Source organism: Saimiri boliviensis, chromosome 11, assembly GCF_048565385.1.
Source record: "Saimiri boliviensis isolate mSaiBol1 chromosome 11, mSaiBol1.pri, whole genome shotgun sequence".
NCBI classification, from domain to species: domain Eukaryota; kingdom Metazoa; phylum Chordata; class Mammalia; order Primates; family Cebidae; genus Saimiri; species Saimiri boliviensis.
The window spans coordinates 25,349,810-25,493,261 of NC_133459.1; the positions used below are offsets into that span (position 1 = coordinate 25,349,810).

The following is a 143,452-nucleotide window of genomic DNA, read 5'->3' on the forward strand; positions in this document are numbered from 1 at the left end:
CCTGGGTGACAGAGCGAGACTCCATCTCAAAATAAAAAAGGAACGGTGACTACAGTGGCTCCAAGCATCATATCCACAGAGAACAACAAAATGACAGCTGTTATGTATTGAGTGCTTATCATGTGTTAGAACTGTCTGGGCATTTTAAGTGTATTCACTCTTGATTTTCACAGCACCCTGTGAGGAAAGTCCAGTTATTTTCATTTTGCAGATGAGGAATATGAGGTACAGACAGGGCAAGTAATCTGCTTAAGATGACACAGCCAATCAGAGGCAGAGCCATGCTTTTAGCCCCGACGGTTTGACGCTGGAGCCTGCACTTCTGTGTGGCTGCACGTCATGGGCAGCATCTCAGGAAGGGAGGCTTGGGCAGGGCTCCTCCTAAGACATCTCTTCTTATTAGAGGAGGACAATTCTCCTCAGAAGCCCCCAGCAGATTCCCCCTCCTATTTCATTGGCCAGAACAGAGTCTCATGCTTCTCCCCAACCCAATTACCAGCCGATGGGAGTGGATCAAATGTAATTATCCTAGTCACCATCCACCTGGGGGTAATTAGTACATTGTCCTCCCACTGGAACAAAACTAGCTTCTTTTAGCAAGGAAGCAGGGGGCAAATGTCTGCCCCCAAGCAGGACCCATGGTTGGTAGCTAGGGTCCGCCAGCCCACTGGGATTGAAATAGAGTTGGCTCACACCCCATCCTTTACTTTCCACAAGGCTTCTGCAATTTCTCAGGCTTACAATTGTGTGCCTCTGATTTCCGGCTTCTGCTGAATTCTAGCAGCTGTTGCCTTTATTTCTGCCCTGGAATTGACTCAAATGTAGATGCAGCCCGTTTCTTCTCCCAAGAAGCCGTGCATACCAGACTGCTCTGTAAGCAGAATTTCACTGAAGATTTGTGGGTCCCTGGAAGAGTTATAGAGGCGGCTCAGCACACGACTGAAAGTGGCACTGGGACGTCCCTGCTCTGACAAGCTGGTTTCTCAGGCATCCTCCAGCCCTGCCCACGCAGGGCTGCTGCTCCCATCTGCTGGCACCCATCTACCCGCCTCCCTCCTTCAGCCCCTGCCTCGGTGCCCCAGGGGCTTCCAGTTCTCATACAGTAGACCAGGCAATTCAGTTCTCTCAAGTCCCCCCTGCTCTTCCCAAACCAGGCTGACAAGCCAAACCCAGTAAAGGCCTTTTAAGAACAAAAGGACCTTTTATTTAATGAAGCAGGATCTACTTTCCTTAGACAGAAGCCGTGGTTATAAATAACAAGTCTTCCCCTCTGGATTCCTCTAGGTGAACTGGAAATTCAAATTTCAGAATAAGCTGACAGCCAAGAGGGTCCTCACCCTGTCAGGGTCTGTCTGCGCCCCTTGGAATCCGTGGGAAATTCACAGAGAAGGAAACGGTCACTTTTCCTGTATCTGAGAAGGTAAAAATCAAAAAATCAAACTGCCTTAGAAAGATACTGTTCTCCTTGCGTTTTCTAAACTCTGATCCCCAGGACTGGTACCTCTGAACACTTCGAGGAGTCAGCAGGCTCTCTGCCGCTGAGGCTTAAAAGCCTCCGAATTTCTTTCTTTTCTTTTTCTTTCTTTCTTTCTTTCTTTTTTTGTTGAGACAGGGTCTCACTTTGTTGCCCAGGCTGGAGTGCAGTGATGTCATCTTGGCTCCCTGCAGCCTCAACCTCCCAGGCTCAAGCCATCCTCCCACCTCAGCCTCCCACATAGCTGGGACTACAGGCGCACCTCATCACATCTGGCCAATTTTTGTATTTTGTGTAGAGAAAGGTTTTCACCATGTTGGCCAGGCTGGTCTGGAACTCCTGGGCTCAAGAGATCCACCCACCTTGGTTTCCCAAAGTGCTGGGATTATAGGAGTGGGCCACCGCACCCGACCAACCTCAGTAATTTTTTTTTTTTTTTTTTTTTTTTTGAGACAGAATCTCGCTCTGTTGCCCAGACTGGAGTGCAGCAGGGTGATCTCGGCTCACTGCAACCTCTGCCTGCCAGGATTCAAGCAATTCTCCTGCCTCAGCCTCCCAAGTAGCTGGGACTACAGGTGCGCGCCACCATGCCCAGCTAATTTTTTGTATTTTTAGTAGAGACAGGGTTTCACCATGTTGGCCAGGGTGGTCTCGAACTCCTGACCTCAGGTGATCTGCCCACCTCGGCCTCCCAAAGTGCTGGGATTACAGGTGTGAGACACCACGCCCAGCCGGCCTCAGTGATTTCTTAGGAGTCTGTTGTAAGCAATCTTGAGAGCTGAGGAAGTGAGAGGGACCCCCCCCCCTCCCCGACCATCCCCGTCCCTGTCCTACTTCTACAGAATCCCTGGCATCCCCACCAATGTTCCTAGACTCCATCTCGGACCGAGGTAGCGCAGACCCGAAGCCCAGCCCTATTCTGGCTCCCAGGCATCCCACAGCCTCAGGGTAGAGGTGGTTAGCCACACCCAGCTCCAGGCCTAGGCGGCCTCCTGTCTGCCCTCAGGGTCTGCTCAGATCAGGGCACCCCCTCCCCCAGGCTGGGGCTCAGCCTCAGCATCCTCATCATAGGCTCCCACGGGGGGATTTCCACAACCTTCCAGCCCTGGCTCCCTGTTCAAGGGTTTGGCCTCAGGCAGGACTACAGCTGAGTTGCAGAGAAGGGAGAAGAGTCGGGAGAGAGCCAAGTTGTTCAGGTTGCCCCAGGGGAGCGAAGAGGAAGGAGATGAGGAGGTGGGGAGGGAGCAAAGGGCCTCAGAACCCAAGTGTGGGGCGGCCTCAGGAAGGTGACTTGTTTTTCTCCCCGTGTGCTGTGTCTTTAGGAAAATCCTGCTCACACAACAGCTTAACAGCCTTATACCTGCAGCTGCTCTGGGTGCAGGGAAAAATGTCCTGCAGTTCTTGCCCCTTATTTGGGTCAACTCCAGGGCAGAAATAAAGGCGACAGCTGCAGGGAATCTGCAAACACAGGACGGCGGCCAGGAGCACATGAGCCCCCGGAGCAGGAGAAACCTCGGAGGCTTTGTGTAGCCACGGTGACGGCCACGTCTGGCTGGCACTCACCTTATGCCAGTCTCTCGGGAGGAGCCAGCGGGTGCAGACAGGGTTACATCTTTTCTCCTCTTCCATGCTGGAATTCTTAAAGTGAGGTCCCTGAACCAGCAGCGTCAGCTCATCTGGAGACTTGTGAGGAATGCAGATTTGACCCCATCTCAGACCTACCAAAGCCTCTGGTGGTGGAACCTGGAAGTTTTTTTTTGTTTTTTGTGGTTTTTTTTTTTGAGTCCAAGTCTTGCTGTGTCGCCCAGGCTGGAGTGCGGTGGCGCAATCTCAGCTCACTGCAACCTCTGCCTCCCGGGTTCAAGTGATTCTCCTCCCTCAGCCTCCTGAGTAGCTTGGATTACAGGTGTCCACCCCAACCCAGCTAATTTTTGTACTTTTAGTAGAGAGTGGGTTTTGCCACTTTGGCCGAGCTGGTCTCAAACTCCCGACCTCCGGTGATCCTAGGCCTCCCAAACTGCTGGGATTACAAGCATGAGCCACCATGCCCAGCCTGAAAATTGGCTATTTATTTATTTATTTGTTGGAAATTGTTTTTTTAAAACCCTCAGGTGACTCTGAGGCTCCCGGAGCCTGAGAAGCACCAGTCTATGGGCACAGGGCCCTGCATTGGGTCAGGTGTGTGTACCTATGGTATCCCCATTCCTCTCTGCCTCTATTTGTTTAGGGGAAGGCGTAGAATCCCATTCTAGTCAATAAGACAGAAGGGATTTCTGGAACGGTCCTGCACCCCCTTATGAAACAAGGAAGACGTCTGAGGAGACGCTCTGCCATGGCCTTTTGCCTTTGGACGCTGCCAGAGGGGTTAGAAGCAGGGGTTCTATGGTCAGGCAGCTGAGGTGTGTCCTAGGGGAGAGAGCAAGGGACAGTGGGACAGAGTAACAACAGTAATAGCAGCTAATGCTTCTCGAGGACTTTCCGTATGCCCTATTCTAAGCACCTCATGTGGCATATTTCACCCTCAACCGGTCCTGAGGTAGGTTCTGTTATTCCCATTTTATAAATGAGGAAACTGAGGCAAAAACAGGTTTTTATTTGTTTGTTTTTGAGATGGAGTTTTGCTCTGTCACCCAGGCTGGAGTGCAGTGGCGAGATCTCGGCTCACTGCAACCTCTGCCTCCTGGGTTCAAGCGACTCTCTGCTTCAGCCTCCTGAATAGCTGGGACTACAGCACCGCGCCCAGCTAATATTTTGTATTTTTAGTAGAGATGGAGTTTCTCCATGTTACCCGGGCTGATTTTTGAACTCCTTGGCTCAAGCAATCCGCCCACCTCTGCCTCCCAAAGTGTTGGGATTACAGGCATGAGCCACCGTGTCTGGCCTGATTTACCTTTTAAAAGTCACTGAAATGCTTTGCTCATAAAATTCTCTGCTGGGGACAAGCCAGCCACACTTGCATGGCCCGTTCTTCAGCCTCTTTTCCTCCCTGAGACATCAGTCCCTTAGCATCTTGGGTGACTGGGACCAGGGTGACTCAAGGGCAGATGCTGATGGCTGAGAGAGCCACAGATGATCTTCGGAGAGTGAATTATAGGTGATTTGTTTTGTTTATTTTTTAAATTTAAAAAAGTTTTTTTGAGACTGAGTCTCACTCTTTCGCCAGGCTGGAGTGCAGTGGTGTGATCTTGGCTCACTGTAACCTCCTCCTCCCATTTGAAGTCATTCTCTTGCCTCAGCCTCTGGAGTACTAGGTATTATTATATTATAGTATTATTATATTATAGTGGCATGCACCACTACACCCAGCTAATCTTTGCATTTTTAGTAGAGACAGGGTTTCACCAAATTGGCCAGGCTGGTCTCGAACTCCTAATGTCAAGTAATCCACCCACCTTGGCTTCCTACAAGTGTTGGAATTACAGGTGTGAGCCACCACTCCTAACCACATCTACAATCTCAGCACTTTGAGAGGCTGAGGAGGAAGGATCACTTGAGCCCAGCAGTTTGAGACCAGGCTGGGCAACATAGCAAGATCCCATCTGTACAAAAGGATTTTTTTTTTTTTTTTTTTTGAGATGGAGTCTGGCTTTGTCACCCAGGCTGGAGTGTAACGGTACAATTTCAGCTCACTGCAACCTCCGCCTCCTGGGTTCAAGTGATTCTTCTGCCTCAGCTGCCTAAGTACTTAGGATTACAGATGCATGCCACCACACTTGGCCAATTTTTTTTTTTTTTTTTAATAGAGATGGGGTTTTATCATGTTGGCCAGGCTGGTCTCGAACTCCTGACCTCAAGTGATCTGCTCACCTTGGCCTCCCAGAGTGCTGGGATTACAGGCACGAGCCACTGCGACCAGCTCCTACAAAATTTTTTTTAATTAGCCAGGCATGGTGGCACACACCTATCTATAGTTCCAGCTACTCAGGAGGCTGAGGATCACTTGAGCCCAGGAATTTGTGGTTGTAGTGAGTGCCACTGCATTCCAGCCTGGGTGACAGAAGTAGATGCTGTCTCTAAAAAAAAATAAATAAATAATAAATATAATGTCTATTCTGGTATACCACTTCAGGTCTGCTGAATTAGATTCTTTAGAGCTGAGACCCGGGGAAGTTCTCCTTTAAGCAAGTTCCCCATGCAGAGGACTTCGAGGCACACTTAAGGTGGAAAACACGGCTTCATTTCTTTCTTTCTTTTTTTTTTTTGAGACGGAGTTTCACTCTTGTTGCCCAGGTTGGAGTGCAATGGCGCGATCTCGGCTCACCGCAACCTCTGCCTCCTGGGTTCAGGCAATTCTCCTGCCTCAACCTCCTGAGTAGCTGGGATTACAGGCATGCGCCACCATGCCCAGCTAATGTTTTGTATTTTTAGTAGAGGCGGGGTTTCACCATGTTGACCAGGATGGTCTCGATCTCTTGACCTTGTGATCCACCCGCCTCGGCCTCCCAAAGTGCTAGGATTACAGGCTTGAGCCACTGCACCTGGCGGCTTCCTTTCTTTTTTTTTTTTTTGAGACAGAGTTTCACTCTTGTTACCCAGGCTGGAGTGCAATGGCGCGATCTCGGCTCACCGCAACCTCCGCCTCCTGGGTTCAGGCAATTCTCCTGCCTCAGCCTCCTGAGTAGCTGGGATTACAGGCACGCGCCACCATGCCCAGCTAATGTTTTGTATTTTTAGTAGAGACGGGGTTTCACCATGTTGATCAGGATGGTCTCGATCTCTTGACCTTGTGATCCGCCCGCCTTGGCCTCCCAAAGTGCTAGGATTACAGGCTTGAGCCACCGCACCCGGTCAGCTTCATTTCTTTTAATTTTTTTCTTTTCTTTCTTTCTTTTTTTTTTTTTTTGAGACGGAGTGTCGCTCTTGTTACCCAGGCTGGAGTGCAATGGCGCGATCTTGGCTCACCGCAACCTCCGCCTCCTGGGTTCAGGCAATTCTCCTGTCTCAGCCTCCTGAGTAGCTGGGATTACAGGCATGAGCCACCATGCCCAGCTAATTTTTAGTATTTTTAGTAGAGACGGGGTTTCACCGTGTTGACCAGGATGGTCTCGATCTCTCAACCTCGTGATCCACCCGCCTCGGCCTCCCAAAGTGATGGGATTACAGGCTTGAGCCACCGCGCCCGGCCTTCTTTTCTTTTTTTGAGGCAGAGTCTTGCTCTGTCACCCAGGCTGGAGTGCAGTGGCACAATCTCAGCTCACTGCAACCTCCACCTCTCAGGTTTAAGCAGCTCTCCTGCTTCAGCCTCCTGAGTAGCTGGAACTACAGGCACGTGCCACCACGCCTGGCTAATTCTTTTGTATTTTTAAAAAATAGAGACAGGATTTCACTGTGTTGGGCAGGATGGTCTTGATCTCCTGACCTTGTGATCGGTATGCCTTGGCCTCCCAAAGTGCTGGGATTACAGGTGTGCGCCACCATGCCTGGCCCACAGGGTTTCATTCTATGTCCTCATGTAACTCTTAAGAAAATCAGGAGTCCATTTGGATTCCCTGGGTGGACTAAATGCAGGTGGAGCTCAGGGGATCTGGTGGAGGCAGTGACGGTGGAGGGAGGGGTCAAGCACCCAGGGCCTCAGGTCATCTGTGTCTATCCCCTGAGGCAGGCTCTGGGCAGCCCTCCCTAAGGAGGCAGCTCTGTCTCCAGGGCCTGGATGGTGAGGATGACCCAGCCTTTGCACCCCTGCCCTTACACACTGCAATCACTCCAAAGCTTGCTGGAATCATCAGAGGCTGCCAGTGTCTACAGCATATCGAGCTGCCCTTATGGAGCCTGGGACCAGCCCCAGGAAGCCAATCTCAGCTCAAGAGCCAGGATTTTAGTGCAAAGCTGTAGGTACCCTGTTCTGTAAACCACAGTTTTTCTGAGAAACAGCTAGTGTCTTTGGTAAGCTGGTGGACCCTGGGGAGATGGAACACCTGACATGTGGCGCCTGGGGACCACGTGACCAGAGCTGAGTGCTGTCTGACCTCGCCACAAAGTCAGGTGTGCCCAGCAGTTTCTGTCATCAAGGGGAGAAGGCACATGTGGGTGAGGCCTGAGCGCAGGCATGACCTGAAGCCCAGCTGAGACTCCCATCAGGTGGCTGCTTCCCCAGAGTCCCTTCTCCAGCTTCCCAAAGCCCCTGCCTCTGCCCATACCTTGGGCACAGGAACCTAAGACCGACTGAACACTCGAGCCTGTGCCATGCAGAGAGACCTGGTAGATGCCAGCAGAAAGATTGGCAAAGACTAGATTTCCTGGGCAGAAGTGCTGACAGATGCAAGGGGTCCTGGATGAGGCTGGAGGCAGCAGGGAGCAGCGTTCTACTTGTCATCGCTGGGTGTGAGAATGACCTTGGGCAGTGGAGTGGGGCATGAATATTTTGAGCTGCTGCCAGCTGGTGGCGGAGTGTGGGCCTGCATGGAGGCCTCCACCCCTCGGCTCCCATCTCCCTTCGTGGGAAGCTGAGTTCAGGCACTGCCCCTCCTGCAGGGACAGGGAGTCACTGGTTCCAGCTTGCTGGTTGCCAGGCAACCCAGGATGAGCCTTCGAGGTCATTCCTCAGACAACTCGGAGCTCACTCCACAGCCTGGGAACAGATGGTTCCGCAGCAGCCAGCCCCAGCTAGAAATGGGTTGCAGAGGCACCACTGCCCGTCTCCACTGGCAAGAGGGAGGAGTGGGCCTGCAACAGTCCAGGGTGGATGCCAGCGGAAAGACTGGTGAAGACTGGATCTCCTGGGCAGAAGCACTGACAAGCACGTGGGGTCCTGTGTGAAGGGCTGCACTTTGTGTGAAAGGAAAGGTGGCCTGAGGTCCTGGCTCTGCTTGGGCCAGGGCAGTGGCAGGTGGCCTTGTTAGGTGGGCCAGTCTTGGGAGTGGGTGATGGGGAAGTTGGTGACACAAAGGCGCTGGCTCAACAACTATGTGGCGGGACTCTCAGAAAGGGCCCAGATCACAAGAGAATGCTTGACCCGAGTGACCGTTCACCAAAGCCCTCCCCCTCAAAAGAGGCTGTTAACAGGTGACACCTGTGGGTGCCACCATCTTCCCTTTCTCTATTGTCAGGACCTGGACAAAATTCAAGATGTTCCAACCACACGTAGACCTTACATTTGATACTTCCAATTGCAATGAGACTTGAATTTTAGAATAAGAGATACAGACTGGGCGCGGTTGCTCATGCCTGTAATCTCAGCACTTTGGGAGGTCGAGGTGGGTGGATCACCTGAGGTCAGGAGCTCAACACCAGCCTGGCTAACATGGCGAAACCCTGTGTCTACTAAAAATACAAAAATTAGCTGGGTGTGGTGGCACACTCCTATAGTCCCAGCTACTTGGGAGGCTAAGACAGGAGAATCGCTTGAACCTGGGAGGCGAAGGTTGCAGTGAGCTGAGATCACGCCATGGCACTCCAGCTACAGGGTTTTGCCTGGTCCATTATCCTGCTTTAATAATGCCAAGCAACAGCTGATCATTATTCCCTGGGGACAGAACTGGTCACCACTAGTTTGTGACTCTATCTCATTTGAAGTGGCATCCAGGGTGATATCCCAGACTTTGTTTTATCTATCTTGAAGCACAATGAGCTAACAGAAATGTTAACTAGCAAGCCAGCTTTATTTCTATTTTTCCAGGACAAGGATAAATTCCCTTAAGAATTTCACAGACATCACATGTTTTCTTTCCCCTTGTTGCAATATGTGTAATTGATCTCCTGGTATAACTTACTTAATAGTTATAGTTTGTTAATTCCATCTGCTTCCCAAGAGGAGGCCATATTGTTACCTGGTGATGTCCTGGGTTCTGTGAGTCTCCCATAAGCTGCAGCTGGTCAGCAAATGGTCAGTGGTCAGTGGGCCCACGAACAAAGTGGTCATGGGGGCAGGCATGGGGGCAGGCATGGAGGTTTTGCCCAGCCTCTCCAGTGTGAGCTTCCCTCACCAAATCCTACCTGGTTGCCATCACCTCTGAGTGGCCACACCTGAGCCCTTGTGGCTCAGCCAGCCAGCTGGCGGCTGCCTGATTACGCACTTTCCTTCATGGAAGACAGCAATTTGTCCTCCTGCGATGGATCCTCATTGTCGAGCTGTTCCTGCGTTTCCATTCTCCCTCTGCACCTCCAATGAGGGTCTCACTGAAGGCCACTGGTTGGGGGTCGTGCAGGGCATTGCCTCCCCGCGAGAAGCTCATGCTTCTGTGAAGACTGCAGAAGTGTAAAACAGTGGGCCAGGCCAGGCGCGGTGGCTCACACCTGTAATCCTGGCACTTTGGGAGGCCAAGGCAGGTGGATCACCTGAGGTCAGAAGTTCAAGACCAGCCTAGCCAACATGGTGAAAACTCGTCTCTACTAAAAATACAAAAATTAACCAGGTGTGGTGGCATACACTGTAGTCTCAGGTACTTGGGTAGCTGAGATGGGTGATTCACCTGAGCCTGTGAGGTCAAGGCTGCAGTGAGCCATGATCACATTACTGCACTCCAACCTGGGTGACAGAGGAAGACCTTATCTCATAAAAACAGGTGATGCTATTTCTCCTGGAGTCAATGTCCATGGGTCTGGGAGCCAGCACAGGGAGTGGCACATCCTTGGTCCCCAGGGGACAACTGGGTCCATCAGGAGGTTAAAAAATGATTCCTCTGAAGTGGAAGCGGAGACTGTCACCACCACTGAGAAAACAGATGATAATATAAGAATCATGGTGGTGTTGACCTTGAGTCTCAAAGGGGAATGGAGGCTGCTGTCGAGCAAAGACAGGGAGGATCTGGAGAGAGCCCAGGGTGGGGTGGGATCATCTGAGATGCATCCTGGTTCCTCCATGCCCAGTAACGAAGTCAATGGAGAAGTCCCACCCTTCATGGGCAAACACAGAAGTCTTCAGGTTCTTCCTGAATAAAAGTCTGTGTCGTGAAAGCTGCAGTGCTAGCTAAAGAAATGCAAAAGGAACTTCCAATAGGTAGAGCTGGAGAGACATGCTGCGCTCAGGACAAATAGGATGGGAAGCCCCTTCGTGGGGCCTGTGGAGGGACCTGGGGACTGGAACAGTCAGAGGGAGCCTGGCCAGCAGCCCCTCCTGGAGTCGCCCGTGACCCTGAGTCCTTCCAGCCTCTCTTTCTTCCTTTTCCAGCTCAAGGGGCCTGGCTCTCTCTGTAGAAAAGGACAGGGCTACCAGCCCTGGAGAATAGTTTGGTCTCATTCCTTCCTTCCAGAGATCCCTACTGCCTTGAGGAGGAGGCCCCACTGCCCCTTTTGGAAGTGGCACCGAGTGGTATCAGAGCCTGGGTCTGTCCTGCCTGGATTCCAGTCCCAGCACAATCACTAGGAGTGTGTGTGTGCACGAGTGTGCATGTGTGTTCCCGAGTGCTAGTTACTTAGCCTTTCTGTGGCCTTAGTTTCCTTCTTTATATATAAAGAGAGGAAAAAAAGGCCGGGCGCGGTGGCTCAAGCCTGTAATCCCAGCACTTTGGGAGGCCGAGGCGGGTGGATCACGAGGTCAAGAGATCGAGACCATCCTGGTCAACATGGTGAAACCCCGTCTCTACTAAAAATACTAAAAATTAGCTGGGCATGGTGGCGCGTGCCTGTAATCCCAGCTACTCAGGAGGCTGAGGCAGGAGAATTGCCTGAACCCAGGAGGCGGAGGTTGCGGTGAGCCGAGATCACGCCATTGCACTCCAGCCTGGGTAACAAGAGCGAAACTCCGTCTCAAAAAAAAAAAAAAAAAAGAGAAAAAAATCATCTTTTTTTTTGGGTCAGAGTCTCTCTCTGTGGCCCAGGCTGGAGTGCAGTGGCATGATCTTGGCTCACTGCAACCTCTGCCTCCCAGTTCAAGTGATTCTCCTGCCTCAACCTCCCGAGTAGCTGGGATTCCAGGTGTGTGCCACCATGCCCAGCTAATTTTGGTATTTTAGTAGATAAGAGGGTTTCACTGTGTTGGCCAGGCTTGTCTTGAACTCCTGACCTCAGGTAATCCACCCAGCTTGGCCTCCCAAAGTGCTAGGACTACAGGTGTGAGCCACCACACCCAGTCAGCAATTTTTCTTAGACTGGACACAGAAAGCAATAACCATTAAAAAATGATAAATTTGGCTGGGCACGGTGGCTCAAGCCTGTAATCCCAGCACTTTGGGAGGCCGAGGCGGGTGGATCACGAGGTCAAGAGATCAAGACCATCCTGGTCAGCATGGTGAAACCCTGTCTCTACTAAAAATACAAAAAATTAGCTGGGCATGGTGGCGCGTGCCTGTAATCCCAGCTACTCAGGAGGCTGAGGCAGGAGAATTGCCTGAACCCAGGAGGCGGAGGTTGCAGTGAGCCGAGATCGCGCCACTGCACTCCAGCCTGGGTAACAAGAGTGAAACTCCGTCTCAAAAAAAAAAAAAAAAAAAAGATAAATTTGACTTCATCATAATTTGAAACTCCTATTATCAAAAGTCATCATTAGGCTGGGCATGGTGGCTCACGCCTATAATCCCAGCACTTTGGGAAGCTGAGGCTGGCAGATTGCCTGAGGTCAGGAGTTCGAGAGCAGTCTAGTCAAAATGGTGAAACCCTGTCTCTATTAAAAATACAAAAATTAGCCAGTTGTGGTGGTACAATCTTTAATCCAGCTACTTGAGAGGCTGAGGCAGGGGAATTGCTTAAACCTAGGAGGTGGAGGTTGCAGTGAGCCAAGACTGTGTCACTTGCACTCCAGCCTGGGTGACAGAGCAAGACTTCGGCTCAAAAAAAAAAAAAAAAAAAAAAAAAAAAAAGTCATTATTAAGAAAATGAATAGACAAGCCACTTTGGAAGAAAATATTCACAAAGAATATATCTTGACAAATGATTTGTTTCCAGAACATAAAGAACTGTTTTAGGCCGGGTGCAGTGGCTCACACCTGTAATCCCAGCACTTTGGGAGGCTGAGGCAGGGAGGTGGATCACGAGGTCAGGAATTTGAGACCAGCCTGGTCAATATGGCGAAACCCCGTCTTTACTAAAAATACAAAAATTAGCCAGGTGTGGTGGTGCACACTTGTAAACCCAGCTACTCAGGAGGCTGAGGCAGGAGAATTGCCTGAACCCAGGAGGCGGAGGTTGCAGTGAGCCGAGATCGCGCCACTGCACTCCAGCCTGGGTAACAAGAGTGAAACTCCGTCTCAAAAAAAAAAAAAAAAAAAAGATAAATTTGACTTCATCATAATTTGAAACTCCTATTATCAAAAGTCATCATTAGGCTGGGCATGGTGGCTCACGCCTATAATCCCAGCACTTTGGGAAGCTGAGGCTGGCAGATTGCCTGAGGTCAGGAGTTCGAGAGCAGTCTAGTCAAAATGGTGAAACCCTGTCTCTATTAAAAATACAAAAATTAGCCAGTTGTGGTGGTACAATCTTTAATCCAGCTACTTGAGAGGCTGAGGCAGGGGAATTGCTTAAACCTAGGAGGTGGAGGTTGCAGTGAGCCAAGACTGTGTCACTTGCACTCCAGCCTGGGTGACAGAGCAAGACTTCGGCTCAAAAAAAAAAAAAAAAAGTCATTATTAAGAAAATGAATAGACAAGCCACTTTGGAAGAAAATATTCACAAAGAATATATCTTGACAAATGATTTGTTTCCAGAACATAAAGAACTGTTTTAGGCCGGGTGCAGTGGCTCACACCTGTAATCCCAGCACTTTGGGAGGCTGAGGCAGGGAGGTGGATCACGAGGTCAGGAATTTGAGACCAGCCTGGTCAATATGGCGAAACCCCGTCTTTACTAAAAATACAAAAATTAGCCAGGTGTGGTGGTGCACACTTGTAAACCCAGCTACTCAGGAGGCTGAGGCAGGAGAATTGCTTGAACCCAGGAGGCAGAGGTTGCAGTGAGCCAAGATCATGCCACTGCATTCCAGCCTGTGAAACAGAGCGAGACTCTGTCTCAAAAAAAAAAAAAAAGAATTTTTTTTTCCAAGAAATTTTTTTTTTTTTTATAGTCTTCCTCTGTTGCCCAGGCTGGAGTGCAGTGGCAGGATCTCAGCTCACTGCAGCTTCTGCCTCCTGGGATTAAGCAATTCTTGTGGCTCAGCCTTCTAATTACATGGCATTACAGAGGTGTGACGCCATGCCTGGCAAAATACATATTTGTATTTTTATTAGGTTGGTGCAAAAGGAATTGCGGTTTTTTCCCCCCCGTTTTCAAGCAAAGTAATAGTAGAGACACGGTTTTGCCATGTTGGCCAGGCTGGTCTCAAACTCCTGTCCTCAAGTGATCTGCCTACTTTACCCTCCCAAAGTGCTGAAATTACAGGTATGAGCTGCCACACCTGGCCAGAATATAAAGAACTTCTGCCGGGCGCGGTGGCTCAAGCCTGTAATCCCAGCACTTTGGGAGGCCGAGGCGGGTGGATCACGAGGTCGAGAGATCAAGACCATCCTGGTCAACATGGTGAAACCCCGTCTCTACTAAAAATACAAAACATTAGCTGGGCATGGTGGCACTTGCCTGTAATCCCAGCTACTCAGGAGGCTGAGGCAGGAGAATTGCTTGAACCCAGGAGGCGGAGGTTGCGGTGAGCCGAGATCGCGCCATTGCACTCCAGCCTGGGTAACAAGAGCGAAACTCCGTCTCAAAAAAAAAAAAAAAAAAAAAAAAAAAAGAACTTCTTTTTTTTTTCTTTGCACCGGCGTCATCTGCCATTTGGTGTTTTATCGGAGAAGAAGCAAAGAACTTCTAAGACTCAATAATAAAAAGCCAAACACCCAATTTTAAAATGAGTAAAAGATTTGAACAGACCCTTCACAAAGAAAGATATGTTCACAGCCAATAAATATAAGATAAAATGTTCAATATCATCAAGGAAATGCAAATTCAAACCCCAATGAGATGCTGTGGAATGAAATGACCCATCAGAATGGCTAAAAATGAAGACTGTCAACAGCAAGTGTGTCCAAGACAAAGATCAGCTGAAACTCATACATTGTTGGTAGGAGGTTAAGTTTTCCTTCCTTCTTTCCTTCCTTCCTCCTTCCTTCCCTCGTTTGCTCTTTTTCTCCTCTTTTCTCCCCTCACTTTCCTTTTTTTTTTTTTGAGACGGAGTTTCACTCTTGTTGCCCAGGCTGGAGTGCAATGGCGCGATCTCGGCTCACCGCAACCTCCGCCTCCTGGGTTCAGGCAATTCTCCTGTCTCAGCCTCCTGAGTAGCTGGGATTACAGGCACGCGCCACCATGCCCAGCTAATTTTTTGTATTTTTAGTAGAGACGGGGTTTCACCATGTTGACCAGGTTGGTCTTGATCTCTCGACCTCGTGATCCACCCGCCTCGGCCTCCCAAAGTGCTGGGATTACAGGCTTGAGCCACCGCGCCCGGCCTCTCCCCTCACTTTCTATCCTCTTCTTCCCTTCCCCTCGCCTTCTTTTTCTCTGCTCCTTCTCCTTCCTGCTTTCTCTCTTTCTCTTTTAGAAATGGGATCTTACTAGCTGGGCGTGGTGGCTCATGCCTGTAATCACAGCACTCAGAGGCTGAGGCGGGTGGATCACCTGAGGCCAGGATTTTGAGACCAGCCTGACCAACATGGCGAAACCTCGTCCCTACCAAAAATACAAAAATAAGCCGGGGTGGCAATAGGGAGAGACAAAGCAAGACAAAAGTTACCATTTTATGTAACCTAGTCATGGAAGTGACATTGCATTACCTTTGCCATATTCTATTGGTTAGAAACAAATCCCTCATCCCGCCCACACTTAAGGGCAGGGGCTTATGCAAAGGGTTGTTAACAAGAGGCAATGATCACTGGGGATCACGGAGTCTGCCCACTTTGTGAGTAAAGGAATTGAATCAGTAGTCAAGCATCTTCCCGTAAAGAAAACTCCACCCATGCCTGCTCAGTTCTGCCAAGTGTTAAAGTAACAATTCTGATCTTACATAAATCTTTGTCCTCATTTCCAATTATTCCTTTAGAATGGGGAAATTAATGAGGCAAAGCTCTTGACAAATGCTGCTGATTTCTTTTCCAGGAATGTTGTATTAATTTACACTCCTATTATTTTCTGTGCCTAAACTTTCCAACATTTTATTATGAAAATTTTCAAACATACAGAAAAATGAAGATACTGTGTAATAAATGCACATACACCTAGATTCTACAGTTGTTAATATTTTTCTCTATTTGCTTTATCATAGAGATATCCCTCTATTGATTCATCAACACATTTTTTAGTTATTTTCCAGAGATAGGTTTTGCCTATTCTATAACTTCATGCAATAAGTTTTTTATTTTTTAGACAGAGTCTTCCTCTGTTATCCAGGCTGGAGTGCAGTGGTGCAATCTTGGCTCACTGCAACCTCCGCCTCCCAGTTTAAAGCGATTCTCTTGCCTCAGCTACTCCTGAGTAGCTGGGATTACAGGCGTGATCCACAGTGCCTGGCCCTGCCTTCTTTCACTCAGCCTAATGTTTTTGAGACTTATTCACACTGCTGTCTGTATAGTAGTCCCTTCTGTTTTATTAATGAGTAGTATGCTATTGTTTGAATACAACAATGTTCTTCTCTTGATGAACAGCTGGGCTGTTTCCAATTTTGGACTGTAACAAAGCTGCTGTGAACCTTGTGCAAATCTTTTTGTGGATATATCTTTTCATTTCATTTCATTTCATTGCAGGTAAGTATCTGCAAGTGGAATTACTGGTCATAGGGTATTTAGTTTTATAAGAAACTACCAGAAAATTAAAAAAAAAAAAAAGAAAAAGAGAAAAGAAAAATTGGAAACTGCCATTGGGAGTCTGAGGCAGAAAGATCGCTTGAGCTCAGAAGTACAAGTACAGCCTGGGCAAAATAGTAAGACCCCATTTCTTTCTTTTGTTTTTTCTTTCTTTCTTTTTCTTTTTTTTTTTTTTTTGAGATGGAGTCTCACTCTGTCACCTGGGCTAGAGTGCAGTGGCACGATCTCAACTCACTGCAACCTCCCCCTCCTGGGTTCAAGCAGTTCTCCCAGGATCAAGCAATTCTCCTGTCACAGCCTCCCCAGTAGCTGGGACTATAGGCACAAACCACCATGCCCAGCTAATTAAAAAAAAATGTTGCTTTTCCTCCCCGGCTGTCTAAGGATAGGCCGCCATCATGAACGACACAGTAACTATCCGCACCAGAAAGTTCATGACCAACCGGCTACTTCAGAGGAAACAAATGGTCATTTATGTCCTTCATCCCAGGAAGGCAACAGCGCCTAAGACAGAAATTCGGGAAAAACTAGCCAAAATGTACAAGACCACACCGATGTCATCTTTGTATCTGGATTCAGAACTCATTTTGGTGGTGGCAAGACAACTGGCTTTGGCATGATTTATGATTCCCTGGATTATGCAAAGAAAAATGAACCCAAACATAGACTTGCAAGACATGGTCTGTATGAGAAGAAAAAGACCTCAAGAAAGCAACGAAAGGAACACAAGAACAGAATGAAGAAAGTCAGGGGGACTGCAAAGGCCAATGTTGGTGCTGGCAAAAAGCTGAAGGAATGAAGGTGCTGCAATCATGATATCTATGGCCGTTGTGGATTTTTCACAAGAAGCTTAACAAAGTAAAAACTTTCTTGTGGAAAAAGAAAACGTTGTAGAGATGGGGGTCCCACTATTTTGCCCAGGCTTCTATGGACTCTTTGATTGCACACTTTGATGAAGCAAGTGGCTGTACTGGAGAGGTTCATCCAGCAAGAAATAGAGGGTGTCCTCTGGCCAGTAGCCAGCTAGGAACTGAGGTCCACAGTGCAACAACCTTTTAATAACTGGATGCTGCCAACAACTGTGTGAACCTGAACGTGAGTCCTTCCCCAGTTGAGTCTTCAGATCACACTCCAGCCCTTACCAACAACTGCAATCTTGTAAGAGACCTTGACACAGAGCACCCAGCTAAGCCATGCCCAGACTCCTAACCCACAGAAACCATCAGGTAGCAAATGTGTGGTTTTTTGTTTGTTTGTTGAGACAGAGTCTCACTCTGTCACCCAGGTCACCCAGGCTGGAGTGCAATGATGCGAACTCAGCTCACTGCAACCTCTACCTCCCAGGTTCAAACAATTCTCTTGCCTCAACCTCCCAGTAGCTGGGCCTACAGGCACATGCCACCATGCCTGGTTAATTTTTTGTATTTTTAGTAGAGACAGGGTTTCACCATGTTAGCTAGGCTGGTCTTGATCTTATGACCTCGTGGTCCACCTGCTTTGGCCTCCCAAAGTGCTGGGATTACAGGTGTGAGCCACTGTGCCCTGACGTAAATGTGTGTTTTTAAGCAGCTGAGTTTCTGGTAATTTGTTATGTAGCAATAGCTAACTAGTGCAACTAGTTACAGAACTATTCAGGTATTTTGTTTCTGTTTGATTCAGTTTTGGAGAGTAATGGTTTTCTAGACATTTGTTCATTTTGCCTAATTTTTTTTTTTTCCTTCCTGAAATGGAGTTTCACTCTGTGGCCCAGGCTGGAGTACAGTGGTGTAATCTTGGCTCACTGCAACCTCTGCCTCTTGGGATCAAGTGATTCTCCTGCCTCATCCGCCCCAATAGCTGGGATTACAGATGCCCACTACCATGCCTGGCTAATTTTTGTATTAGTAGAGACAGGGTGGTCTCAAGCTTCTGACCTCAAGCGATCCACTTGCCTCAGCCTCCCAAAGTGCTGAGATTACAGGCATGAGCCACTGTACCCGGCCCATTTTGCCTAAATCTTTAAATATATTAGCATAAAGCTATTCATAATATCTTCTTTGTGTTTGAAAAGTTGACTGTAAAATATAACTCACAAACAGAAAGGTACATAAAATAGAAGTGCCTAATATAATGTGTAATTATAAAAAAAAATCTGGGCCGGGCGTGGTGGCTCACGCCTGTAATCCCAGCACTTTGGGAGGCCGAGGCGGGTGGATCACGAGGTCAAGAGATCGAGACTATCCTGATCAACATGGTGAAACGCCATCTCTACTAAAAATACAAAAAATCAGCTGGGCATGATGGTGCATGCCTGTAATCCCAGCTACTCAGGAGGCTGAGGCAGGAGAATTGCCTGAACCCAGGAGGCGGAGGTTGTGGTGAGCCGAGATCGCGCCATTGCACTCCAGCCTGGGTAACAAGAGTGAAACTCCGCCTAAAAACAAACAAATAAAATAAAATAAAATAAAATAAACATCTGTGTTTTCACCACCCAACTCAAGAAACAGAAATAATTCCAGCACCACAGGAATCCCCACGTGTCCCTTCGAAACACATCCCTCCTTTCCTCTTAGGGGTAATCATCCTTGTATTTTTATGATAATCTCTGTCTGCTAGTGTAGTTTTATGGTTCTTTATAGTTTATCCATCCCTATACAATATAATTTAGGTTTTTCTGTTCTTGAACTTTATGTAAATGGAATTATTCCCTGCAGATCTCTAGTGTTTCGCTTCTCTTGCTCACCATTGGATTTACATCAATATATGTTATTGTGAAGTTCTAGTTTGTTTATTTTCATTGCTGTTTAATATTCCACAGTATGATTATAAAAATTATTTATCTACTTTACTACACACACACACACACACACACACACACACACACACACACATATATGTATTTTTTTTTTTTGGAGACAGAGTCTCACTCTGTTGCCCAGGCTGGATGCAATCTTGGCTCACTGCAGCCTCAACCTCCAGGGCTCATGTGATCCTCTCCACTCAGCCTCCCAAATAGCTGGGACTATAGGCATGTGCCACCATGCCTGGCTGATTTTTGTATTTTTTGTAGAAGCAGGGGTCTTGCCATATTGCCCAGACTGGTCTTGAACTCCTGGGCTCAAGTTATCTGCTCACCTTGGCCTCTCAAAGTGCTGGGACCACTTTACTATTGACAAGCATTTGAATTATTATTATTATTATTTTTTGAGATGGAGTCTTGCTCTGCTGCCCAGGCTGGGGTGCAGTGGCAGGATCTTGGCTCACACAACCTCCGCTTCCCTGGTTCAAGCAACTCGCCTACCTCAGCCTTCTGAGTAGCTGGGACTACAGGTGCACACCACCACGCCCAGTTAATTTTTGTCTTTTTAGTAGAGACGGGGTTTCACCATGTTGACCAGATGGTCTCCATCCCTTGACCTTGTGAGCCGCCCACCTTGGCCTCCCAAAGTGCTAGGATTACAGGCTTGAGCCACTGCATGCAGCCTGAATTATTTCACTTTTAGTGTAAATATACAAATCTACTTTGAACATTTTTGGACATGTTTTCTGGTACATAGTGCATACACTTCTTTGAGGACATTTCCCGTCCTATTTCTGAGTCTTACGGCATGAGTATTTATGCCATTTTACTGGAAAATGCCAAACTCTCCCGGGAGGTAGTTATACTGCTACACGCCAGAAGCACACGAGAGCCCTTGCTGCACCACACCCTCGCCACTACTGTATTTGATATTGCCAGGTTTTTGAGGTTTCCTAATTGGCACATGTATCATGGTATTTCATTACAGTTTTTGCATTTCCCTGATTACTTATGGAGTGAAGCACTTTTCCATATATTTATTGGCCATTTGAATTTTCTTTTTCTGTGACATGTCTATTACATTTATTTGTCTATTTTTCTTTTCTTTTTTCTTTTTTTTTTTTTTTGAGACAGAGTCTTGCTCTATCACCAGGCGCCAGGCTTGAGTGCAGTGGCACGATCTTGGCTCACTGCAACCTCCACCTCCCGGGTTCAAGCAATTCTCCTGCCTCAGCCTCCTGAGTAGCTGGGACCACAGGCATGTGCCACCATGCCCAGCTAATTTTTGTATTTTTTAGTAGAGACAGTGTTTCACCATGGTCTCAATCTCTTGACCTCATGATCTGCCAGCCTCGGCCTCTTAAAGTGTTGGGATTACAGGCGTGAGCCACTGCACCTGGCTCTTTTCTTTTTTAAAAAAATCAAGACAGGATCTTGCTCTGTCACCCAGGCTGGAGTGCAGTGGTGTGATCTCATCTTACTGTAGCCTTGACCTCCCAGACTCAAGCCATCCTTCTGCCTCAGCCTCCTGAGTAGCTCATTACACCTGGCTAATCTTTGTATATTTTGTAGAGATACGGTCTCACCATGTTGCCCAGGCTGGTCTTGAACTCCAGGATTCAAGTGATTTGCAGGCCTCAGCCTCCCAACTGCTGGGAATTACAAGCATGCCAATTTGTCTATTTTTTCTACTGCTGGATTTGTCTTTCTTTTCTTTTTTCTTTTTTTTTTTTAAACAGAGTCTTGCTCTGTTGCCAGTCTTGCTCTGTCACTGCAGTGGCGTGATCTCGGCCCACTGCAACCTTCAACTCCCTGGATTTAGTGATTAGCCTGCCTCAGCCTCCCGAGTAGCTGGGATTACAGGCATGTGCCACCACGCCCAGCTAATTTTTGTATTTTTAGTAGAGACGGAGTTTCACCATGTTGGCCAGACTGGTTTTGAACTCCTGACCTCAGGTGATCCACCCGCCTCAGCCTCCCAGAGTGCGGGGATTACAGGCATGAGCCACAGTACCCGGCTGGATTTGTCTTTTTCTTATTGATTTGTAGGACTACTTTATATATTCTGGATAGAATTTCTTTATCAGTTTTATGTGTTCAAGTGCTATTCCATTATATGCCTTGTCTTTTTCATTCTCTTCACGGGGTCTCTGAATTTTAATAAACTTAATGGTATGTGTCTTTTATGGTGTCCCATGGTACCTTATTCCCTTGTTGGCATGGTTAACAAGTTTACTTGTTTTTTCTTTGAGACGAAGTCTTGCTCTGTTGCCCAGGGTGGAGTACAATGGCATGATCTCGGCTCACTGCAACCTCTGACTCCTGGGTTCAAGTGATTCTCCTGCCTCAGCCTCCTGAGTAGCTAGGATTACAGGCATGCTAATTTTTGTATTTTTAGTAGAGACGGGGTTTCACCATGTTGGTCAGGCTGGTCTTGAACACCTAAACTTGTGATCCACAATTCTACTGTGAACATTTTTGGGCACGTTTTCTGGTACATAGTGCATACACTTCTTCACCCGCCTTAGCCTCCCAAAATGTTGGGATTACAGGCATGAACCACTGCACCTGGCCTTGCCTCATTATTTATTGAGAGAATTAATGTCTTCAATCATACAGATACTTTTTCCTCTTTCTTCCACAAAATCTGCAAACCCATCTGCTTTTTCCTACCTTGGAGAAGTTGTCTCTACTTCTCTCAAGGGTGTCTTTTTAGCTTTCTTTCCTTTCTTCTTTTTCTACTCCTCCTTCTTTTTAAGACAGGGTCTTGCTCTGTCACCAAGACTGGAGTGCAGTGGTGCAATCATGCCTCAATCTCCTGAGCCAAGCGATGCTCCCACCTCAGCCTCCTGTGTAGCTGGGACCACAGGCATGCACCACCACCCACACTTGGACAGGTGTTTTTTTGTTTGTTTGTTTGTTTTTTGTAGATACGAGGTCTCTCTATGTTGCCCAGGCTGGTCTTGAACTCCTGGGCTCAAGAGATCCTTCTGCATCAGCCTTCCAAAGTGCTGGGATTACAGATGTGAACCACTGTGCCTGGTTTCAAGAATGTCTTGATTTTGAATCTCTACCTCTTTTTTCTTTTTTTCTTTCTTCCTTTCTTTTCTTTTCTTTTTTTTTTTTTTTTTTTAGAGACAGGGTCTCGCTATGTTGCCCAGGCTGGAGTGCAATGGCTATTCACAGGGGCGATCCTACTACTGATCAGATCGGGAGTTTTTGATGTGCTCCACTTCCAACCTGGGCCGGTTCACCCCTCCTTAGGCAACCTGGTGGTCCCCGCTCTCGGGAGGTCACCATATTGATGCTGAGCTTAGTGCGGACACTCGATCGGCATAGCGCACTACAGCCGAGAACTCCTGGGCTCAAGCGATCCTCCCACCTCAGCCTCCCGAGTAGCTGGGAATACAGGCATGCACCACCACACCCGGCCAATCTCTACCTCTTTTACTTTATGAAAGTGTTTCTTTCTCTAATGAGTCATTTCCCACTTTTCTAATACCCAATCTTCACCCCTAAAACACACACAAACAAAACTAAAGTAAACTAATGCCTGTATTAGTTTTCTATTGCTGTGTAATACATTACCACAAGGCCGGGCGCGGTGGCTCAAGCCTGTAATCCCAGCACTTTGGGAGGCCGAGGTGGGTGGATCACGAGGTCAAGAGATCGAGACCATCCTGGTCAACATGGTGAAACCCCGTCTCTACTAAAAATACTAAAAATTAGCTGGGCATGGTGGCGTGTGCCTGTAATCCCAGCTACTCAGGAGGCTGAGGCAGGAGAATTGCCTGAACCCAGGAGGCGGAGGTTGCGGTGAGCCGAGATCATGCCATTGCACTCCAGCCTGGGCAACAAGAGCAAAACTCCGTCTCAAAAAAAAAAAAAAACAAAAAAACAAAAAAACAAAAAAACATTACCACAAACTTAGTGGCTTAAAAGAACACACATTTATTGCACCACAGTTTCTGTGGGTCAGAAGCCCAGCATGTTTTTGAGTCCTCTGCTTAGCATGTCACCAGGCTGAAATCAAGGAACTGGCTCAGATGTTGACCCCAGCTGGTGCTCAGGGTCATCTTCCAAGCTTACTGGTTGTTGCAGTATTCAGTTTCCTGCAATCGGAGGACTGAGGTTTCCACTTTCTTGCTGGCTGCCAACAGGGAGCCATTCGTAGCTTCTAGAGGCCACCGGTTGCTCACTGACATGCAACCCCCTTCACGAGAGGGCAGTTTGCTTCTTCAAGGCCAGCAGTAAAGCTCTCTTTTAAGGGCTCACCTGATTAGATTAGGCACACCAAGATGAGCTTCTTTTGATTAATTCAAAGTCAACTGATTAGGGGCCTTGATTATATCTGCAAAATTCACCTTTGCTATATAATGTAACCTAATCACAGCAATATCCCAGCATCCAGGTTCTGCGTATACTCAAGGGGAGGAGAATATACATGTCATGGACACCAATAGGCAGGAATCTTGGGGGCCATCTTAGAATTCTGCCAGCCACAACATCTCCTACAGACCCCAGGGTCTCGATTTGTCTCCCATGCTGGAGCATAGCGGGATAATCATAGCTTAGTGCAGCCTCGATCTCCTGGGCTCAACAGATCCTCTTGCCTCAGCTTCCTGAGTAGCTAGGACTTCAGGCAAGTGCCACCATACCTGACTAATACAATTTTTAAAAAAATTTATAGAGACAGGGTCTCCCTATGTTGCCAAGACCATCTCAAACTCTGGGTTCAAGCAATCCTACCATCTTGGCTTCCCAGAATGCTGAGATTATAGGCATGAGCTACCGTGACCCGCCCCACAGTATCCCATGACTCTCACCTGCCTTCTCTCTGACATTGAGAGCCTAACAAGGGCAGTCCAGACTCACCGTCTCCATTCCTCATTTACTCCTCAACCCACTCCAGCCTGGCTTCCATCCACTGAGATAGATCTTGTCAAGTTACTGATACCTTTCTAGCCAAATTCAATAGGCACTTTTCTTTTGAGGTTTTTTTTTTTTTGTTTAACATTTTTATTATGGAATTTTTTGATCACAAGTTAAATGGAACAATATAATGAATGTCCATGAACTCAAACACCCAGCTTCAAAAACAACATGCAGCTGGGTGCGGTGCACCTGCAATCCTAGCTACTCGAGAGACTGAGGCAGGATAATTGCTTGAACCTGGGAGGTGGAGGTTACAGTGAGCTGAGATCGCACCACTGCACTCCAGCCTGGGTGACAGAGCAAGACTCCATTTCCAAAATAAGTAAATAAAAATAAATAAATAAAAAACTTCAACATATGGCCAATGTTTTGTCTGTACTTCATGACTTCTCTCCCCTCTATCTTGGGGTTAAAGCAAATCCCAGTCACTAGCAAATAAATCACTACTGCAGTATGAATAGCTAAGAGATAATGACTTTTTAAAACCTGACCACAGCAGCACTGTCATGGAAACAAAAATTAACAATGACTGGCCGGGTGCGGTGGCTCAAGCCTGTAATCCCAGCACTTTGGGAGGCCGAGGCGGGTGGATCATGAGGTCGAGAGATCGAGACCATCCTGGTCAACATAGTGAAACCCCGTCTCTACTAAAAATACAAAAAAAAAAACTAGCTGGGCGTGGTGGCGCATGTCTGTAATCCCAGCTACTTAGGAGGCTGAGGCAGGAGAATTGCCTGAGCCCAGGAGGCGGAGGTTGCGGTGAGCCGAGATCGCGCCATTGCACTCCAGCCTGGGTAACAAGAGCGAAACTCTGTCTCAAAAAAAAAAAAAAAAAAAAAAAAAAAAAAAAAAAAATTAACAATGATTCCTTAAATACAACGTAATGTCAGCCTTCCACTTTCCCTGACTGCTACATAAATGTCTTTTCCAGTGGGTTAGTTTGATTCAAGACCCAAACACAAGCGCGTCATTACATTTGGCTGACACATTCCTTCAATTTCATTTAATCTATAACCTCTCATTTTCCCTTTTTTTTCTTTTTTTTGAGACAAAGTTTCATTCTCGTCGCCCAGGCTGGAGTACAATGGCGCGACCTCGGCTCATGGCAACCTTCGCCTCCCAGGTTCAAGTGATTCTCCTGCCTCAGTCTTCCAAGTAGCTGGAACTCTAGGTGTGTGCCACCTGTATTTTGTATTTTTAGTAGAGACAGGGTTTCACCACGTTGGTCAAGCTGGTCTCAAACTCCTGACCTCAAGTGATTCTCCCACCAAGGCCTCCCAAAGTGCTGGGATTACAGGGATGAGCCACCGAGTCAGCCTGGGGGACCTTGTTTCTAGAGAACTCCCCACCTTCCGGACTTGGCTGATGAGATCCCTGTGGTGTTTCCTACCATCAAACGCATCCTCTCAGCAGCACTGAATACCTGCCCCCTTTCTCCTCTTTGAGATACTCTCCCCTCCAGGTGTTGAGGATGCCACGCGCCTTGAACTTTTCTTCTGCCCCTCTGGCCAGTCCCCTCCGTGTCTTTCACAGTTTCTTCCTCTCCCATCGAGACTTGCAAAGTCGGTGGTTCTCCCCCGGGTTGTTGTTCAGACCTGGGACTGGGCCCTGTCCCTTCGCCAGACACACTCTATTCCCGGGTTACCTCCTCTGCTTCTGTGACTTTAAATGCCTCTAGGATGCTGAAAGACTCGTGACCTTTCACCTCCAGCCCAAACATCCCCCCAGCTCCAGATTCATGATGTGGAGACGCCTGATAGCACTCATCAGCTCTCGATGGCGTCTCAAACTCGGGCACTCTGGATTTCCTGCTTCCCACGCCTGTTCTCCCTCTCCCTCCGCTGAGTGAGCAGCGCCCCGTCCCCAGAGCCAGGCACCCGCCTCTCCCTCACTTCCCGCATGCACCCCAGCCCGTCAGAGCTTGTCACATCCCGAAGTCACACACATCAGCTCCATGGCTGCCCCCATGCTAGTCCTGGGCACTATTGCCTCTTACCTAGACCTTGGGCCCCTGACTTCCTCCTTCCTGACTCCTTCCCTGCCAGATCCGCCCCACCCATTCTCCATGCAGCTCCAAGTCATCCTTTCAAAGCATAAATCAGAGAAGTCCCTTACTCAAGTCATGTGAAGACCTTCTCAATGTACTTCAAACGAAACCCACTTCTTTCTGGCCTAGGAAGCCTGTGTCATCTACCGTTACCGCCTCTCCCATACTTCTCTCGCTTGCCCATTCTAGCCACAGAGGCCTTCTCTCAGGGTCTCAACGACGTCGTAGTCCTGCCTGTCCCAATGGCCGGAACATTCTCCCTGCTGCTCCTCATGGCTGGTTCCCGCTTTCCTTCACACTCACCACTCAGTCCGGGGGGCTCCCTCTGATCACTCCCTTCGTTTCCTTCAGGGCACTCAGAGCAAACGCATTGATGTGTGCACCTGTTTGCTGTCCATCTCCCCCAATGCTGTGTCAATTTCCCTGATGCTTGAATGGAGAAGCTAGAGCTGACATCCACCCAGACTGGCTCCCAGGAATCCTCCCGAGTGGCAGCAGGACACGGGGCACTGCACAGACTGGTCATTCCGGATGTGAACTCCACAGCTGGTGGCTAGATTTGTGAATTTTTAAAAAAATCACTTATTTTATTTTATTTTTGAGACAGTTTTACTTTTGTTGCCCAGGGTGGAGTGCAATGGCGCCATCTCAGCTCACTGCAACCTCTGCCTCCCAGGTTCAAGTGATTCTTCTACCTCAGCCTCCTGAGTAGCTGGGACTAGAGGTGGCTGCCCCCACACCCAGCTAATTTTGTATTTTTTAGTAGAGACAGGGTTTCGCCATGTTGGCCAGGCTGGTCTTGAACTCCTGACCTCAAGTGATCCAGCCACCTTGGCCTCCCAAAGTGCTGAGATTACAGGTGTGAGCCACTGCGCCTGGCCTAAATTAATTATTATTTTTTTTAGATGGAGATAAAACTTACAGTGAAATGTACAAATCCTAAGTAGACAATTCGGTGAGCTTTGACAACACACCAATCAAAGATATCAAGACTTTCGTCACTCCAGAAATTCCTTCCTGTTGTCTTCCAGGCATCCCAACCTCTGCTGATGGTAGCCGGTGTGATTTCAGCTCACTGCAACCTCTGCTTCCCGGGTTCAAGCGTGTCTCCCGCCTCAGCCTCCTGAGTAGCTGGGATTACAGGCGTGGGCCACCAAGCCCAGGTAATTTTTGTATTTTTAGTAGAGACAGGGTTTCACCATGTTGGCCAAGATGGTCTTGATCTCTTGACCTCATGATCTGTCCACCTTGGCCTCCCTACGTGCTGGGATTACAGGCATGAGCCACCATGCCCGGCATTTTTTTTTTTTTTTTTTTTTTTTTGAGATGAAGTCTTGCTCTGTTGCCCAGGCTGGAGTGCAGTGGCACGATCTTGGCTCACTGCAGCCTTCCCCTGCAGAGTTCAAGCGATTCTCCTGCCTCAGCCTCCCAGGTAGCTGGGACTACAGGTGCATGCCACCACACCGGGATAATTTTTTGTATTTTTAGTAGAGACAGGATTTCCCGGTGTTAGCCAGGATGGTTTCGATCTCCTGATCCTGTGATCTGCCTGCCTCGGCCTCCCAAAGTGCTGGGATTACAGGTATGAGCCACCATGCCCAGCTGAGACCCATTTCTAATAGTCAGTGTGCTAATGGCCATCCTCTGTGGTTGATGGGAAGATTATAAGCTGCAGCTCTCGTAAGTAGCCCGGCCTGGAGAATGGCTCTTTGGGTTAAATGAGGGCTGAGGACCTCCACCTCCACCCTTCTCAGTGTAAGTTCTCTGACAGGAGCCACTCTTTGCCTCTGGAGCAGAGATTAAACCAATGCACATCTAACATCACACTGTGTCTGCTAAATTTCAGATGCCTCAGCAAGGTAGAACCAGTGGAACAAGCTAGGCAAATCGTGGGGCTGGCTGGTGGGCCTGGAAAGCCACCCATAGGACCCAGCACGGCTGATCTGCTGAATGAGTGAGTCTGCTTGATGGGACTGTGGTATAGTGTGCTCTGGGCATGCACCCAGCGCTGCAGCTGTAGCTCAGAGCAGCCCAAGTAAGAATACATTCCTGGCTGGGTGTGGTGGCTCACACCTGTATTCCCAGCACTTTGGGAGGCCGAGGCGGGCAGAATGATTGAGCTCAGGGGTTTGAGACCAGCCTGGGCAATGTGGTAAGATCCTGTCTCTACAAGAAATATGAAAATTAGCTGGGTGTGATGGCATGCACCTGTAGTCCCAGCTACTTGGAAGGCTGATGTGGGAGGATTGCTTGAATCGAGGAGGCAGAGGTTACAGGGCCAAGATTGTGCCACTGCACTCCAGCCTGGGTGATAGAGACCCGGTCTCAAAACAAACAACAACAAAACCACATTCCTCTCTGATCACCTGCCACTTGGTTTAAGAGCCAACCTCTGACCTCGCCCCCACCTTCCACAATGCACCATGCTCTCAGATGCTCCCTTGGGACTGTGGAAGGAGAAACAGCTCCAGAGATGCATGACCAAGGCCACCCTCAGACTTTCCACTTTGGATTTGAACTCCAGCTTCCAGGCTCAATTCTCTTGGTCCTCTTTTCTGAAGTCTATTTCTGGGACACCCTGGGGGCTAAGGAGGTGGGTTTCAGCTCTCCCCAGTGCTTCCTTTCAGCCCCTCCCACTTCACTGAGCACAGAGTACAGCACATGGTGACTCAAGAAATAGTCCTCAACTGAAAATTGCTTTCCTGGCTCTTACATGATCCTTTTGCCAGGTCTGTGTTATGGGTAGAAATTATGAATGGCCTGTTAGAGACAAGGAAATGAGGCTGAGTGTGACATTTCCCTCAGTATCCCGTTGCTTATTCCAGGATACACACACACCTCATACGCCCCACACGCCACGCACCCTACACACTCCACAGCTCCCCTACACCACACATCCCACACACCACACCCCACACACATTACACACACATACAGCACACCACACACACAACACTATACACATACCACACATGCACCATACATCACATCACACACACCACATCACACACACACCATACACACACCACACACACCACACCCCACACACACCACCCACACACACACACCACTATACACATACCACGCACACACCATACATCACATCACACATACCACATCACACACGCAACCACCAACACCATACACACACCACACACACACCACACACACCACACCACACCACACACACAACACACCACACACACACACCATACACACCACACGCCCCCCCCACACATCACACACACACCCCATACCCCACACACACACCCCACATACAACACATACCACACACCACATCACACAACACACCACATACCACACACACACCACATATGCCACATACACCATACACCACATCACACACACACACCACCCACCACACCACAAACCACACACACCACACACCAAACACCACACACACCACTATACACACCAAACACCACACACACCACACATACCACCATATACACTAAACACCACACACCACCATACACACCAAACACCACACACCACACACACCACCATACACACTGAACATACACCACACACATGCCACCATACACACCACACACACCACCATACACACCATACCACACACACCCCACATATGCCACACACCCCACACACCATGCATACACCCTACACATCACTCCACACACACATGCTATACACCACACACATCACACATCCCAGACACACCACTCAACACAACACACACAACACACACACAAGATACACAGCACATCACACATATACCACACACGCAATATGCCACATCACATATACATCATACACACCAAACACTACACATGCAACACATACCACACACACCACACACCATACAGCCCAGACACCACACCACACACACACAACATACCACACCACACACACCACACATCCCACATGCCACATGCCCCACACACTACACACACACCCTATACATCACACCACACACACACATACACACCACACTACACACCCTAGACACACCACACACACAACACAGCACACACACAGCATACACACCACACCACACACACATCACATCTCACAATCCGCACCATATACACATCAGACACACCACACCACACACACACAACACATACCATATACATCAAAACCACACACACACCACATACCACACACACACCACATACACACCACAGACCCCACATACCACACACATCCTACATACCAAATACACACAGCATACAAACATATCATATAGACCAAACACCACACACAACACACACATACCATATACATCAACACCACACACACCACACAACACACACACCACACATACCACACACATCACACATACCATACACCACACACACACCACAAACACCAGACACACAACATACACACCACACACATCACACACACCACACATACCACACACACCACACATACCATACACCACACACACACCACAAACACCAGACATACAACATACACACCACACACATCACACACACCACACAGACCACACCGCATACACACACACACCACACATACCACATACACCATAAACACCATACAACCACACACCAGGTACATACCACATACAAACACCACACACACCACAGACATCCCACACACACCATATACACTACAACCACACACACACCACACACACACCACATACCCCACACACCACACCATATACACCACACATCACACACTACACACACCACGCACACCAAACCACACATAACACATAGCACACACACTGCACCACATATACCACACACACCTGACACACCCCACACACCCTATACACACCCTGCACACCACATACCACATCACACACAGACACCACACACACCACACACCACACCACACACCCCATACACCATACCACACACACACCACATCACGTCCATGCACACACACTACATACACATACCATACACACCTACTGACACCACACACCACACACACCACAGCACGCACACCAAATACCACACACACAACCACACACCACACACCACACACCAAAGATACACCACACACATACTACTCACCACACACCACATACACCCTCACACTACTCTCCTTCTCCTCTCCCCGCAACTCACTCTGGACCTATCTGTCAAATCGCATGAGGCAGCAGAACCTCATTTTTTTTTTCTTTTCTTTTTTTTTGAGACATAGTCTGACTCTTGTCATCCAGACTGGAGTGCTGTGGCACGATCTTGGCTCACTGCAACCTCTTACTCCTGGGTTTAAGTGATTCTCCTGCCTCAGCCTCTTAATAGCTGAGATTACAGGTGTCCGCCACCACGCCCAGCTAATTTTTGGATTTTTAGTAAAGATGGGTTTCGCCATGTTGGTCAAGCTGGTCTCGAACTCCTGAGCTCAAGTGATCCACCTGCCTCTGCCTCCCAAAGTGTTAGGATTACAGGTGTGAGCCACCGCACCTGGCCCAGTTTTCTTCTCTGTAAAATGGGTGTCATGTCGTGTTCCTCTTGACCAGGCGTCCCCAAACTTTTTACACAGAGGGCCAATTCACTGTCCCTCAGACCGTTGGAGGGCCAGCACATACTGTGCTCCTCTCACTGACCACCAATGAAAGAGGTGCCCCTTCCTGAAGTGCGGCAGGGGGCCAGATAAATGGCCTCAGGGGGCTGCATGCGGTCCGCGGGCTGTAGTTTGGGGACGCCTGCTCTTGACAGTCCAGGTGTCCTCTTGACCTTTCTCCATTCCGCGCTGGGCCTGGAGGCTGACCTCTCCCCAGGCCCCAGCTCTCCCCAGATTCCAGGACCTTCCCCGCTTCCCGCTGCTGCAGAGCCTGTGTGCTTCATCAGCCTTTCTTGGTTCCTTTAACTCTGCCCAGTGCTTTGTAAGAGTCCCTTCATCAAACCTACATTACTTACCTCTTTGAATGTGCCATCTGTTTCCACACAGGGCCCTGATTTCTGCAATAATTGGCACCAGAATAGCTCTGGGAGACACATCCTTGGGTGAGAGTCTGGGACTGGGTTGCTCACACTTATTGATTAGTGCATGCATAACCTCCTTGACTTGGGGTAATGGACAATGGTCATCTATGGCTGCAGTGGCATCATAGTTAGTCACTTTATGACCAGTGGTGGCTTGATGTTGGAAGATCGAGTGGCTATGGCATTTAGTCAATATGATGACAATAATGACTAAGAAATAGTGACAAAGACTGTGGCGTGGGCTTCTGACTGTACATCTGCCTGCCCTAGAAACACACACAAAAGAGCAGATTGAAAGCCTTGTATTCCTGACTTAATGCAAGGCTGGAGATTCCGAAAGGCCCTAGGGTGGCTCTGAAAGTCTCTTTGATCTCTGCCAGCCACAGGGCAGATGTGGCTGAGAACCAAGCTCAGCCTCTGACTGTGAGGATCACAGATTTGCAGAGCCAATTAAATGCACAGCCTCGCTCAGTCTCTTCTGCTGAGGGAAGGGCCCTGGTTAAGAAGGAATGGATCCCAAGATGGGGATATTTGGATAGAACTTTGAACACCAGCACCTCCTGAATCTTCCTCGTTGGTCAAGGCAGCACCCCTTGCCTTCAGTCTGAGAACACCCGTCTTTCCCAGCATAGAAGTCTTTCAGTGACTTTCATTTGAGGCAGTTGCCTTGCCAGGGAAGGGGCACTCCAGGATGCACCCCCTTCACCTCTCGTTGCCTCCAGGCCTATAATGAGAATTATATCCCCATAGAGCCCAGCCAGAAAAGGACAAGGTGTAGCCCAGAAGCAGACAGTTTATACATTAAAGGAGTTGCGGAACCTTGACAATTTGTATTGGCAGGAGTCCGGGTTGCATCCAAGGCTGGTAGACTAAGGAAGACAAAATATAAGATTAGGCCGGGCACGGTGGCTCATGCCTGTGATTTCAGCACATTGGGAGACCGAGGCAGGTGGATCGCTTGAGCCCAGGAGACCAGCCTGGGCAACATAGCAAGACCTTGTCTCTCTTTTTAGTTTTTTTGAGACAGAGTTCTGTTCTTGTTGCCCAGGCTGGAGTGCAATGGCGCCATCTTGGTTCACTGCAACCTCCGCCTCCTGGGTTCAAGCGATTTTCCTGCCTCAGCCTCCTGAGTAGCTGGGACTACAGGCACGCACCATCACGCCCAGCTAATTTCTTGTATTTAGTAGAGGCAGGGTTTCACCATGTGGCCCACGCTGGTCTCGAACTCCTAACCTCAGGTGATCCTTCCGCCTTGGCCTCCCAAAGTGCTGGGGTTATAAGAGTGAGCCATTATGCCTGGCCAAGACCTTGTCTTTTTTTTTTTTTTTTTTTTTTTTTTTTTTTTGTGAGATGGAGTTTCGCTCTTGTTACCCAGGCTGGAGTGCAATGGCGCGATCTCGGCTCACCGCAACCTCCGCCTCCTGGGTTCAGGCAATTCTCCTGCCTCAGCCTCCTGAGTAGCTGGGATTACAGGCACGCGCCACCATGCCCAGCTAATTTTTTGTATTTTTAGTAGAGACGGGGTTTCACCATGTTGACCAGGATGGTCTCGATCTCTTGACCTTGTGATCCGCCCGCCTCGGCCTCCCAAAGTGCTGGGATTACAGGCTTGAGCCACCGCGCCCGGCCAAGACCTTGTCTTTAAAAAAAAAAAAAAAAAAAAGATTGGATCAGGCCAAAGTGACTGATACAGGTGTGCACCCAGTGCTGGGGGTCGTGTTGGCTTGAGCACATGGAGTGGGATTACCAGTCTGAGCTGGTGATTTGCGACCTGGATTCAGTCATGACCTACAAAGAGACTGAGATGCTGGCACTTCCCTGGCAAGCTGTAGAGGAAGGCAGAGGGCGATGGGAACCCCTTCATCATAGCTCCCAAAAGCTCCATGTGCGTTCTCCTCTATAGACTGGAGATAATGTAGGACATGCCAAATGCAATTTGGCTTCCTGCTTTCCTGACTCAATGGATGTCATGTCAATGAAGTTTCTAGGAAACCCAGTGGTCTGGTGCATGGCATGTCAGGATAGCTCCTCTAAAAGAAGAGACAAGTTACTGAGCCTTATACTGCCCACTACAAAGAAAGAGGCAAAATCTTTGATGGGACTTGGATTTTTGAGGCAACGTATACCACATTCAGACCCAGCAGTGGGAGAGGCCAAATGGTGGAAATTAACCTTGAAGACCAGGCTCTTTTGGAACAAGCCCAGGGAAGGAGTGACCCTCGCGGGTCAGTGCCATGGCTGATCACGGTGTCCCAGTGGGTGATGCAGCTGGAAGGTCAACCATCTATTATTATTATTTTACTTAAATAAGTAGAAAAATTCTACTAGTTCAAGTGAGTAGAACTCTGATTGTAGTTTTCCTAGTGAGGATTCACTGGTCCGTACCTAGTTTCTCAGACCCCTTGACTGAGGCAACACTAGTTCCTTTAAGGAAGGACTCAGCAACGCTGTTTGAAGTATAGACTGAATTTCCCCCGTGTCTTCTCCAGGGGGACCTGAAGTCTGCTCGTGAAAGAGGAGAGTCCTGGCTATGAACTGATGATAACCCCTGGAGATGCAAATGCCACCACGGCCCACCTAGAGCAGGGGTTTATGGAGGTTGGATGATAGGTAGAGTCTTAGCCCAAGTGGATTCAAGGGGGCCACAGACCCATCTGTGTCCATATATTAATTGGCAGAACAGCCACTGATTTCCTGGCTCATGGAGTGCCAGCTCCTAGGGTCAAGTGGAAGTCCTGAACTCACCATCAAAATAGCAAGCCAAAGGCAATACTGCATTCCTAAGGGAATTTCAGAGATTAGTACCACCATCAAAGATCCGGCAGATGGAGAGGTAGTCATTACTATCATAATCCCATTTAACTCACCTATTTGGCTGGTGTAAAAACCAGCTGGTCTCAGGGAATGACTGTAGATTACTGTAAAGTTAGGTGCAGGCCAGGCGTGGTGGCTCACACCTGTAATCCCGGCACTTTGGGATGCCGAGGCGGGCGGATCAGGGTCAGGAGTTTGAGACCAGCCTGGCTAACATGGTGAAATCCCATTTCTACTAAAAATACAAAAAATTAGCCAGATGTGGTCGCATGCACCTGTAATCCCAGCTACTCTGGAGGTTGAGGCAGGAGAATCACTTGAACCTAGGAGGCAGAGGTTGCAGTGAGCCGAGATTGTGCCATTGCATTCCAGCCTGGGTGACAAGAGCGAAACTCCATCTCAAAAAAGAAAAAAAAAAAGGAAGAAGAAGAGAGAACACCCCCCGATCGACCAAAGCCTGAGCACCGCTGCATCCCGCACCCAGCACCGACGTCCGCCACCATGCCCAAGAGAGATGCTGAAGGGGATGCTGAAGGAGATAAAGCCAAGCTGAAGGATGAATCCCAGAGAAGATCCGTGAGGTTTTCTGCTAAACCTGCTCCTCCAAAGCCAGAGCCCAAGTCTAAAAAGGACCCTGCAAAGAAAGGAGAGAAGGTACCCAAAGGGGAAAAGGGAAAAGCTGATGTTGGCAGAAAGGGAATAACCCTGCAGAAAATGGAGATGCCAAAACAGATCAGCACAGAAAGCCGAAGGTGCTGGAGATGCCATGTGAAGTGTGTGCATTATTGATAACTGGTGACTGTACAGTTTGAAATACTATTTTTTATCAAGTTTTATAAAAATGCAGAATTTTGTTTTACTTTTTTTTAAAGCTATGTTGTTAGCACACAGAACACTTCATTGTTGTTTTGGGGGAAGGGGCATATGTCACTAATAGAATGTCTCCAAAGCTGGACTGATGTGGGGAAACGCCTTTCCCTTCTAGTTTTGAGAGACTTCCTCTTGGCTCCCAGGAGGAGGGATTCCCTGACTTTGACACACATGGCCACCTTGGCACACAAAAGCCTTGTGGTATGGAAACACAAATTCGCTTTCATGTCCTCTTCTCCCTTTCCGTCTTTCAGCATAGACTTAACTCCCTTAAGCCCAGGCATCTGTTGGGACCTGACTCCCAGTCATTGGTTACCAGTGTCAGGCAATCTGGACTTGCCAGTGATGCCACTGAGATGGCACCTGTCAAAAAGCAGTGATTCCATTTCTAGATTGTGGATCTTCAGATGAATTCTGCCATTTTCATTTCACTTCCTGAAAGTCAGGGTCGGCTCGTGAAAAGTTGTTAAACAACATGCTAAATGTGAAATGTCAACCCTCACTCTAAACTTTCCCTGTTCAGAGCATCAGGTGAAGACTTCATTGGGTTTTTTTTTTTTTTTTTTTCAGACGGAGTTTTCGCTCTTGTTACCCAGGCTGGAGTGCAATGGCGCGATCTCGGCTCACCGCAACCTCCGCCTCCCGGGTTCAGGCAATTCTCCTGCCTCAGCCTCCTGAGTAGCTGGGATTACAGGCACACGCCACCATGCCCAGCTAATTTTTTGTGTTTTTAGTAGAGACGGGGTTTCACCATGTTGACCAGGATGGTCTCGATCTCTTGACCTCGTGATCCACCCGCCTCGGCCTCCCAAAGTGCTGGGATTACAGGCTTGAGCCACCGCGCCTGGCTGCATTGGGTTTTATAGTAGCTTTCTGATTTTTGGTAGTCCATCAAAGAAGGGAGTTTGAAAGGTGTTGTATACTGTTAATGATTGTCTGCCCGTGTCCTACCTGAAATACCATGATTGTTTATGGAAAGTATCTTTAATAAAGCTGGATACAGTTTGGCTTGGGGAAAAAAAAAAGTTAGGTGCACCGCTGGTTGCAGCTGTGGTCCCAAACATGAAATTTTTACTGGAACAAATCAGCACCACCCCTGGCCTGGTGTGTGTCTTCCATCCCCAGTTGCTTTCTTCACTATTTCACTAAGTGAAGACAGTTGGAAATCGTGTGCCTTGTGTAGCAGGGACAGCCGTACACCTTCACTCTGTTGCCTCGGGGCTTTGCCGGCTCTCACAATGTCAGTAATCATCTAGTCCAAAGGGTCACTGATCATCTTGACATAGTTCAGAACACTAGGCTGATCCATTACATTGATGGCATATGGTAACTGGCCTCAGTGAGCAGGAAATGGCAAGTACTCTAGTTTCTTAGCAAAATACATGGATGCCAACGGAAAGGGGTAACACTCCACAAAAATTCAGCAATATGCCATGTCAATGAAGTTTCTAGGAGATCCAGTGGTGTGGGGGCATGGCATGTCAGGGTATTTCCTGTAAAAGGAGAGACAAGTTGCTGCACCTTATACTGCCCACTACAAAGAAAGAAGCAAAATCTTTTACAGAACTCTGGAGTTTTGAGCCAACATATACCACATTCAGCTGTGCTACTCTGCCCATTTACTGCAAAACCCGTAAGACTATAAGTCTGAGTGAGGCATGGAGCAAGGCAGTGCTCTGAAGCAGGTCCAGGCTGCAGCGTAAGCTCCCTGTCACATGAGCTTATGACTTGGAAGTGACTGTAGCAGATGATGCTGTATGGAAAATCTCCAGCAGAAGAATCGCAGTACAGTTACTGGCCATTAGGTTTGGGATAAAGTCATGCTGTCTTCTGCCAAGAACTAGTCACCATTTGAAAACTAGCTCCTGGCCGAGCACAGTGGCTCATGCCTGTAATCCCAGCACTTTGGGAGGTTAAGGTGGGTGGATCACCTGACATCAGGAGTTCAAGACCAGCCTGGCCAACAGAGTGAAACCCCATCTCTACTAAAAATACAAAAATTAGCTGGGCATGATGGTGGGTGCCTGTTATCCCAGCTACTCGGGAGGTTGAAGCGGGAGAATCACTTGAATCCAGGAGGTAGAGGTTGCAGTGAGTTGAGATCGCACTGTACTCCAGCCTGGGCGTCAGAGTGAGACTCTGTCTCAAAAAATAAAAAATAAGGAAACAGCTCCTGGCTCACAGTTGGACATGGTGAAGGTGGAAGTCCTGACTGTGGGACACCAAGTGATCCATGCAACCAGAAGTAGATGTGATCTGATCCACCTAACTGGAAGATTGGACATGCGCGGTAGCGTTTCTATTTTTTCTTTTCTCTCCCTCTCTCGACCAGTTGCCAGCACTAGAAATGGCATTCTACTACTGAACAGCATATATAAGATCAGGTCTGAGCAAGTCCAGAAGGCACAAAGAAATTGCATGAGCAGGTGGTTCAAATTCCCAGGGTATCTACCCTTATCGCTTCACTGTTTCTTCCTCTACCCACGCTTGGTGAAGTTGCTATGACGAGTTAACACAGAGGAAAGGCACAGACGTGATTTCTAAATGAGTCTGCATGGTACCTCAGCACAACTACAAAGACAACTACTGCATCCCAGGGTGTCGCTGCAGGACAGCAATGAAGGTTCTGTCCCAGCAGGCAGAATCTCTGACTGTGGATTATCCACTTGCACGGGAAGGAGAGATGGCCTGAGGCGCAGACCCACACTGACTTATGAGCAGTGCCTAACAAGTTAGCGGCTGGTTGAGGGCTCACAGATCACCAGACTGAGAGACTGGTGATGAGCAGGTGTAAGGGAGAGAAATATGGATGGGCTGCTTGAAATGGGTATAGGTGGTGAAGCTAATTTTACCACACACGAGTACCCTGAGAGGGCATCCATCATGGTGAAACCCTCAATAACCAGGTGGATGAGCTGCAACATGACCCATCCTGTAGATGGCAACTTCTACCCCCAGCTACCCTGGTTCTTGCTTCATGGGCCCACATACATGCTATGGTGGCAGGGATGGCTGGCTGCGTGTGTAACAGCACTCCAAAAATGTCCATGTTCCAATCCTCAGAACTAAATGTGCAGCATGGTACATGGCAAGGGTACATGGCCTCCTGGGTTCAAGTGATTCTCCTGCCTCAGCCTCTCAAGTAGCTTGGACTACAGGTGGGTGCCACTATGCCCAGTTAGTTGTTTTTTTTTGTTTTTTTTGTTTTTTGTTTTTTTTGAAATAGAGTCTTGCTCTGTCTCCAGGCACCAGGCTGGAGTGCAGTGGCGCAATCTCGGCTCACTGCAAACTCTGCCTCCCGGGTTCAAGCAATTCTCCTGCCTCAGCCTCCTGAGTAGCTGGGATTACAGGTGCGCACCACCATGCCCAGATGATTTTTTTGTATTTTTTAAAAGTAGAGACAGGGTTTCACCATGTTGGCCAGGCTGGTCTCAAACTCCTGACCCCAAGAGATCCACAGTGCTGGGATTACAGGCATGAGCCACCGTGTGCACCTGAAAAGGGTAAATTAAGGCAGCAGATGGAATTAAGGTTGCTAATCAGCTGACCTTAAAAACAGAGAGATTATTGCTGGGTGCGGTGGCTCACATCAATAGTCCCACCACTTTGGGAGTCTAAGGCAGGAAGATCACTTGAGTTCAGGGGTCTGAGATCACTCTGGGCAACATGGGACAATCTTATTTCTACTCCTTAAAAAAAAAAGACAGAAAAAAAAAAAAACTAGCTGGGTGTGGTGGTGTGCACCTGTAGTCCCAGCTACTCGGGAAACTGAAGCAGGAAGATTGTTTGAGCCTGGGAGATTGACGCTGCAGTGAGCTACAATTGTGCCACTGCACTCCAGCTCTGGCAACAGAAAGAGACCATCTTAAAAAAGGTGGGGGGTGGAGATTTTCCTGAATTATCTGTGTGTGCCTAAGGTAATCACAATGTACAAGAAGTCTTTTTTTTTTTCCTTTGAGACACAGTCTTGCACTGTCACCCAGGTTTTGGAGTGCAGTGGTGCGATCTCAGCTCACTGCAACCTCCGCCTCCCAGGCTCAAGTGATTCTCATGCCTCAGCATCCCAAGTAGCTGGGACTACAAGCGTGCGCCACCATGCCCGGGTCATTTTTAGTAGAGATAGGCTTTCATCATGTTGGCCAGGATGGTGTCTATCTCTTGACCTTGTGATCAGCCCACCTAAGCCTCCCAAAGTGCTGGGATTACAGGTGTGAGCCACCACGCCTAGCCTGGAAGAAGTCTTTAAATCTGGAAGAGTCAGGCAGAGTGATGTGATGTGAGAAAGACCCGACCAGAAGTTGCTGGCTCTCAAGATGGTAGAAGGCATCTAGAAACTGGCAAGGGCAAGACAGGATTCTCTTTAGAGCCTCCAGAAATCAGAGCAGACTTGCTGACACCTTCATTGTAGCCCAGGGAAATGCATTTCAGACTTCTGACTTTTAGAGCTATTAAGCTTGTGATAACTTGTTATAGCAGCAGCAGAAAACTAATACACACAGGCTCAGCACAGTTCCCTCACCAAATCTGACATGGCAATGGCGCTGCTGAGTGCCAACCTGGCCAACAGCAAAGACCAAGCTGAGTCTCCTACGTGGCACCATTCCCTGGAGGTCTCCAAGACCCTTGCTGGAGTTGTGAGGTCAAATCTATATTGATATTAATAACGAGACATTATTTGCCCTCTTCACTGTCACCGAGGGTAGAGTGGAATTTCCCATAGGCTACATGACAAGTATACAACAGATCAAATGCTGAAGATTCTAGAATTTCCCTGTCTTCTATTAAGCCAGCTCTAGAGATTTGCCTACATGTCAAATGTCATTCTTCTAACAATTTTTGTTTTGAAAAAGTTATTTTTCATTAAAAATTTTATATTTATATTAACATGTAATGGGTTTATTAGTTTTAAATAAATGAATACAGTTTTAATTTCTTTTTTTTTTCTTTTTTTTTTGAGACGGAGTTTCACTCTTGTTACCCAGGCTGGAGTGCAATGGCGGGATCTCGGCTCACCACAACCTCCGCCTCCTGGGTTCAAGCAATTCTCCTGCCTCAGCCTCCTGAGTAGCTGGGATTACAGGCACGCGCCGCCATGCCCAGCTGATTTTTTGTATTTTTAGTAGAGATGGGGTTTCACCATGTTGACCAGGATGGTCTCGATCTCTCGACCTCGTGATCCACCCGCCTCGGCCTCCCAAAGTGCTGGGATTACAGGCTTGAGCCACCGCGCCCGGCCCAGTTTTAATTTCTAATTCAGTAAAATTGATAGATATAACTCACATAAACAAAAACCCACTGGGGTCCTCAAAGATCCCGAATTTGTAAGAGTGTAAAAGGCTCCCGAGACCAAAAATTGTGAGAATCACTTAAGGAGGCAAGCTAGCCACCTATTGGCAGATTGATTACCCGACTCTGTCATGAAGAGAGCAGCTATTTCTTTTCTTCTTCTTCTTTTTTTTTTTGAGATGCACCACCATGCCTGGCTAATTTTTGTATTTTTGGGGCCGGGCGCGGTGGCTCAAGCCTGTAATCCCAGCACTTTGGGAGGCCGAGGTGGGTGGATCACGAGGTCGAGAGATCGAGACCAACCTGGTCAACATGGTGAAACCCCGTCTCTACTAAAAATACAAAAAATTAGCTGGGCATGGTGGCGCATGCCTGTAATCCCAGCTACTCAGGAGGCTGAGGCAGGAGAATTGCCTGAACCCAGGAGGCGGAGGTTGCGGTGAGCCGAGATCGCGCCATTGCACTCCAGCCTGGGTAACAAGAGTGAAACTCCATCTCAAAAAAAAAAAAAAAAAAAAAATTTTTGTATTTTTGGTACAGATGGGGTTTCACCATTTTGGTCAGGCTGGTCTTGAACCCCTGACCTTGTGATCCCCCGACTTTGCCCTCCCAGAGTGTGGGGATTACAGGCATGAGCCACCACACCCAGCCGAGGGCAGTTCTTTCTTTCCTCGTGGTAATGTGCTCTCCCTGCTTGCAGTGCTTTGGCCAGTACCACCCTTTCTGGACTTCACAGAAAGCCCTACTCATCACTCTGCTCTGCCACACATTGTCTACCTACCTTAAAAGACACACAGCAATCGTCTTGAAGGACGTAAGCATGGAATGCACTGTTTTTTGTTTTGTTTTTGAGACGAAGTCTTGTTCTGTCGCCCAGGCTGGAGTACAGTGGCTTGATCTTGGCTCACTGCGACCTCTGCCTCCCTGGTTCAAGCAACTCTGCCTCAGGCTCCCTAGTAGCTGGGATTACAGGTGCCTGCCACCACGTCCGGCTAATTTTTGTATTTTTAGCAGAGATGGGGTTTCACCATCTGCCTGGGCCTCCCAAAGTGCTGTGATTACAGGCGTGAGCCACCGTGCAGCGCCCTTTTTTTTTTTTTTTTTTTTGAGACTGAGTACAATGGCGCAATCCCGGCTCACTGCAACCTCCGCCTCCCAGGTTTAAGCAATTCTCCTGCCTCAGTCTCCCAAGTAGCTGGGATTACAGGTGCCTGCATCATGCCCAGCTAATTTTTGTATTTTTGGTAGAGACAGAGTTTCACCATGTTGGCAAGGGTGGTCTCAAACTCCTGGCCTCAAATGATCTGCCCACCTTGGCCTCCCAAAGCTCTGGGATTACAGGCTGAGCCACCGCGCCTGGCCCAGAACGCACTGGTCTTAAAACAGTCCCTGAAACCAGAAGTAGCTGACTGGGCAGAATAGCATTACAGTGCCAGGTGGGAGACAACCCCTGCAGCTGAGCTATTGGTGGGTAGGAAGCAGTGCCTGCTTGAAATCAGTGGCTAATATATGGTCCCACTTCTCTGACAGCCAAAATTCATAGGCCCAGGGGCCAAGGGATATGGGAGTAGCTTTTCTCACTACTATTCCCAATTATCGACTAGAGGAATTTTGGCTTCCTAGCCACTCAATTTTGTGTTCAGTGGGTCTGGAGAGCTTAATGCTCAAAAGAGGAACACTCCCTCCAGAGAATGTGGAAATGACTCCTTTGGAATTGGAAGTAGAGCGGCTAGGCACAGTGGCTCATGCCTGTAATCCCAGCACTTCTGGAGGCCAAGGTGGGCAGATCACTTGAGGTCAGGAGTTCAAGACCAGCCTGCCCAACATGGTGAAACTCCATCTCTGCTAACAATACAAAAATTAGTCGGGCATGATGGCACATGTCTGTCATCCCAGCTACTCAGGAGGCTGACACACGAGAATCACTTGAACCCAGGAGGTAGAGGTTACAGTGAGCCAAGAGCATGCCACTGTACTCCAGCCTGGTGACAGAGCGAGACTCTTGTCTCAAAAAATAAAAAAATAAAAAAATAAAAAAAAGAAAAAGAAAAAGAAAAAAAAAAAGAATTGGAAGTAGAGCATTTTCCCACGGTCATTTTGAGGTCTGTATGTTGCTTAACTGAAAGGCAGAGAAAGGGGTCAGCTGTACTGTACCCGACAGGGTGATCATCCAGGATTGCCAGAGAAAAATAAGTTCCTGTTACACAATGTGGGGAGGTCAGAAGACAATGACAGAAAATGGGATTCACCAGGCACATCAGTGCCCCCAACCCCCTCGTCCATTATTGACGGTGAAGGGGAAATGTGACAGCCCAACAAACATAAGACAGAAGAGGGCCAGGTGTGGTGGTTCATGCTTGTAATCCCAGCACTTTGGGAGACCAAGGTGGGTGGATCACCTGAGGTCAGGAGTTCAAGACCAGCCTGGCCATCATGGTGAAACCCCGTCTCTACTAAAAATAGAAAATTAGCTGGGCGTGGTGGCACGTGCCTGTAATCCTAGCTACTTGGGAGGCTGAGGCAAGAAAATAGCTTGAACCTGGGAGGTGGAGGTTGTGGTGAGCCGAGATCACACCATTGCACTCCAGCCTGGGCAACAAGAGTGAAACTCCATCTCAAAAAAAAAAAGGAAAAAAAAAAAAGAAAGAAGAAGAAGACAGAAGAGGCTGAATTGCATAGTAGTAAAGGTTTAGGACACCCCACCGTATAAAAACCCCAGTCAGCCAGAGTGCTGGCACGTGGTTAGAGGAAAGTGGAGGTGGAGGAAGGACGCTGTGATTGCTAACTTGGGCCTGGTGACCAGCTGCCAAAGTGAGGCTGTAGCAAGTTTCTGTTGTTATTTGCATGCCCTGTTGTCTTATTTAAAGAGCCCTGGAGCCGGGTGCGGTGGCTCAAGCTACTCAGGAGGCTGAGGCAGGAGAATTGCCTGAACCCAGGAGGCGGAGGTTGCGGTGAGCCGAGATCGTGCCATTGCACTCCAGTCTGGGTAACAAGAGCAAAACTCCGTCTCAAAAAATAAAAAATAGGCCGGGCGCGGTGGCTCAAGCCTGTAATCCCAGCACTTTGGGAGGCCGAGGCGGGTGGATCACGAGGTCGAGAGATCGAGACCATCCTGGTCAACATGGTGAAACCCCGTCTCTACTAAAAATACAAAAAAAATTAGCTGGGCATGGTGGCGCGTGCCTGTAATCCCAGCTACTCAGGAGGCTGAGGCAGGAGAATTGCCTGAACCCAGGAGGCGGAGGTTGCGGTGAGCCGAGATCCCGCCATTGCACTCCAGCCTGGGTAACAAGAGCGAAACTCCATCTCAAAAAAAAAAATAATAATAATAATAATTAAAAAAAAAAAAAAAAAGAGCCCTGGTGATGACTAATGTGTTAAGTTAGGCTCCAGGTGAGTATGACTGAAGATTAACAAGAACAGGGTGAATCTGACAAGGTGTTGATGAGACTGTTTCTTCCATTTAAAAAAATGAAGATGAAATTCACATAACATGAAACCATTTTAAAGCAGGCACTTCAGTGGCATCTAGTGTATTCACAGTATTGTTCAACAATCACCACAATCTATTTCCAAAACTTTTTCATCATTCCAAACAGAAATTCTGCAACCATTGAGTAATAGGGACATGAGGTTTTCCCCCAAAGGACAAGAGTGGGTGCTGAGGGGTGAAAGGAATAGCCCCGCTTGGCTCTCCCGTTTCCCTTCCACATCCACACTCCCCATTCGATGAAGGGCTGACCTGCTCTGGCTGCCTTCCTTCCAGCTTTCAGTTGGGATTGGCTGGTGGGAAGCACCATCATGATGAAAGATGTCCACCTCCAACCTCCCCAGCTCCCTCTCTGGTAGTGGCTTTCTAAGCATGACCACAGCTCTAGTGGGGGAGTCCCCTCCCATGATGAGAGCTCCCTCCTCTAGCCCTTTCAGATCTAGGATTTGTAACAGCTTCCTGTAGTGTAAGCCCTGCTGGGTCTCATCCCTGGTAGGTTCCCATAACCCCACCCATATCTCTAATTAATCCCTTAATTGAAGGCTTTTTGTACCCCTTTGAATATACAGTCACCTCTGTAGCCTCGGGTTCTGTGGCCTCAGATTCAACCAAGCACAAATTGAAAACATAAAAACAAATAAAAAATAATACAATAAAAATGCAACTTTAAAAACCAGTATAACAACTTTATTTATTTATTTATTTATTTTTGAGGCAGAGTCTCACTCTGTCACCCAGGCTGGAGTGCAATGGCACGATCTCAGCTCACTGCAACCTCCACCTCCCAGGTTCAAGCGATTCTCCTGCCTCAGCCTCCTGAGTAGCTGGGATTACAGGCGCGTGCCACTGCGCCCAGCTAATTTTTGTATTTTTAGTAGAGACGGGGTTTCAACGTTTTGGCCAGGCTGGTCTCGAACTCCTGACCTTGTGATCCACCCGCCTCTGCCTCCCAAAGTGCTGGGATTACAGGCGTGAGCCACCGCGCCTGGCCCTCAACTTTATTTTTTTAGACAGAGTCTTGCTCTGTTGCCCAGGCTGGAGTACAGTGGTGTGATGGCTCACTACAGCCTCGGCCTCCTGGGCTCAAGAGATCCTCCCACCTCATCCTCCCAAGTAGCTGGGACCATAAGATGTGCACCACCATGCCCAGCCAATTTTTCCATTTTTTGTAGAGGTGGGGTTTCACCATGTTTCCCAGACTGGTCTTGAATTCCTGGGCTCAAGTGTTCCACCCATCTCCGGCTCCCAAAGTGCTGGGACTACAGGTGTAAGCCACCGTACCCAGCAGGCAACTACTTAACACAGCATTTACATTGTATTAGGTATTATAGATAATCTACAAGTGATCTGAAGTATATGGGGCCAGGCACGGTGGCTCATGCCGGTAATTCCAGCACTTTGGGAGGCCAAGGCGGGCAGATCATTGGAAGTCAGGAGTTTGAGACCAGCCTGACCAACATGGTGAAACCCTGTCTCTACTAAAAACACAAAAATTAGCTGGGAATAGTGGCATATGCCTGTATTCCCAGCCACTGGTGAGGCTGAGACTGAAGAATCACTTGAATCCAGGAGGCAGAGGTTGCAGTGAGCTGAGATCCTGCCACAGCACTATAGCTTGGATGATAGAGCGAGACTCAGCCTCAAAAAAAAAAAAAAAAAAAGCATATGGGAAGATGAGTGTTAGTTATATGCCAATGCATTCATCTCTTGGTTATCCATGGGGGATTGGTTCCAGGACCCCCCACAAATACCAAAATCCACAGATACTCAAGTCCTTATGTAAAATAATGTAGTATTTGCATATAACATACATACATTCTTCCATATACTTTTTTTGCCGCCCAGGTTGGAGTGCAGTGAGAAGATCTTGGCTCGCTGCAACCTCCACCTCCTGGGATCAAGTGATTCTCCTGCCTCAGCCTCCCTGGTAGCTGGAACTACAGGTTTGCACCATCACAGGTTTTTTTTTTTTTTTTTTTTTTTTTAAGTAGAGACAGGATTTCACCATGTTGGTCAGGCTGGTCATGAACTCCTGACTTCAAATGATCTACCTGCCTCAGCCTCCCAAAGTGCTGGGGTTACAGGCGTGAACCACTGTACCCTGCCATCTCCCAGATACGTTAAATCATCTCTAGATTACTTATAATACCTAATACAATGTAAATACTGTGTAAGTAGTTGTTACACTTTATCATTTGAAAATTTTTTTCCCCAAATATTCTCAGTTGCAGTTGGTTGAATCCATGGATGCAGAATCCGTGAAGGGCCAACAGTACTACCCCATTTTTTTTTTAAATTTTTTGAGATGGGAGTCTCACTCTGTCACCCAGGCTGGAGTGCAGTGGCGCCATCTCAGTTCACTGCAACCTCCACCTCCTGGGTTCAAGCAATTCTCCTGCCTCAGCCTCCTGAGTAGCTGGGACTACAGGCGCCAGCCACCATGCCTGACTAATATATTTATACATATTATTTTTAAATAATATACATACATATTTTATATATTTATATATTTTATAAGAGTTTCGCTCTTGTTGCCCAGGTTGGAGTGCAGTGGCATGATCTTGGCTCACTGGAACCTCCACCTCCAGGGTTCAAGGGATTCTCCTGCCTCAGCCTCCTGATAGCTAGGATTATAGGGCATGCGCCACCATGCCCAGCTAATTTTGTATTTTTTTTTTATTTTTAGTAGATACGGGGTTTCACTGTGTTAGCCAGGATAGTCTCGATTTCCTGACCTTGTTAGCTATCCGCCTCAGCCTCCCAAAGTGCTGGGATTACAGGCGTGAGCCACCTCCTCCAGTTAATTTTGTATTTTTAATAAAACGGATTTCTCCATGTTGGTCAAGGTGGTTTCAAACTCCTGACCTCAGGTGATCCGCCTGCCTCGGCCTCTTAAAGTGCTGGGATTACAAGCATGAGCCACCATGACTGGCCAGTACTACACCATTTTATATCAGGAACTTGAGCATCCAAGAATTTTGGTTTCCATGTGGGTCCTGGAACCAATCCCCAGAAAATACGGAGGGATGGCTGTAACATCCATTTCCTCGTGGGGTACCGATGAATACAGGAAAAGTCCTTTAATAATAACCCCGTAATTCTCTTGGTGCTGACCCTCTCAGAATTTGTGAGTCAAACCAGCTCCATACTCCGGTCCCAGGCTGGGCAATGGAGATGCTTCCCTGGAGAGCCCAGGTTCGAAGGGTGCCTGGGGTGCGCACTAAGGCCCTACTGCTCTCTGGTGGTCAGCTCCAGGAACTGCATCTCAGGACTACAACCTCTCCCGAACCAAGCCCATTAGCAATCCTTACCTAAAATGCTTTAAAGCAGTATTTCAGATTTTGGAATATTTGCACATATATAATGAGATATCTTGGGGATAGAATCCAAGTCTAAACACGATATTCACTTATGTTTCATGTACAGTTTATACACATAGCCTGAAGGTAACTTTATGTATTTTTTATTATTTTTACATGGAGTCTTGCTCTGTTGCCCAGGCTGGAGTGCAGTGGTGCAATCTCAGCTCACTGCAACGTCCGCCTCCTGGGTTCAAGTTACTCTCCCTGCCTCAGCCTCCTGAGTAACTAGGATTATACGCATGTGCCACCACACCCAGTTAATTTTTGTATTTTTAGTAGAGATGGGGTTTTGCCTTGTTGGCCAGGCTGACCTTGAACTCCTGACCTCAGGTGGTCCACCTGCCTCAGCCTCCCAAAGTGCTGGGATTACAGGCATGAGCCACTGTGACCAGCCCAATTTTATATATTTTAAATAATTTTGTGCAGCCTGTCTCATGAGGTCAGGTGTGAATTCTCCACTCGTGACACAGTGTTGGGTTTTCTGATTAGGGATGCTCGGTCTGTACACATCTGAGCTTATCTCACGGTGTGGGGGCACTGTCCCCACTTCACAGGTGAGAACTTAAGGCCTTCAGTGACTTCCCACAGTTAAGACCAAAATCTTAACTGAGGAGCATGAGGCCCCATCCTTGCCTCCCCTGCTGTCACTCTGACCCAGCCACCTGGCCTCTTCTCAGGTCCCAGTGTTCGTGGGCACAGCTGCCAGTTAGAATGTTTGGGTACTTTCTGAGTCCTTCTCCACCTGGAGGCCTCAGCTCCTTCTTCAGTCCCCTCCTGGGACATCACTCCCTCAGGACTCAGGAGGGTCCTCCTCGCCGCCCCTCCCTACCCTTATTCACCTCTTGCATAAACATGGGGCACTGGTTGGTGCCGCTCTCGCCCGCGGAGCAGGGCACGTCCTGCTTAGCTCGTCGCTGCAGCTCAGTGCCTGGCATGTGGGAACCACCACCCGAGCCACTGACAGTCATGAAGTGTTTCTGTGCCAGCCTCTGAACTAAGTACTTCAGGTCCCCAGGCCAATCTCCCTCCGGAAGACCCTTGTCCCCAGGAAGCAGCCCTGGACTCTATCAAAAACTCACATTGATTTATTAGAGTATGAAAAAGATTCAGTTTCTTCTGTACAGGCGGCAGAGTGGCAGCAGCTGCGGTGGCTTGGTACATGGTTGCCGACGTCACCCTTGCATGGTGACTCCTGCCCAAACAGCACTTGCATGGAGAAGAGGATGGACAGATGGGCCGAGGACCCATGGCCCAGTCCCCTGCAAAGAGGGACACTCTGACTATTGCACGATCCTGGGGGAGTGCCCTGGGGACAGGGGGAAGGAGTGTGTGTGAGCAAAGGCCTCTTGGGGGCCCAGGATTCTGCCCAGCCCACCAGCCCTGGGGGACAGGAGATCCTCAGGGGAGGCCTTCTCCACCCTCCCCCGCCCCTGCCTCCACAATGGGCTCCACAGCAGGCAGGGTGTGGTACACACGAGCGGAACTTTCCAGGGGCCAAACCCGGGGTGGGGGAAGTAAGAGCAGGCCAGCAGGACTGAAGGTCAGGCCCAAGAGCTAGGCAGGTGCCAAGAGGCCCAGCATCTGTGAGGTTGGAGAGACTCTGGATTAGGAGTGGGAGTCAAGGCCGGGCGCGGTGGCTCAAGCCTGTAATCCCAGCACTTTGGGAGGCCGAGGCGGGTGGATCACGAGGTCGAGAGATCGAGACCATCCTGGTCAACATGGTGAAACCCCGTCTCTACTAAAAATACAAAAAAACTAGCTGGGCGTGGTGGCGCGTGCCTGTAATCCCAGCTACTTAGGAGGCTGAGGCAGGAGAATTGCCTGAGCCCAGGAGGCGGAGGTTGCGGTGAGCCGAGACCGCGCCATTGCGCTCCAGCTTGGGTAACAAGAGCGAAACTCCGTCTCAAAAAAAAAAAAAAAAAAAAAAAATGGAGTGGGAGTCACTTCTGATGTCAGAGCCTTCAGGCCACAGTCAAGAGCCCAGCAGGCAGGGAAACGTGGGGGAGGGGGTTGGACAGACAAACGAGGAGGGGTCATTCCTGGAGTGTGAGGAGGGAGTTAAGAGGGCAGAGCACTGTTCAGCCAGGAGTTTTCAAAACGTTTTAAAAACAGGAGTGCCCTCTGTGCAAAAACAATCATATATACGGAAGTATGAACAAACGAAACCTAAAAAGCCAGCACATTCTGAAGCCACAGCCAGCCCTTCCCCAGCAGCATCCCCTGAGGGCCAGTGGTCCCCGTGGGAGCACAGTTCTGAAAGCTCTGAGTCACGTCACTGTCACCGTAGAAACCACCCCTGCTCCAGGCAGAGACACTCAGAGATGCCCTCAGCCCGCAGCTCTGAGTAAGGACAGGTCTAGGTGGTAGCCAGGGTGACAGAGCTGGCAGGAGGAGTGTGAGACCTTGGTGGGCCAGCAGTCCCTCTCTCAGCCAGATGCCTGGTACCCCTGGTGTGTCCCCTGATAAAGCAGGGCCTGCTTGAGGGAGGCCTCAGCTCCCTCCCTTCCTGGGCGGGACCACAGCTGAGCCAGAGACTCTTTGGTTGGAAACTAAGATTGGTCTGAATGAGGAGGGGGATGGCAGAGGGAGGAGCCTCGGAGGCCCTAGTCCAGGTCCTGGAAAAGGCTGGATCTAGGGAGGAGCAGGACTGGCCTCACCAGCCAGAGCAATTCTGCCACATGGATTGCGGAGGCAGTTCTGGTGCGGAGGAGGCTTCCCAGGAGGCGGGGGAGGGAGAAGCTGTGCTGGGGTGGGGGCTGTGGGCCCAGCTGCCATGCGGTACGGGGAGGGGCAGGGCCCATCCGGGTCAGGAAGGGCAAGGGGACCCCCCAGCAGCCCCTGCTCTGGTGGGAGAGTCTGTGAGGGGATGGGCGCTGCCTGCTGGCCCTGGTGCTACTGCCCCTTGGGGATGAACGGTTCTCCCTCCCCAGGCTCAGGGTGCGGGCCTGGGTCACTGAGGCAGCGCTGTATCCTCTGGGAGCTGGGGCTGTCACTGGGCCCGGGGGTGAAGACATCGTCGGTTCCTGGGGACGACGTCTCCTTGCTCCGCATCACAATGCCCCCATCGTCATCCTCGTCTTCCTCAGCCACCTTCGCAGGATCCCGGCTCAACCCCAAGACCTTGCCCTTCAGCTCTTCATTCACCAGGTCCACAGACTCGGGTGACTGTGGGGAGGCCGGGTCAATGGTGATGACAGGCAAGTCCTCCTTCGGCTCATAGGCCAATGGGTCTGGGGACCAAGAGCAAGGCACAGGCTGGGTTCAGCTCCGGAGCCGGGCCGGGCACGCGCCACTCAGCTGCGTCAGTACCTCCTGCGGGGCTCCTCACCAGTGCAGCTGGCCTGGTCCTGACTGGCCTCAGAAGCCAGCCCCTGGGACCCTCCAGCCCACAGCGTCTCTTCCTCAGACTGTGGCCCTCTCCTCTGCCAGAGGCTCCCAGAGGTGTCCCTCCATAGGCCAAACCTGAGGCTCCCCCGAGTCACAGGCTGCCCTGGGGCCCTGCCCTCACCTTCCCCACACGTTGGGATCCCCATGGGGCAGACACCCTGCCTTCCGGCCAGGCCCCCTGTCCCTCCCAGCTCCTTGCACCATCCTCACCCAAGGGTCTCTCTCCCTAGGGATGGCCCCTGACCTGGAAGCAGCTCACGGCTTGGGAGGGGCCCCTGGGGTCCCCTGGGGTCAGCAAGGCCTGCTCCAGGTGGTGGAGGCCTGTGCCCAACCTCAGGAGGCCTTACCTGAGCCGATGCGGGCCCGGGACATGGTGGGCGAGTCCAGCTTGTGCGCCGGCACTGTCAGGTAGTTGTTGATCTGACAGAGGATAAGTGGGTGAGCACAGGCGGCCGGGCAGAGGGAGCCCTCAGGACAGCACCCGGTCATGCACACCCCACCTTCCTCGGGTGCAGGCACTCACTCCCCCTCCCTCGTGCCTGTGCCTTAAACAGGCACCTACACTGCCCAGCCTTAAACCCACCCATTCCTGTCCCTGCCACCGCCCTAACCCAACCACGCCCCCCACCTCCATGCCAATCCCTTGCTTAGGACTCTTCATGGCTCTCCACGCCCTTACACTGCCAACAACCCCCTCGAAAGCCAAACCCTGTTTCTAGAATGGACGCCGTTCCTCGGAGGGCCGTGGCAGAATCTGGGTGAGTGGGAGGGATACAGATTCCCAGAGACAGGCAGCGGCTACCTTCTGCTCCAGCTGCCGGGCCTTCTGCCTCCGGAGCAGCATCTGGTTCCAGGCTTCTTCGTAGGGGTCTGCCACCAGCGTGTGTCTGTTGTAGGACCGCAGCTGTGGGTAGGACAGCGTCAGGGCAGGGCAGCCTGGAAGGCTCTGGTCATGGAGGGGCGTGGGCAGTGCGGAGGCCAGGCCAGCCCCAGGGCAGGGCAGGGCCAGGCTGGGAAGCAGGTCCTCACCCGCTGCCTGGTCTTCTGCAAGTTGTTCCTCAGGATTTTGCGGATCTCCTCCTCCTTGTCCTTGGACAGCGCGGGCAGGATGCGCTCGGAAGGCAGCGACTTGGGGTGGATGTTCCTGGGGCAACAGGGCAGAGGTTAGGTCCCCAAGACTCCTGGGACCCTGGAGCCTTCCAGGCTGGGGCAGAAGGTCACCCCGGTGATGACCCAGGTGGGCACCAAAGCCTCAGGTCCTTGGTGTGAGCCCACAGCTCTCTTCTCCACCCCAACAGGACAACAGAGGGCCCCGCCCCCAGCCGGGCTTGCCGGCTGGTGTGTGGGAGAGAAGCCCCCGGGGTGGCCCCCGCACTCACTGCATGGAGACGGTGGAGACGGCAGAGGGGATCTTGCCCATGCCCCCGCTCTCCACCAGCTCGATGGCCTGCTTCATCTCCATCTTGTGGTAGAAGGCAATGAGCTGGGGCTCCTTGGAGCGCTCGCCGGCTATCAGACACTTCTTCACGTATTTCTTATTAAACCGGTTGAGCCTGGTGGGAGGAGGAGGGAGACGGATGGAGCCAGCTCCCAGGAGTGGGGAGATGCCCAGGCCCGGGAGACCCTTGCCTGCCCCTCCCTGCCTGCCCACCAGGCCTGCCACCTACTTGTCCTTCCAGTGGTGGTGACCGTAGTGGCCACAGATGTCCTCGATGCCTGTCAGAAGGTGGTCCAGGAACTGAAAGGGGCCCAGGGCCAGGTCAAGCCTCGCTGTGGGGCGCCTTCCCTACCAAGACCTCTGACTAGCCCTGCTTCCTCCCGGAGCTACAGCCCTGCTGGGTCCAGCCCTGTGGTTCCATGAGCAGCCAGGAGGTGGCGCCCACACCCTACTCATCGAACCCAGTGGCCCCGACTCTGGGTATCTCGAACTCTCACCTCTGTACGGCTAAGCCCCCTTCTCTAATCCCACCTGGGACCCATGCCTGGCATCGGTTTCAAATGGAGGCAGAGATGGCATGATGCCCTCTCCTCAGGCTCCCAGCTGCTCATACCACACCTTCCTATGGCTAGACCCTGGTGGCCTCCTGAGCAGAGGAAGCCCCTGGGCACCAACACAGGGAGGAGGGGCTGATGGGCAGGAACATGGGCAGGGACATGAGGCACAGCTGCTCCCCAGCTCCCTGCTCCTTCTCCTGCAACCGAGGGCCCGGCCCGCACTCCAGTACCTGTGTGTGGATCTCCTCATTGATGGAGCGCTTCGTCTCTTGCTTTTTCTTTACAGCCAACAGGTCTACCAGGGGCCGAATGGTCATGCCCTGTTGGGGGCAGGCAGGTGTCAGGCACTCCAGTTCTGCTACCCAGGCAGGGAGGCCGCAGAGCCTCCCTCCCACACCCCAGGCCCCCAGGGCTAGGATGCCCTCTCTGCTTTGCCCTCTCCCAGGACCCAAGGGTGTGAGAACTCCACCTCCCAGCACTTATCTAAAGAACTCTGCCTTCCTGCCAGGCCCCCGTCTCTCCCAGCTCCTTGCAGGGTCCTCACCCATGCAAGGTGAGGTCCTTAAGGCCTGCCTCTTCCTGGAGACACGGTCAGAGGTTTGACCACCAAATGACCCCCGTGCTGGTCATCTGGCCTGGGCCAGGTGGCAGAGAGCCTGGATTCAGATGTGGACTGTACCACACACTTGCTCTGCAAGCCCAAGGTCAGGCCCCACATACAGGGAAAACCACCTCTGCACTGCCTCCCCGCAAGGACTGCCGGGAGGACCGAGTAATAGCAGCAGCAGCAGCTTCAACTGCACACCTCGTGTGATCAACGCATGTGCTTGTAAGTGTTCTAGTATCAGCTCTCCAGTACCCACAGCACTAAGTGGGAGGCCCTTCCTTGTCCCTATTCAACAGATGCAGAAACTGAGGCTCAGAGACGTTAAGCAGCTTTCTAAGATCCCACAGAAGCAGTATAGCCATGACTCAAACCCAGGCAGGCTGGCTCTGGAGGGAGGGCCCCTCCCCAATGCTGCCTTTAATGGGCTTGGAAAATCATCAGCACATGAGAAAATTTTTTTGAAGATGTAAGCAGGTTAAGATGACAAAAGTGGCAGCCTCCTCTCCTTTTTTTGAGATGGAGTCTCACTCTGTCACCTAGGCTGGAAGGCTGGAGTGCAGTGGCGTGACTGATCTCAGCTCACTGCAACTTCCACCTCCTGGGTTCAAGTGATTCTCCTGCCTCAGTCTCCCAGCTGGGATTACAGGTGTGTGCTACCACGCCCGGCTAATTTTTGTATTTTTTTTGTAGAGACAGGGTTTTACCATGTTGGTCAGGCTGGTCTCGAACTCCTGATCTCAGGTGATCCACCAGCCTTGGTCTCCCAAAATGCTAGGATTACAGGTGTGAGCCACCCCGCCCAGCCTCTCTTTTTCCTGAGACAGCATCTCACTCTGTCCCACGGGCTGGAGTACAGTGGCACAATCACAGCTCATAGTTGCCTCAACCGCTTGGGTCCAAGCTGTCCTCCCACTTCAGCTTCCCAAGTAGCTGGGACTACAGGTGTGCACTACCACACCTGGCTAAGTTTTTTTAACTCTTTGTAGAGACAAGGTCTTACTTGTAGCCTAGGCTGGTCTTGAACTCCTGGGCTCAAGGGATCCTCCTGACTCAAGCTTCCAAAGTACTGGGATTATAGGCATGAGCCACTGCACCAGGGCACCCTCTTCTTTTAAAGGACAGAAAATAAGCCCAGCCCCAAGTTTCCCCTATCTTTTTTTCTCAAGAGAAGGCAAAGACATATCCCATCTAGGGCTTTTTGAGGATTAGTGCCCAGAAAAGACAGAAAGAATGGTAAAGAAATAGAGGCTCAGGCCGGGCGTGGGCTTACGCCCATAATCCCAGCACATTGGAGTCTGAGGTGGGCAGATCGCCGGAGGTCAGGAATTCAAGACTGGCCTGGCTAACATGGTGAAACCCTATCTCTACTAAAAATACAAAAATTAGCCGGGTGTGGTGGCACATGCCTATAATCCCAGCTACTTGGGAGGCAGAAGAATCACTTGAACCCAGGAGGTAGAGGTTGCAGTGAGCCGAGATCATGCCATTGCACTCCAGCCTAGGTGACAGAGCAAGACTCTGGCTCAAAAAAAAAAAAGAAAGAAAGAAAGAAAGAAACGGAGGCTCAGATAAGAGTGTTTCTCATTTGTCCAAGGTCAGACAAAGTCAGTTAAGGTGAAGTAATCTGTACCATCACAGGCTGGGCTTCCTTGGGGACCTTAGGCAGGAGAGTGCTCTTAGCTAAGCCTGGGCTGTTGAAATGCACAGAAATCACTGACCAGCAAGCTGGATGGAAGGATTCTTGGGAATCACCTCGCCCAGTTTCCTCACTTTACAGATGGGAACTGAGACCCAGAGAAGGGAGGGTCTTTCTTAGGGTCAGAGAGACAACAACACACAACTAGGGCTGACCAGGCCTCCTGCTGCTGGCTCAGAGCCCTTTCCAGTTCCCCATGCTGTGATATTATTCCCATTTTACAGATGCAGAAACAGACCCTAAGATATGAAATCTCTTGCCTAAACCCCTACGATGAGTTTGTAGCAAAGAGAGATCTTGGGTCTGTACCCACTTCTCTCTCTCTTTTTATTTTTTTGAGATGGAATTTCACTCTTGTTGCCCAGGCCAGAGTGCAATGGCACGATCTCAGCTCACTGCAACCTCCACCTCCTGGGTTCAAGTGATTCTTCTGCCTCAGCCTCCCAAGTAGCTGGGATTACAGGCATGCATCACCACGCCCAGCTAATTTTGTATTTTCAGTAGAGACAGGCTTTCACCATGTTGGTCAGACTGGTCTCAAACTCCTGACCTCAGGCAATCCACCCGCCTCAGTCTCCCAAAGTGCTGGGATTATAGGCGTGAGCCACTGCGCCCAGCCAATACCCACTTCTCTTAATGCTCCATGGGTTCCAAATTACGTTGGGCAGCATTCTGGTTCCTTTACATTCTGATCAGTCACTCTGCAATGACTCATCACAATTATCACTTTACCATTGAGGAAACTGAGGCCCAGAAAAGGGGAGTGGCTTGCCCAAGATCACACGGCAAGTTAGTGGTAGAGCTGGGACTAGAATCACATTTGAAATCACACGCTTTCCTCTCTTTCCACGGGAACAGCATCAGGGTCCCCAAGGCAAGGGCCTGCTCTGCTCTGTCCCAGCACCTGCACAAAGACGGTAAAGAAGATGACGGTGATAATGGCAGTGAGGAACAGGTCACACATAGGGAAGTGCTTCTTGTCCAGGAGGTAGCCCAGAGAGAAGGCGATGGCCCCTCGCAGGCCCCCATAGGCGATGATGAACTGGTCCTTGGGGGTCAGCTTCACGATGCGGAACTTGTTGATAAACCAGGTCAGGCCCAGCACGCCTGTAGGGGAGGGCAGCGGGGGTAAGGGTCAGGTCCGGCTATGCCCAGCCCCTCCTGGCTTCTGCACCAGTGATTTCTCTGTGTATCCAGGAAGTCTCCACTACTAAGCCCACCCCGCTCACTCAATTCCTGGGTCCCTCAGCCCAGAGTGCCTTGAACTCCTCGATCCAAGAGCTGGCTGGATCCTGAAGGGGCTTGCCCAGCCTGGATGTGCTTTAGAGACATCAGAGAGCCTCCAGTGGCAGGAGGGTGGGGACAGGAAGAGGGGGAAAGATCAAACAAGATGGGTCACAAGTGATACTTATGTGATGGGTATGTGGGGGGGTCATTATCCTATTCGCTCTACTTTTCTAAGTACTTGAAATTTTCCATAATAAAGCATAAAAAATGTGGAGGGCTGGGCCCAACCTCCACCCACAGAACCAGAATCCCTGGAGGATGAGGCTCAGGAACAAAGTGGATTTCAAAAGTGCACCAAGTCAATGCGAGGTCTGGCCAGGCTCAGGGACACAGACCTAACTCAGAGAAGAAGTGAGAGATCCAGGCATGGGGCAGCTGAGGCCCTGGGGTGAGGTGTGTTGGGCACACGTGGGTGGAACCTGTGCACCTGGGGTCCGGTCCCCATGTGTGCCCCAGTCTACTGCACAGGTTTGGAGCACTGCATGCTCCTCTGCACGTGCTCACATCACCTGTGCTTGAGACTGTGCAGAAAGCACTCAGCTCAGAGTCACAGACCTGGGTTCTGTGGGCCTCAGGCTCCTCCTCAGGACAACCACAGGCTCAGAGTCAGAGGGTCTCAGGGCCCCCTCACTCTCACACAGCGTGACTGTCTGCAGAGACCACAGCCTGGCTGTGACACAGGCTGCTTTCTCCCTGCTCAAGGGCCCATCATGGAAAGGGGAAGCCCCTCCTGTCCAGCTGTGCTGGGAGCAGGCAGGAGCCAACCAGGGCGCTTCCATCACAAACTGCATCTCACACACACACACACACACACACACACACACATACTCAGCCCCTCTACATACACACACACACACGCAGCCCCTCCACACACACACCCAGCCCCTCCACACCCAGCCCCTCCACACACACATCCAGCCCCTCCACACACACACACAGCCCCTACACACACACATCCAGGCCCTCCACACACACACAGAGCCCCTCCACACACAGCCTCTCCACACACATACCCAGCCCCTACACACACACATCCAGCCCCTCCACACACACACATCCAGTCCCTACACACACACACACCCAGCCCCTACACATACACACACACACACACACAGAGCCCTTCCACACACACACCCAGCCCCTCCACACACACACACAGCCCCACCACACACACACCCAACCCCTCCACACACACACACACACACACACACACGGTCCCTCCACACACACACACCCAGCCCCACCACACACACACACAGTCCCTCCACACACACATCCAGCCCCTCACACACACACACACACACACACACACACCCAACCCCTCCACACACACATCCAGCCCCACCACGCGCACACACAGCCCCTCCACACACACACAGCCCCACCACACACACACAGCCCCCCCACACACACACCTAGCCCCTCCACACACACACACACACCCAGCCCCTCCACACATACACCCAGCCCCTCCACACACACACACACCCAGTTCCTCCACACACACACACCCAGCCCCTCCAGACACACCCAGTTCCCCCCACACCCAGCCCCTCCACACACACACCGAGCCCCACCACATACACACAGCCCTTCCACACACACACACAGCCCCTCCACACACACACACCCCGCTCCTCCACACACACCCCGCCCCACCACACACACACATCCCCAGCCCCTCTACACACACAGACACACACCCAGCCCCTCTACACACACAGACACACACCCAGCCCCTCCACACACACACACCCAGCTCCTCCACACACACACCCCCAGCCCCACCACACACACACAGCCCCTCCACACACACACATGCACACCCAGCCCCTCCAGACACACCCAGCCCTCCCACACCCAGCCCCTCCACACACACACCGAGCTCCTCCACACACTCAGCCCTGCCACAATATACTACACACAGCACACACACACTGCACCACAGCCTAAACCCCCCACAGCTCAGCTTCTCCACACAATGCAATATATACACACCATACACACAATACGCATACACATACCACAGCCCCGCCCCTCCACACAACATACTTACACACTATACCACAGGCACACACCACACAGCCTGGCCCCTCCACACACCACACCATAGCCCACTCACCCCCACACACCACACCCTGCCCCCCTACCCTGCCCCAGCCCTGGCCCTCACCCAGCACGCGGGCGATGAGGCAGAAGAGCAGGGTGCTGATGACGAAGGTCCAGTTCCAGTGGTGGGAGCCGGCCACGGTGGAGACACCGAGGAAGATGAAGATGAGGGTCTCGCTGACGCTGCTCCACATCTTCAGGAAGTACTTAATGGTGGTGTGAGACTTGTGGGAGATGTTGGCCTCCACATAGGGGCGCATCACCACTCCCGAGGCTATGAGCCTGGGGCAGGAAAGAGTGGGCTCAGGACTCTGCGTCGAGCTGCACCTGCCTGAGCCCCTCCCTGGCCGGGGGTGACGGGGCCATAACCAAGGTGCCCATGTTCCGAGCTCCCTTATGGGCCGGGGGCCTGCTGCCTGCTTTACACCCCGTTCCCACTCATCCTGGCATCAACCCTACAGACACAGGTGTATCCCTCCATTTTTAAACTGAGTGATCTTGGCTAGGCTGGGTGGCTCACACCTGTAGTCCCAGCACTTTGAGAGACCAAGAAAGGTGGATTACTTGAGGCCACGAGTTCGAGACCAGTACTGGCCAATGTGGCAAAACCCTGTCTCTTCTAAAAACACAAAACTTAGCCAGTTGTGGTGGTGGGCACCTGTAATCTCGGCTACCTGAGGAGCTGAGATGGGAGAATCTCTTCAACCCAGAAGGTGGAGGCTGCAGTGAGCTGAGATTGTGCTACTGCATTCCAGCCTGGGTGACAGTGGGACCATGTTTAAAAAAAAGAAAAAAAGATAAGGGGTCTGACTCTAAGAGAAAGAGTTACCTGCCCACTGTCATGCTGCCTCTGGGCAGCAAAGCCAAGACACAAACCACACTGGGTCCAGCTCCAGAGCCTGCACCTTTGCCCCGAGGGCACACGTTGCCTCTCCACCCAATAGGAGTCAATGGCACAGGCCCATGGTCTCTTGGAAGGGAAGTTTGTTCCCCTCAAGGGTGGCATCTGCCATTGCACACAGGGGTCTCTGCAGGGAGCTTTGTTCCCAGCAGCTGCTTGGAGCTTGGAGTCCTCCCAGCCCAGCACTCGCACCCGGGCTCTGCTCCTGGGAGCCAGGTGCCCTGAACCCCAGTTCTGCCTTGCCTCTGCACTGGAACCCCTTTGCCCCTCACTGCCTGTCCACATCCCATTCTCCCCATTTCCATGCCCAGTGGGGCCTCGGCACCACCAGGACTCAGGCCTGGTGAGACTCCTTGCTTCCACAGAGGCCTCCAGCCTCCAGCCTCCTTACTGGGGCTGCTGAGGGGACTCCCTTTGAGACAAGTGAAGTAGCAGGGCTGTGGCTTTCCTCAACTGGAGGCTTGGTGGCTTCTAAGGTTCTTCCCTCCTGTGCCCTGGGCTTGCCCTTATGTAGGTCACTTTTGCCTCATCTGCTCCTAGCCTGAAATGCCCTCTCCATATTCCTGGACCCCAGGGTGCCCAGCAGAAGTACCCCTCCTCTTTTAGGAAGCCACTGATGACCTTGGCCATTTAAATGGCTACCAAGCAGGCCTGGGGCCTGGAGCTCATGTCTCATCCCTGGAGCTCAACGCTGGGCCCTGGAAGCTCCATGACCCTACGAGCCTGGGGAAACCAAGCTGGCAGCCCCTGCCCACACCCCGCCAAGCCCACTGCCTGCTGTGTGCAGAACTCACGCCATGATGCCTGACAGATGGAAGAGCTCGGCTGACAAGTACGCCATGTAGCTGTAGAGGAAGACGAAGAGCGGCTCGATGACCCGGATGTGGGAGGTAAATCGGGAGGTGAAGGCTGCGATGACCCCGTAGACCACGCCCACAAACACCCCGCCCAGGGCCACCACGAAGAAGCTCAGGAAGCCGAGGAAGATGTCCACGATGCCCACGTGTTCGTAGTTGGCAAACTCCTCAAAGAGGTGATACAGGACCTGGGGAGGATGTGCAGACTGGTGGGTGGGAGGAGAGGGCCCTGGCCTCATGGCTCCCTGGGGTCTACCTAGAGCGATCCAGTCCCCTCTGTTAACCATGGTCACAAGTCACAAGAAGAGGCCACACGGTAGCAGAGAACCCCTACTGCCAAGCAGGTGCTCAAAACCTTGGCCCGGGGCTGAGGAGCTTGCTCTGAGTTGGCCGCGTGCCACACTGGTAAAGGGGTGGCCCTGGGGAGCTCTACGACGACCCTGAAGCCAAACCGTCTGGGCTGGAATCCTGGCTCTGCCACTCCTGGGCTGTGCACAGGAAGCAAATTCATCCCCCTGAGTTTCAATTCTCCCATCTATAAAATGAGGATAATCACGCCAACTTTTAGGACAGCTGTGAGGACTAAGTTAGTGAATAAAGTGCTGGGAACCAGGTTAGCTACACCTGCTGCTATCAAGTCTGCCTCTCACTGCTTGACCCTGGGCACATCGTGCCTGTCACTGGGTTTCAGTCCCTCCTTCAGCACAAAAAAGGCAAGTTCACACAATGAACCAGAACATGATTTCTTAACCTCTGAAGCTTTCCGAAAATACACATGTTCAGGCCATACTGGACTTGGACTCTCTGGGATAGGGCCAAGGAATCTCTATGTAACAAGCTCCCCAGGGGTTGCAATGAACAGCCAAGTTCAGATGCTATGGAACTAGAGGCTCTCTAAAGCGTCCCTGTCTCCTGGGCTGGGAAATAGATGGTCATTGCAAAACTATCATCAGATATTTAGGTGGCATGTCATACACTGTAAAGTCCTTTGATTTGGGCAGGTGTGGTAGCTCACGCCTACAATCCCAGCACTTTGGGAAGCTGAGGCGGGCAGATCACAAGATCAGGAGATCAAGACCATCCTGGCTAACACAGTGAAACCCCATCTCTGCTAAAAATACAAAAGATTAGCCAGGTGTGGTGGCACATGCCTGTAATCCCAGCTACTTGGGAGGCTGAGGCAGGAGAATGGCTTGGACCCAGGAGGCGGAGGTTGCGGTGAGCCGAGATTGCACCACTGCACTCCAGCCCTCCAGCCTAGGCGACAGAGCTAGACTCCGTCTCAAAAAAAATAAAAAGCCCTCTGATGGTCTTCATCCAAGTTGACACTCAACAACCATGCGAGGCAGGTGGGTCAAGGATGCTCCTTGGCTAAACTGAGGTTCACTGCAGTAAAACAACATGCCAGGGGCCCCCAGCCCAGAAACAGAACGGGGCCCAGAACTTGTTCCCTGACAACCATGGGCTGAGACCTCCCCAGCAGACAGCTTTGAGGATCTGGCTCCTATTGCCGGCTTCCTGAGCTGCCTGGCCTACTCAAGCCTGTCCTAGACAGCTCTACCAGGACCGAGCAGGGAGTTTCCAGGCCTGGGGGAAAGGAGGGGAGGACCTGATGATCCATGAGAGTGAATCCTCCAAATAGAGCAGGAGGAATGGACTGTGAGGAGTGACCTGCTCCAGGGCACAGACCTGCGACCAGGCAGCTGAGGGTCAGCCTCCAGCTTTACTCTCTGGGAAATGGGGCACTCACACCCATGCCCAGAGCTCCAGAAAGGCCTGACTTGGGCCAGGCAGGAAGGGGAGATGCTGAGCACTGGCCAGGCCTGGTGCCGCCTGGCCCCAGCCATCTGGGGGATAGGGCAGGGCTCCAGCAGCAGACTCATTCCTGGTCTGAGGGGATTCATGGGTCCTCATGGTCCACCACATGGGCCCATGAAGTGGGCACAGACGGGAAGGTCCTCCTTTCTGGCCTGGTGCTATTATCCCTGGAACTACAGAGAAGCAGAGTAACACAGTGGAAAGCCCTTGGGCTTTGGACTTAAGACTACAGATTTGAACCTCAGCTATATCATGTATCAGACTAATGTAACCTCTCTTCCTCAGTTTCCTCATCTCAAAGAGCTAGGATAATAACTGTGTCAACCTCATGGAGTTACTGCATAGATTAAAAGAGGCAATGCAGGCCAGGCACAGCGCTCACGCCTGTAATCTCAGCACTTTGGGAGGCCAAGGACGGAACATCGTCTGTGTCCAGCAGTTTGAGACCGGCCCAGGCAACATAATGAGACCCCATATCTACAAAATAAATGAACAAATAAATAAATTAGCTGCGTGTGATGACCAGGGCCAGCACCTGCAGTCCTAGCTACTCGGGAGGCTAAGAGGGGAGGATCATTTGAGGAGTCTGAGGCTGCAGTGAGCTACAGTTGTGCCACTGTACTCCTGGGTGACACTGTGTGACAGAAGGAGACTCTGTCTCTAAATAAATAAATAAAAATGAGGCAATACACATTCAGACGGGAAGCACCCAGTGAACACCAGCAATCACTACCACCACTGCCATGGCCCTTGGGAGACAGAACCATTGGTTCACAAGTGGCCAGGTCTGTTACCTGCTCGATGCAACCATGCCCAAGCTCCACAGCAGTGCTAAACTGAACCCCAATACCCAGATCCCACTGGAGAGGGCTTTATCTTTGGCACCCACTGGCTTCACAGACATTAGTGAGTATGACTCACTAATGTAAGTAACCCTATAAGAAGCCTGGGAGGACAACAGACTACTGTAATCCCTGTGTCACAGATGGGGAAACTGAGGCTCACATGGTAACCCTGGGCAAGGGCTGGTGCTGGAGGAGGCCAGGACAAAGGCCTGCCTGCTCAGGCCAGGCTACTGCTCTACCCAGCTCCATGAGTAGGCAGGGGAGGAACAGGAAGCCGAGGCTGCTGGCAGCTGAACACCAGTCTGTCTCTACTCTGAGGTGTTGCAGAGGTGGGAGTCATGGCCTGAGCATGCACATGTGCCCTTGAGCTTTCCTGTGTGTGCAGCTGCTCTGAGGGGGACAGCTTAGGAGGGGGTAGGAGTGTTCTCACAACACGACGTGAGTATGCACATGCACACATCTGTTTCCCAAGGAAACCGGCTGGGAGGAAGGGTGTGTGAGGTGTATATGGCGTCACCAAGTGCAGACCCTGGAGGCAAGCACTAATCCTCTGGCACTTTGTAGCTATCAAAGGTGAGTTCTGGCTGGGAACTCACTCCAGCTCGCGCCTGCAATCCCAGCACTTTGGGAGGCCAAGGTGGGCAGATCACCTAAGTCAGGAGTTTGAGACCAGCCTGGCCAACACGGCAAAACCCTGTCTCTACTAAAAACACAAAAATTAGCTGGGCATGGTGACACATGCCTGTAATCCCAGCGACTTGGGAGGCTGAGGCAGGAGAATTGCTTGAGCCTGGGAGATGGAGGTTGCGGTGAGCCGAGATCGCATCACTGCACTCCAGTCTGGGAGAAAGAGCAAGACTCCGTCTCAACAACAACAACAACAACAAAGCTGAGGCCCACAGAGGTATAGCGTTTGCTCAAGGTCACACAGCAAGCAAGTGGCCAACATCTTTTACTCATCACCTTCTGGAGATTTTGGAGACAAGGCCCTTCCCATAATCTCTGCCCAAAAAACTGTGCACAAACCAAATTCTAATGTAAGATACAGCCAACATGAGAGCTGAAAGGCCCCTCACAGATGATATGGTCTGTGAAGAGGAAACTGAGGCACAGAGAGTATAAGTAACTTGCCCAAGATCATATTAAAATATAAGTGAAGGGCCAGGCTTAGTGGCTCAGGTCTATAATCTCAGCACTATGGGAGGCCGAGGCAGTAGGATCACTTGAGGCCAAGAGTTCAAGACCAGCCTGGGCAACATGGTCAAACTCCATCTCTACAAGAAAGTTAAAAAAATTAGCCAGGTGTGGTGGTGCATGCCTGTAGTCCTAGCCACTTGGAAGGCTGAGGCAGGAGGATCTCAAGCCCAGGAATTTGAGGCTGCAGTGAGTTATGACTGCACCATTTCACCAGCCTAGGAGACAGGGCAAGACCCTGTTTCTTAAAAAACAAAAAACAAGTCAAGTGGGGAGCACATAATCCAAGACTCAGGCCCTGGAGTCAGACAGACCTGGTTCAATCACAAATTGGTTCACACTCCAGTAGGTTATTTTACTTCTTTGGGCCTGTTTCCTCCTCTGGAAAATGAGAATCATAAGCACCTCCTAAGGCAGCCATGAGGACTTAAATGAGATAATCCATGTCGAAGGGCTCAGCGTGGTGCCTGGCACACAGGAAGCAGGAATGGCCTTAGCTGTTTTTATTACTATTTTTTGCGGGCAGATGAGGGATTCACCGCTGGGCCTGGATTTGGGTTTGTATCCTGTTTGGACATGGGCATGGCCCCTAGCCTCCTCACCACAGTGACGGCGTCATTGAGCAGGGACTCCCCAAAGACAAGGATGTGCAGCAGCTCATTGATGTGAATTTCCTCAAAGACAGCCAGAACCGCCACGGGGTCCACAGCAGAGATGATGCTGCCGAAGAGCAGGTTGTCCAGGAGGCCGATGTTGTTGATCTGCTCACCGCCCACCAGGCACACGGCATACATGAGGCCGCCCAGGAAGAAGGCGTTCCACAGCGTGCCCACCACAGCAAAGATCAGGATGGTGCCCAGGTTTTCTGTGAACTGCCGCAGCGGCAGGAAGTAGCCCGCGTCCAGGATGATGGGTGGCAGCAGGAAGAGGAAGAAGACGTCGGACTGCAGGAAGGGGGGTGTCTCGCCTACGCCCTTGATCAGGCCCCCCACCAGCAGCCCCACCACGATCAGCAGGCAGCTCTCCGGGACGATGCTTGAGATAGTGGGGATCACATGGAAACCTGCGGAGGGCGAGAGAACGGGAGGCCGTGGGCTTTCGGAGGAGCCGGGAGAACAGAAGGTTGGGGACGGGCCAGGGAGGAGGAGCGCAGCTGGCGAGAGGTGCACAGGCTGGGTCTCAGAGGGCTGCTCTGTTAACTCTCTGAGCCTCCACTTCCTCGCCTGGAAAATGGAAGGGACAATGCTAGCTTCACAGCTTTGCCATCATAAACCAAGTGACAGTGTTTTTAAAGCACTTTTTTTCGAAGGATATATACATGCTATCTCTGTCGCTGTCACCAAATGTTAGAAAGCAGCATTCTATGTGCCTCCAGAAGGCAGAAATTGTAAACTGATTACTGACGCGCCAAGTACCTAAGGGCATCACCCACGCCTGAACCCAAAGCATTTTTCCAGGCACAAGTTCAGGGAGGCAGAGCTTCGCTCAACCTGAGGAATAACAATCTAACAATTCTGTCTGAGGGAAGATGGCAGTTCCCTATCATGGAGCTGTTTAAGCAGAAGGCAGACAACCAGCTGGTGGGGAGTGGCATAGGAGACAGAAGAAAGCACAGAAGAATCTAAGAATACCAGCACGGGAAGGAACTCAGGGATAATGAGGCCTGGGGTCTGCAAGCCTGCAAAACAGTAGGCTTTCCTGCTGAGTACAGGCAGCTGTTCAAGACACGGCTCAAGGATGTCAACGGCAACCAGCTTTGGCAGGTGAGATAAACTCTATTTGCTATCCTGCTTCTAGCTCAATGCCATCCACTTTAAAATGGGGCAACTGGCCGGGCGCGGTGGCTCAAACCTGTAATCCCAGCACTTTGGGAGGCTGAGGCGGGTGGATCACGAGGTCAAGAGATCGAGACCATCCTGGTCAACATGGTGAAACCCCGTCTCTACTAAAAACACAAAAAATTAGCTGGGCATGGTGGCGCGTGCCTGTAATCCCAGCTACTCAGGAGGCTGAGGCAGGAGAATTGCCTGAACCCAGGAGGCGGAGGTTGCGGTGAGCCGAGATCGTGCCATTGCACTCCAGCCTGGGTAACAAGAGTGAAACTCCGTCTCAAAAAAAAAAAAAAAAAAAAAAATGGGGCAACTGAGGCTCAGAAGAGGGAAGGGACTTGCCCAAAGTCACACAGCAAATGGGAAGCAGAACCAGAACAGAACCCAGGTCTGATGACCCAGTTCCCATTAAACTGCACAGTTCTGTAATTCAAGCTCTCCTATCTTTCCCTTCCATCAAGGCTTCCTCACACCCCTCTCTCTGAGACCCACCAGCCATCTCCCCAGGCTGTGTCCTGGCCAGCAGCAGGCCGCTCTGCTGTAGTCCAACTGGAGGCTCCAAACCCAGAGCTGAGAAGTAGCAAAAATCCCCATGAGAGGGCCTCTCTCAGTACCAGGTTTGGCCGCAAGCTCCTGTGAGTGGTTTTTATTGTTTGTTTTGTTTTGGGGTGAGTAAGTGGGTGGAAAAAACCTGAGCATCTAGTTGCATGTTGGGCACCATACTCCCAGGGTCAGCATGGCCAAGAAGGTATGACCCTTTGCTCAAGAGAAAAGCTCTCTCTGGCCTGGCACAGAGGCTTATGTCTGCAATCCCAGCACTTTGGGAGGCTGAAGCAAAAGGATCACCTGAGGCCTATAATTTGACACCAGCTTGTACAACATAGGGAGACTTCATCTTCGCTTAAAAAAAAAAATAGCTGGGCATGGTATGCGCCTGTAGTCCCAGCTACTCAGGAGGGCCAAGGCAGGAGGATCGCTTGAGCCCAGCCTCAAAAAAAAAAAAAGGATAAGGATAAAAGCAAAGCTGTCTCTCCTCCCCTTCTCTATCTTGCAAGCTCTGTGCAGGCAGATGCCGTAACTGCTTCTCATCATACACCCAGGGCGAGGACACAAGAGGTGCTCAACAAATAATCTGCTGACTTGAAAATACACAGGGCTGGGACGTCACCCAAGATTTCCGATAACCTGTCTGCCTGGCCAGGCCTCTGATCTCATTACTTACTATTGAGATCCTTGGGACAGAGGAGGAACTTCCCTCTTCATGCTCAAAGCCCTTCCTACACTCAAGTAGGGATCTGGGCAATGCTAGTACAGCTACAAGTCAAAGTTCACACTCCTGAGTGGGCGCGGTGGCTCACACCTATAATCCCAGCACTTTGGGAGGCCAAGGTGGGTGGATCACCTGAGGTCAGGAGTTCCAGACCAGCCTGACCAATATGGTGAAACCCCGTCTCTACTAAAAATAGAAAAATTAGCCGAGCGTGGTGGTGCACGCCTGTAATCACAGCTATTCGGGGGGCTGAGACAGAAGAACTGCTTGAACACAGGAGGTGGAGGTTGCAGTGAGCTGAGATCTCACCACTGCACTCCAGCCTGGGCAACAGAGCAAGACTCCATCTCAAAAAAAAAAAAAAAAAAGAAAAGAAATTCACACTCCACTCCGAACAGTATCCAGGCCCAGAATCCTGGCACAGTGCCAACCAAGCACCCTGGTGACACTCAAAACACATTAGGAAAAAAAGATATCTCCATCCTAGGCCAGGAGGACCTCACAACCACCCTGTGCATTCTCCTGATTTCAAAATAGACCTGACCAAAAGGCACTTTTTGTTCCTCTACCTCCTATATCAATAAAAGGGAAAATAATTTCAAGATCACCCCTTTTGCTGAAAAGTCCCCCAGACTTTGCACCATCCACCAGTCAACATCCAGTGTGTAGCTGGCTGGTCCCCTGGGAAGCGCTAGTCATGTTGGGCCCAAGTCTCTCTTGCTGTAGAAGATGAAGCCCACATTTTCAGCACTGCCTCTGTCATCTGGTCTTGCTTCATGTCCCATTCTCCCCACTGTCAACTCTCAGGTTTCAGCCTTGCCAAATTCCTTGCAATTGCCCCATATGAGCCACATCCTCTTTTGTCTGCCAATCTTTGCCTAGTCTAGTTCCTCCCTCTAGAAAGTCATGCCTCTACCTCTACCCCCACTGTATGTGGCTGACACCATATCCTCGGCCTGCCTCCTCCTCCAGGAAGCGTTCCCTGACCACCACTGTCTGCACAGGTTAGAGCAGGAATCTTCTGGTGCCTCCCTCTCTCATAACCTTCAATCCACAGTCATCTCCCAGGTTCCACTCTCTCTCTGGCACTTACTGAGACCAGTCAGACAACCCAGGCAGAAGCAGCTGAGACAAGACAATGGCACAACACCCCAAAGACCTGCAGTGTGCTGGAGGGGAGTCAGACACAGTGCAGGAGGGATAGGCAGGCATGAGGGCAGCAGAGCTCCTACAGGCAGGGGCCAGAAAGCAGCTTCCCAAGGCCAGAAGTCCAGCTCCAGCCAGCTGCGCTGGCCCATCTCCACAGCCTCCCTGCCCCTGCCCTGGTATTAGCACCATGAGCTGCCTTAGGAGAAGGCACAGTCTAAAGAGCTAGTCCAGGGCAGGCAGATGATGGCTTCCATCTCCACCTAAGAGGTCAGGCTCTAAATATGCTTCCTACCCTCACTCTGTGCCATCAACCCAACCCACAGAGCTTTCTTGTCCCCATAAATCACCATATAGTGCCTGGGAGACCCAGAGAAGAGTTGGCCACAGCTCTTGCCTGGGGAGGGGACAGGCATGTGAAACAAGCCAAAAGCAGCAACATGAAGAACGCTCCTCAGCTCTGAAGGCATCCCATGAGCCAGAACTGTGCTGGGAGCCTGGAACGTACCCTCTCGGTCAGTCCTCACCAGAGCCCTCGGGATGGGTACTGTCCCCATTTTGCAGAAGACAAAGCTGGTTATGGCGCTTCCCTCGTATTTAAGGGAGAACCCTCTATTGTAGATTAGGTGTCTCAAACTTGTAGCAGAGAGTGCTAATTAATTCTTTACTCAAAGCTCGGTATTTTCTCTGAGCCAGGCCATAATGGACACTGGGGACATTGAGGTGACTCTGACTCTGAACCTCCGAGGCAGCTGATAGGGAGGGTCATGCTATTCCAGACCTTGGAGCCTTTATGACCAGGCAGACAGACAGCTGGCATTCTATTGGACACAAGAAAAACGAGCTGGGTCCCGGGCCTCCTGACTACAGTGCAAGGAATTCCTTCTCCTTTAGCCAGCTCCAGAATACCTGGGGCTGGAGCCGTATTCCTGGAGCTGGTTTCCCTGGCTTTCCTGTTCTGGCTCCGGTGCTCCGTGAGCTGAAGGAGCTCTAGGCCCTGATGGGCTCTCTGGGACCGAGGGGAGGGGAAGGGAGGGCTGGCCCAGGCTGAGGAGGAAGGTCTGAGATCTACTCTTGGCTCCCTGCCTGTGGGTAGGCAGCACATTACTGGAAAGCGCTTCCAGAGCTGGGGAACAGAGGGATTCTGTCATCAGGAGGAGGCTCCTTCAGGAGCAATGGCTCAGGGAAGTGGGGAACAGCCCCTGGGCCTATGCTGGCTTGTGTCTCTCCCAACGCCCTGACTCCACCAACTGCACTCACCCTGAATCTCTGCAGAGTCCCCACAAAGTGCAGGGGGCTTGCTGCATCCAGTGTGGTGAAAGGGGCACAGAAGGATGGCTGGGGCCACTAGCACCCTGACAAAAGCCCCACATGGAGGCAAGATCCCAGGATGCCAAGAAATGAGGCAAAACTTTCAAGGCCCAAATGTGCAGCAGCAGTGATGTCACCAGGGTGAAATCAGGGATGGGAAGAGGCAGTTAGGGTAAGAACCAGAGACGTGAGAGCTGGAATGGATCTTGGAGAACATCTAAATTCTCCATTAGTCAGGGAAATGGAGACAGAGACAGCCAGTGACCTGTCAATGATCACATGTCCAGTTCTACCCCAACAGTCCCATGGCCTGCACAAGCCACACAGCCTCCTTCGAGGACGTCCAGTCCTCCCAGAACAAGGAGGCACAAAAGTGTGGAATTCAGCATCTCCAAGCCACAGCCACAAGCCAAACCCTCTGACACAGTTCAGAGTTGGCTCTAAAAGAGGCAGGGGGAAGGGAGAAGTGGTTTTCATTCTATCTAGTGTAGGTGGTAGCTGGAACGAACAGTACACACACACACACACACACACACACACACACACACACTCACACACTCTCTCTCCTCTCTCTCTCTCTCTCACACACACACACACACACAAATTCTTTCTCTCTTGCTGAGCAGACATTTCACCAAACTTCCACTTGATAGGGGGCTACTAGCCCCCTGCAGCTGCTCTGCACCACAAGAATGTTTTATTTACATCTCATGGGACTGTCCCCATCTGCTGAGATGGGCTCAGTGGAGCAGGCAAGGTGAGGTGTCCCACCTCACCCTGAGTTGCCAGGGTGATCAGACCTGCCTGATCACCCTTCCTGCAACCCTCCCCTGGCCTGGGAAGTCACAGGGGAGTGCTAGGAAGAGGGGTCTCTTTGGCCCACAGTGCCAGGTAACCAGGGACCCAGGGGCACACTGAGGGCTCTGTCGCCCTACTTCCAGGCCTGAGGACTGCTCTGGGGCTGCAACTCGGCCAGGTCCCAAGGGATTCCTGGTTGCACAATGATTCCATTTCTTTAACTCCCTCTTCAACTGCCCCAGCAACCAGTCTCAACTACAGCAATGAAAGGTAATACTTCCCAATGAAAGCCCAGGACTCTACAGTTTACAGCAGCACACTCTGATACTTCTTAACCCATTTGCTCTTCACCATAGTTCTGGAAAGTCACAATTCCCATCCCCTTATTTTACAGATGAGGAAACTGAGGTGCAGAAAGGTTAAGCAACTTGCTCAAAGTCACATAGCTGGTAACTGGGATTCAAACCCAGGCAGTCTGGCTCCGGAGTATGTGTTCTTGGCCATTTACCATATCATCCCTGGCTTTATTCTTACTTTGTTTTTTAGGGGTGTACGAGCCTAGGACTAAAGATTCCCGAAGCAGTTCCCAAAGGGCCAGAGGTAGGTGGTATTTCTTTCCATGAGCTCTTCTCCAGGGAAGTTTCCCACTGCTCCCCTTCTACTCTGGTGGCCTAGTAAAGATTTCACGAAATCCTTCCTATCTTCTTTTTTTTTTTTTTTTTTTTTTTGAGACGGAGTTTCACTCTTGTTACCCAGGCTGGAGTGCAATGGCGCGATCTCGGCTCACCGCAACCTCCGCCTCCTGGGTTCAGGCAATTCTCCTGCCTCAGCCTCCTGAGTAGCTGGGATTACAGGCACGTGCCACCATGCCCAGCTAATTTTTTGCACTTTTAGTAGAGACGGGGTTTCACCATGTTGACCAGGATGGTCTCGATCTCTCGACCTCGTGATCCACCCGCCTCGGCCTCCCAAAGTGCTGGGATTACAGGCTTGAGCCACCGCGCCCGGCGCTTTTTTTTTTTTTTTTTTTTTTGAGACAGAGTTTCGCTCTTGTTACCCAGGCTGGAGTGCAATGGCATGATCTCGGCTCACCGCAACCTTCGCCTCCTGGGTTCAGGCAATTCTCCTGCCTCAGCCTCCTAAGTAGCTGGGACTACAGGCACGCACCACCATGCCCAGCTAATTTTTTGTATTTTTAGTAGAGACGGGGTTTCACCATGTTGACCAGGATGGCCTCGATCTCTTGACCTCATGATCCACCCGCCTCGGCCTCCCAAAGTGCTGCGATTACAGGCGTGAGCCACCGTGCCTAGCATCCTTCCTATCTTCTAAGGCTGCCCACTCCAGGAAGCCCTCCTGAGTTAACTCAGCCAGGAGGGGCCAATCTTTTCTACCAAACTTATAGAGCAAGAAGTGATAATTATTCAGACTGTTCAGGCACTGCCTGGCTGATCTGCCCTCAGCCCTGGTGTCCACTGGGGCTGAGGGATCCATGAGTCTGGGAAGGCTCTCTTTTTGAGTCTGATTCCTCTCAGGCTGATTCTTCCTACCACCAATGTCAGCTATGAGGACCAGGGAGAAAGATAAGCCACATTAAGATAGACTTAGCGTTAGCAGCTTCACAGCCAGACCCACAGAGGAGACAAAGACACGTGGCACTAGCCACCCCCCCCCTATGTTCCCACTGTCGGAAAACTGAGTTCTAATCAGAGTGCAGCCACAACTTGCTGAGTGGCTTTAGACAAGTTACTTTACATCCCTCCCCTCAGAGTTTCTCCATCTGTGTAAAAGCCTATTTCAGAGGGTTTCTGGAGTACAGAGGAGAGAAGGATAGAGAACACCAAGCAATGATGGTACTCAATGTTAGCCAAAGGTGGTGACTGCTATTACTATTGCAATATTCTCTAAAACCCACATATAATACAAATCACTCTGCATTTTCATGACCTGTTGGTGTGTATGTGTCCATCACTGGGCTATATAAGCTCTCTGAGGGTAGGAATTGTCTAGATTCATGTGGGTCTCCAGCTCCCAGCACAGAGGAGGCATCAACTGTTTGTGAACTGAAACAAAACTGACCCCAGCACTTTGGGAGGCCAAGGAGAGAAGATTGCTTGAGGCCAGGAAATTGAGACCAGTCTGGGCAATATAGTGAGACCCATCTCTACAAAAATAAAAACAAAAATGATTAGCTGGGTGTGGTGGTGTACGAGGCAGGAGGATTGCTTAAGTCCAGGAGTTTGGGGCTGCAGTGAGCTATGACAGCACCACTACCCTCCAGCCTGGGAGATAGAGTGAGACCTTACCTCTAATTTAAAAAGGAAAAAAAAATGATGTAAACTTTACTTGTTAGATGTGAAGTATGGGAAACAAGGAGGTGGGGATGGGTCTGGATTTTCAAGACTAAGTGGTGTTCCCAGAGCAGGGACCATTTGAATTGGGCTTTGAAGGATCAATACAAGTTAGCCAGAAGAAAAGGGTTTGTAGCCTTTAAAAAGTCTAGTCTATATTTCCTGAATTTGAATGTTGGCATAGAAATAACAAAATTAAAATTTTAAATTAGTATAGTACCTTGCACATAGTAAATGGATATGTGGGTAATGAAAGAAAGAAAAACGAGTGAAGAAGGCAGTAAGCAGGAAGGCAGGCTGACTTCGCCAAGCTTTTGGCAATATCCAAACAAGGGCACTCTTCTGAAGATAAATGAGATGCAGTATGTAAAACAGTTAGCACAATACCTGGTACATGTATGTGTCTTTCAGTCTCATTTCCTCTCTGTAACTGGGATGATAATGATTAAAAGCAATTTTGAGATAATTTAATTACAACTCCCATCCCACAGCAGAAATTCAATGAATAATACTTTTTTTAAAAAGGTAGCAGCCGCCGGGCGCGGTGGCTCAAGCCTGTAATCCCAGCACTTTGGGAGGCCGAGGCGGGTGGATCACGAGGTCAAGAGATCGAGACCATCCTGGTCAACATGGTGAAACCCCGTCTCTACTAAAAATACAAAAAATTAGCTGGGCACGGTGGTGTGTGCCTGTAATCCCAGCTACTCAGGAGGCTGAGGCAGGAGAATTGCCTGAACCCAGGAGGCGGAGGTTGCGGTGAGCCGAGATCGCGCCATTGCACTCCAGCCTGGGTAACAAGAGCGAAACTCCGTCTCAAAAAAAAAAAAAAAGAAAGAAATGTAGCAGCCGGTTGGGTGTGGCAGTTCACATCTGTAAATCTGTAATCCCAGCACTTTGGGAGGCCAAGGTGGGTGGATCACCTCAGGTCAGGAGTTCTAGGCCAGGTTGACCAACATGGTGAAACATCATATCTACTAAAAATACAAAAATTAGGCCAGGTGTGGTGGCTCACAATTGTACTCCTAGCACTTTGGGAGGCTGAGGCTGGCAACTCACCTGAGGTCAGGAGTTCGAGACCAGCCTGACCAACATGGAGAAACCCCATCCCTATTAAAAATACAAAATTAGATGGGTGTGGTGGTGCATGCCTGCAATTCCAGCTACTCGGGAGGCTGAGGCAGGAGAACTGCTTGAACCCAGGAGGTGGAGGGTGCTGTGAGCCAAGATTGCACAATTGCACTTCAGCCTGGGCAACAAGAGTGAAACTCTGTCTCAAAAACAAAAACCCAAAAAACAAAAAATTAGCCAGGCGTGGTGGTAGGTGCCTGTAATCCCAGCTACATAGGAGGCTGAGACAGGAGAATCATTTGAACCTGTTAGGCAGAGGATGCAGTGAGCTGAGATCGCACCATTGCACTCTAGCCTGGGCAACAGAGCAAAAAAAGAAAAAAGACTAAATCTCCAGCACACAGGCAACAAACACTGGATGCTTGGAGAATCTGATGCAAGGCTCTGTGCAGGGGGCTCTTACATATCCCCTCTCATTTCATCTTGCATCCTGATCCCCAGTTTGATAGATTAACAAATCCACGTTCAGAGAGGTGAAGCGACTTGTCCAAGGCTACCTAGCTGGGAAGTGGCAGGGTCATAATTAGAATCCAGGTCTCTGAACTGTTAGTTCTTTGGGCCATGCTGCTTCAATGAAAACAGCTTGTCAGGATCACCAGGAAGAGAAATCAAGTCTGCAATAAATATGCCTCCCCCACAAAAACAGCCATAAATAAATCTGTTCCAAGTTCCTGGGCAGGCATCCTTCCCATACCCAAGGCAATTAGTCTCTCTCTGTGCCTTTCCCCTTCATTCTTCCAAACAGCACTTTATTTCTTGCTTGTTTCAATCCACATTTCAGGGAGTCCTACTATGTTGGAAAGACAGGGTCTCACCCTCAGGGATCATCAGGTCTGGATGGGAAAGCAGGTAAAAAGCAGTCAGAAAACACAAGCAGCATACACTGAGCTACCTGAGCTGTGGAAAAGAGAAGACTGCATCAGGAGGCCATAACCCCAGGGGCCCCGCTCTGCCCTTTAGTAACCAAGAGCTTCAGGTAAATCACTACACCATGAAGAGCCTGTTTTCTTGTCCGTAAACACATGAGAACAGGGTCTAGACATAGGAGCACCTTGTCCACTGTGAAGTGGCAAAGATGACTGAGAAAAGAGAGGCAAGGCAGGCTGGGGGGCCTGGGCAGCCCCTGCAGTGATAAGCAGCAATTTACCAGGCAGCAACTGCCCTTAGAGACCTGGCGAGAGAGGCTGTTCCAGAGGCAGGCATGTTGTGATGGAGGATTCCAGGCTCAGGGACCTTGGCACTGGTTTACAAATCCCTCACCATGCATAGCCTCTCTCTCTCCACTTTGTTTCTCCTCTCACCTGTCCCATCTACATCAACTCCCTGACTCCAGTTGCCAGAAGTCCCCAAATCCCACCTCTAAGCAAACATCGGGAAAGGGAAACTCTTCCTCACCTGGAACTTCTACTCACCTTTCAAACTCAGTGCAGGGCCGGGCGTGGTGGCTCACACCTGTAATCCCAGCACTTTGGGAGGCCGAGGCAGGCGGATCACCTGAGGTCAGGAGTTCAAGATCAGCCTGGCCAACATGGTGAAACCTGTCTCTACTAAAAATAGAAAAAAATCAGCTGGTGCGTGCCTGTAGTCCCAGCTACTCACGAGGATGAGGCAGGAGAATTGCTTGAACCTGGAGGCGGAGGTTGCAGTGAGCTGAGATCGTGCCAGTGCACCCCAGCCTGGGCAACAGAGTAAGACTCTGTCTCAAAAACAGAAACAAAAAACCCAGTGCAGGTGTCACCTCCTCGGGAAGCCGTCCTGGAACCACATCCCACTCTGGGATGCCAGGCTGGCATCCCAGCACACAGCTCTGGGCCCCCAAAAAGTGATGCTCAGAAAAAGTGGGTTAAGGGAATGATGACCGCTTCCTGAAGGATGTAGGACTACTGTTTGGTCTCAAGAGTAGGTGACTAAATGGAGAAGAGTATGAACACATGAAAAGAGAGGAAATCTCCAAAGCCTTCTGAGAATCCTGAAAACTGCAGCCTGCCTGGAGATGAGAGTGAACAGTACAGGAGACACTGGCACATATGCCTGACCCAGGCAGACCAAGGAAGGAACTGAGTCAAGGAGCCTGAGCCAACACAGCAGGCCTCAGAGGGTACCCTGACCTTCAGCCTGCCACTGAATGCCCCATTCTAGCCTGCAGCCTGGTTCTCCTGCCACCAGCCATCTCCCTGTAATCCCTATACCACCATTTCTGTAATCCCTATACCACCCCAAGGCTGGGGCAGCACCTCTTGGTATGTCTACCCCGACCTTCCCAATCATCCCAGCTCTGCGTAAATATTTGTTGAATAAATTTCACTCCAGCAGCTTGCCCCTCCCCCTGCAGGAAAGGTGCTGGATCAAGAGTCCCCATGCAGTGAAGCAGAGGATGACTCACGCGGGAGAAGGGAGGGACAGGGACTAGGCTGGCAGCAAAGAGCCCGTGTGTGTTGACAAGAGGCAAAGCTCCAACAGGCCCAACAGTGCCTGGCAAGGGAGAGGTGCCAGGCAGTGGGTGTTCACCTGGGGAGGTGGCGGGGGGCAGCTCAGGAGGTGGGCTTTACTTGGGGCAAGGGTAGGATCTCGGGCTCCAAAGGCTCTCATGGCTGGACTGGGTGTCTGGTAGGTGACCGTATGATACACACTGGTTTCTTTTGATTTTCTCGGAATGGAAATACATTGCTTTAGTGATTTTATTGATTGAGATGGGGTTTCACCTTGTTGGTCAGGCCGGTTTCGAACTCCCGACCTCAGGTGATCCACCTGCCTCGGCCTCCCAAAGTGCTGGGATTACAGGTGTGAGCCACCGTGCCTGGTGGTGATTTTAAATAGAACACATGGTCATTAAAATTTTTTTCTAACAGCATATAAGTATTTAAGTAGAAGGAGAATCATCTCGCAGTGATTCTGCCCCTTCCCCTTTACCGACTATACCAGTTTCCCCCACAACCAAATCTCTATTAAGTCTGGTATATATTCTTGCAGACTTTTCTGCATCTATAGGATATTTTAAATTAAGTGTGAATGGTAAATCACACAAGCTGTGTTAAAACTGCTTCTCTGGGTCAGAGACTGCGTTAAGTACTGAGGCATTGCATTTAATTATCTCAACAACCTTAATGCAGTAGGTATGATTATTATCCTCATTTTATTTTTATTGGACTTTTTTTTTTTTTTTGAGACGGAGTCTCACTCTGTCAGCAGGCTGGAGTGCAGTGGTGCAATCTTAGCTCACTGCCTCGTGAGTTCAAGCAATTCTCCTGCCTTAGCCTCCCATGTAGCTTAGACTATAGGCACCCGTCACCACATTCAGCTAATTTTTGTATTTTAAGTAGAGATGGGGTCTCACCATATTGGCCAGGCTGGTCTCGAACTCCTGAACTTGTGATCCACCCACCTCGGCCTCCCACAGTGCTGGGATTACAGGTGTAAGCCACTGCACCTGGCCTAAAATTTTTTTTTTTTGTAGAGATGGACTCTCACTGTGTTGTCCAGGCTGGTCTTGAACTCCTGGGTTCAAGCGATCCTCCTACACTGGCCTCCTAAAGTGCTGGGATTATAGGCATGAGCCACTGTGCCAAGCCTATTATCCTCAAGTACAGAGAAGGTCAGAGGATGGTCACTTACGTGCCCCGTAATATGGTCTGACTGTGTCCCCACCCAAATCTCATCTCAAATTGTAGCTCCCATAATTCCCATGTGTTGTGGGAGGGAATTGATGGGAAGTCATTGAATTCTGGGGGTGGTTTCCCCCATACTGTTCTCATGGTAGTGAATTAAGTTTCATGAGATCTGATGGTTTTATAAGCCTTTTGCTTGGCTCCCATTTTCTCTTGCCTACTTCGATGTAAGACATGCCTTTCGCCTTCTCCCATGATTGTGAGGCCTTCCCAGCAAGGTGGAAGGAACTGTGAGTCTATTAAACCTCTTTCCTTTATAAATTACCTAGTCTCGGGTATGTGTTTATTAGCAGCATGAGAACAGACTAATACACTCCAAAGGATACACAGCCACGGCTACAGAGCGGTGTTCAGGGCCACTGGAAGCAGGGCTGACCCAACTCCTCCTACCTCCTCCCACACCTTGCCTGTGGAGCAGCCTCACTGCACGAATGGCTTTGGCTGTGCCACAGTACCTGAACATCACCCCCAACAACGGCATTAGGGTGAAGGCTGGTTTTTCATACTCTGATATCCTCTACTAACAGCCTCAGGCAGGCCTTGCCTGTGTTCTGGGCAATGAGACCAGAGAGCCTCAGCTTCTGGTTTCTCTGCACCTTCATCTAACCCCACGGTACCACTGACATTAGAAAAACCTAAATGACAGGCTGGGCGTGGTGCCTCATGCCTGTAATCCCAACATTTTAGGCAGCTGAGGTGGGTGGATTAACTAAGGTCAGGGGTTCGCAGCCTGGCCAACATGGTGAAACCCCATCTCTACTGAAAATACAAAAATTAGCCAGGCGTGGTGGCACATACCTGTAATCCCAGATACTTGAGAGGCTGATGCAAGAGAATCAATTGAATCCAGGAGGTGGAGGTTGCAGTGAGCCAAGATTGTGCCACTGCACTCCAGCCTGGGTGACAGAGTAAGACTCTGTCTCAAAAGGGAAAAAAAAAAAAAAAAAAAAAAAAAAAAAAGGGCCGGGCGCGGTGGCTCAAGCCTGTAATCCCAGCACTTTGGGAGGCTGAGGCGGGTGGATCACGAGGTCAAGAGATCGAGACCATCCTGGTCAATATGGTGAAACCCCGTCTCTACTAAAAATACAAAAAATTAGCTGGGCATGGTGGCATGTGCCTGTAGTCCCAGCTACTCAGGAGGCTGAGGCAGGAGAACTGCCTGAACTCAAGAGGCAGAGGCTGTGGTGAGCCAAGATCGCGCCATTGCACTCCAGCCTGGGTAACGAGAGCGAAACTCCGTCTCAAAAAAAAAAAAAAAGGGAAAAAAAAAAAAAAGATGATGACAAAAATCCTAAATAACATTCAGAGCTGGGTGCTGTGGCACATGCCCATGATCCCAGCTATAAGAGAGGCTGAGATAAAAGGATTGCTTTAACTCAGGAGTTTAAGACTAGCCTGGGCAACGTAGTGAAACCCTGTCTCTAATAAAAATACAAAAATTAGCCGGGCGTGGTGGCACACACCTGTAATCCCAGCTACTTGGGAGGCTGAAGCAGGAGAATCACTTGAACCCAGGAGGTGGAGGGTGCACTGAGAACCTAACGCTAAATGAATGAATAAATGGATGAATGACAATCCTTATAAAGGAGGTCCTTCTTGGCTCCCCAGATTTCAACCTTGGAATGTGGAAGAGGTGAAAACACAAAATGCTTGAGCTGGAAACGAGGCTGAGAATAATGTGGTTTCAAGCCACCATCTCCCTCCTTTCCCAGTGTCCTGGGTGTGTGGCTCCCCAGCTCAGGTGCACCCTTCCCAACACAATCTCCATCCCTGACCTGTTCTTGCCTCTTGCCAGACTGCTGTCAGGACTTACAGATGGTATCAGATGCTCCAGGCACCAGTTTGCCCCACACCTGGGGTGGGACAGAGGTAGGGGAAGAAATAGAGGCTCAGTAAGAAAGCTTCTATTTCTAGAAACTTTAGAGCCATGGGAAAGCTAGATTTTTCTTTCCTTTTTTGCTGGGAGTATAGTAGAGCTTGCAAAATGCAAATCTGAGAGAAAAATATGAGTATACCAAATATCTGTGGTTCCTAGTATTGCTTCCAGGTGAAAGTCAGTTAGTTTAGAAGCTTAACAATGTGTTAAATCCATTATATATAACTTGAACTTGCTCAAAATCTCATCCTACTTGGCTACAGAGAGGTGGAGTATAGAGAGGTAGCAGTAGGAAAGCAATATAAAAAGAAATTCTACAATTTCCAGGACAATTGCCCTGCAGAAAGCAAGTCGCAGTGTCCTATTTTCAGTGCTACAAGGAAAGCGGGGGAACGCAAAGGAAGAACAAGACCCAGGTGGCACTGGCTGAGTGGGGAAGAAAGACCAGCAGCCTCTGGGAGGCAACTGGGGCCCCTTCTATCCTTGTAGCTTAATCAGCTTTATGGGGTCTATTATGTGCTTCACAGCATTTGAAGGTAGTAATGAGGAAGGGGTGCTAGCCAGGCTCCACTTGGGTGTTTTAGTGACCTCTCAGAAGGGCCAGAAAGGCATCAGTGAGAGAAAATGACTCTCAGAGGACAGAGCTTGGAGCAGGGCAGCAAACATGGGGAATCTTCCTAGAGGGGTGGGGCAAGAGCGGCCTTAGGCTACTGTGTTACGGTGTGGTTTCTTGACCTCAGTGACCTCACAAGGTTGTTGTGAGGATTACATGAGACCACAAACACAAAAGCACTGGGTGAACTACAAGACCTTGTCAGGGTAGGTCACCGTCAGCTTGTCCCTGGGAGAGCCACTCCTCCTCCAAGGTGCTACTCAGCAGCTTTTCCTAAATACCCCAGGGAGCAGAACCCAGGTGCGCTCAGTTCTGTGGGCCTGCAGAGCCTGGGACCACACAGCCCTCTATTAAGAGTCTGAGGCCGGGCCCGGTGGTTCAAGCCTGTAATCCCAGCACTTTGGGAGGCCGAGGCGGGTGGATCACGAGGTCAAGAGATCGAGACCATCCTGGTCAACATGGTGAAACCCCGTCTCTACTAAAAATACAAAAAATTAGCTGGGCATGGTGGTGTGTGCCTGTAATCCCAGCTACTCAGGAGGCTGAGGCAGGAGAATTGCCTGAACCCAGGAGGCGGAGGTTGCGGTGAGCCGATCGCGCCATTGCACTTCAGCCTGGGTAACAAGAGTGAAACTCCGTCTCAAAAAAAAAAAAAAAAAAAAAAAAAAAGAGTCTGATGACACGGCATAGTTGGTTGGTCTGTCTCCCTCTCCAGACCACAAGCAAGTTTCTCCCTGCAATTAAGGGTAGGGACCCCGGCCTATTCATCTGTAACTCTCCAGGCCTCAGCCTGAAGCCTGACACACGGTAAGGATAGACTTGTTGAGGCAGCAGAACTGTTTGAAGGCAGAAGTCCTGTCTGGTTTTACTTTTTTGTCTTCTCTTTTGCATTTTTTTTGGGGGGGTGAGGGGTTTAACTTAATCTCCAGGGTTTGGCACTAAGCACATGCACACTAAACTCCAGCTGAATTGGCCTTTTCCTTGAAGGAAGGATGAGAGTTAGGCACCAAGAAAGCCCGGCAGGCAAATCAGCAGCATCTGGAAAGGCAGGACAGGGAAATAAATGTAGTGTAGGTAGAGGGTTTCTTTTTTGGCCGGGGGAGGGGACGGGGAAAACAGAGTCTGGCTCTGTTGCCCAGGCTGGAGAGCAGTGTTGTGAACACGGCTCATTGCAGCCTTGACTTCCTGGGCTCAAGTGATCCTCTTGCCTCAGTCCCCCAGGTAGCTAGCACTACAGATGTGCATCACCATGCCTGGCTAGTTTTTGTATTTTTGGTAGAGACAGGGGTTTCACCACATTGCCCAGGCTGGTCTCAAACTCCTGAGCTCAAGTGATCCGCCTGCTTTGGCCTCCCAAAGTGGTGGGATTATAGGCATGAGCCCCTATACCTGTCCCAGGTAGAGGATTTCTACTGGAGCAAATAGCAGTGGACTAGAGAGGAAATCATTACTTAGATGCTGTAAAGCAGCTTTTTCACTCATCCTCACCACAAGCCCCAGCAATGGGCAACAGATGAGAGAATAGACATTGAGAGAAGTCTAGACGCAGGCCCATGATCACATGGGTAGCAGTGGAGACAGGTCACAAACCCAGAACTGCTGACTCCCAGTCCAGTGCTCAGCCAAGGCCAGTTATGAAAGGCCTCAAGGCCGGGTGTGGTGGCTCACACCTGTAATCCCAGCACTTTGGGAGGCTGAGGCAGGTGGATCAGCTGAGGTCAGAAGTTTGAAAGCAGCCTGGCCAACATGGTGAAACCCTGTCTCTACTAAAAATACAAAAATCAGTTAGGTGTAGTGGCACACGCCTGTAATCCCAGCTACTCAGGAGGCCGAGGCAGGAGAATTGCTTGAACCCAGGAGGCAGAGGTTACAGTGAGCCGATATTACGCCATTGCACTCCAGCCTGGACAACAAAAGTAAGACTTCTTCTCCAGAAAAAAAAGGCCTCAAATATCCTGTGGGGAGAGAATTCCCAATCACCCTGCTGAGCCAGGCAGAGTTGCTGGAGGGCTCTGGCCTGGGGAGCGACCTGAAATTCTGCCACCGACACCTCAGGGAGATGGTCAAGGGAGACAGCACTGGTCACCCACGCTCAGCAGCTGGGGTAGGGCAGAGTTGTCCAACCGCACAGCCATTTTGTCTCAGCTCCAGACAGCTGGCACTGCCTCCTGTACAATGCCAGGAGGACAAGTGAGCCCTCCCCCATCCTACCTCCAAATGCCTCAAAAGGCCAGAAAACTACAATTCAGAGAAAAGAAAGGCCTGAGTCAAGCCCAGGCTGGGGATCAGGGGACCTGGGCTTCAGTCTAGACTCAGCCACTAACTAACTTCAGCCACTGAACAAGCCCTTGCTTTTTTTGGTCTTGGTCTCAGTGTCTCCATCCTCGGGGGCTTGTTGAGAGCCTATCTCTGACATCTGACTGATGAACTCTGCAGCTGGACAAAGTTGGGTTCTGTGATACTCACCATCTCTGTCCATGCCAGCAACCGCAGCATCTGGGTACAGATGTCAGAGATACAGCAAGCTTGCACGAGACAGCAGAGGGCAGCGTAAAGAGCTCTGGTCCGTCAAGCAAGGAGGTAGTTTCTGTTCCAATTCTAAATCTTAACTTCTCTGTGACCTATGGCAAATCACGGTACTGCCCTGAACCTTGGTTTCTTCCTTTCTAACACTGAGATGAACAATGTCTATGGCAACAGGGTTGCTGTAAGAGGAGAGAATAGAGACAAAAACACTCAGAAAAAAAGCAAAAACAAAAATATATGCCCAGGCCGGGTGAAGTGGCTCACACTTGTAATCCCAGCAGCTGGGAAGGCCGAGGTGGGAGGATCATAACGTTCAGGAGATCAAGACTATCCTGACCAACATGGTGAAATTCCGTCTCTACTAAAAATACAAAAATTAGCTGGGTGTGGTGACGCATGCTTGTAATCCCAGCTACTCAGGAGACTGAGGCAGGAGAATCGCTTGAACCAGGGAGTCAGAGGTTGCAGTGAACTGAGACTGTGCCACAGCGACCCAGCCTGATGACAGAGTGAGACACTCCATCTCAAAAAAAAAAAAAAAAAAAAAAAAAAGGCCAACCTGGGCAACATGGTGAAACCCATCTCTACAAAACATTTAAAAATTAGCTGCGCATGGTGGTGAACACCTGTAGTCCCGGCTACTCTGGAAACTGAGGTGGGAGGATTACCTGAGCCCAGGAGGTTGAGGCTTCAGTGAGCTAAGATCATGCAATTCACTCTAGCCTGGGCAACAGGATGAGATCCTGTCTCAAAAAAAAAAAAAAAAAGCAATTGATTATGACAACTCTGCTTTCAAAGACACGAGGGAGCAGATAACAGAATCTTGGATGGAGGGTTTCGATGCCAAGGGGCTTCTCTGTTCTGAGGGAGCAGAGTATGTCTGCCCTCCAGGGCTCAGCCTACTCTGAAGCTCAATTGCGGTTTCACTAAGAGCACAGTAGGGGTGCAAAACCAGAGGGGCTGGGCCTCGCACTAGAGCAGATGTTACTTACTACCTGGTACACTGTCTCTGGAGGTTCAGCCTTGCCCCACCGCTAGGGCCCATGAGAAGTCCCACCAGTCTGAGCAGCAGCCTACACAGGGCAGCTTCTCACTGGGGCTGGGTAGCCAGCACTCTGGGGGACGAAAGTAGAGGGATGGGGCCTGAGCTAGGAGGACAGCTGGACTAAGGGAGGTAGTCCCACGTGCAGGCTGGGAGATCCCAAGGAAGGTGACTGGAAAGTGAGGTACCTGGAAGAATAAAGCAGCAGTATCCTCAGGGGTCTGTCCAAAATTTCAACCAAACTCAGCTAGCTACCAGCCAGGGGAGGCTGGACAGCCCCAGAGTTTGAGAGCACAGGATTGGGAAGCTAGTCCTGCACCTGTTAGCCAGGTATCTTTGGCAGGTACCTAACTTGGGTCTCAGTTTGTCTGAAAGTTGGGATTCATAATCCCTTCTATCTCAAAGGGGTGTTCTGAGGATCCTGTGAGATTGCATATCTCAAGCTGGAGCTATTAAAAAAAGCACTCAGGCTGGGCACAGTGGCTCACGCCTGTAATCCAAGCATTTTGAGAGGCAGAGGCGGGTGGATCACCTGAGGTCAGAAGTTTGAGACCAGCCTGACCAATACGGTGAAACCTCATCTTTACTAAAAATACAAAAATCAGCTGGGTGTTGTGGCACATACCTGTAGTCCCAGCTACTCAGGAGACTGAGACAGAAGAATTGCTTGAACCCAGGAGGTGGAGGTTGCAGTGAGCCGAGATCACGCCATTGCATGCCAGCCTGGGTGACAGAGTGAGACTCTGCCTCAAAAATAAATAGATAAATAAAAACAAAGCATTCATCAAAGGGCTCCATTCCATCTCTGTGCCCTGGCCTCAGCCCTGCATCTGAGCACAGGAGACCCAGGCCACAGCAGAGGCAGCCCTGCAGAGGCAGAGCCTGGCACTCTGTCCCTGTCATCCCTGGCTTCAAGCTGAACCTGGCTGGCAGGAGTCTCCTGAGGTGCTAAGGGCAGGGGCTGAGGGAGGGAGATGACCCCTAGAGCCCCACTGAACCTGCTTCTGATTACTTATAGAGCCTATAAAATGTACAGGTCCCTGAGTACAGGTCACAAGAGCTGTGGATGTGGCTAGGCTTTATAAAAGCCAAATATTCCCATGCATATGCAGGTTCCCTGAAACTAGCAGGGCAGGGTCCCAGAGGCAAGCCAGCAGCACCAGGGAGACAAGATCTTCCCCTAAGCAGGCACCTGAGCAGGAAGCCGTCCAACTGTACAGCATTAAGGCTCCAGGGACAGCAGGCACTGCCTCCTGCACAATATCAGCAAGATGGGTGAGCCCTCCTGATACTGGATCCCCTATCTCCAGGGGGTGCCCAGAGGGTCTCCCATATACTTCTAATAACAATCCAGCTGGCTGGACTGTGTGTGTGGTAGGAGAGAGAGTGCATGCTTGAAGAGCCTCTCCCTGCCTTCTCTCCCACCACACTGGGGATAGTTTCTCACCTCAGGCCTCTAGGAGCCACGAGATGTACTGAGTGGATAGGATAACTGAGCATGCTCAGAGGAGACTGCCCTTTAGAGGACACTGCAGAGAAAAGATGAGGACATGGCCAGCTGCAGGGCTTGGTCCTAGTGCCAAGAGGGCCCAGGGCTCTAGGAACAGCAATGGGAGGTCAGGTCTTTCTTGGGAGAGAAGAGGGGCAGCAAGAAGTCAGAGATTAGAAGAGGCAGGGCCCTCTGAGACCATCTACTCCAACCCCTCTGTTTCACAGATGCAAAGGATGAAGCCCAGAGAGGGAATGGAACTTGGCTGAGGTTACACAGCAAAGTGGTAGCAGAATTGGGACTCACACCCAGGACGGTCCACTCCAAAACTGTCCCTTGCTTGGAACATGGTGCCAACCCCCATTCCACTTCCACTTTTTTTTTTTAAACTATCTGTTGAGGGCTTCACTTTGATGTTCTGTATACTTCAACCACATGATTCTCCTAGCAGCCCTCTGACACGGGGACCACCCTTCTCCTTCTATAGCTGAGGAAACCGGGGCAGACAGAAATGTTCTGATGCCAGAGCCATGACTGCAACCATGCTGCCTGCAGCTCTGAGCCCCAGTTTTCTGGACCAAATGGTGGGTGTGGGGAGCAGGAGTCCTGGTTCATTGCCAGGTCTGTCACTCGTTTGCTGTATGACCTTCAGCAGGTCACTCACCCATTCTAAATTGCTGGTCTCTTTAAGACCCCTAGCAGTACCAGTGTGCCCTGGTTCTATGTGTGCCTTCAAGGAGAGAAGCAGGAGTTACCTGGCACCCTAGTAACAGGGAATGGAGCTCCGCTGGCAGCAGCTCTCCAGACTGGGTCTAGCTTGCAGGCCTCTGCTCAAAACCCATGTGCACCGCCTTGGAAGGCACAGTGCAACCCTCCAGTGCATGCCACTGTGGGAAGGGGGAATTACTACCAAGCCCTGTGCCTTCTCATTTAGCCTCAGCCATGCCATGAGGTAGACACTACGGTTTCCATTTTCCAGTAGAGAAATTGAGGCTCAGAACTTAATGAGCTAGCTCAAATGACACACACCCAGTAAATAACCAAACTGGTATTTGATCCCAGAAGCCAAGCTCTGCCATTGAGCCAGGCCTGGTAACTGCTTCCTGCTGGCACTCTGGTCCTCTGGGCACAGGTTCTAGAGTAAGAGCCCATTGGTGATAAGCTGAGCACGGAGGGCCAAGGGGTCCAGGCAGGCTGAGAGGTTGCCTGCCTGCCTGCTTACTTGTCTGCCAACCAGCCCACCCCATAGAATTAAGTGCCCCATGCCCAGGAATGAGATAAGGCTTTGTCAGTGCCTGCTTCCGCCTGGCCTGTGCTGGCTGCTGAGACTGGGCAGGGCCCATTGTGTGATCCTGCACATGGTACTGGCACGAGGTACACATGCCTCCCTGCAGCAGGGCAGGGAAGATGCCCGGGGCAGCCAGAACTGAGGAAGCAGCCACCAGTGGGCAGGACATAGGGGGTCAAGAACTCAAACAGGAGCTGTGGTTCTTTTTTCTTTTTTGCCACCCTGCCCCCAGACAGTGGTTCTGATCAGCCCAGTCACACAGCTTCCAGTTGAAATGGGGATGTTAATAATAGTGACTGGGTGTGGTGGCTCATGCCTGCATTCTCAGCACTGGGAGGCTGAGGCAGGAGGATCACTTTAGGTCAAGAGTTTGAGACCAGCGTGCCCAATATGGTGAAACCCTGCCTCTATTTAAAAAAAAAAAAATTGGCCGGGCATGGTGGCACATGCCTGTAATCTCTAATCTCAGCTACACGGGAGGCTGAGGCAGGAGAATTGCTTGAACTCAGGAGGCAGAGGTTGCAGTGAGCAGAGATGGTACCACTGTATTCCAGCCTGGGCAATAGAGGGGCACTCCGTCTTGGGGAAAAGAAAAAAAAAAAAAAAAAAAAAAATATATATATATATATATATATATATATGTATGTATACACACACACAAATTTTTATATATATATAATTTATAAATATAAACATATATATATTTATAGCTAGCACTTATTGAAGGCTTCTTAATCCTCACAACTATCCAAAGAGATAGGCACTATCACACCCATATCACAGATGAGGAAACTAAGGCTCAGAGAGTTTAGGTTACAGGGCCAAGCAGGACTCAAGCCCAGAAACTGCCTCCAGAGCAGACAGGTGCTCATACTCAACTAGTTCTTCATATGAGCCACTGAGAAAATGATCTGGATGAATATTTTCTCAATTCTCCAAAAGAAGGACATAACCGCGATTCTCCCAGAATGTTCCAAGATGCAGGCTAGGGGCTTCGGTATGGTAATGGTGACTATTATCAACAGAGAGGAAAGAACACTGTTCCTGAACACCAGTCCCCACACTACCGTCTTTCAGTAGGTGGTGACATTCTGGATCTCAGGTTTGCTCAGCCATATAAAGAGGGGAATGGACTATGTGACCTCAAATGGGTCTTTCACCCTGACTCCCTAGGATTCAAGGTCACCCAGTTCCACTACTTCCTTGTGTGTGCGATCCTGGGTAAGTTCGTTATGCTCTCTGGACCTCAGGGTCTTTATTTATTTATTTATTTATTTATTTATTTTTTAATTATTTTTTTTTTTGAGACAGAGTTTCGCTCTTGTTGCCCAGGCTGGAGTGCAATGGCGCGCTCTCGGCTCACCGCAACCTCCGCCTCCTGAGTTCAGGCAATTCTCCTGCCTCAGCCTCCTGAGTAGCTGGGATTATAGGCACACGCCACCATGCCCAGCTAATTTTTAGTATTTTTAGTAGAGACGGGGTTTCACCATGTTGACCAGGATGGTCTCGATCTCTTGACCTCGTGATCCACCCGCCTCGGCCTCCCAAAGTGCTGGGATTACAGGCTTGAGCCACCGCGCCCGGCTGTTTATTTATTTATTTATTTATTTATTCTCACTCTGTTGCCCAGGCTGGAGTGCAGTGGCACAATCTCGGCTCACTGCAACCTCCACCTCCCAGGTTCAAGCGATTCTCCTGCCTCAGCCTCCTGAGTAACTGAGACTACAAGCGCCTGCCACCACACCCAGCTAATTTTTTATTTTTAGTAGATACAGGGTTTCATCATGTTGGTCAAGCTGGTCTTGAACTCCTGACCTCAGGTGATCTGCCCACCTCGGCCTCCCAAAGTGCTAGGATTACAGGCGTAAGACACTGCACCCGGCAGGGTCTTTATTTTTAAAATAGAGATGCCTCTACCCTCCTCTCAGGGTCAGGTGAGGACCCCTCAAGATGATGAAGGCAGAGAGCCTAGCACTGGACGAGGCGAGGCAAGTACTGCAACGTGAGGTGGGAGTGCCTCCTACTCTTAGAGCAGGACTTTTTCTCATCACTGTTCACTGCCACTTGAATGGGTGTCACACCGCGACCTCGCCCTGAAAGCAGATACCAGGACTAGCAGTCCTTCCCCAACCCCCAGCCTGGGCCAACAGGGCACTCCCAGGCAGCCCCACCTGGCTCCCTGATTATCACTGCTTTCTTAATGAGCTGCGACTCCAGGGAAGAGCGGAAGCCATTTCCACCGCCTGGTACCTGGTACCGCAAGTAGTAGCTAAACACCCGGGAGAGTGGAGCCCACCTGGCCCAGTACCAGGGAAATCTTATCATAACAAATGCTTCCTGGGAAGGAGTAGGGTGGGTAAGGTAAAGGCCCAGCCCATGTCAGTCAGGATTTCGTTTCCTGATTTTTTTGTTTGTTTGTTTTGAGACAGAGTCTCACTCTGTTGGCCGGGCTGGAGTGCAGTGGTGCGATCTCAGCTCACTGCAACCTCTGTCTCCCAGGTTCAAGTGATTCTTGTGCCCCAACCTCCCCAGTAGCTGGGATTACAGGCGTGCACCATCACACCTGGCTAATTTTTGTATTTTTTTTTTTTAGTAGAGATGAAGTTTTGTCATGTTGGCCAGGATGGTCTCAAACTCCTGGCCTCACGTGATCCACACACACTTGGGCTCCCAAAGTGCTGGGATTACAAGCGTGAGCTGTCGTGCCTGGCCCATTTCCTGATTCTTGACATCAACCTAGGTTGTAATCTCCTAAGTATGAGGGCCCTCTCTTTATCTTCTTGAAGCTGAGGAGACCCAAACACTGAGCTAGAAGAAGTGTGAGACTACTCAAAGCCAGGACTTCATGTGACTAAGAGGTCAGGGAGTGGGATCCTGGCTTGACTTCTTGGGGATGGGAGTGAGCTTGGTGGGAGCAGGGAACTGAGTCTCAGGTTTGGAGGTACAGTTAAGACAGGAAGGGTGCTGTGGCCTAATGGGGCAGCATCTCCTGTCCCATCCAAACACCCACTCCCCTGCCTTCTTAGGACCAGAGGATGTTGGGCACACTTCATGACCTGGAACTTCCAGTGACCTCAGCTAGGGAGTGAGGGAGAAGAACTGGAGCCCTGGAGCCCTGGACAGTTTCTTTTTTTTTTTTTTTTTTTTTTTGAGACGGAGTTTCGATCTTGTTACCCAGACTGGAGTGCAATGGCGCGATCTCGGCTCACCGCAACCTCCGCCTCCTGGGTTCAAGCAATTCTCCTGCCTCAGCCTCCTCAGTAGCTGGGATTACAGGCACGCACCACCATGCCCAGCTAATTTTTTTTGTATTTTTAGTAGAGACGGGGTTTCACCATGTTGACCAGGATGGTCTCGATCTCTCGACCTCGTGATCCACCCGCCTCAGCCTCCCAAAGTGCTGGGATTACAGGCTTGAGCCACCGCGCCCGGCCGTCCTGGACAGTTTCTAAAGTGCCTTTCCTCTGTAGCAGGAAGCCCTACAGATAAAAAGTGAGTTGGTCAGAGCTGAGCTCTGGCCCAGGGAGTGAGAACCCTCCAGGGTTCTCACTGCCCAGGAAGAGGCACAGTGCAGACTTCTGGGAGTCAGAAACTCTTGGTTAGTTCTGGCTCCGTTACTTGCTGGCTCGTGACCTTCCCTGGGCTACAGTTTCCTCATAGGTAAGATGATGAGGCTGGGTTAACTTCTCAGAGATTTCCTCTAGCTCGGACAGCCCACAATTTTACATAATAACCAGTACACATTGTTTTTCGTTTTGCTTTGTTCTTTCATGGACATTACTTCATTTAAACCTCATGCTATCTCTCTGAGGGTCCTCCTATGTTAAAGATGAGAAAACCAAAGCTCAGGGCATTTATTTATTTATTTATTTATTTATTTTTAATTTTTTTTTTTTTTTTTTGAGACGGAGTTTCGCTCTTGTTACCCAGGCTGGAGTGCAATGGCGCGATCTCGGCTCACCGCAACCTCCGCCTCCCGGGTTCAGGCAATTCTCCTGCCTCAGCCTCCTGAGTAGCTGGGATTACAGGCACGTGCCACCATGCCCAGCTGATTTTTTGTATTTTTAGTAGAGACGGGGTTTCACCATGTTGACCAGAATGGTCTCGATCTCTTGACCTCGTGATCCACCCGCCTCGGCCTCCCAAAGTGCTGGGATTACAGGCTTGAGCCACCGCGCCCGGCCCCAGCTCAGGGCATTTAAACCTGAGAACACACTCAGAAAGGGAGCAACAGAGACAAGATTTGCACTCAGGGTTCCAGAAGCCAAATCCTGGGTTCCACCTAGAAGGAAATCTGCCCAGCCAGGGTGAAAGGCCGCAAGTAACTGGTTTCAGAGTCCATCTCAGACTCTCACTCTTGAAGCGATTCCCTTGATGCAGATAAGGAAACTCTTTCAAAAGATCAGATTTAATTTAAAAAGTTAAGCTGCAAAAGAGTACAGACAGCATGATTGGTGTTTTCTTTGTGTTTTTTGTTTTGTTTTGTTTTTGAGAGCTCATCTCGCTCTGTCACCTAGGCAGTACAGTGGCACGATCTTGGCTCACTGCAACCTCTCCCTCCTGGGTTCAAATGATTCTCCCAGCCTCCCAAGTAGTTGGGACTACAGACGGGCACCACCACGCCTGGCTAATTTTTGTATTTTTAGTAGAGATGGGGTTTCACCATGTTGGTTAAGCTGGTCTCCAGCTCAAGACCTCAGGTGATCCGCCTGCCTCAGGCTCCCAAAGTGCTGGCATTATAGGCATGAGCCACCGCGCCAGGCTAGCATGGTTGTTTTTATGCCATCTTTTTTTTTTTTTTAAAGACAGAGTCTCACTCTGTTAGGCTGGAGTGCAGTGGCACCATCATGGCTGACTGCAGCCTTGACCTCTTGAGTTCAAGCAATCCTCCCACTTCAGCCTCCCAGGTAGCTGGGACCATAGGCTTCTGCTACCATACCTGGCTAATTTTTTATTTTTCTAGAAACAGTGTCTCCCTAGATTGCCCAGGCTCGTCTGAACTATTCAGAGTGCTCAGGCTGACAAACAAGGGAGTGAAAGGGTATGACTTGCATTTTTCTTCTTTATATATTTAAGCGAGGTTCGAATTATTTTTTTCTTCCTTTTTTCTGAAAAAGAAAAAAAAATCTGGGGGGAAAATGTTCTGAGCACTCGCTCTGAGTCAAAATTCAGTATTAAACACTTGACTGTCACAGATTAGTTCATTTAATTCTCACAAAACCCTATGGAGTACAAGAATGCTCAGAGCAGCTTTATTCATAATTGTCAAAAAAGGGGGCCAATCCGAAAGCCCATTGACAGGAGAGTGAGCCAACTGTGGTGTATTCATATGAGGCAACACCAAACGGCAATAAAATGAACAAACCTCTGATACATGCGACAGTGAAGAGGAATTTCAGAGACAGGCTGAGCAAAAGCAGCCAGACACACAAGAGTACCTATGAGTCCATTTAGATGAAGTTCAAGAACAGGTAAGATCAACTGATGATGATCGAAGTCAGAATTGTGGTTACCCCAGAATTATCTGCAGAAAAATGATACAGGTCAGATAATCAGCCTACAACAATATAGCAGGCAGGTAGTGGAGCTGGGATTCAGACAGGTCTGTTGGACTCTGAAGTCTCTATTGACCCCTGATTGCCAAAAAGGATGCCTTGAATCTCCACCTGCAGAAACTTCCAGGCCCCTCTAGAGGCATTCTCACTCCTGGCTTCAGATGTGGGGAGCCCCTTGTCTTCAGTGCTAAGCACCAGTCACTGCAGTTCAGTCACTAAGAGAAGCCTGGCTCTCCAGAAGACTCAGCACGTGAAAAGCTGCTGCTTAACTAGCAAGGGGACAGCAGCCAGGTCCACAACTCAAGCTCTAGTTCTACTGGGAGCAGGGGGCAGGAGAAGGACTGCTCTCTGCCAAGGGAGGATGCCCAGTGCACATTCACCACTCCTAACCAGCCCTGGTACACAATAAGGGAATTTCCAAGCAGAGCTGGGCCTGGGCTTGGCCCCGCCCCCTTGGCCACACTGCCTCACACTTTCCCCAGCTCCTGTTGACCGAGAAAAGTCAGACCCTGCCAGTCACCCTAATCCCTCTCCTCAACCGAGGACAAGACCAGGAGTTTTGAGGGACTCAGTTCCCCCAGAAGCACCTGCATCCTCCTACTCTGAATTCCCAGCTCTGCCTAGGCTTCCCTCCCTCCCCTCTGAAGAGAGCCACCACCTGCTGCTTGGCGCAGATCCCTCTCTTCAGCTACATCCTCTTTACTCTCCCCCCAACTCCTACACAATCCCTGCCCCAAACAATTTCCTGCAGTTTCCCATCTGATCAGTTTCTTCGGAAGGATAATTATCCATGGAAGGAGGGGGCGGAAAATTCCCAGAGCTGAGAACACTGGGGAGAAAGCTTCATCTAGTCCCTTTCTCCATCAGTCAGGACAGCCCTCATCCTAAACACAGGCCAGTCATGGGCATGCCTCCTCCAGAACCTCTGCAGTTCCCTCAGCTACAGGAAAGAGCCTACACCCCTCTGCATTGAATCCAAGGCCCTCTTGATCTGTTCTAACTTAGGTTTGGGCCTTGTTGCCACTCCATCGTAACTGGTAGTGCCAGATGGAGGCCCATCTGCCCTCAGGGCCCACCTGCAACGTGCTGTGTCCCTGCAGTACTTCAGCCTGCCTTGTGTTTTAGCTGTTTACGTGTCTGTCTCCCACACACAAGTGTCAGCGCCAGTGCTTCCAGGGTGGGAACCACCAGCCGCGCAGCTGTGTCTGCTGCATGGTAGGTGCTCAGAGACAGGCTGAAAAGAAAGTGGGACAGGCAGGAGGCTACCTCACCTATGCAGGGGGAAGGATGTGGGGAAAAGGACCACTTATATCACCACAGGAGAACCTGGACTAGAGGTAGGAGAGCTGAGTTCGAGCTCTGTGGTCCTTGAGCACATCACTTCCGCCTTGGCCTCTGCTTCCTCTATGAGCTGGGGGGGTTGGGCCGGGCTCTGTCATCATACCAGACATTTAGAAGCCCTTACTGCTAGGTGCTCGCCAGAATATTCTCATTTAATCTCCACACCTCTGCATATGGGGACTACACAGCTGCAGGTGGGAGGCAGGGTGGGGAGCAGGGATTTCAGTCCAGGCCTTTTGATTCCCTAGCCCTTATCTTTTCCTCCTGGACTCCTGCAGTCTCTAGGATCCCTCCCAGCGCTAAAGTCTGGTTCTGATTCTAGGTCTGCCCCTTCCTGACCTGACAACTCCGCAGGCTAGGATCATAAGGTTCAGCTGGGAATAGTCACGTCTAGCCCTGGTGCTCGGCAATGCCACGTCTCCCACATGACAGATCTGGTGACTGGCTGCCTGCAGGCGCTGAGGCTGGGCAAGGGAGGGGTGGCCGGCAGGAGTCCAGCAGAGCCTGGTGCCCACTCAGCCTCTCCCTTCCCCACATGCCCCCACTCCACACCCACTCCACTCCAGCGCCCTGCTTGCCCCTCCTAGGCTGCAGCTTCCATCCCACTGCTGGTTTGGCCAGAGGTGCCTGTTGGGAAGTTTTACTCTGTTGCCCCCATAGACCCAAGCCAAGCTGCTGGTAGACAGGGCACTCTGGGGCCAGCCCAGAGCGTGAGCTGGCACTAATGCACTCCCAGGCTGTCAGCACATCTCTCCCCAGGTCAGATTGTGTCATGCTACTCAAGAGCCTTTGATGGCACCACACAGCACCATGAATCCTAGCCCCAGGCCCACGGGCCCGGCATGATCTGGCCCCTGCCCTCCTCATATTCTCACAACACGCTTCCCCTCTTCCCCTGCACTCCAAGTTCCTCAAACACAGCCTCCTCAGGGACCCTGGTCTTTGGAAGATGGGCTCTTCTTGTCCTTTGGGTCTCAGCTCAGACACCGGCTCCTTAGAGAACCCTTGCTGGCCATCCAGCAGCCCTTCTCCCTCTCCAGCAGTCCCTCACCTCTCCCTCATGTCTGCCTTCTTCAGGACACTTACCACTGCCTGACTCTGCTGTGTCCACGTCCAGTGCTCCACGCTGGCATGGGAGCCCCCTGACATCAGGAGCCTCTTCTGTCTTGTTCCTGGCTGTGTTCTCAGATCCAGAATAGTGTCTGACATGGAGGGAGAGGCAGCTGGTGGGGCATGTGCTGCATGTTAGACTGGACAGTCAAGGAGGCCTCTGTGAAGAGATGACGTATGATCTGGGGCCTGAAGGAGAGCGCCGGTGTGCGGCAGTCTATGGGCAGTGCTCCAGGTTGGGGAACGAGCAAGTGCCACAGCTGTATGAAGGAATGGGCCTGGCAAGGCAGATGTGCGTGAAGGACACAGGAAGGCCATTGTGGCTGGAACAGGGGAAAGGGCAGCGGGGCATGAAGTGCAGAAAGGGGTGGGCTATGCTTTCCTTACATTTTCTCCCAAGTTCATCCGGAAGCATTTGAAAGATTTTCAGCAAGGGAATGCCATGCTCTGGTTTACAGGTCTCACAGTTCCCTGTGGCTGCTCTGTGGAGAGCTGCCTGCAGGCAGACAGGAGTGGAGCAGTAGACCATTCGGGAGGCCCAGGAGTCACCAAGGTTGGAGATGCTCGTAGTGGAGATGGAGTGAAGGGGCAAGCCTTTGGCAGGTGTGGTTGTGTTTGCCATCAGTCTGAGGAACCCTGGCCAAGCCTACACCCCTCTACAGTTCCAGATGCTTCATCTAGCCCCGCCCACCTACCCAGTTTTATTTCTCACTGACTCTTCACCCAGACTCTTCCTGCAGCTGGCTGGACCCGCCCCCTGCCGCCTACACAGGTAGCTGCCCATACTCAGTGCTCAGAGCCTGCAAAAAGCCTTGGCTGGTGTCATGACCCTTTCCTGATCGGTCACCTTCCCTCCCTCTTAGGAGGGTTTGGTGAAGGTGTCTGCACAAAGGTCTCTGCTCTGTGCTCATTCCGGCTGTGTTTCTCCCCTCCCTAAAGGTCTCCTGTGCTTTGAGGCAACAGCACAGCAATCATCAAGCATATAATTATTCCCTGTTACACTTTCCTACAGTAGCTGTAAGCTAAATAAAGCTAGATACCATGACTCGCACCCTTCGGGGCTGTGCCATAGTGCAGAAGACAACGATGCACTATGCGAAGCCCTTCGCACAAAGCCAGGCACCACAGGGACTCAGTAAGTGGTAGGTAGCACTGTCCTCACCGCCTATACCAGGGCAACAGCCATCACAGGTGCTCACTGCCCAACAGGTGTGGTTAGCTTCTCTGCCCAACCAAGCAGGTGAGTGAGGGGTAAGGTGAAAGGGTTGGAAACATCCCAATGGGTTTCAGAAGCAAAGGTCAATGGTTCTGCAGAATCTATGGCTCTGTATCATTCATGTCTCTGTGTCCTTCTCCAGTTCTCCCCTCTGTGTGAGCAAAGCACATTACATTCATTCATTCTTTTTTTTTTTTTTTTTTCAAACAGAGTCTCACTCTGTTGCCCAGGCTGCAGTGCAGTAGCATGCTCTTGGTTCACAGCAACCTTTGCCTCCTGGTTTCAAGCCCAGCCTCCCAAGTAGCTGGGATTACAGACTTACCCCAACACACCTGGCTAATTTTTGTGTTTTCAGCAGAGATGGGCTTTCACCATGTTGGCCAGGCTGGTCTGGAACTCCTGACCTCAAGTGATCCACACACCTCAGCCTCCCAAAGGGCTGGGATTACAGGTATGAGCTGCTGTGCTTAGCCAAAACACTCATTTCTTAACCTTCAGGACCCAGCTCAAAGCTCTGGGAAACCTTCCCTGACCTACCCACCTCCACCCCTCCCTCCCATGCCCCACAGCTCTGCAGGCCCTTGCTGCAGCACTTCACAGCACATCACAAGTGCCTGTTTACATGCCAGCCTCTCCCTTGAGACCGGGATTATATTTATCCATCTTTCCATCTTCAGTACAGTATTTATCAGCACGAACCCATTTGCTGAACATGTGTCTTCCTACCTCCCAACTAAAGAACAAGCTCAGATAATTCAGTTCATGGTCTCATTTGCACCCCTAACCTGAATACTCAGCTCACCCTAATGCTCTCCAGTCCCTATACCTAAAACCATCCTCCAGGACTTGACCCCACACTCACCTCTTCCCTTAAGGCTCCAGGAATAGTAGCAACTCCCATTACTGAGCACTTACAATGTGCTCAGGGCTTTACAGACACCACCCCCTTTAGACTGGGGAAACTGAGGCTTAGACAGGGTGATGTAGCTTAAAAAGGGCACACCTTCTCCCCTTAATATTGGCATCACTCACCTGGCACTTATCATAGCTGGGCCGATTTTTTTTTTTTAAAAAAAAACAGGGTTTCACCATGTTGGTCAGGCTGGTCTCAGGTGAACTCCTGGCCTCAGGTGATCCACCTGCCTCAGCCTCCCAAAGTGCTGGGATTACAGGCGTGAGCCACCGCGCCCGGCAGCTGGGCCTATTTTTAAAACCATCATCTGTTCTGCAAAACTGAGTCTTTTATAGCTACACATCAAGTTGTCATACAAAATCACACTTTGCTCATTAAATGTTTCAGGCGATCAGTCTTGCTACTCCAGCTAGGTGGGATAACATAACATAAAGTTATGTAGGAGAAACAGCATAGGACTTGGAAGGGGAAGCACTGGAGTCCGGCCTCAGCTGTGCCACAGTCAGGCTATATGACACTAGGCAGGTCACCTCTACCTCTGGGCCAGGCGTGGCAGCTCACGCGTGTAATCCCAGCACTTTGGGAGGCTGGGGTGGGTGGATCACTTGAGGTCAGGAGTTCAAAACCAGCCTGGCCAATATGACAAAACTCCATCTCTACTAAAAATACAAAAATTAGCCAGGCATTGTGGCACAAGCCCGTAATCCCAGCTGCCCCGGAGGCTGAGGCAGGAGAATCGCTTGAAGCAGGGAGTTGAAGTTGCAGTGAGCCAAGATTGTGCCACTGCACTCCCGTCTGGGTCACAGAGTGAGCCTCCATCTCAAAATAAAAAATTCAAAAAAAATTTCTTAAAAACAAGATAAGTGACTTGCCCAAGGTCACAGTGCTACAAAGTAGTGGAGCTGGGATTTGAACCCAGGTCTGTCAGGTTGCAAAGCTTGTGTTTCTAACCAGCATGCCTGTGGGCATGTTTCCAAAAGGAACTGCTCTGGGACACTCTTCTGCAATCCAGAGGTTCTGCCCCAAGTAGAAGCTTCTGACTGTGTCCACTAAGAGTTCATTAAAGTTTCTCATCTAAATGCCACACATACTTCAAGGCCTAGCTCAGTGATCACTTACTTGCACAGCCTCCCGGGATCTTCCCAGGTATGGAGTTCTCTCTCCCACCTCTATACTCCCATAGAATTCCATATGCACTTCAAATCACACCCACTTCCTACTGTCTGACTGCCCTGCCTCTGTACTGCATTTCTCAGACAAGTCTTTGAGTTCAGTAAGAGAAACAGTTCTCATGCATCTCTGCGCCTTCTGCCAGCCAGGCAAGCAGGGCTCAGTCAGAGGTGGGGTAGGGTGCCTGCTCCCCCTCCCCCATCTTGCTGTAACCTGAGTCTTAGGCTTTGCCTAGCTAGGTGAGTTGGCCCTGCCTCATGCTGGCATAATGCCTACCTGGTACAGCATCCAGATTCCTGTGGGCCCTGGCCCACAACTGGGGAGATAAGATCTTATTCCCTGGCTTGATGGCAAAGATGCTATAAAAAGCACAGCACCCAAGCTCCACACTGGCTTGTGACGGACTAAACGACCTGAGGGATTCAATGGGTGAAGGGAGAAGCCTCTGGGCTGGCTCAAAGGTCCTAAGACCTGTACTTGGCTCCCCTGTAAGGATCAGTGTAAGGACCAATGGTTTCGCTGCCAAGGACAGCTCTCTAATAGATACCCCAGGAGGAAGCTGCCCTTCTTTAGGCTTAAAGGGCCTGCTGGAAAAACAGATTTGCCAGTGCTACCAATATCCAAGCCAAAAACCACAGCCCCCCTCTTGGTCCACTGTCCAGGTCTTATGGCCTAGAGACTCCTGAGTTAGTTAACAGAGCAGGGAAGAGGCCTGCCTCTGCCATTAGTTCATGTGTGGCCTGGGGCCAATCCTCTCTGGGCCTCAACTGGAAAAAGAGAGAACTGGATCAAAAGGTCTCCATTTCTCCTTTGGACCTCGGGCTTACAAGCTATGATGAGGATCCTTTCCATCTCTAACATTCTAGAATTAGAATATGATATACTTTCACTCCCAGAAGCAGAGTGAGAACAGAGAACAGGGACCTTCAGTCCAGAAAACAGCAGAGGTCAGTCAGGGCTTCCTAGCTGCATCCTCAAAGCCTGTCCACCTTCAGAAGCTTTCTCTTGTGTCTGCTGCCTCAAAGGTGGCTGCTTCCCTGCTAGCAGAGCCTCAGAGGTGTGCTTGGGCCCTGACTGCTTTAGCGAAATGGGCAGGAGGCCTGAGTCACCTACTGGGGTGTGAGCTGGGCTCACCATGGCAACCCAGCAGACCCAGAGGGCATAAAGAAGCCAGTGCCTTCCCACCTGCACAGTATAGGTGGAGCATGCTGCATCTGCTTTCATTTCCAACCCAGAGAAGTTCCTCTCTACTTTTGTTTTTTGAGATGGAGTAGTGCTCTAGTTGCCCAGGCTGGAGGGCAATGGTGAGATCCCGGCTCACCGCAATCTCCGCCTCCCAGGTTCAAGCAATTCTCCTGCCTCAGCCTCCCAATAGCTGGGATTACAGGTATGTGCCACCACACCTGGCTAATTTTGTGTTTTTAGTAGAGATGGGGGTTCCTCCATGTTGGTCAGGCTGGTCTTGAAATCCTCACCTCAGGTGATCCACCTGCCTCGGCCTCCCAAAGGGCTGGGATTACAGGCATGAGCTGCTGTGCCCAGCCAGTTCCTCTCTACTTTAAGGCTCATTTTCCCTTCCCTTCTTATAGGACACAGCTTACTCACTCTGGGGTCCTTCTCCTTGCCTGGAAGAAATCTGCAATTCCCCAGGCGAACCCCACTCATCCCAGAATTAAGTACCACTTCCTCCAAGGATTCATCCCAGACCAGTTAGTCCTTTTCCCTTCTTCAAATCCCCACAGCACAAAAGGCAGAAGCTCTTAACCTTCAGAATCTGTGGCTTACACACTGACAATCAACTGTGTTAAAAAAAAAAAAAATCTCTGAGTCTACTATGGGCCTTCTTTCCTTGATAAAATCACACATATACAACTGTCTGCAGACTATTTTGGGAGTTCCACAAACTTCATCATGGACTCAGAAACAATCTTAGAAACCTAGATCCTAAAAGAACATATCATCCAGTCCATCCTCTCAACTAACACAGAATCCCTTAACAACCTCCCTGAATGATGTTCCTCTTCCACCCCCAGCCCACCTCTCAAGGCCACCTCCTTCAAGAAGCTTCCCTCATCTCTCCTCCTCTCCCAATTCCCCCAAGCATCCCGCCTGAACCACACAATTCCCCACCTGTGCTTTCTCTCTTGCATGTTGTCTCACTTCCCCCACAAGAGAGCAGGCTCCCTGTGGGCTCATTTCTTCAACCTTGTAATGGCTGCCCTTCCCCACAGGACAACCCTAGAAAGTCCTTCCAAATGAAATAGACAGGGAAACTAAGGCCCAGGAAGGCAAACATGGCTTAGCAAAGGTCAATATGCAAGAAAGAAGCGAGCTGGGACTAGGATCCGGGTTCCCAGTTCCCAGCCTAGAGCTCTTTTCTTTTACACAATGGCTTTATGAAAACTAAACGTGCCTGGCGTGCACACACACTCACATGCTCAATATATGTATGGCAAATTTCTAAAAAGATGGACAAGACAGTTAACAGTGGTAACCTCTGGGAATGTATGGCAGTGCGGGTGGTCAGAGAAGTGATGAGGGGGACTTTTCCTTTTCACCTCAATATCCTCTGTACTGTTGGGTTTTATTTTTGTTGTTTTGGGGTTTGTTTTGTTTTTACCATTAACATGTTTTACATGTTTTATTTATTCATATTATAAAAATAAATCTGCCATAGAAAGGAGACTCTAGCCCAGCCCACCCATTCCTAACACACATAAAAGCAAAGAGAAGACCTAAGTAAATCCGTCCAGGCACAACTATAAATTAACAAGATTGCCTTCTTATATGGTTTACAGCCACAGGTCTCATTAATTCACAGTCACAGTGCAGTTCATGGCTTGAGGAATCTTCCCAGGAAAAGCTTAATTCAATTAGGGCTCTCAGCAGCTCCCCAAGGAAGCTCTGGTATCTTGCTTTTACTTACACAAATTGAGGGCAGACCAAACAGATCCAGATCTTCCCAGAGAGACCCCACCAGCCCAGAGAGGATGCCCTTGCAGACCCTACATTAGAGCCATGCTACGGAGGTAGCCACGGCAGTACCACTTAAAACACTGGCTGGCGCCTAAGGCATCATTCTGTGAATGTCACTCCCAGCAAGCTCAGTTAAACTCCCTGGCTTGGCATTCAGTCTAGTGCCAAGGAGCCTCTGCAACCTTTGCTTTCCCTTCTCTCCAAGCAGTCAAACTGGTTTCTTGTCTGCCCCAGGGCTTTGCAGAGATCCTATCATTACACTGGAGTCAATCACATATTCATTCATTTATTCCTTCCTCAAATATTTATGAAGCCCTTACACTGTGCCAGGCACAGATAAGAAAGTGAACAGGCTGGGTGTGGTGGCTCACACCTATAATCCCAGCACTTTGGGAGGGTGAGGTGGGCAGATTATCTGAGGTCAGGAGTTTGAGACCACATTGGCCAACACAGTAAAAAAATTTTGGTTTCTACTAAAAATACAAAAGATTAGCTGGGCGTGGTGATGTGCACCAGTAATCCCAGCTACTCAGGAGGCTGAGGCGGGAGAACTGCCTGAACCTGGGAAGCAGAGGTTGCAGTGAGCTGAGATTGCACCACTGCACTCCAGCACTCCAACCCAAGTGATATAGCCAAGACCCTATCACAAAAAAAAAAAAAAAGAAAAAAGAAAAAAAGAAAGAAAGTGAACAAACAAAGGCCCTGTCCTCAAGAGGCTTAGATTCTTATGGGAATCAGTCCTAAGTATAGCCTGTTTATCTAATTCCTTTCTATCCTTCAAGCCTCAGATTCATGTTCTACCTCCTTTGGCAGGTCTTCTCTAAACACCCCAGTCCTCAGGGACTGCTTGCTCCCTCTGCACTTTGCCTCTGCCAGGAGTCTGCCCAGCCCTAGCAGGCTGGAAGCTCCTAAAGAGCAGAACCTGGGTTTACTCTTCTTTGTTCCTGATGGCCAAATGCTAAATGCCTGCTGGCTGATTTCAGCCGACCTGCCTCTTCCACCCAGGATCTTAGCAAGCTGCTCTTGGTACTGGCTGGCCGGTGCAAAGACGCAGCCTCTTCCAACTTCACTTGGCATATGGCAAATGCTATGCAAGTGTTAGCTATTTATTAGTTTAGTGAACTTGCAGGCTCTAACACAAAACTGTGACATCACTCCTCCGCCTTCTGTGGCCTGGTCTCAAATAGGCTCAGCACTGTGAAAAGGCCAGTCTGGACTTAGGGGTAAGTGCTCCCCAAGGGACAAGGAAGGGGGCCTGGGAAGGAACAGAATTTCTCATCCTGAATCTCAGTTAGCGCTGCTTAAGGACATATGTTTTCAGGAAAGAACTTGCTGGGGTAATTTGGGGGAGCTCCAGATTCTCGGCAAGTAGTATAAGAACCCAGGGCTCAGGTCTGGCCTAATAGATCCCCAAACCGGCCCTGTATATTAGATGAGCTTTAGGGGTAAGAAAATGAAGTCAGCACTAGCCCAGGGAAGGGGGGCAGTCCACTGATCCAGGCCCAACCCAAAACTTAGTTCAGTTAAAATTAGATTAGCCCGTAAGATTAAAATATATAATCATGGGCTGCTGTAAAGTATCAGTTGATGTTTATCAGCAGCTAAAGAGATGGTTTGGCCCAGTGCAGTGTGTGCAGACAACCTTGGGGAGACATGTCTGACTCAGACATTTGCAGGGGGAGTGAGTGCTGCAAAATGAGGCCCACAGAAGCGATGGATGACTCAGGAATAACCCAGGTCCTGGCTTTGCTGAGCAAGGCTTCTCTCCCTGCCTCAGGAGGAAAGAGGGCAGGTGGGAGAGGCAGTGAGGAGGGAAGGGGTCTGTGTATGGGCTGGCATTCCCAGAGGGAGCCTCAGGCCACCAGCTCCAGTTCCTTGTCACTCCTGTGTTTTTCTGCATGCTGCCATCTCCGAGAAAGTTTATTTGCTTGGGGGGACTTGGAGGGGGTCAGCATTTTCCCCAAACCCAAGAAGTGATCCACAGAAAGCAGCCAAAGCTCAAAATACTAAAGCCTTTAAATCTCCCCAATTCAAAGTGATTATAGGAAAAATTAAATTTCTAAACTGAAAAGGCCCTTGGAATCAGGGCATGAGGATGAAAAGAACGTAGGTGCTGAAGTCAGACAGATCTAGGCTTAAACCTCAATGTTTTCTAGCTGTGTGAATGCCTTTCACAGCCTCTAAACTAGGATATGAATAAGTGACAGCTTACCTGGGTGTGGTGGCCCGTGCCTGTGTTCCCAATTACTCGGGAGGCTGAAGTTGGGGGATTGCCTGAACCTGGGATGTTGAAGCTGCAGTGAGCCATGATTGCACCACTGCACTCCAGCCTGAGAGGCAGACAAAATCCCATCTCAAAAATACATAAAATAAAAAATTAGTAAGTGGCAGCTAATATACTTAACAAGTATGTAATAAAAAATCACCAATTATCAGCCAGGCGCAGTGGCTCACCCCTGTAATCACAGCACTCTGGGAGGCTGAGGTGGGTGGATTGCCTGAGGTCAGGAGTTCGAGACCAGCCTGGCCAACGTGACAAAACCCCGACCCCACTAAAAATACAAAAAGTAGGCCAGGCGCGGTTGCTCACGCCTGTAATCCCAGCACTTTAGGAGGCTGAGGCAGGAGGATCACCTGAGACCAAGAGTTCGAGACCAGCCTGGCCAACATGGTAAAATCCCATCTCTGCTGAAAAAAAAAAAAAAATACAAAAAATTAGCCCGGCATAATAGCGGGTATCTGTAATTCCAGTTACTCAGGAGGATGAAGCAGAAGACTCTCTTGAATCTGGGAGAAGGAGGTTGCAGTGAACCAAGATCGCACCACTGCACTCCAGCCTGGGTGACAGAGTGAGACTCTGTCTCAAAAAAACAAAGATAAAAATAAAATAATAGGGCGCTAGGGGTGACAGCTCATGCCTGTAATCCCAGCTACTCAGGAAACTAAGGCAAGAGGGTCATTTGAGGCTAGGGATTGAAGACCAGCCTGGACAACAACGTTGCAAGACCCCATTGCAAAAAAAAAAAAAAAAAATATCTAAAAATTAAATATCTATATTATGAATTAGAAAACAGGGGCAGGGGCTCAGGCTGGGTATGGTGACTCACACCTGTAATCCCAGCACTTTGGGAGGCCAAGGTAGGCAGATCACCTGAGGTCAGGAGTTCAAGACCAGCCTGACGAACACGGCAAACCCCATCCCTACTAAAAATACAAAATAAGCTGGGTGTCGTGGTGCATGCCTATAGTCCCTGCTACTCGGGAGGCTGAGGAAGGAGAAGTGCTTGAACCCAAGAGGCAGAGGTTGCAGTGAGCTGAGATTGTACCACTGCACTCCAGCCTGGGCACCAAGAGCAAAACTCCATCTCAAAAAAAAGAAAACAGGTTCAGAGAGGTTGTACCTTGCCTAAAGTCACACAGCTGGGCAGCAGAGAGCTGAGACTAGATTTCAGGTCTCTTGACCTTCCACCCCATCCTGCATGTTTTCCATTGTAATCACTTCTCTGCCTCTCCCTTTTCTCTCCCAGAGGGCATACAGCATTTTGAGGGAAAGGACAAGTCCTCCATTTCAAAGATTTGCCGCTCCACAGACAAGGGCTATGAGAATGACAGTCCCCAGTGCCACTCTGGCCCTCATCCTCCTTCATGCAAATACAGGTATGTTCAAGGTGTAGAAAAGAACCTGGAGCTGAGCCAAAGCTGGCAGGGCTCCAGACCACCTGGACCCTTCAGGCCTTTCTTCCTACAGGAGGAACTGGTGTCCCTGCTGACAATAATCCAGGTTACCAATGCGGATGTGTCTGCTCATTGACTCCCCTCAAAGACCCTTTAAATCTCTCATCCTCCCGGATGCAGTGGTTCACACCTGTCATCTGAGCACTTTGGGAGGCTGAGGTGAGTGGATCACGAGGTCATTAGTTCAAGACCAACCTAGTCAAGATGATGAAACCTCATCTCTACTAAAAATACAAAAAAATTAGCTGGGCGTGATGGTGGGCGCCTGTAATCTTAGCTACTTGGGAGGCTGAGGCAGAGAAGTGCTTGAACCTGGGAGGCAGAGGTTGCAGTGAGCTGAGATTGTGCGACTGCACTCCAGCCTGGGCGACAGAGTGAGCCTCCATCTCAAAAAATAAAAATAAAAATAAATAATAAAATAAATCTCTCGCCCCCCCTTCATCCAACAAGAACCCAGGACGTTGGCCTGGCAGGAGAAAGTCTGGCCTTCAGTGATTAGTCTCAGGCTTTCTAAGTGACCTCAGGCAGGTCACGACCAAAGGCTCAGTTTCCTTAGATGTAAAATGATCAATATCACATGCTGTTCTAACCCACAGGACTACTAAGGAGATCTAACTTAAACATTGTACACGAAAGTGCTTTGGAAACAAATTTCAGTGCTAATGAGAAATACTATTAAACTCCTCCCACCTTGTAGAGCTAAACAAAGTTGTGCCACCTGCTCCTAACAGAAGCTGCCTCAGGGGATTCTGCTGGGCCCTGAGGGTAACCAAAAGCAGTCTGTCACCTTTCCTGCTCAGACACAGGAGGTGATAAGGTCAGTCACCCCTTGTGGCTAAAGGAAACCACCCTTTACCTGGCACTCCCCTGCCCAAGCAGGGAAGACTCAAGCTCTGGTCTGATGGCTGAGAGGGCACTGGCAGAGAGATGGCAGGGAGGGTCACTAGCAGAGAACAAAGGATAGGCCCTACCTGAATCCTGCAGGATTCAGGTGCATCCAAGGTGACTCACAGGAACAAGGATAGGCGCACAGCCAGACACAGAGCACCTACAGCTTTCTCTAGGCAGGGACAGGGCTCCCACTAATGACATGTGCCCAACTCCTAGTGGGAGTCCTATAATTCCTGAGTGCAGGTGCAGTGAGCTGGGTGCTTCTCAGTGCAGAGCTGTGTGCATCTGCTGCAGGGAATGCCAGAGGCAGGAGATGCAGCTGCGCCCCTCTAGGAAGCTATGCCAAGACTTCAACAGAAAATAAATAGCAATTCAACATCACTGAAGATAACCTCTCTGAGCCATTTCCTCATCTGCAAAACAGAGACAGCTTTTATCTCATATGATTTAAGTAGGGATTAAATAAGATTGCTTTTATAAAGTGCCTGACACTACTCTGTAGATACCAAGTGGCAACTATTATTAAAATACACACACACATTCAACACGGAGATGTCACAAGGCAGGCAAGTCCTAATGCCAATGTCACAGATAAACAAAGGGTTTGGGGGAGAAAGAGAAAGTGACTGCTATGGGCTGGGACGACCTCCCAAAAGGAGAAGAATCTGCATGGCCCTGAAAGTTACTACAGCGAGCTGGGCACTCTACCAGGCACCCACGTTCAGCTTCTACATTGGTCCTAAGGATGAGATAAGTCAGGTTCAGAGAATGAGGTGCGTGAACTTCAAGGTTCGTGGTCACACAGGTACCAAGAGGCAGTGGCAGGAGCAGAAGCCAGGGCTTCTGATCACGTCTTTCCTTTATACCAGGGCTGGATGCCATGGGGCTGGCTGGGAAGGAGAGGAAAGGCAAGCTTCATGGGGGCTCAGCTGAATGAAGTCTGGGCAGTCTGACCAACTCAGCCCTCTAAGTGGCTTGGCACTCCTAGAGACACATGTCCTACCTGAAGCCTTCCTCTCAGTCCCCAGCTGAGCTCCCTCCCACTGTTCTGCAGTCAGTCTGCTATTTTCCCAAAGAGAAAAAGGTCTTCTCTTTCTTTTCAGAGAGTCCCATCTGGGCTTCTTGAGACAGTTTCAAGGTGACCTTTAAACTATTTGTTCTTCTCTTTTTTTTTTTTTTTTTTTTTTTTTTTTGAGACAGAGTTTCACTCTTGTTACCCAGGCTGGAGTGCAATGGCGCGATCTCGGCTCACCGCAACCTCCGCCTCCTGGGTTCAGGCAATTTTTCTGCCTCAGCCTCCTGAGTTGCTGGGATTACAGGCACGTGCCACCATGCCCAGCTATTTTTTTTTGTATTTTTAGTAGAGACGGGTTTCACCATGTTGACCAGGATGGTCTCGATCTCCTGACCTCGTGATCCACCCGCCTCGGCCTCCCAAAGTGCTGGGATTACAGGCTTGAGCCACTGCGCCCGGCCTTCTTTTGAGAAGTGAGAGACACCTTCTAGTGTCATTCTTAACAGGAAACCAGTTGCTGGGTCTGATATCCATGCATGTGAAGTGGGCAGTGACCCCATCTCCCCATTCACAGACTTGTTCTACAGAGGAGATGGCAGGATTCGCCTTACAAAGACCAAAACCAAAAAAAGCTCTAAGATGTAAAGGGACAAAAGAAGCTTTTGTGTCCCTGGTCAGGAAACAAAATGAATACCTGCTTTAGGGGCTCCTGGGCCTCTGCCAGGCATCCCGGGTTAGGAACATGGGTAAACAAATGCAGGAGATGCCAGTGGTGAGCTCTCCCTTGGAACAAGTACTAGCCTGGGAGTCAGGTGAACTCAGAACAAAGCAGAGTTCCCATAAGGTCCAAAGCACAATGTGGGGTGGGGAATGCACCTAACCCCTAAGGTTTGAGTGATCCCCATAGTTTTCCTAATAGGCAAAATCCCCTTCATACCACCAGCCCCTCCCCACTAAGGAAAAGCAAGAATTTCTGACTGTCGGGAAGAGAAGAGGCCCAGAGAAGGAAGGTGACTTGCCTAATGTCACCCCCTGAGTCAGAGGTAGACTAGAACCCAGAAGCAACTATTCTAGAACTTCAGCTCCCACCCTGCTCCTCCCACCCCAGTCTCTGCAAGAGTCTACCTGAGACTCTGCTCCATGGTTAGGGTAGGAAGGAGAACTGAACAAAGCACTTTCTATTCTTAAAGGAGGGTAACCTTCAAGGGAAGCAGCTGCCATAGATGACAGAATGAGGGCTCCAATGTAACTCCTACCCACGCTAGGGTGTTGAGAGAATAGGCAAGACCCCAAAATAAGCTCCCAGGCTCTTGGGTATCAGAAAGTGCAGAGGGAGCATGGCCTCAGCCCCCACCACTATCCCACAAGGCAGCTGGTGCCATCTTCCCTCCCGCCACAACCAGCTCAAGTGAACAGAACAGGACACATGGAAATCCTGAAACCTCAAGGAAGGACCCCAGTGGCAGCCTAGGTTTGAGAGAGTTGTAATCCTTCAGCTCAGGGGAAGGCTGTAGGAGGCTGAGGTAGGGATGCATTTGCCGTAGGTGGTTAAAATATTAACAGGGGCAGCTGCTACTCATTGAACACTTCCTGTATATACAAACTCAATTTTTTTTTTAACTTTTTTTTGTTATTGTTATTTAGAGACGGGGTTTCTCCATGTTGGTCGAACTGGTCTCAAACTTCCGACCTCAGATGATTCACCCATCTCAGCCTCCCGAAGTGCTGGGATTACAGGCATGAGCCACAGTGCCCAGCCATGAACTTAATTTTATGTGCATTAATTTATTTAATAATCACATTAATAGCACTATAACTGGATACTATTAGCTCCCATTTTATTTTATGATTTTTTGGGACGGGGGACAGAGTTTCCCTCTTGTTGCCCAGGCTGGAGAGCAATGGTACGATCTTGGCTCACTGCAACCTCTGTCTCCTAGACTCAAGCAATTCGTCTGCCTCAGCCTCCCGAGTAAGTAGGATTACAGGTGTCCACCACCACGCCCAGCTAATTTTTTGTATTTTTAGTATATTGGCCAGGCTGGTCTCAAACTCCTGACCCAATCAAGCGATCCACCCATCTCAGCCTCCCAAAGTGCTGGGATTACAGGTGTGAGCCACTGCGCCCTGCTTAGTTCCCATTTTATACATGAGGAAACTGAGGCTCAGAGAGACTGCTAAGTGGCAGAGTGGTAGCTTAATTCTACACTGCAAAGGCGAAGCTGGGGAAATGGGCTTTCATTTTTGTGGCCTGGACAGGGACTCTTCAGATCTTTTGGCCGCCTTTCTCTCCACTCATGGCCAGCTGCTAGAGCTCCTGTTTTCAGAGGCAGAAACAGACTTTTGGAAAGGAGACCACGTCCAGCCTCATCATTTTACGATGGGAAAACTGAGGCCCAAGGCTCAGTGACTTGCCAGAGTTTCCAGAGTCAATGGAATGACAGAAATATCATACCTGGAAGGGACCATGAAGATCAACTGACGGGTAGGGAGGCATGGCTGGTCCAAGGACAGAGGGAGGTGGGAAGAGAAGCCAGGTTTTCCCGACTTCTAGACTGATACTGTTGCCATAGCACCATCTCTGCTCTCCAGCTGCCCAGGGTCCTGGGCACAGCACTTGGGTAGTGACAAAGCAGGCCAGGCCAAGCTGACCTCATTAGCACTAGAGATACCAGGCCTGCAGGGACAAACTTCTGACTGCCTAGAGTTGGGTCTCTGTGGTCATGCAGCCATCCCACCAGCAGTCACGGAGACTCAAAGTGTGCCTGCCAGCCCTGAATGCCCTAATATAATGCCAGGTGTGGTGGGGAGTTGAGGGGATCGGAGACAGGAGGCAATTTATAGATAGCACTTGTGAGGTCTCCTCCTGGTCTCACACAGTCAAATGACATCACTGTTACTTCAGCTTCTTACAGCAAATAAGATGATGTTTCATGACTTAATTGATATGGTCAAATTAAGAGTCTTACCCATTTCACAGGTGAGAGGGACCTGCAGAAAAAGGCCTCAGCTATTCAAGGTCATGCATTTATGTCAGAATCAGTACACATAGTTCCCCTTGTCCAGTCCTTGATTTTTTTCCAGGAAGCTAACTGCCATCAGGCTATAGGTACCGATGGCTTAGTTCCACGTAAGGCTCTGCTACTGTGACCAGTTTGGCACAAGAACCCTGCACCAGGAACCCAGCTCCTGGATCTATCAAATCAGAGGCACCACTTCCCTCCCGCAGCATGTCCCAGAGCCTGCTCACACCAGCCCGGCAGCACTGCTCAACTCCTTCATGTCCTTGGGAGAGCTGGAAGGTTTCCTGCCAAATCTCCAAACCTAAATCTCAGGCAAAGGGGACAGCAAGTCCCAGGACCTCATGCCTTCCACAGACAGCTAGGGGCAAGCTGAAAATGCAAAGGCAGCCTTCAAAGTCCCCTGGACACCACTTTCAGGGACTTCTGGGCTATGCTGGCTCCAGTGAGCTCCCCCACTCAGCAGAACAGGATGCTCAGGCCTAGCAGGGAGACCAACACTGAGAGGGAATAACTTCTGTTTCGTTCTCCCCAAAAGAAGGTTTCTGAGTCTCTTCAGGCCTGAACATCCACAGGCCCTCCCCACTGTACCTCACCTACTTGACTGAGCAGCAGGCCAGACGACACCCTGAAACACAGCCAGGCAGCAACCTGGGGGTGAGCTGGGCTCAGACCAAGCCTCAACCTCCTCTACTCTCCCTCCACTCCCAAAACAGGCTTCAGAAATTGTCCCACAGATTGTATAAAGTATGGCATTCCTGGGCCGGAAACTGACTCAGGGGCTCCTAACCAGCCTGAGCAGGCAAAGCTGACAGATAACATTCTGGAGATGAAGGAAAGGTAAGAATATGGGGATCCCCTGTGTTCCACCACACTTGTAAGTTTCCTGCGTCCAGGTCTCCACTATGCTCAAACTCCTCAAGCAGGCCAAGAAGAAATATACCCCATCCTGGAACACACTCCAGTGAAGCCTGTCATAAATTGCACTGGTTGCTGTTGACAGAGCAGAATGTGCCACTCACCAGAAGACACTCCTTTCTGTCTCACACATAGCAGGGTGCCTGGCTCCCCTGGGAGTCAGGCCCAGCCAGAGGAGACTTGCCAGTCGTGGAAGCCTTACTGAAGGAACCCAGGATCGGAAGCATCCCATCTCTAATCCTGTTCTCTTCTGTGCACAGTGCTGGCTCCAATCTGGGGAAGCCTCAGATCACAGATCAGAGGCCACAGAGCTGGAGCTTGAGAAGGACCAAGATGGCAGTAGGGAGACTGGCCTACCTTATGGGGGTAGTTCAGATACTTATTCCTGGACAGCCCCAAATGGTGTGAGATGGGGCAAGCTCACCAGTCTGGAGACGACCACAGCATTGGAGCCAACAGGACTTACCTATCTTCATGAGGCAGGCCAGAAGGATCCAGAGGGAGATCTCGAAGGGGGTGCGCACGTGTGTGTAATCGATGCCCAGGACTGGAAAGGCCTTGCGCGGCTTCATGCCATGATCAGTGACGGAATGATTAACAGGGCGGCTCTCTGGGGTGACCTCCGGTGGGGCGGTGGTGACATCCCCAATTGAGCGTTCCCGCGGTGGCTCTGAACTTCGAATGGTGCTGGCAGTTGGACTGAGCTGGAGGCCATGGCTCCTGAGAACAGGTAGGAGTCCCAACAAAGCAACCACCACGAGCAAGGAAGGGAAGATCCGAGGTGGAGAGAGGCCACAGATGCCAGACCGCAGAAGCATGGTGGGGCTCCCCGAGCCGGCCTCGACCTTAGCCAAGTAAGAGTAAAACCGGGCACATAGGTAGCAAGGGGTCAGCAGGTGGGAAGACAGACTAACGTAGTCTCTAGGAAAAGTTCATGTTTTAGAAAGGCATTTCCGTGGAAGCAATTTTCTGGGGGTGGAGGGAAGTTGGGTTTGCAATCGGGAACTCTAAAGTGGGGAAAGGGGACAAAGACCCAGGAAAGACCACGGAAGGAGATCAAAAGGTCTGGAACTCGGGGACTGGGGGGAGAGGAGGAGGGATGTGGGAAACTGAGCCCTAGGGATAGAAGAAAGGGCAGGATAGGCTGGACCCGTGCAAGGGAAAGGAAGAGGGAAGGCTGGGACCTTTGGCTGAGGAAAGTGACTGAGCAGCTGGGACTCTGGGCTGAGGGAAGCGGTAGGGAGCCTGAGCTAAAGGAAGAGGACCAAACGGGGTGAGACCCAGCCCAGGAAAAGGAGAGAGGGAGCTGGGAACCCAGGCTGCAAAGGAGTGAAACCGGGAAGCGGCCGGGAGCTTGTCCACCCAGAGAAGGGCAAGGGTCCAGGCGCACCGGGCTGAGATTCCGGGGAAATGGAGAGAGGCGGAAGGTCGGAGGCAGGCGGCCTGGCGGGAAGGCGCCTCGGCGCGGGCTGGGGGCGGCTCGCGGTGGGCCAGCAGCAACACGCCCCTCCTTTCGGCCCCGGCGCGGGGGAGCGCTCCGCCCCGGCCCAGCTGCGGCTCCTCCTGGTCCAGCTCCAGCACTAACCCGGCCGCGGCCCCGGCGGCAGTGGACTGAAACCTCGCTGAGCCCGGCGCTGCCACTTATAGGCACCAGTGAGCAGCCGGCGCGACGGGCTAGAGAGACCGTCGGCGCCCGCGCAGCGCAGCGGCCCCTGTCGCCGAGGGGAGGAAGTATCGCGTAGGAAGAGGAAGGAGTCAGAGATGACCAAAAAAAAAAAAAAAACAAACAAAAAAACGGAGATCCTCGCTAACGCAGGTAAAATCCCAAGTACTTACAAAGCGCTTTCACGTCCACATCTGCAGTCTCATAAAGGCTTTCCAATAATCCTGTGAAGAATATATTGTTTATGTATTTAGTTACCGTGTGACCTTGAGCAAGTTGCTTAACCTCTCTGTTTCATAACTTTCTCGTCTGTTAAGGGGAGACAGTAGTACTGCCTATGTCAAAGGGTTGATGTGATGACTGAGACATCCGTGTAAAGTATTTGGAATGCATCCTGTCACATTATTACAATTTCAGTTTTACGGACGAGTAAACAGGTGAATAGAGTCCCCTGGCTACTATGTAAGTAATTGCGTCGTTTACTAGGGCTGCCATAACAAAGTACCACTAACTGGGTGGCTGCAACAACAGGAATTGATTGTCTCCCAGTTCTGGAGGCTGGAGGTCAGATCTGGGTGTTGGCAGGGTTGGTTTCCGCTGAGGGCTGTGAAGGAGATTCTGTCCCATGCCGTTCTCCTGTCTCCCGGTGGTTTGCTGGGAATGTCTGGTATTCCAGGGAGTTCTCTCTGTGTCTCCGTCTCTGGGTCCAGATTCCTCACCCCCACTTTTTTTTTTTTTTTTTTTTTTTTTTTTTTTTTTTTTTTTTTTTTTTTTGTGAGACAGAGTCTCCCTCTTGTTCTCCGGGCTGGAGTGCAGTGGTGCAATCTCAGCTCACTGCCACCTCTGCCTCCTGGATTCAAGCAATTCTCCTTCCTCAGCCTCCTGAGTAGCTGGGATTACAGGTGCCAGCTTGTATAGTAGAGATGAGTTTTGTAATAGAAATGGGATTTTTAATAGAGATGGGGTTTTTAATAGAGATGGGGTTTCACCATGTTGGTCAGGCTGGTCTGGAACTCCAGACCTCAGGTGATCCACCTGTCTTGACCTCCCAAAGTGCTGGGATTACAGGGGTAAGGCACCATGCCTGGCCAGATTTCCCCTTTTTATAAGGACACCAGTCATTGGATTAGGAATCCAACCTAATGACTTCATCTTAACCTGATCATCTTCAAAGATTCCATCCTAATTAGTCCATGTTCACAGGCAGTGGACATTAGGACTTCCATTTCTTTTTTTTTTTTTTTTTTTTTTTTTTTTTTGAGACGGAGTTTCGCTCTTGTTACCCAGGCTGGAGTGCAATGGCACAATCTCGGCTCACCGCAACCTCCGCCTCCTGGGTTCAGGCAATTCTCCTGCCTCAGCCTCCTGAGTAGCTGGGATTACAGGCACGCGCCACCATGCCCAGCTAATTTTTTGTATTTTTAGTAGAGACGGGGTTTCACCATGTTGACCAGGCTGGTCTCGATCTCTTGACCTCATGATCCACCCGCCTCGGCCTCCCAAAGTGCTGGGATTACAGGCTTGAGCCACCGCGCCCGGCCCAGGACTTCCATTTCTTTTGCAGGGTCGGCTATACAATGGAATCACTGGAAAGCTTTTTTAAAACTACCATTGTCTGATAAAATTAGCTGGGCATGGTGGCATGCACCTGCAGTTCTAGTCACTTGGGAGGCTGAGGCAGGAGTATCGTTTGAAACTAGAAGTTCGAGACTATAGTGAGTTACGATTGCACCACAGCACTCTTGCCTGAGCAACAGAGGGGGACCCTGTCAATAATAATAATAATTTTTTGTGAAATACCATTGCCTAGGACCCACCTTCAGAGATTTAGATTCAATTGCTTCGGGGTAGTGCCCAAGTATTTTTTTTTCAAAGACTCTGATATACAACTAGGGTTGGGCAGTTTTGAAATCACTGAAATCTGTCCCTGTTTTGCAGAAGAGTATATTAAGGCCAACACAAAGTGTCTAGCTCAAGGTCACATCACAAGTGCTTTTCACAGAGGTTCAGTTTAGTTTAACAAATGTTTACTGGGCCTCTTGACAGGGCTTTATGCTGGGCTCTGGCAATAGAGAGATAAGCCAGAGGGAGGAAGTGGTAGGAATTGGGAGGGGCATCATGTGGCCACAATGAGGGCTTCTAGAATGCTGGTAATGTTCTATTTATTTACCGGGCGACAGCTACAAAAGTTACACCGATGTAGTTGTTTTGTGATAACTCACTGAAGACTCATGATGTGTGTACTTTTTTCTAGGTATGCTGTCCGTTCACGAAAAAATATATTGAAATAATAATAAGCTGGGAGCAGTGGCTTATGCCTACAATCTCAACAACTCAGGAGGCTGAGGTAGGAGTTATCACTTGAGGCCAGGAGCTTAAGACCAGCCTGGGCAGCATAGTGAGATCCTGTCTCTAAAACAAATAAATGAAATAGAATAATAATATCCAGGTGCAGTGGTATGCACCTATAGTCCCAGCTACTTGGGAAGCTGAGGCAGGAGAATCACCTGAGCCCAGGAATTGGAAGCTGTAAAGCACTATGATTGTGCCTGTGAAATAGCCACTGCACTCCAGCCTGGGAAACATAGTGAGACCCATTTCTAAAAATTAATTAGGCTGTGCATGGTGACTCACGCCTGTAATTCCAGCACTGTGGGAGGCTGAGGCAGGCGGATCACTTGAGGTCAGGAGTTCTAGACCAGCCTGGCCAGCGTGGCAAAACCCTGTCTCTACCAAAAAATACAAAAATTGTCTGGGGGTGGTGGCGCATGGCTATAGTCCCAGCTACTCAGGAGGCTAAGGTGGGAGAATCCCTTGAATCCCTTAGAGGTTGCAGTGAGCTGAGATTGTACCACAGCACTCCACCCTGGGTGACAGAGAGAGACTCTGTCTCAAAATAAATAAATAAATAAATTTTAAAATAAAATAATTGGCCAGGTATGGTGACTCATGCCTATAAGCCCAGCATTTTGGGAAGCCAAGGTGAATGGATCACAAGGTCAGGAGTTCGAGACCAGTCTGGCCAGCATGGTGAAACCCCGTCTCTACTAAAAACACAAAAATTAGCCAGGCATGGTGACATGCACCTGTAATCCTAGCTACTCGGGAGCCTGAGGTAGGAGAATCGCTTGAACCTGGGAGGTGGAGGTTGCAGTGAGCCGAGATCATGCCACTGCACTCCAGCCTGGGTGACAGAGTGAGACTCTTATCTCAAAATAAATCAATTAATTAAATAATTAATTAGTAATAGAGTGATATGATAGTAACTGAGGGGGGCAACATTAAACTGAGTTCTCTCTCTCTCTCTTTTTAATAATCTCATGCCTAAACTGAGTTCTCTGTACCTCACATTCTCCAGGTACAAGTTCCAGCCACCTGGGAAATGACAAAAGTGCCTTCAGAGAAGGGCAGCGGCCTTGTGTCATCTGGGAGCAAATGAAAGGAGAACATCAGCTATAATGGAAGTAACCAAAGATCATTTAGAGCAAGGATCCAAATAATAACAATAATACCTCACAATTGTTCAGCCATTTAGGGTTCACAACCAAGTGCCCCAGGTTTATCAGTGATCCAAATCCTAGGCTGGGCGCGGTGGCTCACGCCTGTAATCCCAGCACTTTGGGAGGCTGAGGCAGACGGATCATTTGAGGTCAGGGGTTCAAGACCAGCCTGGCCAACATGGTGAAACCCCATCTCTACTAAAAATACAGAAAATTAGCTGAGCATGGTAGCGGGCACCTGTAATTCCAGTTACTCAGGAGGTTGAGGCAGGAGAATCACTTGAACCTGGGAGGCAGAGGATGCAGTGAGCCAATATAATAAAATTAAAATTTTTAAAAAGAAGTATAACCAGGACTTAAGTCAGCTTTCTTTTTTTTAAATTTTTTTTTAAAAGAAAACTTTAATTTACTTTTTTTTTTTTTTTAGAGACAGGGTCTCACTATGTTGCCCAGGCTGGAGTGCAGTGGCTATGCACAGGCGCGATCCCGCTACTGATCAGCACAGGAGTTTTGACCTGCTCCGTTTCCCACCTGGGCTGGTTCACCCCTCCTTAGGCAACCTGGTGGTCCCCCGCTCCCGGGAGGTCACCATATTGAGGCCGAACTTAGTGCAGACACCTGATTCGCATAGTGCACTACAGCCCAGAACTCCTGGGCTCAAGCGATCCTCCCACCTCAGCCTCCCGAGTAGCTGGCACTACAGGCACGCGCCACCGCACCCGGCCTTAAGTCAGATTTCTAACACCTAAGTCCAGCACTCTTTCAAAACATCACAGGTTTTGTGTATAAAGAAGAAAAGAGGGAAAGGATGGGGCTGGTAGAGTGACTTTCCACAGGTGCCCTGGGGCCAGAAGCCCAAGACCTACTGTTCTTTCCAGTCTTGAAGGCAACATTCACTGCTGTGCTCCCCACTCTCTCACTCTCCCTCACTCAGGCCTCAGTGAGTCTTTGGGTGTCAGTCTGGGACGTGGTGGATCCCAGGACAACCAGGAAATGCCAGCCCTGAGGTTCTCTATGGCCTGGAGAAGGTTATAACAACAGGACAATATCAGGAAACAGTCCTTGGGAGAAACCACCTGGGATTGCTGATGGCCAAGGCCCAGCCCTGGGCAGGCAGCATAGATTAATCAATAGCTAAATTCAGGGGCTGCCGAACATGGGTAGCCACATTCTCTCCGTTCAGTGCACCAGCACCACCGCTGACTAGTCTTAAGACCCTGGGTGGCCAGGCGCGGTGGCTCACACCTGTAATCCCAGCATTTTGGGAGGCCTAGGTGGGCAGAAGTCGGGCAGGCCAAGGTCAGGAGTTCGAGACCAGCCTGACCAACATGGAGAAACCCTGTGTCTACTAAAAATACAAAATTAGCCAGGCATGGTGGCACATGCCTGTAATCCCAGCTACTCGGGAGGCTGAGGCAGGAGGAGAATCACCTGAACCTGGGAGGCAGATGTTGCGGTGAGCCGAGATCCCACCATTGTACTCCAACCTGGGCAAGAAAAGTGAAACTTTGTCTCAAATAAAAAAGACCTGCTGGGCAAATCAGTCACTGTTCTGCAGCTTCTTCCTCCATAATGGGGGACAACAATAGTGTCAACCTCATGGGGCTGTCATGAAGGTATTAGCCAATGTACATAAAGCATTTAGCACCATCCACAGTAAGTACTGCATATATTTACCATGATTCTATTTATTCACATGCACTGAGGACCTCAAGAGTAGACTTCATGTTGGGACCACATGAAGTTATGCCTTCAGTCACAGAGACAATTGACAGGCTAGAAAACAGACTCTCACATCCATAAGATGGGTCCCACCATCAGACCACCACCTGCAGCATGCTATGAATTTAATATTTGTAAATAAATTACATTGCTGTGTATTGTATGTTAAAAGCCTTATCTTCTTAAAGGTAATGGATTAAAATACATAGCAATATTTGTAACCATGTCTAAGCAAGTCTTTTTTTTTTTTTTTTTTTTTTTGAGACAGAGTCTCGCTCTGTCACCCAGGCTGGAGTGCAGTGGCACAATCTTGGCTCGCTACAACCTCTGTCTTCTAGGTTCAAGTGATTCTCCTGGCCCAGACTTCCGAGTAGCTGAGATTATAGGCACCTGCCACCATGCCAAGCTAATTTTTGGTATTTTTAATGGAGACAGGGCTTCACCATGCTGGCCAGGCTGGTCTCGAACTCCTGACCTTGTGATCTGCCCGTCTTGGCCTCCCAAAGTGCTGGGATTACAAGTGTGAACCACCATGCCCGGCCAAGTCCTCTTTTTTTTTGAGACGGAGTTTCGCCCTCGTTACCCAGGCTGGAGTGCAATGGCATGATCTCGGCTCACTGCAACCTCCGCCTCCTGGGTTCAGGCAATTCTCCTGCCTCAGCCTCCTGAGTAGCTGCGATTACAGGCACGTGCCACCATGCCCAGCTAATTTTTTGTATTTTTAGTAGAGGCGGGGTTTCACCATGTTGACCAGGATGGTCTCGATCTCTTGACCTCGTGATCCACCCGCCTCGGCCTCCCAAAGTGCTGGGATTACAGGCTTGAGCCACTGCGCTTGGCAAGTCCTCATTTTTTAACCATTCCAGGCCCACAGTGCTTTTGACTCAGAGAGGCCAGGTCTCTGCAGCTCCTTCCCCTGCAGATCCAGGACAGCCTCAGGAAGCCTGGGCTCTGGGTGGCATCTCCCCCTGCTTAAGCCATGTCTGCTCCTCAATCCCCTCCTTGACTCCTTTCACTAAACGTGCTTGTAGTTTTATGGTACATAATGCATGGCACTAGGAAATAATCTGCTCAGCCCCTTATTAGCCATGCGTTATGAGCAAGTCACACTTTGTTTCTGTCTCTCAGTGTGTTCATGTATATGAAAGGTGGATGAAGTCACATTACTTGCTTTGAAAGGCTTATTGTAAGGATGAAAAGGCCAATGTATGTCAAGCATAGTTCCTGGTACACAGTCAGCATGCAGTGACTGAGTTCATTTCCTTCATTTTTTTTTCTTGAGACAGAGTCCTGCTGTCACCCAAGCTAGAGTGCAGTGGTGGCATCATAGCTCACTACAACCTCAAACTCCTGGGCTCAACCGATCCTCCAGCCTCACCCTCCTGAGCAGCTTGGACTATAGGCATATGCCACCACAACCAGCTAATTTTAAAAAATATTTTTGGTAGGGATAGGGTCTTACTATATTGCCCAGGCTGGTTTCAAACCCCTGGTCTTGATTGATTTTCTTGCCTCAGCCTCCTAAAGTGTTGGGATTACAAGCACGAGCCATTGCACCAAGCTGCTCCTTCTTTCTTCTGTAATGTCACAGCCCAGCAAAGCCTTCTTCCAGTCACCCCTGCACTCACTTCACCACTGCCTCCATGCTATTTCTCAAACACTGGCAGAAACACTTCTGCCTCAGGGCCTTAGCACTTACTATTCCTTCTGCCTGGAACACTCTTCCCAGATATCCCCTCCACTCGTCATCTGGCCTCCTTCAAGCCTTTCTGCAAATCTTGCTTCCTGACATGGTCTACTATATTATAATCCTATGTAATAATGACGCTTCCTTGGCCCAGTCACCAGCACTACCACCCAGCCCCTTCCCCTACTCCTTTTTTTTGAGACAGAGTCAGGCTGGGCGTGGTGGCTCACACCTGTAATCCCAGCACTTTGGGAGACCAACACGGGCAGATCACAAGGTCAGGAGTTCGAGACCAGCCTGGCCAATATGGTGAAACCCCAAGTCTACTAAGAAAAAAAAAAAAATACATAGCCGGGCGCGGTGGCTCAAGCCTGTAATTCCAGCACTTTGGGAGGCTGAGGCGGGTGGATCACGAGGTCGAGAGATCGAGACCATTCTGGTCAACATGGTGAAACCCCATCTCTACTAAAGATACAAAAAATTAGCTGGGCATGGTGGCACGTGCCTGTAATCCCAGCTACTCAGGAGGCTGAGGCAGGAGAATTGCCTGAGCCCAGGAGGCGGAGGTTGCGGTGAGCCGAGATCGCGCCATTGCACTCCAACCTGGGTAACAAGAGCGAAACTCCGTCTCAAAAAAAAAAAAAAAGAAAAAAAGAAAAAAAAATACAAAAATTAGCTGGTCATGGTGGCGGGTACCTGCAGTCCCAGCTACTCAGGAGGCTGAGGCAGGAGAATCGCTTGAACCCAGGAGGCAGAGGTTGCAGTGAGCTGAGATCGCACCACTGCACTCCAGCCTGGGTGACAGAGCAAGACTCTGTCTCAAAAAAAAAGAAAAAAAAAGAGACGGAGTCTTGCTCTGTCACCCAAGCTGGAATGTAACGCCGCGATCTCGGCTTGCTACAACCTCCACCTCCCAGGTTCAAGCAAGTCTCCTACCTCAGCCTCCCGAGTAGTTGGGATTACAACAAGCACCTGCCACCATGCCCAGCTAATTTTTTTTGTATTTTTAGTAGAGACAGTTTTCATCATGTTGGCCAGGATGATCTCAAACATCTGACCTTAGGTGATCCGCCCATCTCGGCCTCCCAAAGTACTAGAATTACAGGCCTGAGCCACTGCACCCAGCCTACACAGCTTTCAGGAAGAGCTGTCTGAGCCATGGTCATTCCCAGTTTAGATAGGTACATACACCATCCCAGCATGGCACTCAAAGTCCTGCACACAATTTGGCCCACAAACCTTTTTTCCCCCTAATTATTTATTTATTTATTTATTTATTCATTTTTGAGACGGAGTTTCGCTCTTGTTACCCAGGCTGGAGTGCAATGGCGCGATCTCGGCTCACTGCAACCTCCGCCTCCTGGGCTCAGGCAATTCTCCTGCCTCAGCCTCCTAAGCAGCTGGGATTACAGGCACGCGCCACCACACCCAGCTAGTTTTTTTGTATTTTTAGTAGAGACGGGGTTTCACCATGTTGACCAGGATGGTCTCGATCTTTCGAACTCGTGATCCACCCGCCTTGGCCTCCCAAAGTGCTGGGATTACAGGCTTGAGCCACCGTGCCCGGCCTCCCCCTAATTATTTATAAGAAATTTTTAAAGCTGGGTGCGGTGGCTCACGCCTGCAATCCCAGCACTTTGGGAGGCTGAGGTGGGTGGATCACCTGAGGTCAGGAGTTCAAGACCAGCCTGACCAATATGGTGAAACCCCATCATTAATAATAATAATAATATTGATAAAATAAAAATAAATTTTAAAAAAGAAAACTCTAGAGTATAAAGGTAATAGCAAACATCCAAATTTTCAACTTTCAGAATTATCAGCTGTAATAGTTTGTTATATTTACTTCCAATAATATATGTATATTTTGGCTAGACACGATAGCTCACTCCAGTAATCCCAACACCATAGGAGACTAAAGTGGGAGGATCACTTGAGGCCAGGAGTTCGAGACCAGCCTAGGCAATATAGGGAGACTGTGTCTACAGAATAACTTACGTATTTATTTGTTGTTGTTTTTGGTGGTGGTGGTGTTTTGAGGAAGGTCTCACTCTGCCACCCAGGTTAGAGTGTAGTGGTGTGATCATAGCTTACTGCAGCCTCAAACTCTTGGGCTCCAGCCATCGTCCCACCTCAGCTTCCTGAGTAGCTAAGAGTACAGGTGCATGCCACCATGCCCAGCTCATTTTCTTATTTTTACTTTTAGTAGAGACAAGGTCTTTCTATATTGCCCAGGTTGATCTTAAGCTCCTGGGCTCAAGCAATCCTCCTGCCTCAGCCTCCCAAAGTGCTAAGATTACAGACATGAGCCACTGTGCCCAGCAAAATAATGTGAAAATTAGCCAGGCATGGTGGTGTGCCCTTGTTGTCTCTACTACTTGGGAGGTCAGAGGATCACTTGAGCCCAGAAGTTCAAGGCTACAGTGAGCAATGATCATGCCACTGTACTCCAGCTTGGGCAACATAGCAAGACTCTATCTCTTAAAAAACTGGCCAGGTGCTGTGGCTCATACCTGTAATCCCAGCACGTTGGGAGGCTGACGCAGACAGATCACTTGAGGCCAAAATTCAAGACCAACCTGGCCAACATGCTGAAGATCTGTCTCTGCTAAAAATACAAAAATTAGCCGGGCATGGTGGTGCTTGCCTGCAGTCCCAGCTACTTGGGAGGCTAAGACATGAGAATTACTTGAACCCAGGAGGTGGAGGTTGCAGTGAGTTGAGATTGCACCTCTGCACTCCAGCCTGGGTGACAGAGTGAGACTCCATCTCAAAAAAACAAAACAGAAGGCCGGGCGCGGTGGCTCATGCCTATAATCCCAGCACTTTGGGAGGCCGAGGCGGGTGGATCACAAGGTCAAGGGATCGAGACCATCTGGTCAACATGGTGAAACCCCATCTCTACTAAAAATACAAAAATTAGCTGGGCATGGTGGCGCATGCCTGTAATCCCAGCTACTCGAGAGGCTAAGGCAGGAGAATTGCTTGAACCCAGGAGAGCCGAGATCGCGCCATTGCACTCCAGCCTGGGCAACAAGAGCGAAACTCCATCTCAAACAAAACAAAACAGAAAACAAACAAAAACCCGTGTGTGCGTGTGTGTGTGTGTGTGTGTGTGTGTGTGTGTGTGTGCTTTTGATGCATTTTACAGATATCTGTAAAATTTTTATCAAATTTTAAAGTCTTTTAAACATCAATTACACTTTTCTCCCTTCCTTCTGCGCCCAGGCAGCCTCTATCGTAAGTATAGGTATCATATGTTATTTTAACATTTTAACATATATCCCTTCATCCTGCACCCACCTCCAAGCACCACCAAGTACTGCCAAGACAAAGAGAGTTGTCTACTTTGGCTGCATCGTTTCTCTCTCCTATTGTCTCAAACTGGTCCAGTTGGGCTTTGCCTCTCATATGCTGTCCCTAACCTGCTCTTGGTCAGGTACAGTGGCTCATGCTGGTAATCCCAGCACTTTGGGACACTAAGGTGGGAGGATCGCTTGAGCCCAGGAGTTTAAGACCAGCCTAGGCAAATAGTGAGACCTGTATCTCTAAATATACATATAAAGAATAAAAACAGGCCAGGCGTGGTGGCTTACGCCTGTAATCTCAGCACTTTGGGAGGCCGAGGTGGGTGGATCACCTGAGGTCAGGAGTTCAAGACCAGCCTGGCCAACATGCTGAAATCCTGTCTTGAAAAAAAAAAAAAAATAGGCCAGGTGCAGTAGCTCATGCCTGAAATCCCAGCACTTTGGGAGGCTGAGGTGGGTGGATCACCTGAAGTCAGGAGTTTGAGACCAGCCTGGCCAACATGGCAAAACCCTGTTTCTACTAAAAATACTAAAATTAGCTGGGTGTGGTGGTGGGTACCTATAATCCCAGCTACTCTGGAGACTGAGGCACAAAAATCGCTTGAACCCAGGAAGCCGAGGTTGCAGTGAGCTGAGATCACGCTACTGCACTCCAGCCTGGGTGACAGAGCAAGACTCTGTCTCAAATAAATAAATTAATTAAATAACTGCCCTTGTCATTGTTGCCAGTGACCCTCCGTGTTGTTCAATCACATGGTCATCCCTTGATCCTCACCTTTCTTTCCCCACCAGCCGACTTCAACACATATACTCCTTCTGAAATCACTTTCTTCAATTGCTTATGAAACCCTGAAACCTCCTGGCTTTCCTCCCACCTCACTGGCTGTTCCTTCTCCATTTTTCCTTGTTAACTCCTCCTCCTTCTCTACATCTTCCCTCTCCTCCACAGTCTTTAAATTCTGGGAGCCCAGGGCTTGGTTCCTGCCTTTTCACTACTCCATCTTCTTTTCTCTGATGAACCTCATCCTTTCTCATAATTTCAAGCCCCATCTACATGAGGACAACTCATAGATTTCTATCTCTAGCCCCATTCTCTACTGTAAACTCCAGACTCCTACATCCAACTGAACATTCAATATTTTTACCTGGTCGTCCAACAGGTGTCTCAAACTCAACAGGTCCAAAACTGAACTCCAGACCTTTCCACCCTCTCCCAAACCTGCTTCTCCCGCTGTCTTCTCCATCCAAGAGACAGTCTCTCCATCTTCCCACTTGCTCTGGCCAAAAACTTGAGTCATCCTTGAGTCCATTCTTTTATATCAATCCTCCACACAATAGTGTCAATTCAATATTCAAAATATATCCAGAATCCAACCATTTCTAACCACCTCCATTGCTACCACTCTGGTCCAAGCAGTGGCATTTCCCCTGCTAGATTATTGTTTCAACAAAGTAGCCAGAAGGATCCCTTTAAAAGACTAAGTCAGATGCTGTCATCCCCTGCCAGACGCACACATGGGGTCCTTATTATGACCTACGAAGCCCCACCCAGTCTACTCCCACCTCTCTGGCCTCCTCTCCTTTGTTCCTTCCTCTTCCCTTTTCTCTCTGTGTTAGCCACCCTGGCTTCCTTGCTATTTGTTCCTTAAATACTCCGGGTTTACCCTTATCAGAACCTTTGAGCTTACTGCTACCCCCCGATAGCTACATGGTTTCCTCCTTCACTTCCTTTCGATCTTTATACAAATGTTATCTCTCAGTGAGACATTCCCTGACAAGTCTATTTTAAAGTACAATAATCCCACCCCATAGTCCCTCTCTGCCTCTGCTTCTCCATTTTATTTTTCTCTACTGCTCTTTCACTGTCTGAGGTATATATATTTCTATTGCCTGCGTTGTTGACCCACTAGAATGTAAGTTCCTTGATGGCAGAAATTTAAGATAGTAGAGCATAATGATTAATAGGCTGACTTGGATCCAAACTGTCTGGATTCAAATGCTGTCTCTGCCACTATAATTTCTTTTCTTTTTCTTTTCTTTTCTTTTCTTTTTTTTTTTTTTTTTTTGAGACAGGGTCTCACTCTATTGCCCAGGCTGGGCAGCAGCACAATCATGGGTTGGTGAAGCCTTGAATTCCTGGGCTGAAGCAATACTCCTGACTCAGCCTTCAGAGTAGCTGTGGCTACAGGTGTGCACCATCACATCCAGCTAATGTTGTATTTTATTTATTTATTCATTTTGAGACAAAGTCTCGCTCTCGTCCCCTAGGCTGGAGTGCAGTGGCACAATCTCAGCTCACTGCAACCTCTGCCTCTTGGGTTCAAGCAATGTCTCCCAAGTAGCTGGGATTACAGGCACCTGTCACCATGCTCGGCTAATTTTTGTATTTTTAGTAGGGGCAGGGTTTCACCATGTTAGGCCAGCTGCTCTGGAACTCCTGACCTCAGGTGATCTGCCTGCCTTGGCCTCCCAAAGTGCTGGGTTTACAAGTGTGAGCCACTTTGCCCAGCCTATTTATTTTTGAGATGGAGTTTTGCTCTTGTTGCCCAGGATGGAGTGTAGTGGTGTGATCTTGGCTCACTGCAATCTCTACCTCCCGGGTTCAACCGATTCTCCTGCCTTCCAAGTAGCTGGGACTACAGGCACATACCACCATGCCCAGATAATTTTGCATTTTTGGTAGAAATGGGGTTTCACCATATTGGCCAGGCAGGTCCTGAACTCCTGACCTCAGGTGATCCACATGTGCCTCGGCCTCCCGAAGTGCTGGGATTACAGGTATAAGCCATTGCACCCAGTCTTAATGTTTTATTGTTTGTACAGATGAGACCTTGCTATGTTGCCCAGGCTGGCCTGAAATTCCTGGGCTCAAACAATCCTCCTGCCTCAACTTCCCAAAGTGCTGAGATTACAGGCATGAACCACCGCACCTGGCCAATATACCTCAATTTTTTATCTGTTCTTTTTATTTTATTTATTTATTTTTTGAGACAGGGTTTTCCCCAGGCTGGAGTGCAGTGACACAATCTCAGCTCACTGCAACCTCCCGAGTTCATGCAATTCTCATGTCTCAGCCTTCTGAGCAGCTGGGATTATAGGCGTGTGCCACCATACTTGGCTAATTTTTGTATTTTTAGGAGAGACGGAGTTTCACCATGTTGGCCAGGCTGATCTTGAACTCCTTGGCCTCTCAAAGTGCTGGAATTACAGGTGTGAGCCACGAAGCCCAGCTTCTGTTCTCCTGTTAATAGCCATTAAGGTTGTTTCAATTTTATGTTATCATGAACAATGTTGTATCAAACATCCTTGTATATATATCTCTTTTGTTTTACATTTTGAGACAGAGTCTTGCTCCGTTGCCCACACTGGAGTGCAGTGGCACCATCTCAGCTCACTGCAATCTTCACATCCAGGGTTCAAGCCATTCTCCTGCCTCAGCCTCCTGAGTAGCTGGGATTACAGGCACATACCACCATGCCCAACTAATTTTTGTAGTTTTTAAATTTTATTTAATTAATTTATTTATTTATTTATTTTTGAGACAGAGTCTCACTCTGTTGCCCAGGCTGGAGTACAGTGGCGCAGCTCACTGCAACCTCCACTTCCCTAGTTCAAGTGATTCTCATGACTCAGCCTCCTGAATAGCTGGGACTACAGGCGTGTGCCACCACAACCAGCAAATTTTTGTGTTTTTAGTAGAGATGCGGTTTCACCATGTTGGCCAGGTTGGTCTTGATCTCATAACCTTGTGATCTGCCCACCACCTCGGCCTCCCAAAGTGCTGAGATTACAGGTGTGAGCCACCACGCCCAGCCTAATTTTTGTATTTTTAATAGAGACGGGTTTCACCATCTTGGCCAGGCTGGCTTTGAACTCCTGACCTCAGGTGACCCACCTGCCTCAGCCTCCCAAAGTGCTGGGATTACAGGTGTGAGCCACTGTGCCCCGCCCCAAATCTTTATTAAATCACATATTGCACTATATGATATTGTCCTTTGTTTAATTGTGTGCCTGTTGCTCACACTATTTTGTTATTACTTGAGAAGAGGAGCCCTATCCAGTTTGTCTTTAACGAAGCACTGAGGGTGATGCAGTCAGTGTTTACTGAATGAAGGAAGGAAGGAATGAACGAATGAATGGGTCTACAGTCTGGATCAGTGGTCCTTGGACTTTTTGCCCTTGTGCCCCCTGAAATAATTTTTTATTTTTTTTATTTCATTATTTTATTTATTTTTTGAGACAGGGTCTCACAGTGTCACCCGGACTGAAGTGCAGTGGCGCAATCTCAGCTCACAATAGACTCAACTTCCCAGGTTCAAGTGATCCTTCCATCTCAGTCTCCTAAGCAGCTGAGACTATAGATACATGCTACCATGCCTGGCTAAGTTTTGCATTTTTTGCAGAGACAAGGTTTCACCATGTTGCCAGGCTGGTCTCAAACTCCTGAGCTCAAGTGATCCACCCACCTCGGCCTTCCAAAGTGCTGGGATTACAGACATGAGCCACTACACCTGGCTTAAAATCATTTTAAAAACTCTGCACCCCCTCTTTGTGAAGATTCTGACAGGAAACAAATGGCACACTTAAGACAATTCAAGGAGGTTATATACACAAAAGGACTAATTTGGACGTGTGATCAGGGTGTAGGGAAATCACAGGGGATCATGCAGGAAGCTGGGACTGTAATCCCAAGTAACTGGAATTACATGCACATGCCACCATGCCCGGCTAATTTTTTTATTTTTGGTACAGACAGGATTTCACCGTGTTGGCCAGGCTGGTCTCAAGCTCCTGACCTCAGGTGATCCACCCACCTTGGCCTCCCAAAGTGCTGGGATTACAGGCGTGAGCCACCAGGCCTGGCCAATATTAATATTTTAAGTAAAACTATTCTATCACTCAACTGAATGTAAGTACCATGGTGACTTGATATCCACTATCATCAATTTAAAGAAAATATTGGCCAGCCACGGTGGCTCACATCTCTAATCCCAGCACTTTGTGAGGCTGAGGCAGGCAGACCACTTGAGATCAGGAGTCAGAGACCAGCCGGCCAACATGGTGAAACCCTGTCTCTACTAAAAATACAAAAATTAGCTGCACATGGTGGTGGGCGCCTGTAATCACAGCTACTTGGGAGGCTGAGGCAGGAGAATCTTGAACCTGGGGGGCGGAGGTTGCAGTGAGCCTAGATTGTTACACTGCACTCCTACCTGGGCGACAGAGCAAGACTGTTTGCGGGGCGGGGGGGGGGGGGGAGAAATGAAAAGAAAATACTGAATAAGCTCTACTTTAACAAACAGACAGAAATGCTACATCATTACTTTTCTTCTTGAACGTATGGTTACATTTTGCTTCCTGTTACAGAATGATATTCTAGTGCAATATATTTTATGCTTGAAAGCTTGTTATTTGGCTGGGCACAGCTCACACCTGTAATCCCAGCACTTTGGGAGGCCAAAGTGAGTGGATCCCGTGAGGCCAGGATTTCAAGACCAGCCTGGCCAACATGGCAAAACCCCGTCTCTACTAAAACTACAAAAACTAGCTGGGCATGGTGGCGAGTGCCTGTAATCCCAGCTATTTGGGAGGCTGAGGCCGGAGAATAGCCTGAATCCAGGAGGCAGAGGTTGCAGTGAATCGAGATCGTGCCACTGCACTCCAGCCTGCGCAACAGATTGAGAAAAAAGAAAGCATGTCACTGATCACCTGATTTACATTCCCAGAGAAATTTATATACTATTAAATTATAATTTATAAATTTGGGTGCCAGGTGGTAGTGGCTCACTTTGGGAGGCCAGGGTAGGAGGATTGTTTGAGGCCAGGAATTTGAGACTGCAGTGAGCTATGACTGTATCATTGCACTCCAGTTTGGGTGACAGAGCAAAGTCCCCATTTCTAAAAAATAAAAATAATAGGCTGGGTGCAGTGGCTCACGCCTATAATCCCAATACTTTGGAAGGCCAAGGAGGATCGCTTGAGCTCAGGAGTTTGAGACCAGCCTGGGCAACATAGTGAGACCTTGTCTCTACAAAAATACAAAAATTAGTTGGGCATGGTGATGCATGCCTGTAGTCCCAGCTACTTAGGAGGCTGAGGTGGGAGGATTGCTTGAGCCTGGGAGGTAGAGTGAGCTGAGACCATACCACTGCACTCCAGCCTGGGTGGCAGAGCCAGAGCCTATCTTTTAAAAGTAAAATTGGTCGGGTACAGTGTCTCACATCTGTAATCTCAGCACTTTGGGAGGCCCAGGCGGGCAGATCATGAGTTCAAGAGATCGAGACCAGCCTGGTCAACATAGTGAAACCCTGTCTGTACTAAAAATATAAAAATTATCTGGGTGTGGTGGCGCATACCTGTAGTCCCAGCTACTCGGGAGGCTGAGGCAGAAGAATCACTTGAACCTGGGAGGCAGAGGTTGCAGTGAGCCAAGATCTCACCATTGCACTCCAGCCTGGCAACAGAGTAAGACTCTGTCAAAAAAAAAAAAAAAAAAAAAAAGGAAAATTATATTTATATATAAAATAAAAATGATAAATAATAAAATATTAGTTTGGTGCAAAAGTTATTGTGGTTTCAGACCATGAATTTTAAGTCATTATGATTAGGCTCAAATACATCTTTATTAATCAAAATAGGAACCATCACAATCAAAACATTTTTGCAGCCGGGCGCGGTGGCTCAAGCCTGTAATCCCAGCACTTTGGGAGGCCGAGGCGGGTGGATCACGAGGTCGAGAGATCGAGACCATCCTGGTCAACATGGTGAAACCCTGTCTCTATTAAAAAAATACAAAAAACTAGCTGGGCGTGGTGGCGCGTGCCTGTAATCCCAGCTACTTAGGAGGCTGAGGCAGGAGAATTGCCTGAGCCCAGGAGGCGGAGGTTGCGGTGAGCCGAGATCGCGCCATTGCACTCCAGCCTGGGTAACAAGAGCAAAACTCTGTATCAAAAAAAAAAAAAATAAATAAAAAACATTTTTGCTAGCGAGAAAATAAGTTTGTTCATTCCTGTAATGTAAAAATCCATGCCTCAGGATTTGATGAATTATTGGAAAGCATTTTCTGCATCCTGCTGGTTGTGGAAGTGTTTTCCCTGCAAAAAGTTGTCAAGATGCTCGAAGAAGTGGTGATTGGTTGGTGAGAGGTAAGGTGACTATGGCAGATGAGGCAAAACTTTGTAGCCCAATTTTCGTTCACTTTTTTTTTTTTTTTTTTTGAGATGGAGTGCAGTGTCGCGCTCTGCTCACTGCAACCTCCGGCTCCCGGGTTCAAGTGATTCTCCTGCCTCAGCCTCCCAAGTAGCTGGGACTACAGGCATATGCCATCATACCCAGCTAATTTTTTTTTTTTTTTTTAAATACAGACGGGGTTTCATCATGTTGGCCAGGCTGGTCTCGAACTCCTGACCTCAAGGTGATCTGCTCGCCTCAGCCTCCCAAAGTACTAGGATTGTAGACGTGAGCCACCACGCCCAGCCTGCTCAACTTTTGTGGAGTTGGTTGTGCGACCTGCGGTTGGGTGTTGTGGAGAAGAATTGGGCCCTTTCTATTGATCAATGCTGGCTGCAGGCATTGCAGTTTTTGGTGCCTCTCATCAAGGTGCTGAGCATACTTCACAAGTGTAAGAGTTTCACCGGGATTCAGAAAGCTGGAGTGGATCAGACCAGCAGCAGACCACCAAACAGTGACCGTAACTTTTTTGGTGCAAGTTTGGTTTTGAAGTGCTTTGGAGCTGCTTCTCAGCCCAGCCACTAAGCTAGTTGTTCCCATTTGTCTAAAATCCACTTTTTGTCTCATATTACAATTCGATAGAAAAATGGTTGTTGCATAGAATGAGAAGACGATACTTCAAAATGACAATTTTTAAAAATTTTTGCTCAGCTCATGAGGCACCCACTTATCGAGCTTTTTCACCTTTCCAATTTGCTTCAAACGCCAAATGACAGTAGAATGGTCAATGTTGAGTTCCTTGGCAACTTCTTGTGCAGTTGTAAGACGATCAGCTCCGATGATTTCTCTCAATTGGTTGTTGTCAACTTCCCATGGCCGGCGACTACGCTCCTCATCGTCAAGGCTCTTGTCTCCTTTACTTCTTGAACCACTACTGCAGTGTATGTTTGTTAGTGGTTCCTGGGCCAAATGCACTGTTGATGTTGCGAGTTGTCTTCTCTGCTTTATGACCCATTTTGGCCGGGCGCGGTGGCTCAAGCCTGTAATCCCAGCACTTTGGGAGGCCGAGGCGGGTGGATCACGAGGTCGAGAGATCGAGACCATCCTGGTCAACATGGTGAAACCCCCATCTCTACTAAAAATACAAAAAACTAGCTGGGCATGGTGGCGCGTGCCTGTAATCCCAGCTACTCAGGAGGCTGAGGCAGGAGAATTGCTTGAACCCAGGAGGTGGAGGTTGCGGTGAGCCGAGATCGCGCCATTGCACTCCAGCCTGGGTAACAAGAGTGAAACTCCGTCTCAAAAAAAAAAAAAAGAAAATCGCTTGAATTTTGCTTTTTGTCTAACATTTGAGACGAAATTTGCTTTTTACCTAATATCATTTCCATAGCATAAAATAAATGTAAAATAAACAGCAAATAATAAGTCATTAGCAAAAAAAAAAAAAGAAAAAACCATAAAGCAAGAAGTTTCCATTAAAATGATGTATAACATAACTACTTTTTTTTGAGACAGGGTCTCGCTCTGTCACCCAGGCTGGAGCCAAGTGGTATAACCTCGGCTCACTGCAACCTCAGCCTCCCAGGTTCAAGTGATTCTTCTGCCTCAGCCTCTCAAGTAGCTGGAATTACAGGTGTGTGCCACCATGCCCAGCTAATTTTTTTTATTTTTGGTAGAGTCGGGCTTTCATCATGTTGACCAGGCTGGTCTTGAACTCTTGGCCTCAAGTGATCTACCTACCTTGGTCTACCAAAGTGCAAGGCTTACAGACGTGAGCCACCATGTCTGGCCAAGATCCTGTCTTAAAAAAAAAAGAAAAAGAAAATGTTTTATAATAATGTCTGTCACCCAGGTTGGACAGGCTGTTCTCAAACTCCTGACCTCAAGTGATTTGTTCACCTTTGCCTCCCAAAGTGCTAGGATTACAGGTGTGAGCCACCATGCGGGATTTTTTTTTTTTTTTTTTTAAGATGGGAGTCTCCCTCTGTCACCCAGGCTGGAGTGTACCATCACAATCTTGGCTCACTGCAACCTCTACCTCCTGGGTTCAAGTGGTCCTCCAACCTCAGCCTCCTGAGTAGCTAGGATTACAGGCATGTGGCACCATGCCTGGCTATTTTTTTTTTTTTTTTTTTTTTTTTAGTAGAGACGAGTTTTCACCACGTTGGCCAGGCTGGTCTCAAACTCCTGACCTCAAGTGATCCACTCACTCGACCTCCCAAAGTACTGGGATTATAGGCATGAACCACCCAATGTCATTTAATCATTTGAATTCCTTCTGGGTTACAAGCTAAAAATCACAGTGTCCTATCACCCAAAGTTATTTTTAATGACAACTGAATTAGAACCTCCTTCCCCTTTGTTGAAAGCAAAGATCTGGCAACTGCCAGCTATGCAAAGCTCCTTGCTACCTTGTCATTAGAGCCCTTCACTTTTGATTGGTGCCCTGGAGGTTTTTATTCCCTCTCCAGTCCATAACCCCCAATGCTCTAGGATAAAATTCCTTTGCAACATGTGAGGAGGGAGGTGGGAAAGAAGCAGCACCTGGATGTCAGTGCCAGTTCTCCTGAAGATGGATCATAGGAAAGAAAACAAAATGGAGGTTGGGGACCTGGAGGTCAATTTCCTAGAAACACAGGAAACTAATGCAAAAGAGAGAGACCTGGCCAGGCAGGGTGACTCCCGCCTGTAATCCCAGGACTTTGAGAGGCCGAGGTAGGAGGATCCCTTGAGCCTGGGAGTTGGAGACCAGCCTAGGCAACATAGTGAGACCCCTGGGAGCAGAGGTGGAATGGGATGGGGGGAGCTGAGGATCACTTACACCTGTGAGGTTGAGGCTGCATTGAGCTGGGATCGCACCATTGCACTCCAGCCTGAGCAATAAAGTCTGACCCTGACTTAAAAATAGAGAAAGGGCCGGGCACGGTGGCTCACACCTGTAATCCCAGCACCTTGGGAGCCTGAGGTGGGCAGATCACAAGGTCAAGAGATCAAGACCATCTTTGCCAACATGGTGAAACCCCATCTCTACTAAAAATACAAAAAATGGCCGGGCGCGGTGGCTCAAGCCTGTAATCCCAGCACTTTGGGAGGCCGAGGCGGGTGGATCACGAGGTCAAGAGATCGAGACCATCCTGGTCAACATGGTGAAACCCCGTCTCTACTAAAAATACAAAACATTAGCTGGGCATGGTGGCGCGTGCCTGTAATCCCAGCTACTCAGGAGGCTGAGACAGGAGAATTGCCTGAACCCAGGAGGCGGAGGTTGTGGTGAGCCGAGATCGCGCCATTGCACTCCAGCCTGGGTAACAAGAGCAAAATTCCATCTCAAAAATAATAATAATAATAATAATAATTTTATTTAACAATTTAAAACATTTTAATTTTAATTAATTAATTGTTTTTGAGATGGAGTTTCTCCCTTGTTACCCAGGCTGGAGTGCGATGGCATGATCTCCACTCACTGCAACCTCCGCCTCCTGGAGTCAGGCAATTCTCCTGTCTCAGCCTCCCAAGTAGCTGGGACTACAGGCATGCACCACTATGCCTGGCTAATTTTTTTGTATTTTTAGTAGAGACGAGATTTCACCATATTGGCCAGGTTGGTCTCGAACTCCTGCCCTTAAGTGATCTGCCCACCTCAGCCTCCCAAAGTGCAGGGATTATAGGTGTGAGTCACTACACTCAGCCTAATTTTAATTAAAAAAAATTTTTTTTAAGCCTGTAATCCAAGCACTTTGGAGGCCAAGGTGGGCGGATCATCTGAGGTCGGGAGTTCAAGACCAGACTGACCAACATGTAAAACCCCATCTTATTAAAAATAAATAAATAAGGTCGGGCGTGGTAGATAACGCCTGTAATCCTAGCACTTTGGGAGGCCGAGGCAGGTGGATCACAAAGTCAAGAAGAGATCGAGACCATTCTGGTCAACACGGTGAAACCCCGTCTCTACTAAAAATACAAAAATTAGCTGGGCATGGTGGCACACGCCTGTAGTCCCAGCTACTCGGGAGGCTGAGGCAGGATAATTGCTTGAACCCAGGAGGTGGAGGTTGTGGTGAGCTGAGATCATGCCATTGCACTCCAGCCTGGGTAACAAGAGCAAAACTCCATCTCAAAAAATAATAATAATAATAAATAAACAAATAAAATAAAATAAATTTTTTAATTAACCCAAAATAGTTTACGTTGATGCTCCGCAATCTAGAAAATGGAATTTAAGTTCATCCTCCACCTCCCCACCCCCACCTCTTGAGTGTGGTCTGGACTTAGTGACTTGGCTTCAGAAGAATAGAGTAGGGAGAGGCCAGGTAGGGTGGCTCATGCCTGTAATTCCAGCACTTTAGGAGGCCAAAGTGGGAGGATTGCTTGAGCCCAAGAGTTCGAGACTAGCCTAGGCAACATAGCTAGACCCCATCTCTGTTTTTAAGTTTTTATTTTTTATTTTATTTTTTAAAACATAGTCTCACTTTGTCATCCAGGCTGGAGTGCAGTGACTCAATCTTGGCTCAATGCAACCTCCAATTCCTGGTTCAAGCAATTCTCCTGCCTCAGCCTCCAAAGTAGCTGGGATTACAGGCAGGCACTGCCACCATGCCTGGTTAATTTTTTGTATTTTTAGTAGAGACTGAGTTTCATCATGTTGATCGGGCTGGCTGCAAACTCCTGACTACAAATGATCTGCCCATCTCTGTCTCCCAAAGTGCTGGGATTACAGGTGTAAGCCACCTCTCCCAGCTCCCATGTCTATTTTTTAAAAAAAGAATAGAGCTGGGGTCGGGCAGGGTCGCTTACCCCGGGGCGAGGTAGCTCACACCTGTAATCCCAGCACTTTGGGAGGCAGAGGTTGGCAGATCACGAGGTCAGGAGATTGAAACCATTCTGGTCAACATCATGAAACCTAGTCTCTACTAAAAATACAAAAGAACTAGCTGGGCATGGTGGCACACGCCTGTAGTCCCAGCTACTTGGGACGCTGAGGCAGTAGAATTGCTTGAACCCAGAAGGCGGAGATTGCAGTGAGCCGAGATTGTGCCACTGCACTACATACAGCCTGGGCGACAGTGCCAGACTCCGTCTCAAAAAAAAAAAAAGTAAAAAGAATTGAGTTGGGAAAAGGGAGGGGTGGGAATAGGGAGGGAGTAAGGAGTAAGGGATGGAAGGAGGTGGAAGTAACTTTGCAGTGGAGAAACCTGGCATCAAGTGATCAATGTTAACATCACCAGTGATGAGTCATGTGGGCAACATGGGCACCTGATACGATGTGATGGGAAGGGTGCTTCACCAGTGTGGGATTCTTTCCAACACCATAATTCAGTCAAACCAGGAGGAAAACATCAGGCAAACCATAACCGAAGGACTTTCTGCACAGTACCTGGCCAGTAACCCTCAAGACTGTGAAGGTTCTAAAGTGAGGACTAAGAGGTTACAGACCAGACAGGCACAATGGCTCAAGCCTTAATCCCAGAACTTTGGGAGGCCAAGGCGGGCAGATCACAGAGATCAGGAGTTCAAGATCAGCTCAAACAACATGGTGAAACCCCGTCTTTACTAAAAATAGAAAAATTAGCTGGGCGTGGTGATGCATACCTGTAGTCCCACCTACTCAGGAGGCTGAGGCAGGAGAATCACTTGAACCCGGGAGGCAGAGATTGCAGTGAGCTGAGATGGTGCCACTGCACTCCAGCCTGGGTAACAGAGTGATACTCTGTCTTGGAAAAAAAAGAAGAAAAGGTTACAGACCTAAGAAGACACATGGGCGATGCAGCATAGTATCCTGGATGGGATCCTGGAACAGAAAAAGGACATTAGGGCGGGAGCAAAGACTCACGTCTGTCTATAATCCCAGCACTTTGGGAGGCTGAGGCAGGTGGATCACTTGAGCCTAGGAGTTCAACACCAGCCTGGGCAACATGGTGAAACCCCATTTCTACAAAAAATTAGCCAAGCGTGGTGGCAAGCATGGTGGTGCAGACATGTAGTCCCAGCTACTCAGGAGGTTGAGGCGGGATGATCACCTGAGTCCCAGAGGAGAGGAAGGGAGAGCAGAAGGAAGGAAAGGGAAGGAGGGAGGGAGAAAAAAAAGGAAGGAAAAAAGGAAGGAAGGAAGGAAGGAAGGAAGGAAGGAAAGACATTAGTGGAAAAAGTAATTAAATCCAAATAGCCGGGCATGGTGGCTCACTCCTGTAATCCTAGCACTTTGGGAGGCCAAGGTGGGTGGATTACCTGAGGTCAGGAGTTCAAAACCAGCCTGGCCATCATGGTGAAACCCCACTTAAAAAAAAAAAAATCCAAATAAGTCGCCAGGCGTGGTGGCTCATGCCTGTAATCCCAGCACTTTGGGAGGCCGGGGCCAGTGGATCATGAGGTCAGGAGTCCGAGACCAGCCTGGCCAATATGGTGAAACCCTGTCTCTACTAAAAATGCAAAAATTAGGTGGGCATAGTGGCGCTCGCCTGTAGTCCCAGCTACTCAGGAGGCTGAGGCAGAAGAATTGCTTGAACCGGGGCAGCAGAGGTTGCAGTGAGCCAAGATCATGCCACTACACTCTAGCCTGGGTGACAGAGCGATACTCCATCTCCCAAAAAAAAAAAAAAATTCCAAGTAAGTCTGGAGTTCAGCTAGTGATTGTCATTAACGTTACTTGGATTTAATTAGTTTTGACAAATGTACCATGGTAATATAAGACATTAATATTACAGGAAGCTGAGTGAATAAAGGAGAACTCTCTTGAGGGTTTTTTTTTTTTTTTTTTTTTTTGAGATGGGGTCTTGCTCTGTCACCTAGGCTAGAATGTAGAGACAAGATTGTAGCTCACTGCAACCTTGAACTAATCTCAAGCAATTCTCCCACTTTAGCCTCCCTGGTAGCTGGGATTACAGGTGCAAGCCACCATGCCCACCTAATTTTTATGTTTTCAGTTGAGACAGGGCTTCACCGTGTTGGCCATGCTGATCTCGAACTCCTGACTTCAGGAGATCCACCTGTCTTGGTCTCCCAAAGTGCTGGGATTACAGGCATGAGCCACCGAGCACAGTGGACTCTGTCTGTTAAAAAAAAAAAAAAAATTAGGCCAGCACAGTGGAGTATGCCTGTAATCCCAGCACTTTGAGAGGCTGATACGGGCAGATCTCCTGAGGTTAGGAGTTTGAGACCAGCCTGGCCAACATGGTGAAACCCTGTCTCTACTCAAAATACAAAAATTAGCCGGCATGGTGATGGGCGCTTGTAATCCCAGCTACTCAGGAGGCTGAGGCAGGAGAATCGCTTGAACTTGGGAGGTAGAGGTTGCAGTGAGCCGAGTACACGCCATTGTACTCCAGCCTGAGTGACAGAGTGAGATTCTGTCTCAAAAAACAAACAAACAAACAGTCTTGCTGGGCGCGGTGGCTCAAGCCTGTAATCCCAGCACTTTGGGAGGCCGAGGCCGGTGGATCACGAGGTCAAGAGATCGAGACCATCCTGGTCAACATGGTGAAACCCCGTCTCTACTAAAAATACAAAAAAATTAGCTGGGCATGGTGGCGCGTGCCTGTAATTACAGCTACTCAGGAGGCTGAGGCAGGAGAATTGCCTGAACCCAGGAGGCGGAGGTTGCGGTGAGCCGAGATCATGCCATTGCACTCCAGCCTGGGTAACAAGTGGGAAACTCCGTCTCAAAAAAAAAAAAAAAAAAAAAAACAGTCTTGCTATGTTGCCCAGGCTGGTCTCAAACTCTTGGCCTCAAAGCATCCTCCCGCCTCAGCCTCCCAGAGTGCTGGGATTAAAGAGGAGAGCCACTGCACCCAGCTCCCTTGACTATCTCTGCAACTTCTCTGTAAATCTAAAATTATTCCAAATGAAAAGTTTATTAAACATATTAAACGTAGATATTGTATATTGTGTGTGTCATATTGTGAAGCCCGGGGGGAAAGGCAATAATTAAAAAAAAGGATTCTGACTTGGCTCTGGTTGAGTAACAAAGAAAACACAATGAAAAAGAAAAAAAGAAAAGACAAGAGACCAAGCAGAGACCTCTGAGGCTGCATTTAAGGAAGCATGGGGAAGGAGGGGAGTAGAGTAGCAAGCCAAATGAAATTGTAGGTTGGATCAGGGTTAAGTCTTTTAGACTTTATCCTGTGGCACGGGGAGTCATTGAAGGCTATGAGCAAGGGTGTGGCCTGATTACAGAGTGACTCAGCCAAGGTCACGCGTCCAGCTTCCCTCAATCCTTCCTTCCTCCTACCCACTGCCCCTTCCTTCCACATGCTCTTCCTTCTTTGTCTCCAGAGGCCTAGCTCTGGCATGACTCCAAGTCACTAGCATAGAGATGATCATCTTCACTGCCCACACCTGCACCAAAAGGGTTCAGGTGCCTTAAAGATTCAACATTTCTTTTTCTTTTTCTATTTTTGAGAAGCAGTCTTGCTCTGTCACACAGCCTGCAGCGGCGCAATCTCTGCTCCCTGTAACCCCTGCCTCCCAGGTTCAAGTGTTTCTCCTGCCTTAGCCTCCAGAGTACCTGGTATTTCAGGCAGGCACCACCATGCCTGGCTAATTTTTATGTCTTTTTGTTTTTTGGTTTTTTTTTTGGAGACGGAGTTTCGCTCTTGTTACCCAGGCTGGAGTGCAATGGCGCGATCTCGGCTCACCGCAACCCCCGCCTCCTGGGTTCAGGCAATTCTCCTGTCTCAGCCTCCTGAGTAGCTGGGATTACAGGCACGCGCCACCATGCCCAGCTAATTTTTTGTGTTTTTAGTAGAGACGGGGTTTCACCATGTTGACCAGGATGGTCTCGATCTCTTGACCTCGTGATCCACCCGCCTCGGCCTCCCAAAGTGCTGGGATTACAGGCTTGAGCCACCGCGCCCGGCTAATTTTTATGTTTTTAGTAGAGATGGGGTTTCATCATGTTGACCAGGTTGGTCTTGAACTCCTGGCCTCTACCCGCCTTGGCCTCCCAAAGTGCTGGGATTTTGACGTGAGCTGCCTCGCCTGGCCCTCAACATTTATTTTTTATTCTCATTCTGTTGCCCAGGCTGGAGTGCAGCGGCACAATCATAGCTCACTGCAGCTTCAAATGCCTGTGCGCAAGCGATCCTTCTGCCTCAGCCTCCTGAGTAGCTGAGACTACTGACTGATAAGGCTCAACATTTAGACTCTCAACATGCCACACCTTTCAACCAGCCCAGCACAGAGACCCCTGGGCGGGGAGTTGCAGGGTGGAGCCTTATGCAAAATTCCACAAGTTTTAGGTTGAGTCACTTCTTCTACCACACCTGCTCTGCACACTCCTTCCTCCCCCCGTGAGATAAGCCCAATCCATGGGTCGAGGAAGGGGGCTCAGGAGCAAAAGAAGATGGGGCTTCAATACTAAACCAGAATATTGTGCCACCAGGAGAATTTTCAATTCTCTCTTCAACAGGCCTTCTTGAAACAAATAGGTCCAGGTCAGAAGCTGGGGGGAAGGAAGTTGGATAGAAAAAGAAAGGAGTTGAAGGGGAAGAAATGTATTTGTGTACTTTTTTCCTGCCAGCAGTAGCAGCAATGAGAGTGCAAGGCTAGAATTAATTAGATTCTCACACCCCAATTAAGCCAGTTTTCTCCATCCTGGTTGTTAACAAAAGGCTAACATTATTAAACAACCTGTTCTGTGCCAGGCACTGTATGCATAACTCCATTTGTTCCTCATGGCAAGTCTGTATTAGTATACCCATTTTATTTATTTTATTTTATTTTATTTTATTTTATTTTATTTTATTTTATTTTTGAGACAGAGTTTCGCTCTTGTTACCCAGGCTGGAGTGCAATGGCGCGATCTCGGCTCACCGCAACCTCCGCCTCCTGGGTTCAGGCAATTCTCCTGCCTCAGCCTCCTGAGTAGCTGGGATTACAGGCACGCGCCACCATGCCCAGCTAATTTTTTGTATTTTTAGTAGAGACGGGGTTTCACCATGTTGACCAGGATGGTCTCGATCTCTTGACCTCGTGATCCACCCGCCTCGGCCTCCCGAAGTGCTGGGATTATAGGCTTGAGCCACCACGCCCGGCCAGTATACCCATTTTATAAATGAGAAAACTGATGCTTGGAGAAGGTAAGTGATGTGTCCGCGTTTATGCAGCTACAATGTGACCGAGCTGGCAAACAGCAAAACCAATTCAAGTCTTCGGAAGACTGCATGGGTTTGAAAATGCTCTTGGGGAATTTCCTCTTGCAGGGGAGGAGGAAATGGTTTTATAGTAAAATCTTTTTTCCTTTCAGGGTATTCAGCACCCACTTCTGACTCCTGCCATGACTAGAGTGGCCACAGCATGGAGAGAGCCTCTGACCTCAAAGCCGAGCCCTTCGTTTTTGCCCAGAAGGGTACATCCCCACATCGGCCCATGGTCCCTCCCCACTTCATTCAAGTCTCTGCCTAAAATTCAGAGAAGCCTTCTCTGATCACCCTATCCAGATGACAACTTTCATCACCCTGTCGCCTCACCATCAGTCTAATTTGTATTCATAGCACGTACCACACCCTGACATATTTATAGACGTTTCATTGCTTATTGACTGTCTCCACCCACTAGAATGTAAACTCCATGAGGACAGGACCTGATCTGTTTTGTTCACTGCTGTATTCCCAATGCCTGGAACAGTCCCTGACATATCGTATGCCCCTAACAAACAGGTGGATTTTTTGTTTGTTTGTTTGTTTGTTTTGAAACAGATTCTTGCTCTGTTACCCAGGTTGCAGTGCAGTGCCACAATCTCAGCTCACTGAAACCTCTGCCTCCTGGGTTCAAGCGATTCTCCTGTTTCAGCCTCCCAAGTAGCTGGGATTACATGCCTGTGCCACCATGCCTCACTCATTTTTATATTTTAAGTAGAGACAGAGGTTTCACCACATTGGGCAGGCTGGTCTTGAACTCTTGGCCTCAAGTGATCCACCCACCTCAGCTTCCCAAAGTGCTGGGATTACAGGCATGAACCACCACACCCGGTCACAAATATGTATTGAATGAATAAAAAGAGAAAATTCAGCTTGCCTTCACTAAGAGTATTTGACACCCCCGCTTCCATCAGCTGCTAAATTCATCTTACCCTCAAAGTATTTCTCCTTTTTCTTCTCTTCAGGGACTTCTCCCTCATCTTCCCCAGCCCAGGGATTCATACAGCCACCTACCCAGCTGCTCCAGCCAGGAACTGGAAAACATCCTCACCGCCTCCTTCTTTCTTCCCACCTCTGCCCAGCCCCCCCGACTCCCCTCTACTTCCAGTGTTCACTTAATCACCAGCTCCAGTCCATTCTGCCTCTTTTTAAAACTTTTTTGAGACAGGGTCTCACTCTGTTGCCCAGGCTGGTCTCAAACTCCTGGACCCCAGTAGTCCTCCCACCTCTGCCTCCCAAAGTGCTGGGATTACAGGCATGAGCCACTATGCCTGGCCTCCATTCTGCCTCTTAATTATCTCCTAAATCTGCCCATATCTCCTAATCTTTGCTATGCCCCCTCTACCAGGCAACCTTCCTATTTTGCCTGGATTACTGCATCAACCTTCTCACCAGCCTCCCGCCTCCAGTTTGGCCCCTGCCAGTCAGTCTCCATTGGCTGATTGGTCTAAAGCTCAAATTGTCTGGGTAAACAAAGAATTGAGTCCTTAGTGGCAGGAGATAAAGTCCAAGATCTTAATGTGGGTTACCAAGCCCTGCCCCATCTGGCACAGCCTCATTCTTAGCCATACTCTGCTTCTGCCTGTTTAAACTATTTCCAGTTCCCTAAATGTGCTCTGATAGTTCTTTTGCCTGGGAGCTCTGGCCAACTCCTGCTCATCATTTAGGCCTCAGCTTGGATGTTGCTTTCTCCAGGAAGGCCTCCTTGACTTCTTCTGCCCAACTAGGCTGGGCTAAGGGTCCTTAGTGTATCTTAGTATATAGAGTCAGGGCATTCTCCCTACCTGAAGGACTGCCAGTGGTCATCTGGTCCAATTTCCGGCCTTGTCTATTTCTTGATCCCTGCTTGAATAGACTTCTCTGCTTCTCTGATGCCACTCACCCTTCAAGACCCATCTTCAAGTATGGACTTGTCTAGAAAACTCTCTGGGAAGTAAAAAGAAGTCAGCCTCTGAATCAGGATGCCCCTAGCTCAAGCCACCTCTGCCACTTCTTAGTGATACAACCTTGGGCATGACACTGTAAAATGGAGATAACATCACTATCTACATCACAATTATTATAAGTAAGATTATAAATGTTTTTTTGTTTTGTTTTGTTTTTTGAGACAGAGTTTCGCTCTTGTTACCCAGGCTGGAGTGCAATGGAGTGATCTCGGCTCACCGCAACCTCCGCCTCCTGGGTTCAGGCAATTCTCCTGCCTCAGCCTCCTGAGTAGCTGGGATTACAGGCACGAGCCACCATGCCCAGCTAATTTTTTGTGTTTTTAGTAGGGACGGGGTTTCACCATGTTGACCAGGATGGTCTCGATCTCTTGACCTCGTGATCCACCCACCTCGGCCTCCCAAAGTGCTGGGATTACAGGCGTGAGCCACCGCGCCCGGCCTAAGATTATAAATGTTAAGGGACAATTGGCTGGGTGTAGTGGCTCATGCCTGTAATTTCAGCACTTTGGGAGGTGGGGAGATCATCTGAGGTCAGAAGGTCAAGATCAGCCTGGCCAACATGGCAAAACCCTGTCTCTACTAAAAACAGAAATTTCCCAGGCGTGGTAGCATGTGCCTGTAATTTCAGCTACTCGGGAGGCTGAAGCAGAAGAATTGCTTGAACCCCAAAGGCAGAGGTTGCAGTGAGCCGAGATTGTGCCGAGATTCGACAAGAGCAAAACTCCATCTCAAAAAAAAAAAAAAAAAGAGCCAGGCACAGTGGCTCATGCCTGTAATCCCAGCACTCCAGCCCTTTAGGAGGCCAAGGTGGGTGGATCACAAGGTCAGAAGTTCAAGACCAGCCTGGCCAAGATAATGAAACTCTGTCTCTACTAAAAATACAAAAATTAGCCAGGCATGGTTGCAGGCACCTGTAATCCCAGCTACTTGAGAGGCAGAGGTAGGGAATTGCTTGAACTTGGGAGGTGGAAGTTGCAGTGAGCTGAGATCGTGCCACTCACTCCAGTCTGGGCAACAGAGAGAGATTTTGTCTCAAAAAAAAAAAAAAAAAAAAGATGTTAAAGGACAATGTAAACACTACAGCGTGTTATAGAAACCTGAGGATGATTATTCTCTGCTGGCACTGTGACCTGCCATTTGCATTTCATTATATCCTGCCTCCAGTAATCTCTCTACAACAAGTGTGGAAGCCAGCTGGGATCATCTCTTCTCTAGCTCTTTCACATCCCCTGGCCTTCAGAGATTGGTGCTGAGCAAATAGAAGGTGTATGTGATTATAACCAACTACCATTTATTGATCACCTACTATGCGCTAAGTACTTTACATATGTTACAGTCAGGCACTGCATAATGATGTTTCACTCAACTGCAGACCACATATATGACAGTGGTTCCATAAGACCGTAATACCATGTTTTTTGGTTTTTTTGAGACAGAGTCTCACAGTGTTGCCCAGGCTGTAGTGCAGTGGTGCAATCTCGGCTCACTGCAATCTCCACCTCCTGGATTCCAGCAATTCTCCTGCCTCAGCCTCCCAAGTAGCTGGGACTACAGGCATGCATCACCATGCCCAACTAATTTTTTTGTATTTTAGTGGAGATGGGGTTTCACTTTGTTGGCCAGGCTGGTCTTGATCTCCTGACCTTGTGATCCTCCTGCCTCGACCTCCTAAAGTGCTGGGATTACTGCGCCTGGCCACCATGTTTTATTGTAACTTTTTAAATGTTTCGCTGTGTTTAGATACACAAACACTTACCGTTTTGTTAC

The 143,452-nt window shown here is 49.6% G+C and overlaps 1 protein-coding gene, 2 long non-coding RNA genes and 1 pseudogene across 4 annotated transcripts; 2 read left to right on the forward strand and 2 right to left on the reverse strand.

Moving 5' to 3' along the window:
* Positions 1-16,513: 16,513 nt before the first annotated feature.
* LOC120366063 (small ribosomal subunit protein eS24-like) lies at positions 16,514-16,933 on the forward strand (annotated as a pseudogene).
* Positions 16,934-48,738: 31,805 nt separating this feature from the next.
* SLC9A1 (solute carrier family 9 member A1) lies at positions 48,739-112,159 on the reverse strand. Of its 2 annotated transcripts, none has more exons than XM_003921266.4 (12): positions 111,023-112,159; positions 64,967-65,427; positions 60,445-60,695; positions 58,814-59,031; positions 56,258-56,460; positions 53,281-53,370; positions 52,723-52,793; positions 52,435-52,608; positions 52,085-52,199; positions 51,858-51,959; positions 51,403-51,475; positions 48,739-50,898 (listed from the first exon to the last, which is right to left on the reverse strand). In XM_003921266.4, the coding sequence occupies exons 1-12, from the start codon at positions 111,372-111,374 to the stop codon at positions 50,561-50,563; spliced, it is 2,448 nt and encodes an 815-aa protein (XP_003921315.1). In that variant the 5' UTR covers positions 111,375-112,159; the 3' UTR covers positions 48,739-50,560. The 2 variants fall into 2 exon arrangements, with proteins under 2 accessions (XP_003921315.1, XP_074236428.1); XM_074380327.1 differs by lacking the exon at positions 111,023-112,159 and adding an exon at positions 92,135-92,210.
* On the reverse strand, positions 90,549-96,491 carry LOC141580219 (uncharacterized). Its single transcript, XR_012512353.1, has 2 exons — positions 94,679-96,491; positions 90,549-92,220 (listed from the first exon to the last, which is right to left on the reverse strand). It is a non-coding gene; the product is annotated as an uncharacterized LOC141580219 (long non-coding RNA).
* A 28-nt stretch (positions 112,160-112,187) lies between the features above and the next one.
* Positions 112,188-115,809, forward strand: LOC141580220 (uncharacterized). The gene is made up of 3 exons (XR_012512354.1): positions 112,188-112,656; positions 114,474-114,566; positions 115,578-115,809. It is a non-coding gene; the product is annotated as an uncharacterized LOC141580220 (long non-coding RNA).
* The last annotated feature ends 27,643 nt before the right edge of the window (positions 115,810-143,452 follow it).

Coding starts and splice junctions, on each gene's coding strand:
- SLC9A1 (XM_003921266.4), bottom strand. CDS start 111,374: ATGCTTCTGCGGTCTGGCATCTGTGGCCTCTCTCCACCTCGGATCTTC. Junction 53,371..56,257: donor TCTTTACCGTCTTTGTGCAG/GTGCTGGGACAG, acceptor TGCCCCCAACAG/GGCATGACCATTCGGCCCCT. Junction 51,960..52,084: donor TGCAGAAGACCAGGCAGCGG/GTGAGGACCTGC, acceptor TCCTACCCACAG/CTGCGGTCCTACAACAGACA.